At 49.8% G+C, this 143,144-nt stretch overlaps 2 protein-coding genes and 1 long non-coding RNA gene across 3 annotated transcripts in view; 2 read left to right on the top strand and 1 right to left on the bottom strand.

Moving 5' to 3' along the window:
* Window positions 1–37,955: 37,955 nt before the first annotated feature.
* LOC105859943 (uncharacterized) lies at window positions 37,956–45,560 on the top strand. The gene is made up of 3 exons (XR_012921747.1): window positions 37,956–38,043; window positions 38,441–38,521; window positions 45,398–45,560. It is a non-coding gene; the product is annotated as an uncharacterized LOC105859943 (long non-coding RNA).
* Window positions 45,561–49,718: 4,158 nt separating this feature from the next.
* On the bottom strand, window positions 49,719–86,844 carry UBE2QL1 (ubiquitin conjugating enzyme E2 QL1). The gene is made up of 2 exons (XM_076007924.1): window positions 85,552–86,844; window positions 49,719–51,081 (listed from the first exon to the last, which is right to left on the bottom strand). Exons 1-2 carry the CDS (start codon window positions 86,323–86,325, stop codon window positions 50,950–50,952), a joined length of 906 nt encoding a protein of 301 aa, XP_075864039.1. The 5' UTR covers window positions 86,326–86,844; the 3' UTR covers window positions 49,719–50,949.
* A 51,546-nt stretch (window positions 86,845–138,390) lies between these two features.
* The window catches only part of MED10 (mediator complex subunit 10), a 5,890-nt gene continuing 1,136 nt past the window's right edge, over window positions 138,391–143,144 (top strand). Inside the window, exons 1-3 of the mRNA XM_012744236.3 lie at window positions 138,391–138,617; window positions 139,704–139,787; window positions 141,227–141,329. Coding sequence (XP_012599690.3) covers window positions 138,496–138,617; window positions 139,704–139,787; window positions 141,227–141,329 — 309 coding nt within the window. The 5' untranslated portion in view covers window positions 138,391–138,495. The remainder of the gene's footprint in view (window positions 138,618–139,703; window positions 139,788–141,226; window positions 141,330–143,144) is intronic.

The raw sequence follows: 143,144 nt of genomic DNA, 5'->3' as shown, positions 1-143,144 counted from the left end.
ATCCTTTGGGGAATTCTTCTTTTCAACACAAGGCAATTAACATGGTCATTTGCTTATCCATTCAACTATTCTTCCTATGTAAAAATACATTAAAATGGGATTATCAGCACTTACTGCTTTGTAATCTGCATGAGCACTAGATCGTTAACATCTTTGTGCAACTTTCTTTTCGTGATTGAATAAATCCCAATGAATGAATGAGCATAATTTATTCAATAGCACATTGTCAAGTGTCTGCGTTTATGCTGTGACCGGCATCGCCACCACAGATTTTTAATCAATAGTTCTCTAACGGGAGCTAGACTTGTTACTGTTTCTTCCCGATCAGTCTGCACACGGAGGCAGGGGCTGTATTGTATCAATTCCAGATGTGTTTTCAGAAATAGACCAGCAGTTGGCAACTGTGTATTGGTTGGTTAGTTGATGGATTGGTTCATTACAAGATGATGGAGGATATGTGAGATTGCTACATGGACAAAAAAAGCTTTGATCCTTATGAGCCAGTATTTCTAATCCTGGCTGAAGATTAGACTCACTCAAGGGGGCTTTAAATAATTACGGTGGCTGAGCCCAGCCCTCAATATTCAAATTTAATTGGCCTGGGTGGGTCCCTCATAAGCATTTTTTAAAAAGTTCTCCAAGTGATTCTACCTGGCAGCCTGGTTGAGAAACAATGGCACACTCAGACGTTATGAAACAGGTGCTTGTTTATATAGTGACAACTTGTAAAATGCCCCCTTGTCCCGTTTTGAATTCCTTACCATCTTGCTCACTGGGATGGACAAGTTAATTTGAGGAGGCCAGGAAGCTGATAAAGGAAAGTTAATTTATTTGAGGGAACTGTACCTTGCTCATTTGATACAACGGGTCTGACCCCAACTGAACAAGGACAATACGAGAAAGCCAAATTGCAGACCTACTGCACTTACGGGACACATTGCATTTTGTTACGATCCTTTTCATTGGTGCAAAGATTGTAACAAAATATTAGCAAACTGCACCCCCAAATTTATAAGGTGTATAAAAATGATAATACTTAGAAATTGCCTAGGAACTCAAGGATGATTTAATATTGGAAAACATAAAGATTCTTGTTGTTTTTATTTTTATTTATTTATTTATTTTTAAGAGATAGGGTCTCACTCTGTCACCAGGCTAGAGTACAGAGGCATGATCATAGCTCACTGCAGCCTCAAACTCTGGGTTCAAGCGGTCCTTGGACTCCGCTTCCCAAGTATTAGATTTACAGGCACGAGCAACTGTTGCCAGCTTGCTGTTGTTTTTAAAAATTGAGTAAAATCCATAAGCAGGCATTTCAAAGAATAAGAAATACATGGGGCCAATAAGTTATGAGATGATAAATCTCATTAGTTGTTAAGGACATGCCAATCACACAATGTATACCTTTGTGATTGGGAAAACCAAGGAGACTAATACAGTGTTTCCTCGAAAATAGGACAGGGTCTTATATTTATTTTTCCTCAAGAAGACACCCTAGGGCTTATTTTCAGGGGATGTGTTATTTTTCTAAGTACGGTACAACAATCTACATCGATTCAAATATAGTTAAGTCGTCTTCTTCTGGAACATCACTATAACTCTCCAAACCCCAAATTCCATCCTGAATTTCTTGTGACTCTATTTCCTTTAGAACCATTGGCCCTAATCTCTCATGAATAAAGAATATTTAATGAATATTAAATATCCATTGATGGACATTTAGGTTGTTTCCACATGTTGATGATTGTGAATAATGCTGCACTGGACATAGAAGCACAAATATCTCTTTGATATTTGTACTAGTTGCAGAAAAACAAATACTGCATGATTCCATTTATATGAGGTATCTAAAATAGTCAAACACATAGCAGCTTTGATATTGCTCATGTCGAGCAATAGAGCTCTCATGGGGCAGATGAGAAGGGCTGCTCGTCTTCTTTCCCGCTCCATGACGAAATGCATGGGTTGTGCAGATGTGCTGCGTAGCCACGCCCATCACTAGGTCTTATTTTTGGGGTAGGGCTTATATTTCGCAAATGCTTAGAAATCCTGCTAGGGCTTATTTTGTGGGTAGGTCTTATTTTTGGGGAAACACGGTAGGTAGTACCATATATTGGAGAGGAAGTGGTTCAAGACTATATCTTACACATTACTGGTGGTAGTGACAAATGGTATAATCATTTTGGAAATCAATCTTGTAAATTTGAACATTAGCCTACTCTATAATCTGGCAATTCCTTTCCTATGTATGTAGCTAAGAGAAACACTTGCACACGCATATAAGAAGTTGTGAACAAGAATGCTTGTAGCAGTGCTGTTTTTAATACCAAAACCTGAAAACAACCCAAGTGCCTATATAAATTTGAGTCTGTTTATACAATAAACTATTATACAGGATTTGAAAGGAATAAACTACAGCCACATTCAAAACATAGATGCACCATGGTAATATAATGTTGCATGAAAAAGCAATTTTCAAAAGACTTCATACAATATGATATTTTTTATGTAGTTTTTTTATTGTGATAAGAACACTTAATATGAGATCGGTATACCTTCTTAACAAATTTTTAAATGCACAATACAGTGCTGTTAACCATAGGCACAACGTTATACAACAGATCTCTAAAACTCAGTTACCTTGCATAAGTCAAACTTCGTACCCATTAAACAGCAACTTCCCATTTCTCTCTTCCCCCAGCCCCTGGGGATTGCCATTTGTCTTAGTCCATTTTCTGTTGTTTATCACAATACCTGAAACAGGGTAATTGTATAAAGAAAATAAATTTATTTCTTACAATTATGGAGGCTGAGAAGTCCAAGGTCAAAGAGGATGCATCTGGTAGGAGCTTTCTTGTAGCAGGAACACAGCAGAGTCCTAAGGCAGCACACGGAATCGCATGGTGGGGGCGAGTGTGCTATTGTGCCATCTCTGCTCCTTCTTCCTCTTCTTTTAAAGCCACCAGTTTGGCCCGGCCTGCTGTAATCCCAGCACTCTGGGAAGCCGAGGCCGGTGGATTGCTCGAGGTCAGGAGTTGGAAACCAGCCTGCGCAAGAGCGAGAACTTGTCTCTACTATAAATAGAAATAAATTCTTAATTGGCCAACTAATATATATATATATATAGGAAAAAAAAATTAGCTGGGCATGGTGGCGCATGCCTGTAGTGCCAGCTACTTGGGAGGCTGAGGCAGCAGGATTGCTTGAGCCCAGGAGTTTGAGGTTGCTGTGAGCTAGGCTGACGCCACGGCACTCACTCTAGCCTGGGCAACAAAAAGCAAGACTCTGTCTCAAAAATAAATAAATAAATAAATAAAGCAAGCCACCAGTTTGCCTCTCATGAGAACCCATGAATGTGTTAACGATTAATCCCTGAATGGATTCCACTATTGAGGGCTGAGCCCGCGTGATTGGATCACCTCTTAAAGGCCTCACCTCTCAATACTGCCACGTTGGGTATTAAGGTTCAACAGGAGTTTTAGAGGGGACATTCAAACCATAGCACCCTTCTACTCTAAGCTGCTATGTGTGTGACTATTTTAGATACCCCACATAAATGGAGTCATGCAGTATTTGTTCTTCTGCGACTAGCTTATTTCCCTTAGAATACTGCCACCAAGTTGCATTCATGTTGTCTCATCCGACAGGGTTTTCTTTGTTAAAGGCTGAAGGATTGAATAGCATTCCATTGTGCGTGTGTTCATCACATATTCTTTATTCACACATCCGTTGATGGACATTTAGGTTGTTTCCACATGTTGATGGCTGCGAATAATGCTGCGCTGGGCATAGAAGCACACATATCTCTGTGATATCTTGATTTCAATTCTTTTGCATAAACACCCAGTAGTGAGATTTCCTATAGTATTGCTATTTCTCATTTTTTGAGGAACTTATTTGCTGTGAAAAACACGATACTGTTTCCTATAGTGGCTGCACAATTTTGCATTCCCATCAACAATGCGCAAAGGTTCAAATTTCTCCCCATCCTGGCCAACACTTTTCATCTTTCATCTTTTTTTATGATAGCCATCCTGACAGATGTGAGATGATATCTCATGGTGGTTTTTATCTGCATTTTCCTGATGATTAGTGATGAGCAACTTTTCATATACCTGTTGGCCATTTGTATGTTTTCTTTGGAGAAATGTCTATTAAAGTCCTTTATCCAATTTTATATTGGGTTATTTGTATTTTTGCCATTGAGTTGAAGGAGTTCCTTATATATTTGGGATATTAATGCTTATCAGATATAATGGTTTGCAAATGCATTCTCCAATTTCATAGATTGCCTTTTTACTCTTTTGGTTGTTTCCTTTTCTGTACAGAATTTTTTTTTAATTTGATGTAGTCCTGTTTGTCTGTATATGCTTTTGTAGCCTGTGCTTTTGGTATAATAGCAAATACATTATTGCCAAGATTAATGTAATGAAGATGTTCCCCTATCTTTTCCTCTAAGAGTTTTATAGTTGCAGGGCTTACATTTAATTCTTTAATTCATTTTGAGTTGCCTTTTTGTATGGAGTAAGTGTCCAATTCCATTATTCAGCACATGAATATCCAGTTTTCCCAATACAATTTGTTGAAGAGACTATCATTTCCTGATTGTGTGTTCCTGGCAACTTTGTCTAAGATCAGTTGACCATACAAGTGTGAATAAGGTTTATTTCTGGGTTCTCCATTCTGTTCCACTGGTCTATATGTCTGTCTTTATGCCAGTTCCATGCTATTTTAATTACTGTAACTTTGTAATATATTTTGAAGTCAGGAAGTGTGCTGCCTCTAGCTCTGTTTTTTCTCAAGATTATTTTGGCTACTCAGGGTCCTTTGTCACTCCAAATGAATTTTAGGATTGCTTTCCTTCTATTTCTGTAAAAAATGCCATTGGAATGTTTGTAGGAGTTGCACTGAATCTGTAGGTTATTTTTGGTAGTATAGACATTTTAGCAACATTAAATCTTTCAATCTGTGAACATGCAATGCCTTTCCATTTCATTTGTGTCTTCTTTAATTCTTTTATTAATATTTTATAGTTTTCAGTGAACAAGGCTTTCACCTTCTTAGTTAAGTTTATTCTAAGTATTTTATTCTTTTTGATGCTATTGTAAATGGAATTTTCTCAATTTCCTTTTCGGATAGTTTGTCGTTAGAGCACAGAAATGTAACTGATTTTTGTATGTTGATTTTGCATTCTGCAATTTTACTTAATTTGTTTATTAGTTCTAACAGGTTTTTTTTGGTGTGTGTGCATTTCTTAGGGTTTTCTACATATAAGATCTAGCCACTTGCAAAAAGAGACAATTTTACTTCTTCCTTTCCAGTTGGATGCTTTTTATTTCTTTTACTTGCCTAAGTGTTCTGACTAGGATATGTATTTTTAAAAATGCACAGCTAAGCAAAATATGCTTAAGCATATATATGTATGTCATCATCATTTTTTTGTTTTTTAAAAAAGCAAAGAAATAATGACCCCGAAAATTCAAGATAGTGGCTGCCTCCAGGGAAAGAGGTTAAGTGATAGATAGAAAAGTGCACATAGATGTGAGTTGCCTATCGTGTTTTAATTGTTGGATTGTTTGGTGGGTTCAAGGGTGTTCATTATATAATACAGACAGACAGATGCACGTAACAGAGAGAATGACACATGTACCAGTGATGGTAGCATAATTCGAATGAAGGGTTATACTGCCCCCAGTTCTGTGCATCTGAGGTCCACTTTAAAAAAAAGAAAGAAGGAAAAGAGAAAAGAAACCTGTAAACTAAAAATAAAATCCTAAGCCTCCTTCAAACTGAACAGCCCCCCTCCCTTCTTGGCCAAAGGGACCCCAGAAAAACTGAGTTCCTGTCCATGATGGAGAGGGAGCTTGGACATGCCTCCTTACAGACCCTCCCTTTTGGAGTTTAGACACTACAACTGACCAGCATTAATGTTAAAACAGGAATCATAAGACTGACAAAACAGACTCTTTGTGGCAATAATTATAAACAGGACCCAAGGCCATGCAAGGCAAAGATTAAGTCGTACCTGCAGGACATCAACTTGCTTAACGGATCACTTTGAGTCAGAATATTGTGGTTCTATGATTAGTAGACTTCCTTATCTTACCTTAAAAAGTCCTTTATACTGACTTCAAGCCTTTAGACAAAGCTTTATTTCTTTACCCAATTACAAATCAAAGAATCTCCGAACCCATCTATAACCTGCAAGCTCCCACTTTGAGATGTCCTGCCTTTTTGGACAAAACCTATATATACCTTCCATGTATTGATGTCTGATTTTGTCTGCAATTCCTGTCTCCCTGAAATGTACAAAACCAAACTGTAACCCAGCCACCTTGGGAACACTTTCTTAGGAACTCTTGAGATTGTGTAGCCCTGGGCCATGGCCACTCTTCGGCTCAGAATAAATCTCTTAAAATTGTTTTACAGAGGTTGGTTTTTTGCTGATAACAAACCTTATCTTAGTTGAGCTGCCACATGTCAAGAAGCTCAGGAGTAATGATGCAGTGTTTATAAATCTCCTGATTTGGTCTCATTTTCAAAATCCATCTTCCAAGATTGACAGCCACTCTTGATTCAAAGGATATGCTGTAAAGAATCTAAAGTTATCACCATATAATGCTATAAAAGTCTTTTAAAACAATCTTGATTATCCCAGCCCCAAACAAATACACCTTTTGTTCTGTGCTACTCCTGAGTCTAGATACAGAGTCTGGACAGAGCCATCATGCAGCTCTTAAAAACTTCCTTGGAACTGTTTTGGTTTTGTCTTTCTGGCAATAGGAAGGAGTCTTGCATTCCTAAGGGCTTGGTAGAGGGCCAGAGTTTATGCTCTGTAGTGCTCACTGTTCAAAGAATTCCTGGTGGCATGCAAAGGGCTTCCTTTCAATACAATTAGGCTGCCCCTGCCTGTTCCTCACTCTTGGCTGACATATTCTAATCCTCTTTAAGGAGTTTTGAGGTGACTGACTTTTCTTGCCATGCAAACATCAACCAGCTTGGCATCAGGGGGTCTTTCCTACAGCAATGCTATTACCTTAGTTAATTTTTATTCATGCACAGGTGTTTCATTCTGACTTATATTTTATATTGAAATTATTTAATGATCAATTATTAAAGCAACCCTGTGCATGCTCAAATATTGGGTCTTGAGCAAACAGTTTTATGTTGCTCCAAGAAAGAACCTGGCAGAAAATACTGTATTAATGAACAAACTGGATAAACTCATTCAGGTATTTACTATGAGTGGCCTTTAGGGCATGCTTTGCAAATGGACATTTTAAAATTTAAAGACCCTTTAAAGGATCTAGCTTCTTTCTGCTCTGGCACACAATGTTGGTGATGCCTAGTGGTATCTCTCAAAAGAGATTCAAAGTGATTAAAAAAAGAGTAATGTGATTTTGCTGAGAAGAGGTACAACCTATTTGTATTACAGTAGAATGGCTGAGTAGGCTTATTCTAAGACGGACAGGTGATGAACTGTTATTTCAGTTTCAACAACCCTTATTAGTCTACCATCTGTTCCAGTTATTATTGCTGAATATCTAGTCACTATATGCCTTAGTGGCTTAAAAGCAAAAATAATAATTTTATTATTATTTTTATCCATATTATTCCTCCTCCTCTTTCTCCTACTCCTTTAGGGAGTGTACTAGGCTTGGTGGATGGTCCTAGCTTGGGATGTCTTGCATGGTTGCAGTCAGACGGTGATTAGGGAGGAGCTGTCTCAATGGTGTCCTCACTGACGCATCTGGTGGTTGGTGCTGGCCATTAGCGGGGACTTCAGCTGGAGCTAATGGCAGAGCCCCTCCATGTGGCCTCTCCGTGTGGCCTGGGCTTTCTCACGGCATGGCAGCTGGGTAAGAGCAAGTCTGTAGATACAGGAAATAGGAGCTTCCTCTTTCTTAAGGCTGGGCTTGGGGCACCAGGGTCATGCTGCGGTTCCATGACAAGCTGTGGACAGGGAAGGGAGGCAAGCAGGTGCACTCCGGGGAAGGAGGCATTTCCACAGGGCTCTGGATGGGGAGCGGCTTTGAAGGCGGCAGTGGATCGGGGACTCTGCTTCTATCGAGTGACTCGAATGCCTGGCAGGAAGGGCAGTCAGCTGCAACAACTGCTCCCTTTGAGGCTGGTTCCTAGTCAGCTTCTCTCCAGACCTGGCAACTCTCCTCCTGCGGAGAAGCCCCCGGGCACTAGGAACAAGGAGGCTATCACACATCAGGGTGCTGGGTGGCGGGTTAAGACAATGACCCAAACGGAAAGCAACCACCAAATCCTTTATTCACTTACTGTCATAGGCACGGGCACCCCAGGATTCCCCACTGGCACCAGGTGAGGGGCAGGTGGACCAGCACCGATGGGGGAATTATCTAGCAGGACCCCGAAACTCAGGGCTCCTCCCTCTCTCTGGACCTGGTGGGGATGGGAGAGAGAAGGGGGAGGAGTGGAAAAGCGCTGAGTGAGGTCTGCCTAAGGAGGCACCGGGGCTAGTGCAAGCGCCTGGCCTGGGGGCCCATCCTGGGCTGATCCTGGACTGCGGTTCCCGGCGGGACAAGCACTTGACAAGCGCTTGCAAGCTCCATCTCCGCGGGGCCAGCAGTGGCTGAAGCCTTGGGGCTGCCAGTGGTTGGGGCCTAAACATCCCACGCTGGCGCTGGAGTCCAGGAAAACCAGAAGAAGCCCCACAAAGCCGAGGCTGTGGTCGAGGGGAGCCTGGGCAGGGGTCCAGCGGGGCGACGGCAGCGCTCTCCCCTGCCTCGGTGGGAAGTGGGGCTGGCGGGGACACCCGGGTCCTCCAGGCCCCCTTGGCCCTCCCCGCGAGATCTGGATCGTCCGCCTCTGCCCGTCTGCGCTGGGAATGCTCTTCACAAGTTACGCTCTCCCCACGCCCCTCGGACGACTGTCCCCCGGCTCCCGCCAGTCACCACAAGTCTGGGTCCCCACTTCTCTGAGCCTAGGTGTGCCCTCCCCGGCGCGCTCGCTCCCCAGCTGGGGCAGCCTGGCGCCCCTGTCCCCCTGCCGGGTCACGGGGCCCATCTCCTCCTCCGGGGCCTTCTCCCGGTTGGGGCAGACGTGGCTGTGCGGGGCCCACTGCCCCTTCCTGACCGGTGGACACCCGACTTCGTCTGAGGCGACACTGCGTCCATGAAACAGCGTTTCCAGCCTCGGAGTCCCCCGCAGCTGGACGCGTGCTGACCGCTAACCGTGTGCGCAGCTGGTGGGGCGGGGGGAGGGGGGACTGACAGGTGAGGCGGGAGGGCCCCGCAGGTGGCTGTGCGGTGCCAACGAGCTCCCTGGCTGGGGCGTCAGCCCGAGGCCCAGTGCAGCTCGCCGGCCCTGAACGTCCCCGTCCCTGCGCTGCACCTGCTACAGGGGAGTCTGACGACCAGCCAGGTTTCACCTGTTTGCGTAATTGCTGTCGCGACTGTCAGCCAAGGTTCCGCAGGCGACCTGGCTGGCGGGAAGCCCTGGGGAGTGAGTTTCTAAAGTCAGTTGCTCTTCAGAGCGTTACCAACCTGTGCTGCTGAAAAGGCCATACTTTTTGTCTCTGCCAGGAACGCCACGAGCCCCTTTGGAAAAACAACTTCTGCGAGAGGCTCGTCTTGGCCAGAGCCCGGGTGTCTAGACAGCCGGCTTGCCAAGCCCCGGAGCCCGCGCGGGAGGAAGGAGAGGGCAGAGCAGGTCTAGGAGCTGACTCACTCCCGAAACTCTCCCGCCAGGGGAAAGAGAAAACAATAATTTAAAATAAGCACTTAGGAAATGAGATTGAAGCAATGAGATCAAGAACACTGGCCCTTGCACGGAATGGGAGTAGGGCGTTTGCTACCACTGCAGATACCAGTAAAGGACAGATCGTGAGATTGTGTTAGCAGGCAAAACCCAAGAAACACAAAAACGTTTTGAGATAAAGGGATGAGCAGAAAGATACTAGCGAATGCCAACTGGAAAAAACAAAAACAAAAACAAAAAAAGAACAGAAGTGACAAATTAATATCTCATGAATAACTCAAAATATTTTATGTTAACAGTGTTACACATGTAAAGCTAAACACTGTTACAGGAAGATCAAATTGATGACACAATGTAATAATGTATTTGCATGTGTCAAATATAGAACAATATAGCAGAAATACTTAAAGCCAGAAATCTGAGAGATGCAAAAAGAATCCGATGAAAAAATACAACGAGAGTGGGGGAATTTCCATTTATCTTTCTCAGAATTAGATCTAATAGATAACAGAAATAAACAAGATATTCAGGATTTGAAAAATGCAATTAATAAACTTGATGTACTAGATTAAGGAATGAGCTATAGGCCCTTTGAAAGGCAATGTACATTATTCCTCTCCATGGGTTCAAGGTACACTTAAAAAAATAGTATTTTGCCAGAAAGAAAATCCTAATATATTCCAAAAATTAAAATTTGCAGGCCACACTCTCTGATCATAAGCCAAGGAGGCTGGAAACAAGCAGTGATAAACTTAAGATACTGGGGAATAAGAAGCACATTTCTTGATACCTCTTGGGTCAGAACTCAACTAAAAGGAAAATTACTCTGTAGAAACCACAAAAAGGAGAACAATTCTTGCTGAAACCGGGGCGAGGGGAACCAACAAGAAGAGCACTTCCAGGAAACGAGTAGTCTCCAACGCCTTCGTGATTAAAGAAGGAAGAGGAAAACTAAGGATACTCAGAACTCACTTAATGAATTTTGCCAAATAACAAAATAAACTGCAAGAAACAGAGAGAGAGAGAGAATTAATATCAAGCTGAAATGAAAGAAGTGGAGAGCAAGGAGGATAAATCATTCCCAAATCTGAGATTCCAAGGGGACCAATAAAGCAGACATGTCTAGAGAGGGACGAAGGAGAAAACATCTGTGCAGATGTGGGAGGGGAAGGAACCTGGGGTGACTGAGCGGGCCCTGGGCAAAGCACAGGCAGCACAAAAACGTGAATATCCACGTCCGCGTCCGCATGGGAGAGATGTGATTGATTGGGAAAGGTCCCAGGACCTCTCGGCTTCTCAGCTGAGTTTTATAAAAGCTTTGAAGGCTAAAAATTTCCCTTATTGTGTCTAGGCCATATGAAAAGATGAATATTTTCCCTATTTATTTTATAACCTACATACCAATAATTTAATATTGACAGTTACGGGTCTCTCTCTTCCCTCTCTCTCAACTATGTAACCAGTTTCAGCAACAGTAGTTAAGAATCTAGAAGTCTTATTAAAATATATAATTCATGCTGTCAATGCGTTACAGGTGAAAAAGCCACATGATGAATCAAGACACTCAACGCATCTGATAGCATTTATCTGCCATTTATATTGGGAATGTTCAGTGAAATATGACACAAAAAGAACAGTTTAACTACAATAAATGCTACTTATTAAAAATCTCTAGCCATATTATTTTAAATGGCAAAATATCCTCACCATTTTAATTAAAACCAAGAATTAAAAATGTCTGCCTTTTTCATTTTTATTTAACATAGTCTATGACGTTCTAAAAACACGGTAAGAAAATAAAATAAAATAATTGGCATAAACATTAGGAAAAAAGTGATAAAACGATCTCTTTTTGCTGAAGATATTGTATATTTAGAAAACCCAAGAGACTATTAGAATTAACATGAGAATTTGTATATAATATAAAAATGCAATTATCAATAGTGTTTCTCTACCTTAGCAATATGTTCCTAGAAATGGAAATAATGACAAAAACTATAATTACTGAAGAAAATTATAAAATCATAGAATCTTATTAAAAGACATAAAGCAGGATAAGAATAACGGGAAAGGCCTATTTTAATTTTGGATGGGAAGGCTTAATATCACAAAAGTACCAAATTTTTAAAACTATTATTATACATTTAATTCAATTGCAATCAGTATCCCCACAGGGTTTCATGAACTTGATTCATCTTGAAATTTTAGGGAAGAATGAAAGATAGAGAAAAGCTAAGATGTCAAGGAGCCCCAAAGGTGAGTTGCCTGATGGATGCTGGATCTCACTATGAAGATCAACCAATGTGCATCAGCGTCATCTTCACCACCATCATCATCGTTAGTAGCAGCATTCTTTTCTTTTGTCTTTAAAAAAATTATTGATATATCGTAGTTGTACATATTTTTGTGTACATGTGATATTTGATCCATGCATATGATGCGTAATGACCAAATCTGGACCACTGGGATATCCATCACCTAAAGCATTTGTCTTTTCTTTGTGTTGGGAACATTGCAGTTCTTTTCTTCTAGCTGCTTTGGAGTATACTATAGATTGTTAACTATAATTTTTCTACTGCACTATTGAATACGAGAACTTATCTCTTCTACCTAATGCATGCTTGTCTCAGTTAACCACCTCCCCACTGCTTCCTCCCTCCCCATTCCTTTCCCAGCCCCTGGTAGCCACCATTCCACTCCCTACTTCCATGAAATCCCAGTTTTAGCTCCCACACATAAATGAGGATATGTGGTACTTGTCTTTCTGTGCTTGGCTTACTTCATAGAACATAATGACCTCTGGTTCCATCCATGCTGCTGCAAATGACAGGATTTCATTCTGTTTAGTGGCCGAATAATATCTTACTGTGTGTATGTACCACATTTTCTTTATCCGTTCATCTGCTGATGAACACTTGGGTTGATGCCATACCTGGGCTACTGCCAATCCTTGCTGTAATAAACATGGGAGTGCCGATAATCTCTCTGATGCACTGATTTCCTTTCTTTTAGATATATACCCAGCCGCGGTATTGCTGGACCACATAGTAGTTTCATTTGTAGTTTTCTGAGGAACCTCCATACTGTTCTCCATGATGGCTGTGCTAATTTACATTCCACCAGCAGCGGACGAGTGTTCCCTTTTCTCTAAACCCTTGACAGCATTTGTTCTTTTTTGTCTTTTTGATAATAGTCATTCTAACTGGGGTGAGGTGTTATCTCATTGTGGTTTTGATTTGCATTTCCCCGATGAGTAGTGACGTTGAGCATTTTATTCATGTATCTATTGGTCATTTGTATGTCTTCTTCTGAGAAATGTATGCTCCTGCTTTTGCCCATTTTTAATTGGATTATCTATGTTTTGTCTATTGAATTAAGTTCTGGATATATATTCCGGCCATTGATCTCTTATCAGACGGATGGCTTGCAGATGTCCCTTCACTCTGTGGCTTGTTCCCTTTGCAGAGGTGGTGGCAGCAGCGTCCTTCCCCAGCTCAGGGTCAGGCAGCCTGGTCCTGCCTCTGCCCGCCTGTGTCCGAGGGGGGAATGAGGTTGATCTCCCCATAACAGAACCAGTCCTTCTGTGCGGATTCCTGTGCCCACCTCAAGGTCCCAGCCCACGGCTACACCACGAGGACTCCCCACTCCAGGCCTGTCTCATCCCTGGAACGTTCCACCCCTGCTCTGCTTCTCCTTGCTTGAGGAGGCCCTATCTTCTGGGCTCTGGAGCCTTGGGGGACCTGGGGGACCCCTCTCCAGAGATGGGAGGCAGGGGTAGAGAGGCAGGAGGGCAGCCATCCAGCCCCAGCAGTGCCCCTTGCCCCAGGGCTCCACCTTCTCCCATGCCCATAGTCCTCCCAGGCACCTTTTCATTTATTCACATTAAATGAGTTGCTGAGTTACCGGTTATTATAACTTTAGAAAGTTTGTATGATTATTTATCATTAACTTAATTTTTTTGGTATTTCCCTTAAAATTTGATCATTATGCCCAAAGTTAGAAATCATATATCATTTCTATGGGATGATAATATTTGACTTATATCAGTGCATAACCTTTGGACAATATTCTGCATAATTACACACATGGTACATGGCTGTAATCTAATTGTTCAGAAGGTGTGTACCCAAGACAAAGCACCCCAATTTTTAAAAATTATCTTTTAGAGACAGGATTTCATTTGCTTGGCTCCTGGGCTCAAGTGATCCTCCTGCCTCAGCCTCCTGAGTAGCTGGATCTACAGGCGAGAGCCACCGTGCCCGGCCCAAATGCACCGATTTAATTGTAGGTACGTAGAGGGTTAGCAGTGTCTAACTTTGCACATCAGCTCACCGGGCCTTGTGCAGCGTCTGGGGCTCTGAGTCCCTTGCTGGGGCCTGATGGGTTTGAGTTGTGCAGGTAGCTTCCCATCACGAAGGGTTGCCACAGGATGCAGGCGCCAGGTGGGTTCCAGGTGCCTGGCCCAGGTGGGCGCCCGAGTAATGTTGGAATAGATGATGGCTCACCGAGTGAGCGGGGGTGGGACACGCTTTCCCGAGGGAGCTTGGAGAGGCTCAGCCCTGCTCTTGCTGGTGGGAGAGGGGCTGGCCCGGCTCCCAGCTCCAGAGGCCTCTGGGACTTGGCAGAGGTGCCTGGCGTGGGCTCCTCATCTGCTCCTGCCCTGCGAGGGGCATGGGGTCAGTGGTGCTGCGGGGCAGACAGAAACTGCTCCTCCTTCAGCCTCGGGAGGCCACGCCTAGCCCCAGAGCTGTCCCTGCGGGGAGACTCACTGTTGGTTGTGACTTGTGTGCTGCAGCCTTGCATAGGTTACACACACACACACTAGTTAGTATAACGTGATCACATTTATCAGTCAGTATAGACTCACACAAACCTGCGTGCAGACATAAAATAGAACTTGACAGCGGGGGACGGAGGGAGGTAACGGGGTCAGACCTGCACATCTGCGGTTATCCCTGCCTCTCTCCTGTCTCCTCCCTGCCCCAGCTCCTCCCCGCCTCACTTCCTTCTGCCCTCATCCCTTCCTCTCCCTCCATCCTGTCCTTCCAGCAGGATGTCAAGTCACTCAGCCCAAGAGTCTCAGGAAGACAAACACCCCTCCCGGCATTGTTGCCAAGCTCTGGGGAATAACTGTGGCTTCTCTGGCGGGGGCGGAACAGGAGCTGCTCAGGTACCCGGGGCTGATGCAGAGGCCAGGTCCCCCTGCACAGTTTCCTACCCATTGGCAGGGCCTCTGCCAGGGGTGGGGAAGGTGTCAGGAGCTGACCCCGAAGGCGCGTGCTTGCCTGGCAGGCGCCGGCAGACACAGGGCTCCATGCACAGGAGACGGTGGATAAATATTTGTTGAATAAATACATTTACTGATTTCTCTCCCTTGCCAGACAAGATCAGCTACTTGGGGAGCACGTTTATTTTTCTGGTTAGGAAATTTAGAAGAGCATCTAACGGTGGAGTGAGAGGAACAGTGTAGAGCCCATCTGGCCTGTGGTCCTCCACCCAGGCTGCACACCAGGAAGCTTTTACATGGTGACGCCCAGGCCTTGCCCAGGTCCTTTAAGCAAAGTTCCCTGGGGTGGGGCATGGTCACAAGCTCCCCGGGTGGTGGCACTGAGCAGCAATCTTTGCAGAGATGGAGAATCGAGGCTCAGATGCTGGGGGGGGGGCTCCTGTCCCTGAGTCCCAGCCCAAGGCTGAGTGACACGGAGCCTGCACACCTGCCCTCCGGGGCCAGGGGGTTTTGTAGGTTCCACCCCAGGGACGGCGGCCCAGGACCTGCCCTTCCTTCTCATCCGCCCCAGCCTCTGCCCACAGGAGGTGCCCCAGGGGACCGGCCTGAAGCTGGCTGTCCTAGTCAGTTGGGGCTGCTATAACAAAATACCATAGACCGGGTGGCTTGTGAACAGCAGGCATGCATCTCTCACAGTTCCGGAGGCTGCAAGTGCAAGATCAAGGCTCCGGCAGGTCCCGTGTCTGCCAGGGCTGCTTCCTGTTCACAGAGGTGCCTTCTTGCTGTGTCCTCACCTGGCCCAGGGGGCTCTGGGCTTCTTTCGTGATGGCACTAATCCCATCATGAGGGCCCCACCCATGATATCGTCACCCCCGAGGGCCCCTTCTAACACCATCACCTCGGGGGTCAGGATTTGAATGTGTGGATTTTGGGGCTCAGTCATTCCGTCCATCACAGCGGCTGAGACCTCGGCTTCCCCCGGTCGCCGGGGCCTGGGCAAAGGAGCCGCCGCGGCTCATAGCAGCGAGGTGCACAAACCCAGCCTGTAGCAACGCGGCGTCCCGGAGCACCGGCTGGTCACAGGTGTCTCACGTGCTGCCTTGGGACAGGCGGGTGGCTCTGCTAGGACGACAAAGCCAGCGTGTCAGGCAAAAGCAGTATCTCCAGCCTTGCCTTCCTTCTGTCCCCACTGCGGAATGCCTATTTTTAACCAGTGATTAAATAAAAATGCATTGCGGACCCAGAGCTGGAAAACGGCCCAGAGCTCTAAACAATTGCAGTTGGATGATGTTGGCTGGGACCAGAATGGAGACCGGAGATGGGTTCACGAGGCCTTTGCCTTTTTTATTTTTTATGCTTTCCCTGACTGTGTGAACAAGGAGGCAGGTGGCAGAGACCAGCGGGGTGGGGGGCGGGGGCCTGCCTGGCTTTGAGTCCGGGCTCCACTGCCTGTTTGCTGTGTGACCTGCTCAGGTGTCTAACCCCCTCTGGGACTTATTTGTAAAAGGAGGCTAAGATGAGGGCTGCACATTGCACATGCTGAGTAAGTTAATCTCTTCCAAGTGTGAAGCAGCTGGCCTGGGGCGTGTCCCTGTGACTGGGGGCCGTGGCCCGAGCCATTTGATACAGCTGGTTGTGCCAGTGTTGGTGCAGGGGTGGCAGGATGACAGTGCTGCTGGTGACATGGACTGCAGGGAAGATGCCAGGATAGCAGAGCTGTTATTATAATTATGAGGTTGGAGGACCTTGTCTTAGACAGCGGCAAGGGGAATGAGTATCTGGTGCAATTAAAAGTCATTTCACGGAGACATCAGAATCCTCATACATTGCTGGTGGGAACGTGAAGCAGCGCAGCCACTTTGGAGACCATCTGGTAGTTCCTCCAAGGGTTGAACAGTTATCACGTGATGCAGCGATTCCACTCCTAGGTGAAAGCCCCAAAGAAATGAAAGTCTATGTCCACACAAAAGTGTGCACCTAAATGCTCACAGCGGCATTGCTCATAACAGCCCAAAGGTGGGAACAACCCAAACGTCTGCCAGCTGCTGACAGTGTAAACGAAATGTGGGGCGTCCATGCAAGGGAATGTTATTTGGCCATAAAACATAAAGTGCTGACACGTGCTACAGTGTGGACCCACGCTGAAAGCATTATGCCAAGTGAAATAAGTCAGTCACCAAAGGACAAATATTGTATGGTTCCATTTACAGAAGGTGTCCAGAATTGGGAAACCTACAGAGATGAAAGTAAATTAGTGGTTGCTTAGGGCTGGGGGCTGGGGGTCTGGGGGTCTGGGGGCTGGGGGTCTGGGGGTCTGGGGGCTGGGGGTCTGGGGTCTGGGGGTCTGGGGGCTGGGGGGCTGGGGTCTGGGGGGCTGGGGTCTGGGGTCTGAGGGTCTGGGGGTCTGGGGTCTGGAAGTCTGGGGGTCTGGGGGCTGGGGGTCTGGGATCTGGGGGTCTGGGGTCTGGGGGTCTGGGGTCTGGGGTCTGGGGGTCTGGGGTCTGGGGGTCTGGGGGTCTGGGGTCTGGAGGCTGGGGGGCTGGGGTCTGAGGTCTGGAGGCTGGGGGTCTGGGGTCTGGGGGTCTGGGGTCTGGGGGTCTGGGGGTCTGGGGTCTGGGGGTCTGGGGGCTGGGGTCTGGGGGTCTGGGGGCTGGGGTCTGGGGGTCTGGGGTCTGGGGTCTGGGGGTCTGGAGGTCTGGGGGCTGGGGTCTGGGGGTCTGGGGGCTGGGGTCTGGGGGTCTGGGGTCTGGGGTCTGGGGTCTGGGGGTCTGGGGTCTGGGGTCTGGGGGTCTGGGGGCTGGGGTCTGGGGGTCTGGGGGCTGGGGGGCTGGGGACTGGGGTCTGGGGTCTGGGGTCTGGGGGCCTGGGGGCTGGGGGGCTGAGAGCTAAAGGTATGGAGCTTCCCTTGTGAGGTGATGATGAAATATTCTACAATGGATCGTGTTTGTGCGTATCTGAATATACTAAAAACTATTGAAGTGTACACCTTGAATGTGGGAAGTGTACATAATTCACTGTATGTGAACTGTGTCTCAATAAAGCCATTTTTAAAAGGTTGTTTTAAAGGAACCACTGGCAGAACTTTGGGGCAGACGGGATATGGGAGGAGAGAGAAAAGGGAAATGCCGCGGCGCAGGCGTCGCGAGCCGGTGTGGGATGCACCTGCTCCCGATCCAACCCCCTCCGCGGTCATCACGCCCGCAGGCCCAAGGGCTCCACTCGCGTGCGCAGAGCAACAGGCGGGGGCGGGCAGCCGCCCCCCTCCCCCTCCCCCGCCAGGCGGGACCGCCGAGTTGCATCGGCCGGAACACGCATGCGCGACTGCTGGCCGGCACTGCGAGCCCCCGGCTCTGGAAGCAGGACGGAGAGAAGACATTCTTCCAACGTGTGTCGTTCGACGTCCACGTTGCAAGCCTTCCCCATCAGCCTGAGATGCTTCCAGATTTGGGCAGGGACACGCTTTGAAAGCGGCAGGTAGATTTCAGAGCGCGGCGGGGAGCGAGCCCAGGGCCAGCCTCGTTGCTGCTTTGCGAGCTGGATCAAGCCACTTCCTCTTCCACCCATCCTTCTCGGCCAGACGGGGGAGGTCACGGGCGTCGCAGATTTCTTCCGAAACTTGCTTGTGCTCAGAATGCAATAAAACAGTTGTTGTAAAGTGCATCTGTCAAGTCTTCGGAAGATGCTGAGTGCTGGCCAAATGGCCGTGTCAGGGTTATGAAAGTCCCCGTCCCATGATAACATTGCAGAGGATGGCAGTGGAAAGGAGAGAATAAATAAATACTTTTATTAAAAACCGAATACTTGAAGGAACAGGCAGGGAATTTTCCCCCAACATTTTCCAAATTGCAATCTTTCCTTTCTTTTATTGCAACCATGAATAAAGCTGAGTAAGTCAAGATCTTTCTTCCTGGGGAAAAAGAGCTTCCTTTAAATATTATCTTATTTTTCTAATGTTTCTTTTGATGTTGGGGGGAGGCAAAGTGTCTGACGGTGAGCAATATGTTCTCTGACTCCCCGCCGTGCACAGGAGTTCTGTGGGGAAGAGAAAAGGAGCGGCCGCACCGGTCTCTCTGGTTTCTGCTCGCACACCCAGGAGCAGGCGGCGGGTTCGGAAGGCACAGCTGCGGGCTTTCCCCGTGGCGGTCCAGTACCTGTTCCGGCACAGTTGGGACCAGCCCTTGGTTCTCAACCAAGGGCAGTTTTGCCCCGCAAGGCACATTTGGCAATATCTGGAAACATTTTTGATTTGCTTGTTTATATACATATTTTTTATCGAGGTGAAATTCGCTTAACATAAACCTATACATGTTAAAGTGAACAATTAATGGCATTTAGTACATTCACAGTGTCATGCAACCATGCCACCTCTGTCTAGCTCAAAGACGTTTTCATCACCCCAAAAGGAAACCCACACCCACGGCGCGGTTACTCCCCATTTCCCCCTCTCTCCAGCTCCTGGCAACCTCGGGTCTGCATTCTGTCTCTGTGGGGTTCCCTGCTCTGATATTTCATGTAAGGGACTCATGATCTTTTGGGTCTGGCTTCTTTCGTTTCTCAATAGCATGGTGTTTTTGAGGTTCATCCACGGTGCAGTGTGTATGGGTATTTCATTCCTATTTGTGGCTGAATAAAATTCCATGGTACGGCTAGACCACAACTTGCTTCCCCGGTTATCCGCTGGCGGCATCTGTGCTGTTCCCACCTTTCGGCTGCTGCGAACAGTGCTGCTGGGAACACGCACGTCCCCCTGGAGGTGTGCTTGTCTGTCCTGATTGGAGGGATGTGCTGCTGATGCCCTCAGCCCACGGCAGAGCCTCGCACGACTAAGCCTCACCCAGTCCCAAATGTCAGCAGTGCCGAGGTTGAGACACGGGTCCTGGCATCTCCACACAAAGCTCATAACTCATCGGACCCCAAATCCGTGTTTTCGAGACTGTCACTTTTATTGAGATTTGTATCCTAAAGTCTTCTTTGTCTCCACTGGCAAATCCTGTTGGCTCCCCTTCAAGAATGTCCACAGTTCCACTGTCCCTCCACCTCCGCTTACCATCACACCTGATCTTCCGCCATTGTGCGTACCCAGCAAGGGCCTCATTCCTGGTCCCCATTTGCATTTGCCCCCACACTCGTGCTATCGCAGGGACAGGTGCTTGCACGTGGCCGTCCTGTGGTGGCCCAAGTCCCCGCATGGGTCCTGACAGCCTGCGTGGCCTGGCCACTCTGCTTCTGCACTCACTCCCCCACCTGCTAGCCCCACTCATTCTGCTCCAGCTACACGGCCTGGAACAGGGCCCTACACTCTTGCTGTTTCCATGGCCTTGAAGGCTGTTCCTATAAATATTTGCAAGAGCTGCTCGATCGCTCGGGTCAGTACGCTCTCTGCTGACGTGCCACCTCGCTGAGACGTCTTCCCATCCGAGCTGTCTCTTCCCTGATGCTCTTCATTGTTAATCGAGGCCTTATTGCCCCTGGTCATATATGATGGCTGTTATGCTCATTTGTTCATGTTTCACTCTTTTTTTTGTCCTCCCTGCTAGAATGTAAGCTCCACGGCGCTGGGACTTTGTCTCTGCAGTGCTCCCGGCTCCTAGAATAGTGTCTGCCACATAAACACTCGACGCATAGTTGTGGAATGAACAAGTGATTCTGTTTTGTGAATGAGCTCAGGCTCCCTGAAACACGAGGCTTGCAGGGATTAGGGGCATTTGGAATACAGCATCAAATTCAAAGGCATGTGAAAGAAAACCCCGGGCCAGCACACTAGCGGTCACGGTGTCCGCTGGCTAACGCTCATCTGTGTATTTTTAGCATAGTAGGGTCTCTCCAGCTCTTACTCTGAGCCTGTTTAAGACCTTGACTTTTGGTAAATCTCCAGTAAATGTTGCAAACTTCTTTTCCAGGCTGCCACAGGCTGCATGCAGAGCCTCAGAATGGAGCAGAGAAGGTAGACTCAGACCCTAGGCTGCAGTCAGAGAGGAGAGCCCCAAATCATCCATCCCAGGCCAAGGACGCAAAAACTCACAGCCGCCTGTGAGCTGGGGGATTGCCCAGCGCAGCCTCACCTCGCTGAGGGTGGGGTGGGGCAGTGCCGGGACCCCGAGCATTCCTAACACACATGTTGAGTGATGACAGTGTTAAACTAGAACATAATTCTCTGTTCGAAAGCATGGCTATGTGCCTCTGTGTTTGAGTGCTTTCATTAGAAATGACCAAAACCCACAAAGTTATGTCTAAACTTTTAAGATTTTTGTGGCTTGGAAACCCCCCTCCGTGCATGAACACAATCTGCAAGGATGCTAGAAAACAAAGGGTCACCAAACGTGAGCTCATGGCCGGGAGACCAGGGTAAATCCAGACTCACACTGACCGATACTCCTGCTACTGGAGAAGTCCAAGATCAGGTCCCTGAGGACTAGCTTCGGAGGGGCAGGAGGGGCAGGGAAATCCCAGGAAAACACAGCTGCGGAGAAGCCCTCTTCCCAGCCAGGCTGACTCAGAAGGTCTACACCAGTGAGCTCCAAATTCTGTGCTCGCTTGGTTAGGATTGAGAATACACTGGAACCAGCCCAGGTCCAGTCTCTGCCTGCCACTTCCCCATCCTCACTTTGTGCTGCAAACCCAGGCAGTCGTGCAAGTGTGCAGCAGCACACATGCATGCCAATCACGGTGCCCTTGGCAGGTGCCAGCTGGATCTACTAGAGATGCCAGAGCATTGATTCGAAACACCGGAGTGCGAGAACAATGGAAAGAACAAGGATGCAGTAACAAGAGTCATTGAGCCACTCATCCCCCCACCTTTGAAGTCTCCTCTTCTGTGAATTACCTTTTTGTGCCATCTTTTTCACTGGAGGGTCCAATACACCCATTATAATCATTGACCACAGATTGTAAGAGACAAACCAAGATGTTTTCTGTGCAAGACAGTCAGTAGCGCTTCATGATTCAGAAACATGCCAGTATCCTTGTCAATGTTATATATCAGTCAGCAGTTGCAGGGAATCAGGGTATAGTTTTTACTCAGAGCCTCGCCATGAATTGCAAGACCTCCTCAAGTGGGGTAATTTGGAAGCCTGGTGATCCATAGCTTCTCAAGAGAATCAACATACGATTACAACAAAAAGAAAGTTTAGCGATGTTGATAAATATCTGATTTATTAAGAGCATCGGCAGTTTTTTTCTACACCAGAAATAACCAGCTAAGAAATGCACTAATAATAATTAAAATTATCCCTCATAATAATAACATAACCCACAAAATATCCAGGAATCATCTAAGACTATATGAAACTTTTGCGGGGGCATTTCAAACTTTAATGATGGACATCGAAGTTGACATGAATAAATAGAAAATAATCCCTGCTTCCGATGGGATGACAGTATTGTAAAAAAAAAGGCAGCTCTTCTCGTATTAAGTGATACATCCAATGCAAACCCAATCACAGTTCTAGTTGAATTTTTTTCTGAGGAACTCGATAAACTTACTATGAAATTTGTTTGGAATCTAAAAAGGAAGAGTAAGGTGGGGCTTGACCTGCTAGATACCAGCACGTTCTGCAGAGCTGCAGCAATGAACACAGTATGGTATTTCTGAAAGAGAGAAGGACGGATGAAACCGAACACAGAGCTCAGGGGCGACTCCAGCACATGGCATGGGTACCACCTCCTTCGAGTACCAGGTGATGATGGGAATGACATCTTTGTACTCTGGAGGTGGAGAAAGACTCATTTACATCTCAAAATACCATAACAGAAAAGACTAGCGATGAATTTAATATCAATAATTCCAAGATAAATATTTCTGCTCAGTGCTGCTTGGGAGATGGTATCTATGGCGTCTAAAACCAGTAAGTGAAAAATAAAAGGTGATTGTAGGAAAGGAAACATTGAAATTCATAAGGAAAGGGTAAGAACCTCAACAGGAAAATGAGCAAAAGGGCACAAAAAGGCAATTTACAGAAGAGGAAACTTCAGAGACTTACAAAAAGAGAGGGCTGTTGAAACCCACTAGTAATTAAAGAATTGCAAATGGAAAGACACTATCACTTTACACCCATTAAAACTCACTTTAGGTGTTAGACTTGCAAATGTTCCATGGCTGGATAAGGGCCCTAGAGCCCATAGAGCCTTCCCACGCTCCCGGGAGGAGCATGGACAGGTGTAGTCATTTCTTAGAGCAATCCGAGAGAATTAGCGACCTGCCTGAGGTGCTCCTGGCAGGGCTCTTATTTGGTTGGGGGTGGAGGCCGGGTGGGTGGCAGACAGAATGTGGCATAGGCACATGGCAATGGTTGGCTTCTCTGTCCACTTGGTGGGCTCCCCCCCCCCCCGCCCCCCGTTATTCGGCCAAGCCCCCGCCTGGGTGTTGCTGTGAAGGATTTTGCAGGTGCGGCCAAGGTCAATGATCAGGTCACTTCAGGTAAGGGAGGCCACGCGGGATAGCGGGAGTGGGCCCGCGGCAATCATCGGAAAGGCCATGAGACCAAAACCGAGGCTTCGCTGAAGAAGAAGAAATTCTGCCTGCGGACCGAGTTCCAGCTGCCCCGGGTGACATGGGAGCAGGTCTGTGTCAGCACCGCGGGGGAGCAGGGGTGCGCCAGAGGGAGCGGGCGGGAGAGACCGCAGACGGGGCAGTGCAGGGGTGGGTGGAGCTGGGAGGTTGGGGCTGAGGGTGCAGGTCCCGAGAAATGAGGCAGCTGCATGAAGCGTGTGCACACAGGCACACACATGTGCACACACACATGCACACACATGCACACGTACACACACATGCACATGCACACACGTGCACGCACACGTGCACACGCACATACATCTGTCCGACCTCCCGCCATGGGGCTGTGCCCAGATGGGAGACGTATGTTCCCTGTTCCCTGCCCAGGGCTGGTCGAATGCATTCTTCTTCCTCATGTGTGAGTATCTAACCCAACTACCCAGAACGCTATTTCTTAAAAAATACAACAAGACCTTTCTGTGTAAACTACAGCTGGCCCTCTATCCGAGGGTTCTGCATCTGCAGATTCTCCCAACTGTGGATAGAAAATATGTGAGAGAAACATGCGAACAATTAAAAACAACAATACAACAATAAAAAATAATACAAATTAGAAAAAATACAATATAACAGCAATTTACATAGCACTGACATTGCATTAGGTGTTACGAGTAATCTAGACATGATTTAAAGTACATAGGAGGATGTGCATAGGTTATATCAAACACTACGCCATTTTGCATAAAACACTTGAGCATCTTTGAACTTTGGTATCTGGGGGTGGGGGGTGGTCTAGGAACCAATCCCCCATGAGTACCGAGGGACAATTATACTTCAAATTTAGTGCTCAACTGGAGAAAAGTGCAGCGGTATGGTCACAGTAACTGACCCCAGTTTTATTTGGGGCATAAATAAAAGACAAACATTTCCACCTCTTTTGGAGTCTGCTTCTAGCTAGGAAGATGCAAGTTGAAGTGTTGTGTGAAGTGTCTATGAACTATCTTTAAAAAACAGAGAGCATCACCTTCTTTCCTCCTGTCCTCTTTCCTGTTATCTGAAATATGGACATGATGGCCGGAGTTTCTGCAGCTGTTTTGGACTCTCAGGACTGGCAATGCACTCAGGACACCAAGGAGACAGGTGGAAGTGGCAGTTTCGATGCAGGCCCAGGGAACTTGCGTTTCTGGAGCCCGTCACTCTTCCTTTCTCACTCTGTGGAGCCAGCTGCCCCGGCAGGACCAGGCCACACCTGGCCGGGCCGTCCTGCCCCGGGAGGCCCTGCACCTGCTGGCTGGCACCTGCTCTCCCCGGCAAACACTGGCTCCTGCACTGACGCTCACTGTTGTCGCTTGGGTTTGGCAAACGCATCCCACAATATTTACACCGGCATTCCTCCTCTCTGGGAGAGTCTTAGCACACATCCCTGCAGGGAGGACCTCAGAGCTCTGGTGAAAAACAAACCGGCCTTCCGTGGTTGAACCGGCACATCTGAGGTGACTCGACCAGGAGTCCCTTCTCGAAGGCTCTGGGGGAAGCGATCCTGCCTGGTTCTGACTGGCTCTTTCTGCCCCTGGCAGCCTGACCGACCACGAACTCACCCCTACGTCTTTCTTATTCAACGCCCGGTCTGCACTGACCCTTCTAGCTGCGTAAGAGAATAATGTGACATTCAAGCCTCAGAGCAAAGGCTCCTAAAGAGCAGAGATTCTGGGGCCACGAAAGCAAATCCGCCATCCTACTGGTGCACCAGACCCTAGAGCCTTCTGGGCTCTCACGAACCCTGCTGACAGGGAGCTTTTGGAGAAAGCACACCTCCCTGAGAGTCCAGCTGTGTCCTTGTTTTAGTGATGCAGAATAGTATTTTTCTAGTTTTCTTAGAATGTCACTATCTGCTGCTAACTCAGTGGGTTGTAATGTGGTGAAAACTTGGCCGGTTTTCTGTTCCACTGTTTGAGTGCGAGTGAATGTCGCGGCTGGTTTCCCGGGGAGCGGCCCGGCTGATGGGGCGGTTTGTTTGTAGCTGACACACCCCAGTCCTCACGAGGCCCCTCCCTCGCTCTCGGGCGCTGCCCCCGGCAGTGACGTCTGGTCCTGGGGACGAGGCCACTGGCTCCAACACGTTTCTCTTCCTAAAACCTTCCATTGCAAGGGATGCAACTGGGAGTTTCACCATCGCGTAATGCCACATGTCAGTGACAATTACAGAACAATGAAGACAGATCAAAGCTTGTCAGAGGGGGAAAAAAATAACCCTTTCAATACTTTGAAAGAAAAATAAACAGGACCCAAACCAGTGTGTCATCTGCTAAAAGAGATGCATTGGGGTCAAGGTCACACTCAAGTCCTAAGTCCATACATGCTCTCGGGGAAAGCAAGTGACGCTAGGAGTGGCAGGGGCGGGGGAGGGTACTGACTGGTGCGATGGCGCCCTGAGGTTCTTCACCCTCTGTGGGCCCTGAGCTCTCTGACCAGCATATGGGGTCCCCAGGGGACTGTCCCCACACCAGCCCACACACAGATGGGTGTATCGTCAGGGCTTTCCGGAGAAACAGAGTCAATAGGCCGGAAACTCAGGGAAGAGCCAGCGTTACTGTCTTAAGTCTGAATCTCACTGGGCAGCAGGCTGGGAAGTCAGGCAGGGGTTCTATGTTGCCATCCTGGGGACAATTCCTTCTTCCTTCAGGAAACCTCAGTCTTTGCTCTTGAGGCCTTCGACTGATTAGACGAGGCCCACCACACCGCGGAGCATCAGCTGCTCTACTCAAAGTCTACTGATTTAGATGTCAATCACGTCTAAAAAATACCTTCACAGCAGCACCCAGACTCGTGTTTGACCACATGACTGGGCACCACAGCTCGTGATTCTGGAAACTTCCCACCGGTGACCCTGAGTGGGCACGGCGGGCTCTTGGTGGGGGCTCAGGGGGCTGTGGCTGCCACTCCCTGCTGGCTTGCAATGGGCGAAGCGTCCCCTCCTAGCTGTGGAAGGGCAGCCCCTCTCTCCTCCCCGGCCTGTGTGCTGTGCCGGGAGGCCCAGGCCCCTGCTGTCCACGGCAGCCAGCGCTGACCTGGGGCCGGGCCTCCCGCCGCGGTGGGCTGTGCTCGGCCGCTGAGCAAGGACACTCCACGTTGTCACAGCACTACCCGGAGTCTTGCCTCTGTGATCACCCAGGATGCCCTGGCGTTCAGGTGAATAGATTGCCTGACAAAATACAGGATGTGCAGTTCAACTGGAATTTCAGATAAAAGCCAATATTTCATTTTTATTTTTATTTTTGAGACAGAGTCTCGCTTTGTCGCCAAGGCTAGAGTGAGGGCCGTGGCGTCAGCCTAGCTCACAGCAACCTCAAACTCCTGGGCTCAAGCGATCCTCCTGCCTCAGCCTCCCGAGTAGCTGGGACTACAGGCATGCGCCACCATGCCTGGCTAATTTTTTCTATATATATTAGTTGGCCAATTAATTTCTTTCCATTTATAGTAGAGGTGGGGTCTCACTCTTGCTCAGGCTGGTTTCGAACTCCTGACCTTGAGTAATCCGCCTGCCTCGGCCTCCCAGAGTGCTAGGATTACAGGCGTGAGCCACCGTGCCCGTCTAAAAGCCAATATTTTAGAATAAGTATGTCTCATGCCACCTCTGAGACATGCTTAACACTAAAACAACATTTGCTGTTTGCCTGAAATTCAACTTTAAAACTGGGAATTCTGTATGTTTAATTGCTGAATCTGGCAACCCTCCTGGGGTAGGACGTATGTCCCTACAAGGACACTACTCAATAATTCAGGAATCCTTCTCTTTTCCAGGCTGCCATGGGACCAGCCCTTTCCAAGGCCCCCTCAGAGACTCTGGGAGTTTGTTCCTTCACTTGCCATTCCTTCTTGCGACAGATGTTCATTGCCCACCTGGGCTCTGCCCTGGGGAGGTCAGGATGCCCACGGTCCCTGGCAGGGGGACACTGCAGACCAGGAAACAGGACTCCCAGGACAGGGGCCGGTGGGGCGGTCGGGGAGCTGGAGGATGGGCAGGATCTGCAGAACCTGGACGGATCGGGTGTCCTGTGCCAGGCAGGGCCCGTCTGGCCCTGGCCCATGCCAGGACCTGGGCAAAGCTCACTCTGTGGGCAGAGGGGGTGAAGCTGGGTGGGAGGGGAGGGGAGAGGCGGGGGAAGGGTGATGGGCATTTCTCCGTGCCAGGGACGTGGACACACCGCTGTCCCCGTCTGGAACCACAAGCTCCAGTGTAATAAACTAGGAGGGCACACAGCATGTCGGGAAAGTTCTCAGATTCAAAATGGAGTCGGTTGTGTCAAGCCTGGCACATGGGGCCTCTCGTGCCCTGCCTGCCTGATAACAGGGGCGATCGATCACAAGGCATTTTCCCAAACCGCAGCTCACTGCGCGGGTCGCACAGGGACGGGCAGCAGCACGAGGACAGACAGCCACTTTCACAAGAACGGTCGCCCAACGCACTGTCTCGGAAGCCCAGGGCAGAACCACAAGGGCCTAAGCCTAACGCCGAGATTACAAACTGTATCTCGCAACGGCTGACACTGGCGAATCAGAACTCGCCGGCGCCAGTCAGATGCTGCCAGCGCCAGCGAACTCTCTTTCAAACCCACCTGCGTAACCTCCTCTTTCCCCGACAGGCCCTCACCTTTTCATTGCTCTCTGCATGTACTGGAGCCACCCTGGTCTGCACATGTGTGTGGGTTGCAGTCCTACTTGTATGTCGTTCCAAATAAAATCTTTTTCTTTATTTTATTTTATATCTATTTTTTAGAGACAAATTCTCACTCTGTTGCCCGGGCTAGAGTGCTGTGGCTTCAGCCTAGCTCACAGCAACCTCAAACTCCTGGGCTCAAGGGATCCTCCTGCCTCAGCCTCCGGAGTAGCTGGGACTACAGGCATGCGCCACCATGCCCGGCTAATTTTTTCTATATACTTTTAGTTGGCCAATTAATTTCTTTCTATTTTTAGTAGAGACGGGGTCTCGATCTTGCTCAGGCTGGTTTTGAACTCCTGACCTTGAGTGCCAGGATTACAGGCGTGAGCCACGGCGCCTGGCCTAAATGAAATCTTTTCATTTAGAGATTCACCACCCTGCATTTTTCAGGTTGATATAATCTGGTGTCCTAGAAGTGGGGTTTGAAGCAGATTTGCCTGGAAAGGTCAACCGCCCCCTGGGACTATTCCTGTGGTCCCCGCACTCAGGCTGCCGGAGCCCCTGCTTCCAGGGGGTCACCCCCACCCTGGTCATGAGTCTTTCTTGCACAGAACTCTCATATATTTTTTTTTTCTTTTGGTTGAGTTCTCTGGTTTTACGTGGCATTTGTTTTGAGGGGTCTTTCCCATTTGAGGGGTCTCCTCCTGTTTATGAGAGGCCCCTAGCTTATGAGGAACCTCCTCCCTCCTGGAAGGAGTCTTGTGCTGAGAGGGCCCCCCCCCTCCAGTCTCTGAGAGGGCTCTTCCTCCTGGTAAAGCAGGCTCTGCGGTCCGGTCCTCCCTTCCCCGTGAGCGCACACGTGACTCTTGGTGGCCTTGTGCACACCTGGCATCTTGGCTTTTGCGTGTTGGACCTTAGCGCCAACTTGCCTAGATAAATGTACGGATGGGCAACATGGGCTACCAAATTCAAAGGCAAGGCCAGAGAGAGTTCCCTCTTCTGGGACCCCCAGCTGGTGACACCTGCAAACATTCAGATGGGGACATTCAGAGAGTTTGTTTTTCTTAGAACCAAACAAGACCACAGCTGTGAAGTCATGCGGCCCACGTAGAAGGCACGTCTCCATTTGCAGCTCAAGGCTCCCGATTGCACCCGGGGACCCAAAGGCCGCCTTGCTGCAAAGACTGCCGCAAAGCCACGGAGACGGTCCTCGTGGACGCCCCTTCCCACGCCTCCTCCTCCTCCTCCGGATCCTGCTCTCAGCCCGGATCTCTTTTCTCCCACACTCCTCAGCTGATCCGGCGCACTGACGACTTAGCTAAAGACGCTTGAAACACAGCAGGTACAAAAAAGTGATCTTGACCTTCGTGCTGTCTCTTAAAAGCAAAAGATGAAATTCCCAGAGACGTCTTCCCTGCACTCGAAGGAAAGGCGGCACGCTGTGTTCCCAAGGACGAGGAATTAAAGCCACAAGAACGCTTTTGTTAGATTACCTCTTATCTTTTAAGCCTCCTCTCACAATTTGGTTCACAGCCTTTGTAAAATTACCTGTCCGGGCAAAGGGAAGATCGTAGAGTGCAACCTCGCTCCATGTTGTCGGAAATAGAATTTGAATTCAACTGTCTTCATACAAACTGGTGAATTTATATTACCATGTTTTACTCGTGACTACATTTTTAAAGCAAAAGCTGTAAAGTCTTTATTTTTGTTCATGTGTATGCTTATGTTTTTTTTTATGTTTATATGTTTTATGTATATAGTATTTTTCTACGAAAATATATAAAAGAGTGCTGTTGGCTTAAAGGGAAAAAGAAGTAGTACTTAAATAATTTATCACAAATATGGTAATTAACCTAAGTGCCTTTTTAGTTCACCTGACTTAAGTAAATATTTGATAAGTAAGTTGATTTTAAATTTGTTGGTAAAATAAAAATGAAGATATCTTTAGAATTTTTAGCACATTTTATTTTGTTTTTTTCTCTGGTAAACATTTTAAAATCATAAAAGGGTGAGTTTGACCTAAAACCCAGTGTGCAGATGAGAGTGCAATGTGGGATCTATTGTTTCCCGTGGATCAGGAACAACGATTTGATTTTAGGGTTTTTCTTTGACAGGAAAATAATGACTAGCTCTGCCTGACATCTCAGTGTTCATAAGTAATGTAGGTACAACTGTTAAAAATAACAAATTAGGTGAATGTAAATGGGATGAACATTTATATAAAAGCTTTTCATGTAATTTGAAATCTCAAAAGTTATGTTGAATTAAATAACAGAGATTCGTAAAATAGCTGAGTCACTTCTAAATAAATTAAAATACTGAAACTGTAATTGCTAAACATAGATTCAAGTTTATTTTCTTGGCCGGGCGTGGTGGCTCACGCCTGTAATCCCAGCACTCTGGGAGGCCGAGGCGGGCAGATTGCTTGAGGTCAGGAGTTTGAAACCAGCCTGAGCAAGAGCGAGACCCCGTCTCTACTATAAATAGAAAGAAATTAATTGGCCAACTAATATATATAGAAAGAATTAGCCGGGCATGGTGGCGCATGCCTGTAGTCCCAGCTACTTGGGAGGCTGAGGCAGGAGGATCGCTTGAGCCCAGGAGTTTGAGGTTGCTGTGAGCTAGGCTGACGCCACGGCACTCACTCTAGCCTGGGCAACAAAGCGAGACTCTGTCTCAAAAAAAAAAAAAGTTTATTTTCTTTTGGTTTCTTAAATTGTATGAAAAGATGAAAGATATTTGGCTCTATTAGTCAATATGTAGTATTTCACATCAAAAAATGTTCTAGAAAAATATGGTTTTAGAGATGATAAAAAATATATATTCATGACATATTAATATATAATACTTCAAAATTACTTACTTCCTGTGTTTCTATAAGAAATTAGGGTTACTAAAAAATAAAGGTTATAATTAATATATGTAATTCTGTATATAAAATATACAAACAATAATTTTTGTATGATAAAGAATTTTGTGTGGTATCAATGATACGGGGGAAAAAAGTGAATTTTTGTCCCAGGATAAAATGACTGGTTGTTCCAATATAAAAAAGAGTGGTATGTGAGACAAGACTGGGGGCTCAAGAGAATGATGGAAGGTCCAGGCTGGTCACCGGGGGTTTAGGACGGACGGGACTCATACAGGGAGTTATGTGTGTGATTGTGTTGGCCGGGCTTGGGAGGAATCGTTTATAAATTGTTCTAAGAACTGAGCATTGGTGTCAAGGGTGCACTGATAACGGACTGGAGTCTGGTTCTCTATGTGAAGACAATAACATTTTCTTAGGATTTTTCTTTTTTTTTTTTCTGAGACAGAGTCTCACTCTATTGCCCAGGCTAGAGTGCAGTGCTATCAGCCTCGCTCACGGCAACCTCAAACTCCTGGGCTCAAGCAATCCTCTGCTTCAGCCTCCAGAGTAGCTGGGACTAAAGATACACACCACCATGCCCAGCTAATTTTGTTCTATTTTTAGTAGAGACGGGGCCTTGCTCTTGCTCAGGCTTGTCTCGAACTCCTGAGTTCAAGCAATCCTCCCGCCTTGGCCTCCCAGAGTGCTAGGATTTTTTGGCGTGAGCCACTGCGCCCAGCCAGGATCTTGAAGTGCTCTTAGTGAAAAAAAAAAAGAAAAAATTGTAAGAGGTTTTGATTTTAATTCTGAAATCTGTTTCTTTACATTTTCAACCATCTTCCCAACTGCATCTTCTTCCTGTTTTACAGTTTCTACCAAATTTCAAGTTGAAAATGTTAACCTCTTAATTTAAAATGATAATTTTATTTCTCAAGGTAGATTTTTTCCTCTTAAAGGTTTTCAGATTCAGTAGCTCAAGGGTGTGGCTTTTTATAATGCACATCTCACTACACTGGATTTGCAGTCCATGCATTGTTGCCTTCTGATCTTCTTCCTTCTCCCCAAAAAGGCACATCTTTTTGCTTAACTAAAGGTGTGATTCTCTCCCTTAACTCTTTTTTGGTCAGTTTTTGTAGCTCTTCACTCCCCTCCCCACCAGTTCTGGCTCTGCTATTGTGCTCTGATGCTGACAATGTTTGTCCTGAAGACCTAGGAGAACGATGCTTCCTCCAGTAGAACTTGATTCTGTATGCTAGGATTTTCACGTTGTTTCTAAATTGTTCGTTGTGGCCAGGCACGGTGACTCACGCCTGTAATCCAAGGACTCTGGGAGGCCGAGGCGGGCAGATTGCTTGAGGTCAGGAGTTCGAGACCAGCCTGAGTAAGAGCGAGACCCGGTCTCTATTAAAAATAGAAAAAAAAAAAAATAGCTGGTCAACTGAAAATAGAAACAAAAAATTAGCCAGGCGTGGTGGTGAGCATCTGTAATCCCAGCTACTCGGGAGGCTGAGGCAGGAGGATCGCTTGAGCCCAGGAATTTGAGGTTGCTGTGAGCTAGGCTGATGCCACGGCACTCACTCTAGCCTGGGCAACAAAGAGAGACTCCGTCTCAAAACAAACAAACAAATAAACAAATTGTTCTTTGTAACCAGGCAATTTCACATACTTTTACTTTTTCTAAAAGCCATGCATTCCCCTGCTCAGGTACTGGATTTCTTGTTTATATTATTCTTCTATGGTATGGCGTATACTCAGACCCTAGGCACCCAGTCTTCCAGCGTCTAATTGAGTTCAAGTACCTTTCCAAACCTAGAAGGTTTGAGTCCAGGTTATCCAAACGTGCCTCCCATAAGGAGGAGCCGTCATATTGCAGGAAGTTTTTCTTTACCTTTTTAAGTAAGCAGCCTAAGAAACAGAGATTTTGTGTTTTAAGATAGTTTCTTGTGTTTTGTGCTGTGTTTATTAGGTTTTTGACTACTTGGGGAAACTAAGTCATCTCTAATACGGGCCTAAGTTTTTTTTTGCCTCTCAACTATGTAACTTTTTATGTTTGCTTTTGAAGTCTTTTAAATATCATTCTAATTAAATAAATGACTATTATTTCTTAATGACATGTGATTCCATCTTAATTAAATGTTTTAAGCCTTTAACATCTTTGACAGACTTCCCCGAATTGAATTCTAATTAAAGTCTTTTTAACCTAAAATTGACTTCGGGATTTTTCAGTTGGGCCCCTGAAAAGCCTCTAAGTAGGTGTCTCTCATTAGACTTATTTGATATGTTGTATTATATAAAAAGCACTGTCCAATAATAAAGTGATACTGGATCTTCTTTAGCTAATGTTTATATGGATATGCTATTGATGTAAATGTTCTGAAAATTATATACAATTTATTAAAGTCTAATGGTTTTAGCGTGATGCTGTCAGCCATGATTCTGGCTGTCATCTTAAAATGCTGCATGCAGGAGAAATGACCGAAGTCCCCTGTCAGTTGCTGGACTTTCATCAGATTTTAACTGCGGCTATTCTAAGCTTTGTCGTCTACGGTGTTTATTCTTCTCTAAGGGCATCTGCAGTCAGATTCATAAAACGGACTCTCACGAGCACTCTTAAATGCAGGTTTCTAGTCCTGTGCATTGCTTCTGAGTTCTGGTTATCTACCTGTAGACTGGGCTAGATCCCGAATTCCAGTTCCTTCCACTATCTGGCTACAACCCTCCCACTAAGCACGAGAACTGCTCTGTTCCTAAGGCCCGACAAGCTGAAACCGAACGCATTTCTAGGGACAAATCTTGTGCCCCATGTGGGGACCATACGGAGAGTTCACCGAATCACTCCACGCCTAACCAGAGACATTTGAATTGCAAAACTGCCGGCGTCCCAAAAGACCCACGAAACAAGACTCCGTGGCACAATGAGATTCTTACCCCTCCCCATGCCCAGCTTTTTCACCCGACAGCGAAGTGCTGTAGTTAAAATTTCACAGTCGGGAACTGCAGTGAGTAACTTGACAAAAATGTGACCTAAAACTCCCTTTAGTCCACCTAGCGGGTAACCGTGACAACGTCCTAACACAACTCGCTCAAGCTGTAGCAAGACGCCCTTTTACACAGTTGGTGCTCTCTGCTTTAGTTCCACCGAGGCACGGAGTGCTGCTCGCTGGCTGTGACAGGCCGCCCCCAGCTCCTCCCAGGGTCTCTTGATTTGTTTTGTCGTTTCCTTGGTCTTGGACTCCTGGTCCGAGATCACTATACAACCTGAATTCATTATCTCCTGCCGGTTTCCCTTAGAATCCTTTCCTTTAAACACTGCACCTGTTGCCTGTCCAGCCTCTGCAGGAATGACACTCTTGGTGCGGCAGTGCCGGCCCAGCACTTCAGAGTGACCGCTGACACCCACGGACTGAACATAGCTCCATAGTGGACTCCGCGTAGATGCAGCCTGGGAGTCGCTTTCCCCAGACTCTCGTGCCGCTCAAAGGTGGCCGAGAGCATTTTGACACCGACTCCGAGTTAGCAACCACTCCCCTGATGTAGGGCCAGACCGGCCACCAGGAACAAGGCCATCCCGGCACCGAGGGACAGTCAGCACCTAACTGTAAGGGTAGGTGATCAGTGTTACTTTCAGAGAAAAGTCTTGATCAGAAGGGGGAAAGGTGAAAGTTGTATGATTGAGACCGCAGTTGCTCATGTCGGAGCCGGGGAGGCAGCGGAGGGGAGGGCTCTCATGCACTATTCGTCTGGATAGTTCTAGCACAAAATAGTTCTCAAACCGTAGCTCACCGCATGAGTCACACAAGGACAGCTAGCAGCACAAGGACAGATAGCGCTCATACAAGAACTACTGCCTGACACACTGTCTCAGAAGCCAGAGCAGAACTACAAATGCCTGACCCTCCCTGCAAGATTACGACCCGCAACTACCGACACTCACCGGTCAGAGCTGGTGCCTGTCAGACGCAGCCAGCGCCAATGAACTTTCTTTCAAAACCACCTGCGTAGCCTCCCTTTCCCCCAACAATCCCTGATCGTTTTCTTTGTTCTCCAGATATATCAGGGCCCACCCTGTTCTGCATGTATTATTGCAGTCCTACTCCATCCCTCTCTTTCTGTTTTATGTTGATAACATACAAGGTGAGGGGCAGGGAGGTGCAGGGCAGGGGTGGGGGGGTCACTGTCACAGACAGAGTGGCTGGGAACGGGCCTCTCTGGGCAGGTGAGGGTGGATAAAAGGCTGGCAGGTGAGGGTGGGGCAGGCAGGTGTTGGGGGCAGGGGCGCTCCAGGCAGGGGAAGGGCTGCAGCAAAGGCCAGGACACTCCAAGGGCCAGGGGAGGGGCGGGGAGGGGGCCCCAGCAGAGAGGGAGGGGACGGGAGTCCCATCCTTGGGGGTCGCCTTCAGGCTGCGGCTTTGCTGGTGAAGAGAGTGGCTCAAGGGTGTTCTAGAGAGGCCTGGCGTGACCTGCTCCAGGTCCTCGTGAGCCACTCTGCCGCTGAGCTGAGAATGTTAGGAATGGTCAGTGATCCCCAGCTGCCTGGCCTGAGCCACTCTTTGTGGGCCTTTCTGGTCTTAGCACAGAGAAGGGGCCCTCCAGGAGCAGGACAGGCCACGGGGCCAGTCAGGGCCAGGGCAGCAATCAGCCTGGGCGTGAGGGGGACCGGGGTGCCCAGACTGGGGACACGGTCCTGGGTCAGGGGTTGGAACCCAGTGGCTGTTGGCCGTGGGGGAGGGGCAGAGGCGGGGAGGACTCCAGCTTGGGGGGAGGGCAGGTTGCAGTGACCATCGCGGAGGGAGGCAGCACAGAGACATATACGTTCATGCAGACAGCAAGTCCCTTGGGGACTGTTGACCAGACGTGCCGTGAGGGGACACGAGGGCCTCCAGCCAGGATGGGAGGGGTGGCCGGACACGATCCGGGTGCATCCTTGTGCAAAGGTCTCAGGGGGAGGCCCCAGACCAGCCTTGACCCCACGTGCCTCGCCACCCCGCACACACCCTCACCAGGCCCTGCCGCGAGTCTCAGCATCTCCCCACACCCACGGCCACCATCAGCTCTGTGAATGGCCAGCTCCCCGCTGGGCCCTGCCATGGTGGTCGCTCTGAGTCCAGGGCAAGCAGGGACAGTCAGAGCTGGTCAGTCCCGGGCTACGGCTCCTCTTTGTTCTAGAAACACAGCCCGGCCCGCCCCATGCTTGCCAGGCCCAACGTGCCTCCAACTGTCCAGCCATTCCTGGGCCCCGCGACCTTTGCCCCAGCTGCCCCCTGCCTGGGACGCACCCCAATCCAGCCGGCTCAGCCCAAAGGTCAGGAGGGGTCCCTGACCATTGCTTACTTCCGCCTCTTCCTCTCCCGCCCCCCTGCCCTGCCATCCTCTCCAGCTATGTCCGTCCTTTCTCCCATGTCTCATTCCTTCCGGTGACTTCTCTCCCCCGGGAGAGGTGGCTTCCGCCAGGGCACGCAGGGATTTTGTTCATTCTGTCCCCAGAGCTCAGAAGCTGCATGGGCACCTCGGACAGAGGCCACTGCCCCCAAGGTGGCCTTCTCAACCCCCCTTCCCCTCCCGAGCCTGGGCACAGACACCCTGAGGTCAGGGGCTCCTGGGCCAGTGGACTGCACCGGCCTTGGGCACCCCGTGCCCTGCCCCGCCCTGCTGAAGGGCCTTTGTCAAACCCTTCTCGGGTCGTCCTCACCTTCAGCATCCCCTGTTCCCCGTGGCCTCCCTGGCTAGAAACAGCTGGGCCCGGGCACCTGCTCCATGTGTGTGCCTGTCAAGGCCCCTGCTCAGGTGGCCTGCAGGGACCTGTGTGCAGTGGCTTAGAGCAGCACACCCCTGTTAGCTCACAGTGCTGGCAGTCAGAAGCCCTGAAGCCAAGGTGTCGGCAGGCGGCTTCTCCTGGGGGTCCGGGCGGATGTGTCCCTTGCCTTTTGCAGCTTCTGGAGGGCACCTTCGTCCTCGGGTCCTGCGCCTCCTTTGGGTCACTCCAACCCTTGCCTTGCAGCCTCACATCTTGCCTGACTCCGACCCTCCCGCCTCCCTCTGATAAGGACCCCGTGATGACACTGGGCCCACCGGATAATCCAGGACGACCCCTCATCCCAAGGTCTTTAACGCAGTCACACCTGCTGCAGGAGGGTGTCCGTTAGGATGTCTTTGGGGGCTGTGACTCTGGGGCCACACCCCCCAGGCCTGTGTTTCCACCAGCCCGTGCCGTTCCCACCGTGGGCGGGTCGTGGTCCCTGTGGGTGTCCCGCTGGGCGTGGCCCGGCAGTTCACAGGCTGCCTTTTCAGATGTTCCCTGACCGCTGAGAATTCTCCTTGGTCCCCCTGAAGAGGGGCGAGGTGCCCTGTCACGGCAGGGACTTCCAGGGGACCTAACCAGGTGAACCCACAGGCGCTGCGGAGTGAACCTAACCAGGTGAACCCACAGGCGCTCCATGCAGCGCAGGGTCAGATTGGGGGGCTCCCGCCACCCCGTCCCGTCCTCTGCCGCACTTCGCGCTAGCTCCTTGGGTGTCTGGAAGCCCATTCTGCTCGCCCTTCACATCCTCTCCTGGAGCCTCCTGACATAGTTTCCTTTTCATTTCTGCTTTCTCATTGCTCCCTTAACCTTTTGTTTCCTTGTCGGTAAAAATGTGCAGGAAATACATGGCTCTTTCCCCTACTAAAATGGACAAAAAAAAAAAAAAAAGAAGAATCCATAGAAATAGAAGGTTGGGGAGCTCACGTGGGCCATTTGGGCCATTCTGAGCGATTTCTGACCCTTCCGGGCCCACCCAGGCGGCCCGGCTCCCGCCAGGGTCTCTTAGTCCCGAGGGGCCCCCGCCCGGCCGCTGAGAAGCGCAGACTCAGACCAAGCGGGACGGGGATCTTTCACTGATGTGCCCCTCACGTCCGCCCGATGTTCAGGATGAAGGGGGAGGAAGGGAGCTCTAGAAAGAGAAAATGAGACAGGAGGGAAATTACAAGGCTCAGCGCTCCAGCTCCAGACCGGTATTTTTGCCCGGGTCTTGCTTCTGTGACCGGCTGCCGCCCTTCTATTTGTGGCTGGGAAATGCCAGACTTCTGCCCGTGGCTGGGATCGGAAGGTGCGTGTCCTCCTTCCTGCGGGCGGCTCGAATCCTCCACCCCCAGTGTCAGCACCGAAGACTTTCCCTCCCACCCGCGTCCTGAGCAGGGTGGCCTCCAGGACCCAAGACTCCAGTAGAAATCGTGGGAATCGGGTTATCCCGGGGAGAGAATCGGTTCCGATGCAGTTCGATCATTTCACCTATCACCTGGTGTCTCATCTCGTCCTGACCTGGAAGAGCTCCGGGAAGGAAAGTAGCCGCGGTGGCCCAGACCCTCCGGCATGCTGGCACTCACAGTCTGACGCTGCCAGCCATGGCGAAGGTGGGGGGGGCGTCTGACCTCACTGCCCTCTTTTCTTGGTAGGGACCCCCCTCTAATTAAAATGTCCCCTCGTTCTGTGTCTGTCCTGACCAGGTCCTACTGATGCACCCAAGCCTGGTGAGCCGGGGCCGTGCGTGGGCTGAACTCCAGCCGGTGGGAGCAGACAGAGGCCAAGTGAGTCATGAGCGGGGCTGTCTAGTGTCAGAGCGAATCCCGAATGTGGACAGGGGCAATTAGGGAAGCTCGTTTCTCAGAGGGCTTCATGTCTCCTTGTGGTCACTGGTGACAAGTTTATAAGGCTGGTCGTTTTCCTTCCTGGAAAAGATTCATCTTTTTATACTCAAATTAGTTTTTCTGTTCTCTTTCTCCTGATGCACTAACCGCCCCCCAAAATGTCTGTGCCTGGCCAGGAGGGGGCTGGCGGTGGAGGGACATGAGTCAGGACTGTGGGAGCGTCCGCTGGACCAGCCGGCAGCACTGGCCACCCAGCAAACATGTAACCGCAGGGCAGGTATTCGTTACTTGGAGCAAACGCCGAGAAAAATCCAATTGCAGGGAAAAGATGCACTTTGGCAGCTGGGACTCACTCCCCTGATGAAATGCACTGTTCTGGAGTTGCCCTCTGTGGACCCCGAGACCCCAGCAGAACCACGTCGGCCTCGCCTGCCCGGCACCCCTGCCCCAGGCCCCCCACACCCTCCTGCTCCCCCCAACACCGTCTCACCCACGGACGAGGTCTCCACTCCTGCTGGCCGTGGCCTCTGGTGAACTGACCTGCTGAGTGGGGTCAGGCGCTGCCAGGTCTGGGGTCTGGCGTGAGTGCTGGCCCGGGGCTTGCCCTGTACCCGAGCCCCGCCCCACGCAGGAGCCAGGCTCCTGGGGTGGGGGTGTGATGCTCCTGGAGCATCAGGGTGGGGAGCCTGCAGCTCACAGAGTACGACGGGCCTTGCCCTGCAGCCGACGGCAGGCATGGGGGTTTTGGTATTAGTGCCAAGTTCCATGGTGACAGTGATGCCTATAGTGCTCCCCCAAAAAGATATGTCCACGTCCTAAACCCTGGAATGTTTTCTCTTATTTTGGAAAAGGGTCTTTGCTTGCGTAATTACGTTAGGATTTTGGCTGGGGAGATTGTCCTGGATTATCTGGCTGGCCCTAAATCCAGTGACAAGTGCCCTTTTCAGAGGAAGGCAGCGGGAGCTTTGGCACAGACAGAAGAAGATATGAGAGGGGCCGACACCGTGATCTTGGGCTGCTGGCCTCCAGAACCATGAAAGAATGAATTTCTGTTGTTTTAATCCACCCAGTTTGTGGCCATCTGTGTGGCAGCCCCAGGAAACTAATGCAGTGCCCAAGGGTACATCAGCCTCATCTCAACAGCTGGGCAAGGACAGCCCCCACCCTGCAAAACTCTACTAGAACCTGTTCTTCGTTTAGAGTGCAGCAGCTCACGGTTGGGCGGGCCAGGGCAGAATGTGAGGTTTGCCAGGTACATTAGTTGTGTAAACAAACGACTACAAATTTAGCCATTGAAAATGACATGTATTTATTATCTCACAATTTGCGTGGGTTAGGAGTACAGGCACATGGCTCAGCTGGGTCCTTTGCTCAGGGACTCACAAGTTTGCAATGCAGGTGTTGGCTGGGCTGCGTTCCATTCTGGGGACTGGGGACTTCTTCCAAGCTCAGGAGGATGTTGGCAGAATTCAGACCCTTGCGGCCATAGGACTGAGGTCCCTGTTTATTGCAGCTGTCACAGCAAGGGCCACCCTCAGCTCCAAGAGACTCCACAGTGCCCTGCCACACGGGCCCCTCACAACTTGGCATCTTCCCTCTTCAAGGCCAGCAGGAGAATCTGTCTCTTCACAGAAGGTCTAGGCTCTCTTTTAAGGACTTCCCTGATGAGGTCAGACCCACCCCAAATACTCTCCCTTTTGACTAGCCGGATGTCAGCTGATTAAGGTCCCTAATTACATCTTACAAATATCCTCTTCTTTGCCATATGATGTCACATAATCGTGGGATGATATCCCATTACCTCTGCCATGTCCTCTTAGTCTGGCCCCACTTACAGAGAGGGGATTACATGGTGTGACTCGTTGGGGAGGTCACCTTCTGGTGCAGCTGACACCCCTGGGGTGTCTTTCTTCCTTTCTGGTCTGTTCTTTGCAAGCTTTCGATTTCTTTCTAGTTCCCTCCCTTCCTACCTGGAGCCAGCTCCCTTACGACTGTGGGTGGATGACTTCAGCTCTCTGGTGTCTCTTCTTCCTCAATTGTAGCAGACACCAATGCTCCCTCAAATGCTGACACTAATGTAGCGTAAGGTGGGATGTGAGTGGGGACGACGGGTGGCCAGGGCCTGGTCCAGGGCCTGGCAATGGCACCTGAGGACCTGCTGCTCCGTGTCCCTGCTGCCCCGTCTGAGCCCCCTGTGGGGACAGGACCCTGCAGACTGCCCCGTGCCAGAGGCTGCAGAAGGCTTCTCTAAGGGCGGGTGGTTTGGAAACAGCCAGTAAAAAGGTCACACATTGACTTGCTGCCTTCTGTCCTGGATCTTAGGGACTTAGGGTGAGATTACTGGGGACACGGTAAAGGATATTATCATCTCTGCTTGGGAGGGCAACCTGCAAGGGAGCAGAGGTGCTAAAAGAAAATAAAATGGCCCAAGTCTGTTCTAATAGACACTAATGATACATTGCACATCTTATCAAAAGACAAGAATAAATTCAAAAACATAGTAAACTCATTGATACAGAAATATATTATCTAGCAATTTCTGCTTCACACTTACTATTTTTTTGCCAGAACAATTAGCAGTTTTGACATGGCAGAAAACCAGAAATAAACACTTTCTATATGCGTGATGAGTTTCAAGTGAAAAGCCCTCTCCCCTGTGAGGTGCTGAGGGATCAGGACAGTGATGGTGGGACCTGAGCTTCCATTCCAGCCTAGACCCCCGGCAGCTGAGGGAGATGTCCTCGTGAGGGACTCTCGGGCAGATGCGAGCTGTGTCACTGGCTTGGGCTTCACCCAGGTGCTCAGAGGAACCCTCAACGCTGATGAGCTCATCTTATGAGAGGCAGGAGAACTCGTTGTGTGTCTCTGGCCTTCAGCCCTTTGGAAGCAGGAGGAACTGCCTCCCTAGGCCCTTTCCTGGGTCCCACAGCCCAACCTAAGCACCTACAGAAGGAATAACCCAGCCTGGGGAAAATGTAAAGGGGAAAAAAAAGATGTTTCTATGTAAGGCCAATAGGGTAGGTCTATCCATCTATCCCTGCATCCATTTGTCAATCCATCGGCCATCCATCTATCCATCCATCCATCCATCCATCTATCCATCCATCTGCCATCCATCCATCCATCCATCCATCTATCCATCCATCTGCCATCTATCCATCCATCCATCCATCCATCTATCCATTCATCTATCCATTCATCTGCCATCCATCCATCCATCCATTTGTCAATCCATCGGCCATCCATGCATGCATCCATCCATCCATTTATCGATTCTTCCATCCACCATCCATCCATGCATCCTCTGCATCCCACATGGTTTCTGTCTGACTTTTCCCACCCAAGCACGAAGGCCCTGTGTACTGCCCCAGCCCTATGGGAGAAGACCCTAATGTAAGTAAACCCAAAAGGAGGGAAGAATCCAAAGTGACCAACCAAGTGAGCCAGAACTCCCAGAAAACTGAATCAAAAGAAAACTCCTGTTTGTAAGCCCATGTGTTTACCTATTTGCTCCTCACCTGCAAAGCTTCACCCCATAGCAACCTGCCCTGAAATAATCCAGGTTCCCTTGGCCACTGTTAACATGCTTTCACTGAGGGGTGGGACCGTGGTACCCTCTGGGGGCTCGTGTGAGAACTATCGCAGGAATTACATTGTTTGGAAAGACACTGGTTTGAGTGCTGTTTTTGAAGCGATTTCCTTGGAATCCCCAGCCCACCAGCAACAACCTATATCACTGCTGTGGCTGCTAGATAGTTTTGAAAGCATAATTAGCAAAATCAGATTTTAAGCAAATCTGTGTCCTCCGTTCTTATATTATAAAATTACATGCCCTAATGTAGCCTGGAATGGGTATATCTGTATATCCTACTCAATGGAAGGAGAAATTCTTTGCTTTTTCTTTTTTGGGAGGACCATCATCCAGCAAGTAAGAGAATAAATTTGGGATCTCTCTCTCTCTCTTATTTTCCTAGGGCTGCCATAACAAATTGGCACAAACTTAGTGGCTTAAAACAACAGAAATTTATTTTCACAGGAGTCCAAATCAAGGCGTAGGCAGGGTTGGCTCCTTCTATTTTATTTTTTTTTAATCATCATGTTCCTATCGTCTTCTTTTTTTTTTTTTATCTTCATGTTGCTTATCTTCAAGATAGTGCCTCGTTCGTAGTTCCTTACTTTTGGTAAAAGTAAGAAGTACCATCTACTGTAAAATTATTGGAATCATTTAAAAGGGGTAAATTTTGTAAAGTTGCTAGAAATAGCCCTCAAAGTTAGAGAGTTAAAAGTTGTTTCAGGATTGACTTTAATGGAATGTTTTAGTGACACAGGAAAGTAATTGACCATGTTTAAGTAAAATCAGATTAGAAAAATCAATTGCACTTAACGCTTGCTTCCGATTTGTGAGCTGCCTCCACTGCCTACCAAATCTGCTGGCAGGGCTGCCAACAGAGATGAAATGAGAAGAGAGTTCTAAAAGGTCCTTGAGAAACTAAAAACTTTGCAAATGCAGGAGAAGAAATAGAAAGGGAATGATTTCCTATGGGAAAGTTTATTCATGCTGTTTAGAATTGCTTCCTTCCATTTCACCTTCTTCACCTTCAATATTATTTATCGGGAAACCTTTAATGACTTCAAAAGTCTTTTTAAAAATACTCTGAGATAGAGGCAGGACAATGGTACTTTAAGATGCAAGTCTGCCAACCTCCTCATTTGCTGGTAAATTAATAAACTTCTCTTCCCACCCTCCCCCCACCCCCCAAATACTCTGAGATCGATTTAAAAAGTTGTAATCTCAAAACTCACCATATTGTGACCTTGTTTCCCATACCCTGGCTAACTGCTACACAGTTACACATGATTCCTGCACTTAAAGGATGAACAAATGAAACCTGATCTATTTAAATTCCATTTTGGCAAGCAGCTTGTGTATACATCTGCCTTAATATCACTATGATTTCACTCGGTTTAAGTAAAAATAACTTGTTTCCAATTACATTTATTCTGGCATGGAATATACGTCTTTTAAGACAATGAAAGTTGAGCTAGAGAGTTTGCATTTTGTAGGGTTTGGGCCTGCACCTATCCTATGGACACAGAGAGCACCCTTTGCATGATCAGTATTAGGAACCAGGGAACAGGTTCTCTATCTATTGGGTCTTTTACTTTTGCTTTAAGAAAAATACATCCCGACCCGGCGTGGTGGCTCACGACTGTAATCCTAGCACTCTGGGAGGCTGGGGCAGGTGGATTGTTTGAGCTCAGCAGTTTGAGACCAGCCTGAGCAAGAGTGAGACCCCCATCTCTGCCAAAAATAGAAAGAAGTTAATTGGACAGCTAAAAGTATACAGAAAAAATTAGCCTTAGCTGGGCATGGTGGCACATGCCTGTAGTCCCAGCTACTCGGGAGGCTGAGGCAGGAGGATCACTTGAACCCAGGAGTTTGAGATTAGTGTGAGCTAGGTTGACACCATGGCACTGTAGGCTGGGCAATAGAGTGAGACACTGTCTCAAAAAAAAAAAGAAAGAAAGAAAGATACATCCCTGGACACAGATAATCCAGACCACTGCCTGTCACCTCTTGGAGACAGCTGTGGTTGTATACACTCTGGGGGAGTATGGCATTCGGCCCACTTCCATCTCTGTCACTCCACAAGTCCGGCAGCAGCACCCTATTGATGTCCATGACTGCACCCAAAGGAAAGGTTGTAAATTCACCTGGGATGAAATGTACAGCCTGAAAGTGGATCCTAGCAGCCAACTCAAGCTGTCAATGCGAATGCACCAAGTCAATCTCATTGTTATTTCCCAAATAATTTGCTGAGTTCCAGTTATACACCAGGCCCCAGGCTTCCTGCATCCTATATGTTTCCTGTCTTGTCTTGGAGACCTGCAGCAGGAGAGATGCACTTTAAATGTTAGTTTAGAAAGCAGAAGCTGCATGTCCATCTGGGAGGCTGAGCTGCTCACCTACACGTGGTAAGAGGTAAGGGCTTCAAGGTTGATTCCAAAGCTCATGCCTGCTCAATACTAAAATAGATGTTAAAGGAAAAGTGTGCTCTTGATCAGAAAATGATCTCAAATATTGGCAAAGGCTGAGAAATCACTCTGATAAACAGCGTAAAGACTGGAAACGAGCTTATATACTAGTGTAAAAAAATGAGCTGCTGTACCTTTTACATAAATTGTGCTTAGGTTACTTGAGAATTGCTACTTTCCAGAGTTGCTGCCACTCTGTAAGTTTTCCAAGGAAATGTCTCTGTAACTCCGTAGCGGTTCAGGCTGCGGTTTTGTGCCAAGCACGCTATTTCATTTCTGTTGAGAAACTTTAATGGGACTCTTTGGCAAACACATTTACAAATCTTTATAATGTGAATGGCAGCTGAAGGAGAAATCTCCTAAATCACACTGACGCTTAGTTAGGTTTGGTTCAGTTACATTTCATGGACTTTCATAGTGAATACCCGTGACATGCTCCAAAGTTTTCATTTGGCACACCACAGATGAGTGAAGCACACAGCAGCAGAGGGTACCACAGGACAGAGTCACTGACAATGGCCCAGAGGGGGTGACACACAGGGAAACCCAGAGAGGTCCTGACAACCACTGAACGCAGACCGTGCCAGGACACAGCAAGCGTTCTGTGCAAAGACCTTTATTGGTTTCAAAGCCTTACTTTCCAGAATCACTGTGTTTCCCATTGCAGTAGTGCTGCGGATTATTCGACTTGTGCCGTTCATCACCTCCCAGCGGTAGACATTTCTTTCCTATTTATTTTAGGCCACATGCATTATTTTTCTCTCCTTTTGAGGATCACAGAAGAGGATTAACTTTGGGAAGAGGACACACCGAAGTCTCACTGAGAACTGCAGTGATGGTCTGAGAGTTTACGGCAGCCCACGGTATGCAGATCAGCACCCCAGCATGGCCAGAATGGCAACTGCGTTCATGAGATGAACTCGCGTCGGCAGAGAAGGCAAGCAGGAACGAAACCAAGCACATCAGGTGACAGCAGCTGCTATTTTAGCTCAGTTAGTGTCATCGCCGGTGACTGCCAAAGATCTAGAAATACAAAATGATCGTGTGTCTACAAAGTAGGACAGTCCTTTAATTTACCTCCAGGAGAAGAAATGAGAAAGCAACCTCCTCCTGGCTTAGCTCTGCAAGAGAAACGGCGTGCGTGCACCGTGCAGGGTCCACTCCCTGGCTGCGGACGCCTCGCTGCCCAGGACGGCGGCCTTGCGCCTGACCTCCGTCCACGCTATTTGTCTAGCCCCGTCACAACCCTGACATAAAATCTTGCTTTCCTCTGCTTTTGTTGTTTCTGTTTGGCCAGCACACTTTGCTCTCGTGTTTCTTCTGGAACCAAGCGGACATCGGTTATTGCCTTCCCGGACGTCAGCAGAGTCTGTTTGGCCTTTTCCAGTTCACTGGCCCCAGTCTGCGGGTCAGGTGGGTCCCGGGGTGAGTGACACTCAATACTCTGAGAGCTGGGGGCTGCAAACGTTAGAAAGATAAGGTAAAGCATAGCAGAAAACTAAGCACAGAGCTGTGTCTTATCTCGGCGTCTTTGGAGAAAGAATAAAAATATTATTGACTGTGATCACACGGGCTGAGTTCCAAGCCCCTTGACCGCAGCTTCCCAAAGCAGCTGGAGGACAGTCTCTGCTCTCTGCACTAACCTGCTCCAGGCACGGAACGGGTGTCTTCCAGCCAGCTTGGAAGGCACACGGCTATGAGGACCCAATGAGGGGCGAAGAGGTCGTGCTTGGATCTGGGCCATGGGAACCCTCTAATGGTGTCAGGAGGAGTGTCAGGAAGGAGCAGAGAGCTGCAGCAAGACTGTGGCCTCCGCCCTGGCCCTCTAGGTGACGTTGGACGAGCCACCCAATCTCTCTGGGTTTGCTTCCTTCCCTGTGGATGGCATAAAGTTAGGCTACGTGGCCACCCAGGTTTGATGGCTCTGCCCTCACTCAGGAAGCAAGTTCTGGCCCTTTAGAAAGCAAATTCCATTGAACGTTTGCATGTCGTTAGAAGGGCTCAGATAAGACACTGAAATATAATTCCCGCGTACAGAGCGAGATCCACATGCCGTGCTGGGCTGTGAGGTTGGGCTGCGTCCCGCCTCCGCCTCCTGAAACCAGCCTGATGAACAGGGTCCCCGCAGGTGAGAAGTGGCAAGGAGCCACTAGGGCCAGCGAGGACACAGACCACGCCCTGCATGGGGTACCCTCAGCCTCGCCCATTCCTGTACCTGCCTTCCTCTTCCCTTTGCCCAGCCTTGGCTCAAGCCTGACTCACACCATGGAATCCTCCTGGTTATCAGTCGGGAAGTCTCTGCACTTGCACAATGCCTGCAATTTCTGCAGTGCAACTTGGCACTTGGGTTGCTCGTTGCTGGTTCCTGTGTGTGATTCTTGTCTTAGGAGTTTCCGTCCAGGGACAGAGCTGCACCTGAAGCTTCTGCATCCCCTGGATCTAAGAGGAGAGTGCTGAGTGAGTGGGAAGATGGAGAGATGGTCAGTACGCGGAGTTGATTGACTTAACGTAGAGAACTGAGGTCAGAAAGCAAGTATGTGCTTGCAAGGAATTGCATTTTAACCACCGTAATTGTTCAATCTGAGCTGCTATCCAAGAGTCTTCTAATTAAAGCCTGTTGTTGTAAAATGAATTTCCTGATACTATGATTTAAAGTTCCTAGACAGTCTTTCATCTCCAAAGTGCTTCTACTGCATCACTCTGGTCAGTTTTCAGCCAACCTGCTAAGAGTTTGCAGCTGAGGGAGCAGGCTCAGGCAGGCGCGGGGCCTGCTGGAGTCACACAGACACTGGCTTTGGCTTCCGATCTCAGGCCTTTTGCACGAGTCCATAGATTTTCCTCTCAAAAAAAAGAGTCAAATTTTGATAGGTGGGGTGAACATGGTAGCTGCAAAATTTAGGCCTATACCATGGTTTTTCTTAGTCATGGATTTTAGAGATTGTGAGTCTTCACATGAGTGTTGCATGTGGTTGCACCTGTGTACGCATGTGCACATGTATGTGCAAGTGCATGTGCATGTAACTGGGGGTAATAATCTCGCTGCTCCCACAGAACTTCCTAAGGCACAGGAATTCTCAGTCTTCCAGAAAGTCAGCTGATACAGCTGGTGAGCCGTGTGCAGGTCTTACCCACAGCCTTGGCCAGCAGCAGACGGGGACGCCCAGGAACAAGGGTGGTTGGTCCCGGCAGTCTATTGCACAGGGAAGAGCTTTGCACTGAGGGGAGACAAATGAGCTTTTCTGTCCCTTTGGCTCTGTGGCCCCTGGCTTGATATAAGGGAGTGTGGAGCTGGCGGCCCGGAACCTCAGCCCCCTCTATCCCATTGTCCCCTGCTGTCTGTCTGTCTGTCTGCTGGCTGTCTGTCGTCTGTCTGTCTGTCTGTTTGCTGTCTACTGTCTGTCTGTCTGTATGCTGTCTGTCTGCTGTCTGCTGTCTGTCTGTCTGCTGTCTGTCTACTGTCTGTCTGTCTGTCTGTCTGCTGTCTGTCTGTCTGCTGTCTGTCTGTCTACTGTCTGTCTGTCTGTATGCTGTCTGTCTGTCTGCTGTCTGCTATCTGCTGTCTGTCTGTCTGCTGTCTGTCTGCTGTCTGTCTGCTATCTGTCTGTCTGCTGTCTGTCTGCTGTCTGTCTGTCTGCTATCTGTCTGTCTGTCTGCTGTCTGTCTGCTGTCTGTCTCTCTGCTATCTGTCTGTCTGCTGTCTGTCTGTCTGTCTGTCTGCTGTCAGTCTGTCTGTCTGTCTGCTGTCTGTCTGTCTGATAGGTTTCTCGGCTTGTGTGGGCATGTGAGCTCAGGCGGCAGGTTCTTCTCTCACGGTCCGGTGTCCACTTAGGGGGACAGAATGGGGCTCGTGCTAAAGCGTGGGTGGTCAGTGGTCCCCAGAATGTATCAGTGGTCGGCGGGCACCGCCCTGCTTGCTCATGACAGCATGGGCCTCTGGAAGGGAGCTCTCACTTCTATGAGTCGAAGGAATAGTACAGTTGTAAGTTGTTTCCCACTGCTTTTAAAATTAGAAACTTTTACCAGTTTAAGTGAAAAATGGCATTTCTTTCGCTAAAGAACTGATTTCTTCTGCAAGTTTCTAACAGACCTAAGGGAAATGCCATGCAAAAGAAAGGGCATTCCAGGTGTAGAGAAAGGGGGGCTGGAGCTGCCCACCGTCGGCGCCGACCTGCCCACCCCGGGGTCACCGCCAATGTCCTGGCGACGCCTCCTGCCTTAGCGTGCCCAGAGACAGCTGTGGACATGCTTTTCAACCAGCTGCTAAACAACACTAACATGATCCAGCTTTGACTACACGTATGTTCTTTTTCCTAAAAACTTTGTTTTTAATTTTACATTTGAAGAGGAAAATATCTGGAAAGCAATACATTCAGGTGCTTTCCCCTAGCAAGAGGTTTCTGCCTGGGTCTTTGACACCCACAGTGTAATTCCATTACAACCAACAGCCCCAGGGGCCACACACTGTCAGCTAAACGTCAGGTGTCCCGGATGGAGATTCCACCTGGGAGGAGCAGAGGAAAGAGAGCATGCCCTCCCTGGCTTCCGTTACTCGGAGGAGGCTGAGCAGGTCATGCATTCTCAATACACTGTCATTTTGGCCTGGCAGAGCTGTGTGTGTGTATTTGGGGCAAATACAAAAGTGGTAAAAAACAAAAACAATGATACACTTGTTTAATGACCAGCCATGCTGGGAGGCGCCAACACCTGTCCTTTGAGTCTCTGGTCTCTGAAAACCTTGGACAAAGGAGCAGGTCCCCAAGGAGCCAAAACTGCCTGAAGAATTGTATACCATCACCCTGGAAGGCCTGTTTTCCTTCGTGGTGGTGAGATACAATTGGCAACGTTTGAGTTTGACCCAATCATTTCTTTAGCTTCTACTTTTCTCCCTGGCTGCTTCTGGGGACCATTTTAATTTCCTGGAGCTTGGCAAAGACTATGGGTTCCCTAAGTCTCGTTTCCTGGGTGCCTGGCTATAGAATACTGCTTCTGGAGTTCACGCGGGGGTGTCTGTAGTATCTGAAATGCTAAAACTTTTAAAAAAGAAGCCAATCATTTTAAAAAGAAGGACAGCCCATAATGATCGGATCCCTGAGGCAGCGTGTCAGGTATGCATGATTTTATTTAAAATGTGTCCAATAAGATTTTCCACTTGGAATGAACATTTTACCTCTTTCCGCGTATTATTATAAACAGCACTTCCTCATTTCATGGAGTTTCTTAGAAAGTTCTAAGTGACTTAACAGAAGAGCAAATGAAACGGTGGGGAGATTAGATAACGGGAAGTCTACATCACAGCGAGGGTGCTCACGCATCCCGACCTCAGGGACACACAAGTGGCTACTGGGCGAGGAAACAGACCCGGTCATGCAAATCATCGTACGGTCACTTGGTGTCCTTTGGCAGTTCTGGCATTCCCTGTCACTAGCACATATGATGAAATGAGTCAGATGACCGCAGTGAACGGGAAATTGTCTTTTGCGTTTGGTGGCTGAGAGAAGACAGGAACACAAATGCACTGTGGTAGGAGCATTCCCTAACACCGGAAAAGACTGTTCCCGGCGCTGAGCCCCAGGGGTGCACCTGGTGTCCGCACCACTGTCTGCCCCGGGTGGCCGCAGCTTCCTCTGCCTTTCGTCTAATGGCACTGGTTCATCCGTGGACAGCAGCACACCACAAAATCAGCATCGAGCGCGCGCGCGGTGACCAAGTGGGCAGCTGGAGGCTCGCGTCACAGAACCTGGCAATGTTAGATTTGTGTTTTCATGAGCCAAAGGTCATAGCACGAATGAGGCCTAAACGTCATCACAGCAGACCACGGGCCACAGAAAGACACGTCTTCAAGTCAGGCGGACCTGCCGGGAAGAGAAACAGAAACAGGGAGCACAGCGAGCAGGTGGCGGCGGGCGCGGGCCGGGGCGCACCGCCTTCCCGGGAAACACGCACGGCGCCATTTACACGGAGATGGGGCGAGCGGGGCACGGGCTCCCGGCCGGCTCGCAGGGGCAGCTGTCACGGAAAGAAGCTAAGGGCAACGTGACCAGGGCGGGCAGAGGGGCAGGCGGGCTGGGAAATGTCACCATCTCAACACGTGTTCTAAAGTGACTTAGAGGTGACCATTCGTTTATAATTGGAACACAATCCCGAACGGCGTTTGCTCCCTCTTTCTCTCTGTAAACACATCTGCTCATAAATAACTTAAATGTCCCCTCGGCATTCAGGGTGCAGTTCTGGCTGGAGTGACAAAGGATGGGGGATGCACGGCGTTGAGGAGGAGATGGCGGGGCGTTGGTGTGTGTGGACGGGCGGCTCAAGCGACAGGCGCGCGGCGAACATCAGCCATCCGACACCGGCGGGGTGACCCAGCCGTACTTTTCGTGAGTCTTCACCAAACTCTTAAAGGTGGCTTCCGCCTCCTTGCGGCTGAAGGACTTTTTTGACTTGCCGGCTTTTCTGCAGATCCGCCCCTGCGTGAGATGGAAAGAGAGACCAGGTTAGAGCTCCGGCAGCAAGCCTGCTTCCCGCAGTCCCTGTTAAAGCACACACACACGCGTGGGGGGGGGGTGACGTCCGAGTCAAGGAGACCTACCGGCCACCAGCGCGGTGGGGTGTCCCCCACCGGCACACGAGGCACACGCCAGCTCCGGCGCAAACCCCATGGAGAGCTGGAGCCGGCAAACCTTCGCGGGGCGGGCGCTGTCCTCACGAACCCGCACGCAGCCCGGGCTCCATCGGAACCCGCGCGTGCTAGGGTGCGGAAGCGAGCTCCGGCCCGTTCCCGCGCCACGCCGCAGGGTCAGCCTCCTCACAGGAGCAACGCTCGGACGGAGCACGCCCTCCCTAAGGCAAAACTGTTCTGGCTTCTCTCCCTCCCTCCCTCCAAAGAATGCCTTTCATTGCAATTTGTAATGCCTCCCTGGTAACGACGGGGATAGCTATGCGTATATATAGATGCGTATATTTATATATTCACACGCACACCATTCTGACTTCTAAAATACACGAGCAGATGAAAGAGGACCAGGAGACGGGGTGACAGTGGGCCCCGATCAGACTGGTTGCAGCTCTTCCTACTGCAGCCTCAGTTGCTCTCCACCAAGCCTCTCCACCACAGGCCGCCTGAAATGCCCCTTAGCCGCTGAGGCACATTCCCTTCCTCTTAACCTCCCTCAGGCTCTCCTGGAAGATGCACCTGTCTTCCGGGAGCCCCGGGCACGGGTTTTGCAGACCGGGCGGAAACATCCAGAAAGATCCGGGTGATTTGCATCGACCAGCACCAGCAGGTGTGCTGCTCCCAACCACGGCCAGCTGCACGTGAACTGTCACCAGCGGGACTCCCGGTGGGCCCCCTGCGTGCCCAGTCCGGGTGTGTGTGCTACAGCACACTGTGGGGGCACACTGGGCGTCCCGACAGCGGCCCCATGGCGCACTGCAGCCCCGCCCCCTGGCAGGCACGGAGGGCCACAGGCAGATGACTCCCCCCATCTGATGACCCACTGACAGCTCCAGGGGACAACGCCTGCGCTGACCGCCAAGGCCACTGGGCAGATGGAGCCCAAGCGCCAGGCGCTGGGGCTGGAAGAGCATTTCACACGTCTGCACTCAGAGCCTGCACGTCCTTTCCGATAACTCCGAACCCTGGACCCACACGGCTGTTATTCCTAGTTGAGGAGTCAGAAATACAGGGTGACTGGGCTTGGCCCCTCCGGACGCCACTCTAGCTTCACCTGTCCCTCTGCCAGCAAGGGCAGAAACACCTTTTCCAACACCCGCTTGGCTCACGCCAGCCTGAGAGAGGAGGTGACGGGAAGTGGCTGTTTACCGACTGCTAGAAACGTCCCCACGCCTCAGTAAGACGGGACTCCTATTTTCAATTTCGTAACTTCACACTGTGCTTATGTGGTGCAGTTATATTTGACAAGGAGGGACCACCGGGGGCTAATACGCTTATAATCATCATCGGCGTGGGCCGAGATCAAAGTCCAGAGTTATTTCATGAAACATGCAAATGTGTCTTTGCAGGGGAGTTGGCATCGATTTGTACACCAAGTGAGAGCAAACATTGCGGGCTATGGGTTTTTTTTTTTTTTTTTGATAAAATGAATATTTTAACCATTTCTATCCTTCTTCTCTATAATACTGAAGATTTATGGTACAATCTGAAAATTCTAAACTAAAAGTAGCTGGACAAATCCAGGCTCACAATCCTCTTGGAAGATTCCGTGGCTTTTGGCACGAACAGACACTTTGCCTGTCCTTTGTGAAAGTCCCAATTGTCACAAGAAACAACAAACAAAACCCCACGGGGACAGACCCTGCTTTGTTGCCATTCCTTCCCTGCAAGGATGATGAACACGAAGGCCCAGTGCTCAGTCCATTCAGCAGCCAGAGACAGAGCCCCTTATGAGCCAGCCCGAGGTTCGATGCTTTTACTACACTCGATTGTCGATGAAAGACTCTCGTCTCATCTCCTGTGTCTTAAGCCCACATTTACGGTTAACAGATACTTTTTCGTACATTGCCCGTCCTCTTCTGATTGGCGGTGTAAACATGGATTGCACAGTGACATGCTGCACTTGCAAAGTCCACCCGCGTTTCCCGGTCCTGCGAGGGGCACGGAGCTGTTCCTGCTCACCTGCCCTTGCGGGGCTCCCTGCGCCAGGAATCAGGGTGGCCCCGCCTTCCCTTGCTGCTCCACAGCTGCTGCTGACGTCTGGGCACCCCCATTCTTCTTCCCGAGACACAGTCTCTCGGAAACTTTCGGAGATAAAGTGCGGACAATACCCACGTCATAGCATCGTTACGAGCACTCCAGTAGGATATTGCATTTGGAAACACTGAGAATTCTGACCTTCCTACAATTAAGAACTGTTTTTCTCATTCTCCTAACATTTTTCTTTCTCCTTTGTCTGCTTCCTCTTAAATTATCAAAGAGTCTGATCTGAGATATTTCCTTTGCATAACTCCTGTTTTTTCTAGAATGTCTCTATTTGCGCTTAATGCTAAAAGACCCGGATGGGACAGTTTACTCACCCACCACAACAGCTCTGCTTGTCATTCAGAGTTTATGATGACACCTTTGATAAGTGACATTCCCTCTCTGTCCTGAGCCACAAACTGTAAACGTATAGTTATGAGCAACCGTAGGGTTTTGCCACCACAACCTTGAAGATCTCATTATACTACTGAGGAAGAAGAGTGTTACTGAGAATACGATTCTCTAGAGCAGCATTTGTCACACAAAACCAATAGGTGATACTTTGGTCTTTTGAGGGGCCAACTGCGATGATTCAACATTTCCACGTAGAATCATTGCAGTTGGCCCCTTGAAAGACCAAAGTATTACTTAATAAGCTGATAAGTGGACCCGACTCACGTCCTTGGTTCAGCCCCTGAGCTCTCGTGCGCACTGGATTTCCGCCTGGCTCTGGCATGCCCGCGTCTCTCCACTGTCTCACACTTCTCACTCATCCCCTCACTCATTGATCCGGAGCGCTGGATGCTGGGCTTAACAAGGCAAGTGCTGTTGGGTCCCCGCCATTAGGGACTTAGAGTCCTTTATGGGGAGTAACCAGGTGTATCGCAGCTGCTGAGACGGACGGTGGATCTCTGGGTTTCTCAGCCTTGGTCCTGCTGACATCCCAGGCCAGGTAATTCTTTGCTGTGGGGCTGTGCAGTGCAAGGGAGGATGGTAACCGCATTCCCGGCCTCTACCCACTAGCAGCCCCTGAGTAATGACAATGGGATTGTTTCCAGACATTGTCCAAAGTCCCGACAGGAGTAAAGTCACTCCCAGTTGAAAGCCGCTGCTGTATGGAACACAGTGTATGGAATGCAGTGTGTGGAACGCAGTGCACAGAACGCAGTGCAGGGAATGCAATGTGTGGAATGCAGTGTATGGAATGCAGTGTATGGAATGCAGTGCACAGAACGCAGTGCACAGAATGCAGTGCATGGAACGCAGTGCATGCAATGCAGTGCATGGAACGCAGTGCGTGGAATGCAGTGTGTGGAATGCAGTGTACGGAATGCAGTGTATGGAACGCAGTGCACGGAATGCAGTGCATGGAATGCAGTGTATGGAATGCAGTGTGTGGAACGCAGTGTACGGAACACAGTGCGTGGAACGCAGTGCATGGAATGCAGTATGTGGAATGCAGCTAGCCCAGGACGAAGAGGAGTCAGTGCCTTCTCTGTGCATTCAGCAAACGCCGGCCGCAGGCCCCCCGCCCCCCGCCCCCACCCCCGGGCCAGGGACTGTGCTGGTTACTGGGACTACAGGGCTTTCTAAGAGAAGGGATTCCGGTCCTTGTGGAACTTGTGCCCTGGAGGGTGCGATGGCTCATGCGTTGGGGAAGAGAGAAAGAAAGGAGAGAGGAGGGAGGAGAGCGGAGTTTGTGGTGGTCTGCGTGTTGAGAAAGATTTCATGGTTGACGACACTGGAGCCGAGCCTTGAAATATCGGTGGGTGGGCGTTTCCCAGGCTGCGGTGGGAGCCGATAAGGGGTGAAGAGTGAAGGCTCGAAACAGCTTGCTGTGCTCAGGGAGCGATGGGCAGATGTTTGGGGGCTCAGGCATGGAGTTTGAGGGTGTGTGTGTGTATGTGTTGTGGGCAGAGTTGCAGAATTCAGCAGACCTGGACTCGAACCCCTGCTCCAATACTTTCTGACTGTGTGACCTTGGGCAAGTTACTTAACCTTTCTGAATCTCAATTTCCTCATATGTAAAATAAGCATAATAATAGTATTATATGACACTGGGTTTTTACAAGAATTTAATATGTTAAGATGCTTGGCCCAGTATCAGGCACAGGGTAAACACAATAGATGGGCCTTTTTATTTTTTAAATTATCACAGAGGGTCTTATCCTTTGGTAAAGACAGTTTCATTCTTCCCTCTTGAAAAAACACGCAAAATGTCTGTCTTTTTATGTAGACATTATGACTTAGTTTATTCCTTCACAAAAATGTCTTTAGGCAAACTCGATATATCGCATTTACATGGGTAATTTCTTAGCCTTTTAAATTATGTCTATTTAAACGGGTTGAAATTAATACATTAATTCCATATTTCTCACTTGATTAGATTTTCTTATTTTTTTCTTTGCAAATATACTTTCTTGGTATTGTTGTGTGTCCTTTGCCTATGAATTACAGACTTTTGCTTTCTAAAAATAGGTTAAATTTCCAGACTGCTCATGTAAAGTTTTGAGGTTCCTGAAGTCATTTCCTGTGCTCAAATTATAGAGCTGCTCCTTAATTTTAGAGTCTTTGAGAGTGTAATTGTTAGTCTGAAAGCACTCATGAACCCTGACTTCCCTGACGCGGGTCCCAAACACGGATAGTGCTCATTTTAGCTTTTCCCCCATAACACCTCTACCTGGAGGAGGAACTTCAAGCTCACAAGGCTCTTGGCTTGACAAAAGCAAATGCTCAGGTTTGGGGCCCAGCGGGTAACTGTCATGGTCCGGAAAAGATGGGGGGCCAGTCTGGCAGAGGTCACATGGCAGGCCCTGGGGAGGGAGGGGTGAGCATGGGAGGCCCGGGTCACCTCGGGTTTCTGACCTGGGGGATAAGATACGAAGCTACGTGTGGGGTGGCTGGGTTTGGGGTGTGCACCGAAATCCAGGTAGATAAGGGCAGGAGGCTGCCGGAGGTAGAGATTGGGGCCCATGCCCGGGAGCCCAGGTGATAAACGTGGAGGGTCCCACCAGGAGAGATGTGAAGCTGTGGGGCATCGAGTCTCTGCTCTGTCCACTAGCCTCAAACCCGTGAGCAAGTCACCCTCCCTGTGCCTCAGTCGCTGCATCTGTGCCACATGCAGTCCAACACCCCCTGTTCAGGGTGAACCTTGAGTAATAATGAGCCCAGGCCCTGAGCAGCCAAGGTGAGGTGCAAGAAGGTGCTGGGAGCCACCATGGCAGGGGACGAGGACCCAGGCCTGCGGGGAGACACTGTCTTGGGAGCAGGCTGTGGAGTCCCCCAGTGGGAATGGGGAGTGTCGGGGGCCAGGCGAGAGGAGAAGCAGGAAACCTAGAGGTACCAGGTCACGTGCACAGGTGAGACAGCCCGAAAAGCACCTGCAGGGCCGGCCCTTAGGAGAGAGTGGTCACCTGAGATGTGTGACACTTACTTGGTTTATAATAATATCAAGGTTTTAAAAACTCTTTTTTAACCATTTTTTTTTAGCAATCTCTGCACATTAAAAAAAATCTGGTTCTTTAAAAAAGTATACCTTAGCTTAGCCAAGAAAAGGTCTGAGGAGACCAACCTGTAATCCCCGAAGATTTATTAAGCATGTGCTACCAGACAGACTTTGCGTGGGGTATTGGTCATACTTGTCCGCTGATGGTGTCTCAAATTTTTTTTTTATTTATTTATGTATTTTTTGAGACAGAGTCTCGCTCTGTTGCCCAGGCTAGAGTGCCGTGGCGTCAGCCTAGCTCACAGCAACCTCAAACTCCTGGGCTCAAGCAATCCTCCTGCCTCAGCCTCCTGAGTAGCTGGGACTACAGGCACGTGCCACCATGCCCGGCTAATTTTTTCTATATATTTTTAGTTGTCCAATTAATTTCTTTCTATTTTTAGTAGAGACGGGGTCTCACTCTTGCTCAGGCTAGTCTTGAACTCCTGAGTTAGAAGGATCCTCCTGCCAGGACTCCCAGAGTGCTAGGATTACAGGCGTGAGCCACCATGCCCGGCCCTCAAATTTTGTTTGTGGCACCTCTCAAGATGACAAAGCCAGCGCGTTTTGTGTGAACGTTGATAGCATTTACCAGGAGTTAAAGTACCCCCACTTTGCTTACCTAGAAAAACATCCCCAAGTCTCTGGCAGCACCCAAGACAGGGAACATGGACACTTACAAAACACAAGCATCTTTTCCCTCCACATTTTATAAAGAAAGTTCTAGCAACTACTGAATCTGTTTTGAAACAGATGGCATTTTCTCAGAGGAAGCAAGCACAGAAAAAGGAAATTTTTGCTATAAGTGTAAATGATATCAGAGAATCCTTAAAAAAAAATTTTTTTTTTTTGGAGATACCAGTTATACTTTTGCTTAAGCAGCCAGAGCCCAGGGATTCCACTAAAGCACACCTTGCGGCAGGTGAGTGGCAGTGAGACACACTCAGAAAAGGCATCCAGGTGGCTGCCGAGGACTGTCCACGAGCCAGGCCGTGTTCTGAGGACAGATGGACACTCTCACCACACACGCCAGGAAACCCCACCCGCCGGGCTCCCATCGCCAGCCCTGCTTTACAGATGAGGAAACCGAGGCAGAGAGCTCAGGACGGTCTGAACCCCATGGCCGGGCCCACTCTCAGACAGGTAGGGAAGGCCACAGATTTAAGGGAAGGCAAAGAAGACACTGACCTTTCGCTCCACGCCACAGTGCCCGCCTGGCTTGCCCCTGGCACAGGCTGTCCTCAGCCACTACGTGCCACTCCCTTGCGTGGATGTGGCTCCAGCTGCCACTGGTGGGTTAGCACGCGCGGACTTTGTATAAACCCCCGGGCCTGAGGCCGCAAATCCGCCTTCCCCGCGGAGGCTGTGGCCTTCCCACCACCCTGCGTGGACGCATTCGGTGAGCGGGCAGGTGCGTCTCCCCAGCCGGGCTCAGTTCTCTCGGGTTCGGTGCCGAGATAACCGGCAATCTGTGTTTTTCCTTTTTGCTAGACACAGAACGCAGAAGGAAGCTGCTGTTCAGGGGCCACACCAAGGACGCCCTGTTCCATTTTCAAGGCTAAAACACTTATTTAGCACAAAACAGCCGCTCCTTCTGTGTCTTCTCCTAAAGACAGTTCCAGCTGTCTCCGCGTGGGATTCTGGAACAGTCCCGAGCACACCCCTGCCCCGGCCATCGTGGGCTGACTCGCCGACGGTCAGACATTGGGACCTGTGCGTTTGCTGCAAGCTTCCCCTCCTCGCCTTGGCTCCAGTCGGGTCACCGTGGTCAGCCCGGGCCACTCCCGCCTTCTCACTGGTCCCCCTAGTTGGAGACAGCTCTGTCTGCTCCTGCACTCAGCGAGTGGTGCCCAGGAAGCCACGGCATGGTCCCGCCCAACCTGACTCCTCGGATCAGAGTCCGGCCAAACCTCTTCCCCGCGCATTGGACTTTCTCGGGACCCCACATTGCTCTTTCTTTTAGGGACACGTTTTGGAAAGGAAGAGAGTCAAGGTTCTTCCCACGGTGCCCCAGCGCTGCCTCGGCCCACCCAGTCCTGGTGGCTCAATTCTCACTGCCACCCTCCTGTTCCCGGGGTGTGACTCTGCTCATGCTGGCCCGTGGCCACCACCCCTGCCCACCCCGTGACACCCGAGGTTGTCTCCGCCCGGCCACCCAGCCCTGCTTTACGGATGGGGCGCTGGGGTCTGGCGCTGTCCTGATTGTGCACACCAGAATGATGGAAGGATGTCCCCCAGGTGGGCAGCTTGTGGGTGAGGCCAGGCCTCCCTTGCTCCCAGGAAGGACAAAGGCCCCAGCAGAAGGGACGCAGCAGCAGAACAGGCGTTGCCAGGGAGACGAGACGTGCCGATGGTCACCCACGCTCCGCGTTGCCTGCCTTTGCCCGGTTCCCGACAGAAAGCGTCTGTGCCGAGGAGGAGCCTCTCCCAGGAGGGCCGAAGCTCACCTGCCCGCGACCCTAGGCCCGCCCTCTGCTGCTGATTGGGTCGTCAGGTAATTGGGACACTTTTATGTCACGACTCCCAGGGCGGAAACGGTTCTCCTGGACAGATGATAGTTATGGAAACTCCGCTGAAGGGAAACCCCCAAGAAATGAAGGAGGCCAAGAATGTCACTAGAAAAACGTGAGCGGAATGAGAGCCGGGGAATGGATCTGTCAAAACAGAGGCAGCCACGGTCTGCTCTCTGGCCCTGCTAGCCAGAGCCTCACGGATTTGACAAAAAAAAAAAAAATAAATAAAAAAATAAAAAAATAAAAATCCCGAGCTTGGTTCTGGAAAAATCCCATCAAGAAGGAATGCCAGGCAACCCAGGCAGCAGCTGCCCGGTGCCTTCCTCCTCGAGATCGAGTCTGGTTTGAGGGAGCGTGTCCACCTCCACGCTTTACGGTGACATTTTACGGCTTCGCTCTCTTTCCCAAGGGACGTCACTGCACGGCACAGTCAGCACAAGAGCTTCGCAATGCAAAGGAGATTCTACAGTGTTAAATAAATAAAGCTAACGAGATTTTGGAGTCATTGGAAATCTTCAGATACATTTTCTGGAAAAATTCAAGAGTGAAAATGTTACGATTTGGGCACAAACCTACATCACAAATATATATTACTTTTTAGAACAGTCTGTTTTTGCTGTAAAAATACAGCAATAACAAGACTCTACATGGATTTATTTATTTCACCTACGTTATTACTTTACTGATGTTTTTATTTTTTAAAGACACAGCCTGGCTCTGCCGCCCAGGCTGGAGTGCAGTGGCGCCATCGCAGCTCACTGCAGCCTCCAGCTCCTGGGCTCAAAGCGGTCCTCCTTCCTCAGCCTCCCAATTTACTGACTTTTTAAGAAAAGAACAGTGCTCATAAAGATATGAGAGTTGATTTCTGCCCACTTGAGATTCCCACATAGTTGCCAATCAGCCTTAGACCTTGCCCTGGCAGGATGGTTTCTGGGGACAGATCAAGGTCTGTCTTTAGTTTGATTTATTTCCTGAAGAAACCAAACGCTGAGTAAAGACGGAACTCAGACGTCACTGGGGATCCACGTGAAGCCTCCTAGAATAGCCGTGAATACGCAACTGGTATCCAAAGAAACACGGGGATTTGGTCAGCGGCCCACTTGGTCTTGGGTGTACTCTTGGAATTGTGCCACTTGGGGGTACTCTTGGAATTCAGACTGTCAGCCTCCACCTCCCACCTCAAAGCCGATCCATACACCCACTTCCTGCTGGCCACCGCCCAGGCCAGCAGCTGCTGCCTCCACCACGTGGACATTGCTGGGATCCAGCCCGTCAACTTCCTGCCCAAACAGTTTCTCTCTTGACCTCCCTATTTTGAACAAAGCCCAACTTCTAGTCAACCGTTTCTTTTGAGTCTGGAATGTCACCAAGCCACCTGGGTTTAGAGGGGGGTGGTGGTGGCAGAGACCCTGTCATGCTGTCCTGGGTCGGGGGATGGGATGGTCTTCACCAGGCCCATTGCACCTGTGCACACCTGTGCACATCTGAGCACACCTGTGCACACCTGCGTCCACCGCCCTAGGCTGGCCTCTGGCGAGAGGGGCTCAACTGAAACCTGAGCTGCTCTATGATGACTGTGAAGCCCGGTGGGGCCCAGGGTGCACGCAGAGGTGGGGGTGCATAGCCCACGAAGGGGTGATGCTGACTCAGTCTGGGACAGGGCGGTGACCACTGCCTCAGAGGGCTTGGGGGCCTGGCACAGGCATGGGGATATGAGGAGGGTCCATGGCTGCTCCCCGCACCTCCAAGGCTGCCTAGCACCCTAGGGTGCAGGTGCCCTTGAGTGACCATGGGCCTTCAGCACCGAAGTGAGCCGGTGGTCTGGGCGCGTGCAAGCCACCCTGGTGAGGATGGGGTGCGGGCGGGAATTTCTGAGTCCCTGGAGTTGGCGTGGCTGGTTTCCAAAGGCAAGGGATGTTTCCACCTCTCTCTACGCCAAGAGGGGGCCATGCCTGCCCTTGTGAAGGGCAAATCATTATTGGTGGCAACGAGTGTCCAGTGAAGACAGCAGCAGTTTGCTTTTGTAAATTTCAACCGTGTTTTCCTGCTAAGGAGACCAGCTGATTAGCAGTGGGCATTGCTGACACGACGGACTGAGGGTCACCCCATACAGTGAAAGGAACCAAAGGGCATTGCACAGGCGTGTCGTGCAGTCCGGGAGCAGTTCTGATTTCAGCAGCACACTCACAAATGTACTGGCAATTTAGGAGCAGGATTTGCACCCCTGAGGGTGCTCATGTGGCTTCCGAGCCTGGCCATCTAGTTTCTTCTCACTGAGGCAACATGAACTCGGCAGTCCTGTGACCCGGAAGGCAAACCCTAAGCATACTCTTGTTTTTTTTTCGTTTTTTGTTTTTTTTGAGATAGGGTCTTGCTCTGTTCCCCAGGCTACAGTGCTGTGGCATTAGCCCAGCTCACAGCAACCTCAAACTCCTGGGCTCAAGAGATCCTCCTGCCTCAGCCTCCTGAGTAGCTGGGACTACCCCCAGCTAATTGTTTCTATTTTTAATAGAGACAGGGTCCCTTGCTCAGGCTGGTCTCAACTCCTGGCCTCAAGCCATCCTCCTATGAGTGCTAGGATTACAGGTGTGAGCCACTGTGCCCAGCTGGCAAACACACTCTTAAATTAGGATGTTTTCCCCCTGTGGGGAAATTAGTTTTTTATGTGCTGGAGAACTTTTAGCAGCCAAGCATCTTACAATAAACTTGAACCACTGCTTGCACATTTGCCCTGAGAAGACCATTTTGATGGCTTGTGCAGGGCTGCCTGCAAATGAGGTGCTAATGAGGTGCAGGGCTGACGCCTCCCACCCCATCCCCCACCGCCTCCCACCCCATCCCCCACCGGGAAGAGCAGCCCAAGAGCCACCAACTCCCCCAGACTTCCAGATACTCATCCAATGGCTAAGTAAACAGTCCCCCCTGAATCCAAGGACCTCAAAGTGTGATGAACTTACAGGTAATCCTAAAGCACTTTCCTTTAAAAAAACAAGTGCATTTCATAAAGCACGCCTTCTGGCAGGTCTTGTGAAATCAAACACCCGCCAGCAGAGGCCAGCTCTGGACAGCCCGTGCGCTTCTGCGCTGGGACCACCTACTGCCCTCGTGGTTTTACCAGCTCCCTCCACACTGGCAGGACTTGTCCTCTCCGGCCATGGTCTCGCCCAGCACCAGGCCCGGCTTTGGCTTCCTGGACGGAGTCTAGTGCTGGCGCTTACCCCGCCATCAGCCCCTGCGGGCACTCGCACGGTTTCCTGTTAGACTGAGGGCTCCCGGGGCAGGAGAACCCGCAGTGCGCTGTGAGCAACCGGAGAACAGGAAAGGACTGAAACCATTCAGGGCTGCACAGTGTCATTCCACCTTCCCGCATTGGCTGGTGTGACGCAGGTGGTGGTTCCAGGACAAACGAAACCCAGCGCACACCTTCCCCGTGTTAGCAAGGAGACGCAGGACAAAGCACAGGGCAAGATAAAACAGCTTACTCAGTGTTGACACAACACACTGGGGGCCTTTGTGGAAAATGTGGTGTTCCATGAACATAGAAGACTCTTAAGATTGTAATCAAGAAAGGAAGTTGATTCTGAATTCACATTTCTAGCCTCTGGTTGAAAAGCTCAGGAAATGGCTGGACTGATTCTGATTGACCTAATAAAATTAACGAGAGATTTTCTATAAGCAACTGGGATGGCTATTATTACTTTTAGGTCATTACTTTGGGAGATGCTCTCATTTTAATTTTTGTATTTGTATAAGGGTGTTGCGACACACTCTTTGCTCATTGGTTAAGTAAGACTTCCTTAAGCAATACGGAGCCTATAAAAATAATTTAATCAGTGATTTTTATACACATCACTGGAAATCTCCAGATAATACCTGCTTTAGAATACAGTGTATTCAAAGCTTATGCCCATCACTGCTCTGTGTATAAACTTGCTCAGTCCTCACCAGGGAAAGGCAGGGAAACTGAGGCACAGATTTAAACTGCCCAGTTGTGCAGCTGGTGAGTGTTGGAGGTGGGACCTGAACGGGCGAAGTTGGGTTCCAGAGCCCAGGCTCGCAGCCACTCCTCCCCACGCGTCACAGTGGGACCCTGGGACACGAATCCTCACGCGACACCCTGAGTACTGGAGTTCTTGTTGCAAGCCTCGCACGACTGCACACGCAGCACCCTGTGGGTGCTCGAGCATCTTTGCTGAGGATGAATGACGAATCTTGTAGGATTGTCACCGTGGACCTGAAGTCCCCTTATGGCACAGGTAGAACTGCAAAGAAAGGTAGAATTCCAAAGAAAGGACACACTGGTTTCCAAGGAAAAGGCAGTTCCCTCAGTCACTTGCCTATGAAGTTTCCTAGTTATGTGGCTTTTTCTTGTCAATTTTCAGGAGTTTTTTTCCTGTTTTCCAGATATGCATTGCTTGTGTGGGTTTTAGACATAGCAAATATCTTCTCCCAATATTTTTCTCTCGCTCTCGTCCTGTCTCACTTTTTATTGGGAAAGAAAAACCCGTCCCTACTTTGAAGTAGGCACCTTGGTGCGTCATCCCAGGGTCAAGCCCATTCCAGGACACGGAGCTGGAAGCCTGTGACACTTGAACATTCACAGAGGATGTCAGCATGTTGTTGGCGCTCAGAATCTGTCACAGTAACTCCTCTGGAGCCATGGCTTCCCAGCCTCACCTGGTCATAGAATACCCAGCTCCTCCCAGGCTGTGCCAGCATGTCCTCGTGACTATCCGCCTCCTACAATGGGGTGCCCCATCCTGCACAGGGCATCTGTGTGAAGTCACAGGGCACGACTGTGCCCTCTGCACTCCCACGTGCACAAGCCAATGTCATCTTAGCCCTACAGGCTTAAAACTTCGGCCAACTCCCAAGTTCTGATCACAGCTTTCCAATGAGCATCTTTTAGAAGGTAAACATTTTCGGGAAACTGGAGTTTCAAAGTCTTTCAATCTTACCGAGAGTACCTTGTGCGATACGTTCCATCTGCAGTCAGTGCTATGTGGAGGACCCATCCTGGAGGGCCCTAAATTAGATGTCAAAGGGAGTTAAAGAGTATGCCATCGAAGCTGCCCTTTTCCTCGTAATGGAAAAGTTGATCCCAGCTGTATTTTGCAGTGATATTTTAAATGGCATGAGAACAGTTTTACAAATTAATTTTCCTGGCTTTGTCATTGCGATATTTACGATGGCTTTTGTTAAGATTCAAAGATAATCAAAACCAGGCTTGTTCAAGCTGCAGATTTGAAGTGGCAACAGTAAGCTCGGTGCTGGCTTTGCTGGCTTGCCTCTCGAGTGCCGGGAGTTTCTGCGTCACAGAGAGGCGGCCTTCTGCGGACCTTGCTATTTGCAGGTGACAGAATTGGCCATGCACAGAGAGTGCTAAAGCCCAGCTCTTCCCGAGGCGCTGGGTGTGGCAGACAGCACTACTCATCAGTGCTCCACACACAGACACGTGTCCGTGTGTTTCTGCCTCCCTTGCAACCAGAGTGGGGCCGAGTGGCAGGTGGGCAGTGTGTGTGTGTGTGTGTGTGTGTGTGTGTGTGTGTCGTTCTCGTTCCTGCTGCTGTGAACTCGGAGGCCACGTGCTCCAGATGGGGGAGGGACACTGGCCTGGATCAAACTCTGCCCTGAAACGTGCCTTTCTTGTGCTGAGCCACTGAGGGTCGGGGTCGGCTCTCCTGCTGGAAACCAGAGTTCACGGCTCTGAGTAAAATTGCTGACACGCCATTGGGAAATGTGCACGATCCACAAAAAGCTAAGACAATTTCGAACATGAAAAGCGAATAGGGGGGTCTTGGCCTATGAGATGTTAAAACAGGACGACGTGTTCCTAAAGATGGCGCAGTGTCCACGCAGCAGCGGGAAACTCGGGAGTGGGACAGACGAGGGAATAGTCTTTCCACGGGACCGTCACGGGATGAAAGAGATGAGGTGACTCGGTCCAGGGGGCCTCGGCCTCCACCCCACGGCGCACACGGCAGGACTCCCGGTGGGGGAAACCTACGACGCAAGAGGAGCGCTCTGAAGCCGGAGGGAGGCGAAGGCAGGACGTGCTGGGACGTGTGGTGTGAGGACGTGGATCTTCACAGCAGCCTTGGCCGGGGGAGAATGCACCAAGGTGCCCACTTCAAAATACGAAGGTTTTTTTTTCCCCCAATAAAAAGTGAGAGGAGAAGAGAGCGAGAGAAAATACTGGGAGAAGATATTTGCAATGTCCTAAACCCACGCGAGGAATTAATATCTGGAAAACAGGAAACAATTCCTGAACATGGATAAGCAGCAGCCAGATAACTAGGAAATGTAACGTGCAAGGGACCCAGGAAGCCTCCAGACAGACAGAAACCGGATCCCTGGTGTGATCCTGGACCCTCCCCACCCAAGCCTCTGGATGGAGCCGGGCCCGGCTCCACCACATGCCCAGGGAAGACCCAGGGCCAGAGGCACCTGGCCACACGGCAATAGGATTCCTGAACTACAGAAACTGAGAGCAGAGACGCTGGTTGTTTTGCACCACTGAGTTTGGGGGTAATTTGTTCTGCTGCAATCAATAAAAAAATACAAAAACAAAACAAAACAGAGGCCTAGGAATCAACTTGACAAAAAAGTTCCTAAATACAATAAGACAAATGCCAATCAAATAAAAAGGGCAAAAGGGTGAATAAGAGATTCAAGTGGCCAAAAATACCCCTAAACTTAAAGACAGACATAAAAAATACAATTGCATGAAAAATGCTAAACCTCATAAAAAATACGTAAGCTAAAAAAATAAAACTCGGTTTGCCAGTGAGATTAGGAAGTGCCACAATCTTCGGGGCTGGAGGGCTGGGGAGGGTTTGAGTATCATGCTGTTGATGGGGGTGTGAGCCGGTTACCGGGGCAACCTTTCCAAAGGGCAGTTTAGCAGTGTTGTCTGATCGATATGGGGTGTGTCTCTGCCCTTTGATCCAGCACCCCACTTCTGGGTGCTTTCCTGTGGCAGGAGGGCACAGGAGCAGACCCGGAGTGCAGGTTGTCTCGGGAGGGGACGGCCGGAGGCTTCCTAACTGCCCCCTCCCAATGGCCCGGCTCCGCCATCCACGCCACCCACGCCCTAGCGGCAGCCTCCTCAGGAGCTAGCTGAGCAGAAGGATGTCGGGTGCGCTCATGAGAAAGTCGTGCACGCCCCACCAGGAAGAGCATGGTCCCACGGCTGAAGGCGTCGCTCACACCTGTGTAACTGTGGTGCCCATGGGTGCAGAAGAGCAGGCACTCCGACACGTGGGATCGTGGAACTCTTTCATATTCAGGAAACCAAATTCTTATAAGTTTTAGAAGTCAGACAATATAACATGCAGCACATATAATTTTGCATGGTATCTCAAACCTGTGCTTTTCCTGGCTCCTTCGTGAAACGCCAGAGCACTGAATGATATTCAGGGCAAGAATGGTAAGATCACAGTGATGACAACGGCGAGGGCTGCAATGTGCGGATACAGCCGGTCCTTTGCAGGCCCCGACACAAGTGGACCCACCGCCAGGGGACAAAGGCTCGCTCCTGGAGCTCCCTCTGGGAAGCTCGGGTCTTGCGAGGGGCCGTCTTGCACGCTAGGGTCACAGTCGCAGCGCCAGGTCCTGTCTGCTAAGTAACCTGGGGCCGTTGGGGGAGCCCTGCCCTCCGTGCCCGCCCGCACGCCAGAGCTGCGCCCAGCCCTGGACGCCGAGGCTCGCTGGTCGCTTGTGCTCTTGGTCCGCAGCTGCCACAGACCGACGTGGGGTCCTGCCCGGAACTGCTGTCGGATGTCCCCTGCGTTCACTCTCGCTGCAGAAGGGGCATCCGATTCCGCCTGCATGGTGCTTGTTAAATTGAACCAAACCGGAGCAGTCTACCTCTCTGATGAGTCGTCATTGTCGTGAGGGCAGATCAAAGTCGGCAGCAACAGAGAAAAATCTATTTACATTATCTTTCATTTAATTGGCTTTTTTTGGGTTAAGTGCACTTCAGGGAAGAGAAAAACCCTACAGATCATTTTAATCATGACGTGGCGAAAGTCACGGATGCCATCTCGAAATTAAAATGCAAGCATTTAAGCGCGCACTGCTCGGATAAAAGAATTCATAGACGTGCTTCCAGCGTGCGTTTTCATTTTACGGAAAGCCTTAGATTAGACGTACGTTAAGGACCCGGCCCTAAGATATTCTGCCGGACTCCAGCATTTGTGAAGTTCACGGAAAATCCCCCAACCCGAGAGCCGCCTGGGGCTGGTCAGCCTCCGCGACCGAGCGTGGGAGGATGCCGAGTGTCACCTGCCCAGCTGGGCCTCTGGGCACACGGCAGCGACAATCGTCACGGAGACACGGCGAGGCCTCAGGCAGCCGTGCTACCCTCTGTCGGTGCCGGTGGAGGAAACCGAGTGTGCCCGGCTCTTGCAGGGCTCAAAGTCCCCAAAGGGCAAGAGACAGGAGTGTCGTCACAGGAGAAGAGCCGAGAGAAGGCACCCAAGTGGGGGTGGCCGCCCGTGTGGATCGTGAGCCTCCGTGAGCCGCAGCACGGCTGTCCTCTCCGGTCTGAGCCGTGGCGCTGCCGGGTGGTGCCGGCGGCGTATCTGGGGATGTTTTGATGAACTTTCCCACTTTCTTTCAAATGCACTAAGAATGCACGCAAAGTGCAAACGGTTGACCAAGATTGTCCTCCCTGACAGGCCTAGTGACTGGGCTGGTGCATCACCCAAAGTCTCTCGTGCTAGCCTCAAAGGAGTTAATACAATCAACAATTAGTAACTGTTATCTGACGCGACTACAAATTGAATGCGTAAAATTACCATAAAAAGTGGAATTAAGGACTTTCAGTAGGCATCTTACATGTAACTTGGGTGAAACGGTTAAAACGATGAAAACAATGACTAAACAAAGCACCCCCTGGGCGTATCAGCATGAACACCAACTCGACGAAAATCACATTCACCACGACAGTTTCAACCGCAGCTGGTGCACCAGGGTGGCCTTCAAGGATCATGACACTTCAGGTGAAATAATGATCCACCCACCAGCCCCTCTTTCTCTCAGTCCCCATGAATGTCTACACTGCCTGCCCACTCCATCCCTCTGCGACCCCTTTTTGCCCCTTGTCCTCTTTGTCTGGAGATCCTCAGGCCAGCACACAGGGCAGGGGTGTCCCTTAACCCACCCCCCGTGCTCCCTGGCAGGACGGCCAGGGAGAGAAAACCGGGCAGAGGACCCGCTCCTCGGGGAAAGGGCATTTTTATGACAGTCATGGCTGGAAGGAGAGGAGGGAAAGAGAACGTCCCTGTTAGCTGTGGACAAATTCAGAAGTGCGGCACGAGAATGGGGGTGGGGGAGGAGATTTGCAGAGACTGTCGTCACAAGGTGAAGTGAGACAAAAAAAATAACGTCACTCTGGAATGAAGAGGGAAATGGGGAAAGTGCTGAAGAAGATGGACAGAGTGTTCACTGATGTTGACAAGAGCAAGGAGAGAAGCCGCGGCAGACTAAGCAAGAACAATCCTTAGGGTGGAGAGGAAAAGCAAGGCGGGAATAAATAGAGGCGATTATGAAGAGCTGGAAAAGGTGAAAAAAAAAAAAGGTTCTGGGACAGCTGAGCAAACCAGAGGAACCTGGGAACCCTAAAGCTGGTGACGTGGCTGTGTCCATAGCGCAGGAGCACAGGCGGCTGGGGACAAAGGAGCCCGCAGCTGACGCAAGGGCCTGCCTGCAGCGGGGCAGAGACCCGGGGCCAAGACAGGGAAGGGACATCTGGGACGCAAAGGTCCCGAGACGGAGAATAAGTGACCCGCACTGACTGCGTGCTTTGGAAGAAAGGCTCTCTCGGGGGCCGAACTGCGTCCCTCCTGTTGCTATGTTGGAGCCCTGACCCTCAGCACCTGAGCACCTGCTGCACGTGGGAACTGAGTGTTCACAGAGGTGACTGAGTTAAAGTGAGGGCACTGGGGTGCGACCTCATCCAATATGGCTGGTGTCCCTCTAAGACACGGAGACACAGGCACGGGGGAAGGTGGTGTGAAGACCGGGGGAGACACCATCTACGAAAGGCCCCACGGGGAGGGGACCCTGCCCGACCTTGACCTGGGACTCCGCCTCCAGAAACACATTTCTGTTGTTTGAGCTCCCCCCCCCCCCCCGCCATTTGTGGTACCTTGTTTTAGCAGCCCTCCAATAATAGGAACGCCAATAGGATAGGGTCCAGGAATAAAAGTCACAACTACAGGGAAGGAGGGAAGGGGGAGAGAGAGAGAGAGAGACTGGATTCACATGGTGGTAGCTCCAATCAGAAAAGACTTCAGTGAAGCAAAGTGAAAGATGTTTACAAAGACAGCCTTTACACAACACCGTCCGCAGTAAATTACTCAGCAAAATGAATGCCCGGGGCTGGAACGCCGGGTGACAGTCTGGGGACAGTGGGCTGGCTCCTTCCCTTGCTCGACTTCTAGATGCAAACCTCTCCATGCATCTCTCGACTCCAGATGCAAACCTGTCTCTGATGTCCCGCCTGGTGTGCTTTCTGGCAAATAGTACGATGACATTTCAAGGGCACATGATTAGTAAAACAAAACCCCGTAAAACCAACTCTCGTTTACTAAAACACCCTGACCAGTGAATTCTGTGTTCGGAGGAAGGCGGAGAGTTCAAATGATGTAGTACGCTCACGGTGCCAGAGTGAAATCATTTTGGCACTCAGCCCCAGCCAGAGCACGCCTTTTGATGGAGTGTCCCTTTCTTTGTTACTAAAAACGTCCGCTCTCCCGACACCGCAGTTGCTGTGCGCTCAGCGCCCTGCACCTTTCTTGGATGACTCATGACCTTGTGGTGCCTTAAAGGTCGCCGACTGAACTTCATTCTTCCTTCTACCATGCTGTGCTGAGTGCCTGCTGGGGACAAGGTCTGGGTGGGTCCCACAGCCACTCACACCCACACGCCCACATGCCAGGCGCCCCTCCCATAGGGAATCGGGGACATCTCCCCAGGAGGCCCATGTGCTGCAGCCAGCTGGAGGCTGCGCTCTGGGCTTGGGACGGAGAGGGCTGGCCTGGCCAGCGCCGAGCAGCGGGAGGAGCAGAGGCTGCCCGAGGACATGGCTGGGCAGGTGGGATTCCACAGGACAGCTGGCCTCGGGCTGCCGGGGGCACTGGAGACCAGCTCACATTTTCTGCGCACTGGGAGGGACACTTGCTAGCATAGCTCGCTGCGAGCTGCCAAGGGCTGGAGGTGACTCCTGCTCCGGTTCGTGGGAGGGGAAGCAGGGAGGGAAGAGGCAGCCAGCCCTGCTGTTGACGCACCACCATGGGCGCCAAGTCAGGTGTGGGGTTCCCACCTCCTGCCTTCTGCCTGCTCTGGCCTGAGAGGGTGCAGGGGCAGGAGGGGCCGGGGCGGGGCTGGAGGGGGCAGGAGTAGGGGTGCAGCACACTCCCAGGAGTGGAAACCAAGGCTGAAAGCCACTGGACCCTGAGCTGCAGACTTGGTGAAAGTTATTTTTTGCTCATCTTCTCGTTTTCTGCTATGAAATTACAATATTCACTCTTATTTAGACTCAATCTCATTATTGCCTGTCACTTACTTCACTTGGCTCTGAAATTTCAATATGACTCTGCTAAGAAAGAGTCTAAGAAAAGCGCAAGGGCAGTTCCATTTAAAAGGTGCCCCAGAATGGCGCCGGCGCCCGGGCGGCCGCACGGAGGACGCAGTGCCCAATCCCTCCGAGACGGAGCTGCCCATAGGGGCGCCAGGACAGACGGCCACACAGAGCGAGGAATGCCGTTAACTGCAAGAGCAAAAAATAGCTGCAACCCAAGTCCAAATGAGCCTCTGTTTCTGAAACGTCATTAAGGCCGTTAAAATTCACCGAGGGTGGCCTGAGGCGCGCTGTGCAACCACCGTGAAGGGCACTGAAAGGCCACCTTCCTGCTGTCCCCTCCAGACCCGCCGGCTGCCAGGACACTGCCAGCTCTTAGCGCCGAGAGTCACCTCCTTTCTCCCCGACCCACACGCTGCTCCAGTCCTCGCCTAACTGATGGGGGCAGCCAGAGGCGGCCGAAACCGCTCAACGCGCAACAGCGAAACCAGCTGCTTCCGGCAAAGGCCTTCAGAACCTACCAGACCAATGAGCAAAGTGAGAACGTGTGGCCAGAAGGTTCCATTGAACTGACGGGGAGCCAGCTCCCGTTTCTATTTGTAAAGGCAACGTCTCATCATCTTGAGTTTGGAGTTTGTCTAATGTGGGATTTCAAATCTCTCGGAGCTTCTTTGCTCCTGCTGCAGAACTTCATGGCGTATCAGGAAGGAGAACTTACTTTGCGTGGCAGGAAAGTGCCCAGTGCTATCGCAGCTCAGTAAATGTCACCGAGACCTTGGGTTACGAGCGATCTGTTCGCTGCACCTGCTTTTCCCGACTCTGCTGAATTATGTGATTCCAAACACTTGCTTTTTAGAAAAGCCCTTAGGATATTCTGGAGCAAAAAATCCAGTAGAAGGTCACAGTGCAAGTACCTAGCCCAGCTGGGCTTCGGGAGACTTTTGGGCCAAGGCCTGGCTCCAGGTCCCGGGGGCGCCCAGAGTGGGGGAGGGGTAGCAGGGGCACCACGGGTCGGTGACTGCTGCAGTCTGCACCACTGCAGGAAAATGAGGGGGCCAGCCTCTTCCTCGGAGTGTCCCCTTCCAAGGCCCTGCATGGGGGGCACGCTGTCCCCTCTGCATCTATCCAAGTGGCTCTCTTTTCACCGCTATTTCCCAAACTCATTCTTTCCCCAGACTTTCCTTTGAATCACTGTGGTGCACACTTAAAACATGGTACATTTTCATTATTTGAAAGAAATAACTTTAAACAAATTTACTCAGCCAATCTCAGAGGAAAACCCTCTAGAATATTCTGAAACATTTTCTAAAACTCTATTGACCTGTACACATGGTGACCGAACTGACTTAAAAGAGCTGCAGGAAACAGTGAAATAAACGAGACTGAAGGAGATGAAGATCGGGTACAATGGATCAGACTTCACTGTAATTACGTAGAGGAAACAACAGGAAAAGAAAAGGAAACTATTAAGCAGCACAGAAACGGCTGATTTGCCTTCTGAAAGGTAAGATTACTGATGACAAATGCTCCCTTCTTTTCATCATTCTCTCAAACCGTGCTTGACTTGTGAGACTAAATATCCCTGCCTTATTTTTAAGACCAAATGCATTGCCAAACAGCCTTTCATGGTGGGGGTAGGTTCAGAAGCTGGAGGTATCAGAATCGTTTCCCTGCAGAAGAGATCCTTTCCCTCATCCTTACATTTAATTTAATGGTAACATATAGAAGTTTCCACTGAATTCTATGGGGAAAGTCCACAGGAGTTTTCGATGAGGCTCGCTCTGCCCTGAATGCATGGTGGGTGCGGGGTGGCCTTTCCTTCCTTAAGTCCTCAGTAAGCTCTTTCTGTCCATCCCAGCAGGGTGGACTGTCTTCTCTCTAATTAGCAGGCTTTCAAACTTGGATACTTAGCAACTCCCACTGGATGATGCTTCAACTTGAGACAACACAGAGGGAAGAAGACACCCCTGGGAAACTCTCGCTAAGCAGAAAGGACAGTACGCGAGGCCCTCAGCTGCTACTTGGGAAGTGGTGGACTGCCTCAGTCATGTCCCCTCTGGAGCGTGAGAAAACAGAACACTTGCCTCACCTGTCCTGACCACCAGCCCGTCTTGCTCCTCAAGCCAGAATCTCCCAGTGTCAGACTTCTTTCTAGAACAACATGATGCTTTGGAAGCTGCAATGGATGGCAGGGGTGGGACCCTGTGTTGCTCTCTCCCACCCCCTTGACATGGGCCCCAGCACCTGGGGGACGTCCCTGCTCCTTTCTTGACGCCAGACGCATGACTCGCAGGTCAGCCTACGGGCTGCGTCCTTCACACACCTGCTCACACATTCTAGCTTTGGGTCCTGAGTTGTAGGTGTCTTTCCTGGTTAGCTTCTGAAGTCCTTGAGTGTTTTCTGGCCCAGAGACCACATGTGACAGGTGGGCAGGCCTGAAAAGGCCATACGATGGCCATCCTTGCTCATGCCTGTCCAGCCTCCTGTCCTTCTCAGGGCCAATAAAGTCAGCTGCTCACCAGCAGCTACTGCAGAGCCTGCTGCATTCACCCTTCCAACAGAGCTGGGGACCCGGGGGCTGGGACAGCCTGTGGCCTATCCCAAGGGGCACCTCATGGGGCTGGGAAAACCCAGCAGGATGCCAAGACCTCTAACTGGTGTGTGGCAGGAGCCACGTGGGGGCCGGGGGACCTTGAAGATTTTCCTTACGATAGGGTGATGGACACAACCTCTTCCAGATGACAGCCAAATAATGTGATTAGCAGGAACAAAACAGAGACATAAATGTGACAAAACAGTCTGAGTGCTGCCAGGTAGAAGTGTTTCTATTTGCTAACCATGATGCTGGAAAACATTACAAACCTCAACGGTGGTTATGGCGGCAGCACCCAGCGTGTGAACTGATGCACACACTGCCATGGACGCCGTTTCCATGTAAAGGATAACATCTCTTCTTAGAATGGTACACAGGGAGGCTGAGAAAGACGGGGGACAAGAGGACGCTTCATGCCTATAATGATCTCAGATGTAGACATTTCAAATCGCTAAACTTTGGGAAAATCAGTGGAAGGACAGTAAAAACAGCGCACAAATCCTGGAGGATGGGTTAACTGTACCCCACTTCCTCTGCTGTGAGGATGCTGATTCCACCCACCAGGGTCTTACGAGTGGGACAGAGCCCCCAGGACAGCCAGTCGAGCTCCTCGTACATGCAGGAAGCCTCACCCAAGACCCCTGGCCAACGCCCAGAGCCACAGCTGACGGCGCTATTAGGAGGATGTGAGGCAGGCGCTGGTAGGATGTTTCTGAGGAAATTCAGCAATTCCTGCAAGTCAAACATTTCAACTAGGTTTCTCTTCCATTCCACCAAAGAAAGGGCCTTTCCTAAAAGTATTAGAAAAAAAATATGCGACTACAGCGAAATTCTCTTTCAGTTGTTCTGAAACGATTTATATACATTCTGTGTGACCTGTGATGATTGCTGGAGTCCACGGTTTGTACAAATTTTTGAAATTTGCTTTATGAACAAAATTTTCACCTTGAAATAAAATGGTAGCCAAAAAGTTTTCAAGTTGATGTTATGTTCTGTATCAAAGAAAAAACTTCAACAACACTGAATGGATATCAGGGACATTTGGTGTGCATTTAGAGATTATGGAGGTAAATGTTTTAAATAAAAATATTCTCCTACGTAAGTTTCTAACTTAACACCAGTGAAGGGTATCAAGCTAATTTGAAGATACTATGAATAGATTCTTAAGAGACCAAAATTGAAAAGGTGAAAAAACCCCAGCTCTCAGTCTGTGGTGGGACAATAACATAATCACAGTCATTATCAGAAACCAACTGCTGCTGATGCAAAATGACTGGTGAGGGAAAGTCAACCAAGGTCATGACAAGGGTCTGCGATGAGAGGCAGCAGTTTTAAGAGGGCAAAAAGGAGGCTGTTCTGAGTTTCTTGTGCATATTCGTAAAATTATGGTCACATACGGACAAAATTTGAGCCAATTGGATGTCAATATTGCCATGAAATACAAATAGCTATGAAAGTAGATCTCTTTGTTTAATGGATGTTACTGTGTCTTTGGTCATACTTTTCTTGTGTATTTATTTCAATAAATACCATACTTCTTTAAAAGAAGGAATAGCTATGTAAGGAACATGTGTCCAAACTTTCTTTTGATCATCACGGTTCACCTGTGCAGTGAGGTTCATGCTCTTCCTCTTCAGGTGAGACTCTGATCTCGGGGAGGTGGATACCTGCCCAGGCGTGAGCCACGACAGGGCCAGGAGCTGGGGGTGGGGTGGGGGGCGTGACTGAAGCCCTGCGTCAGCCTCTGGGTCCATGGCTTCATCTCAACCCCACCCAACGATAACATGGCAGAACTGAGGCACCTGTTGGGCTCCTCAGCCTGGTTCCCGGTGGTTCTGCCCGTGAACCGCAGAATAAGGTATAGGATCTTTCCCAAGACACCATCCCCATCTAGAGCCATGAGCAATTTAAGCTCATCAATTACCTGGTGCCCATGTACCCCCAAGGGCAGACGAATTTGGAAGGAAAAAAAAGTCTTTATTTTCACTAACTTCTAACTGCCATTCAGCACTTCCTTGCATTATGATGGAAAGTTAACAAACCCCGGCAGCATTAGCAATGCCTTGGCTTTGTCACCAATAGAAATCCCAGATGTTTAAAAATCATATCATGGTTGTTGTAGATTATTCTGAAATGTCACCGATGCTCATTACTATCAGACAAGGAGAGTTCTTAGACTTTCCTCCAGATCTTGCTATTTCATATGTGAATAAAGTGCTGTTTTATTTCATATTTTAGTTCATCACATTTTTAAAAAAATGTTGTGATAACTGTATTTAAGTCTAATTGTTTTCCTTTGAGGTCCTGTGTATTTTATTCTGTGCAATTAAAGACATTATTCCGGGGAGGGGTCCACAGGGCTCCCAGATGCCTTGGGGCCATGCAGTCCTCCTGGTGGCCTTGTGGGGCTCCCGTGGTCTCCCCTTTCTCCTGGCCTGGCCTTCAGGAATAACCAACAAGAGACCTCCATCACTCTCATTTATGAAAAGGCACATGCCAGGAACCCCTTTTAAATGAGATTACTAACAAAATAATCACCCTAATTCAATTCAGTGGAGTTCAAGTCACTTTTTATTAGATCGGCTTATTTATGAATTATAATAATGTCCTTTAAGCTTTAGAACATTTCACCGGCTGAGCTGTCCAGTTCTCTAAGATAATGGTGTGCCATCACGTACATCATAAAGGAGATCAAGGAGCAGGTGGGTCTCTGAAGGGAGGGGTCAGCTGCGGGGGCAGGCTCTGACGCAGAACAGCCCCTTGCACAACATTGGGATTCATTTGGTATTTTGATGACTTTGAAAAAGTTACTTTTTAAAAGCTTTTATAATATTCTACTAGTTACAGTTAATTTAAGCTGGCCACAGATTCAATTACCGTTAAGTTTCCCCAATAATCTTACTTTTTTTTTTTTTTTTTTTTTTTTGAGACAGAGTCTCACTCTGTTGCCCAGGCTAGAGTGCCGAGGCATCAGCCTAGCTCACAGCAACCTCAAACTCCTGGGCTCAAGTGATCCTCCTGCCTCAGCCTCCCAGGTAGCTGGGACTATAGGCACGCGCCACCATGCCCCGGTTAATTTTTTTCTATTTTTAGTTGTTTGGCTAATTTCTTTCTATTTATAGCAGAGGTGGGGTCTTGCTCTTGCTCAGGCTGGTCTTGAACTCCTGAGCTCAAGCACCACCATGCCCGGCTAAATTTTTCTATATATTTTTAGCTGGCAGATTAATTTCTTTCTATTTTTAGTAGAGACAGGGGTTTTGCTCTTGCTCAGGCTGGTTGCGAACTCCTGACCTTGAGTGATCCACCTGTTTCAGTCTCCCAAAGTGCTAGGATTACAAGCGTGAGCTACCGCACCCAGCCTAGTCTTACTTTTCTTTAGCTGGGAAGCAGAGCTGAGTAGGGTATGTCACTAATCGGGAAGGACACCAGAACAAATTATTCCTTGCAGCAATTAATGTTTACTTGGCCCAGTTGTATCCAATTCCTGACTGACACCTCCCAGGAAATAACGTGGGCTCTCAGACTGACACTAAAAAATTTGCCCTAATACATATGTCTCTGTAAGGCAAAAATAATTGTTTTAATACTTTTGTGCACAAAATGTCCAAATTCATAAAATATGAATAGCTGCCTTTTACTAGAACCCACCATATATAACAAATTCTGTAACTTTGCATTCTAATTTTTAGAAATGTCTGATCTTTAAGATAAAAAAAATGCAAAGTACTCTTATAATATTATTCTGGAAATTTTCCCTTCAATTCCCAAGTGAGCTGAGCACACTTCAACTTTTAAGTGTAATCTGATCCATTATGAGATAGTATTTCCTTATCTCCCTTATCAAAGAGCTCAATAAAAAATCTTGGGAATGCTTGCCAAATATCGTGATGGAGAGTTAGTATTTATTTTTTAGAGAAATTATTTTAAAGTAGTAATTGCTTTAATATGAGTGATTCTATCAATGCAACAATTATGTTCAAAAAGCATTTCTTGAGGTATTTTCAGAATCTCTACAATGCCTTTCCCTTTTGTGTATAGAGGAAATAAAATAGCAATAATTATCTTTCTCCTACAGTTTGAAAGAACTAAAACATTTTCACTTCGCACAATTGATACAACAAGCTTATGGTGAATTTGGTGTACCATCCATCCCCTTTGGATGCATTCTGAGTACTGCAGCAAAACCATGACAGCAAAACCGCAAAGGCACTCCTAACACCCTCACGTACCCGTGGGAACAACCACGTACAAGGGGTATTTGGTTGGAGTGGCTTCTACTTGCCAACCCTGACGGCTTGTCAGAACCAGGTGACGCCAGCACTAGACTGCCTGGTGGCAGCTCAGCTCTGCTCCTAACCAGCCATGTGCCTCTGGCAAGTGGATTCAACCTCAGTGAACCTCAGTTTCCACTTCTGTAAAATGGGAATAACAACAGCAGCCACCTCATGGGCTGTAGCAAGGATTCAATCCAATGATTCGCATAACGCCCTCGCGCCCACGGTAAGCATCTGACACACGTTTCCAATTTGCACATTGTGCTGCAAAAAGGGGCAACTCACAGGGGACGGGTGTCTGCTCAGGTAAACCAATCTCGCGACAAACACACTGGCACAGACAAGGTGGTGGGGAAGGGGCGACACAGTTGTAAACATGTAGACACAGTCTAGCAGGATGTGCACAGAAACGAGCCTTTTCCAGACAATGCGAGGTGGCTCAGGGGAGGGGGTCATCACTGTGTTGGAGGAGCAGTTGGGGTGCTACTTGCACAGGCGTTGGGGCGTCTGGGCAGGGTTTTGAAGGGGGGCCGGGAGCCCAGCTGGAGCACAGGGGCAGATGGAGGAGTGCCACCCTGGGTGGGCAGCGCCTGGACGTGGGGCTCTATTCCGCAAAGCTCCTAGCAAGGTGTGAGAAAGCTGAGTCTGCATTTCAGAGGGCCCATGGTGGGGCAGCAGCAGGGAGGAGGACAGGGGAAGACAGGTGGGGTGGGGCACTGAGGGATACAGGCATGCCGACAGGCAGCAGCAGGGCCGGAGGGAGCGTCTGGGGCTGGGGAACAGGAAGGGAGAGCCTCTGGGAGTGCACGCTCCCGACCGCGCCAGACCTGCTGGGCCGGGAGCCCGCTCCAGCAAGCTCTCCAGCTTCTGCAGACACACCTGCCCTCCTCTCCCAACCCTCTGCCACCTGGCTGGTCCCAAAGCTGCTTCCACCTGACTTTCTCAGTCTGGTGACCTTCGTCCTCCCGCTCGTCTAGTTTCCTCCCGGCCTCATTGGGTTAGCGGGCCAGGGAGAAGACCAGGGGAGTGCCAGGAACGAGACACAGAACGGGGAAGGGTCACCAGGGAAACGCCAACAGCGATGCCACTACACTGCCCAAATCATGGTAGACCCTCAGCAAATGGGTGCCGAATGAATGTATGAATGAATGAATGATGTATGTAACAATGAAGAAATAACTGAACAATTGCACCTTAGCTTGCCGACTTACTGAGCAGGAAAGCGTGGACATCACTGGAAATATTTTTGCCATACAACAACTTCTTGGCGGGTTCTGGGAAATGCCTGATCTTTCCATTTATTGGCGAAGAAACGACATTCAGAAAGACATTGAGGGGTTAACACTCAGTGTCAATGCCCAGCCTTGGCCACCCTTCAGTAGAGTGATCCCTCTGAGAATGTCACCCAGAATTTTTAAAGACCCTGTCAATTCTAGGACCCCGCCTTGCCCCAGTCCCCAGGGCACGCCCAGGCCCCTATCAATTGCCAGGTCCATCGATAATTCCCAAATATTAACCAGAATGTAATGGCGAAGCTGCCTAGCACGTCACAGACAGATGTGGATGGGTTTTGCGTTATCCGCACTAGAAGGTACGTTCTCTGCGGCAGACGCTATGCGCACCTCATCCACCGCTGGGTGCCCAGCAAGTTCCTGGTCCGTAGCACCGTCGGTGCCCGGAACACGTGCAGCATTCGTTCATTAATCACTCACAGTTCTGGAGAGCCCACCCCCGCAGCCCTCCATGGCTGTGTCTGACCGAGGGTTGACTGAATTGCCTTAAGTATTTTCCTTCCTTTTTCAGGGTTTATAAGCCCACGTGATCTATGCAAGTGGTGCAAGGGAAAGGACTTGGTTTTAGGATGGCCTTCTGTACAAAAGTCGAGCTTTGAGGGGGTGCTGAGTCAGGGTTGACCTAGGGCACTGGGGTCGGGGGAGGTCAGGGGGTCTCATTCACCCCATACCTGCAGCTCCCTGGTGCTGGTGGGGGAGGTGCGTGGGCAGGTGGCTCCAGAGGGAGCACGTGGACTGTGATTAGTGTCGGGTGGCTTTTCCAACCCTGCTGCCCATTGGAATCACAGGGTAGGAGCTTTTCCCACCAGCCGGGGCCTGAGCCCAGTCTGCACGAGAGGGGAGGGCCCTGCACTGGGAAGGTTTACCCCCGCCCCAGGCCATCTAACTGGGAACCACCGTGACACAAAACTATGATTCCGGGAGATTTGAAATGTGGCTCAAAGAACTCACGATTAATGGCTTTTTTTTTTTTTTTTTAATGTGAAAGCCATTTCAGATGGTTCCTTATCTGTCCTCCATGTGGCACCAGCGAGGCTGCCTGAGCCCAGGTGAGTCTGTCCCTGGGGAGAGACAGGAGACGTGGGCTGTGGCTGTCAGCCCTTCTCCCAAACCTCCCTGAGTGTCCATGCAGGCATGTTCCACTGAAAACCGGCCACAAACCTACGCCGTCCTTACAAGGCAAAATAAATCTCCCCATCACTTAAGGTAACTCAGAGAAGTATACAAAAACTCATTCTCACCCTCTTCTCAAAGCCATGGGGTAAATAAGTAAGTGGCTCTGGTCACGGACTGTCCAAAGAACCCCGGGCGGGGTGCACTCCAGGGCTGCCAGCTCCACTTGGAGTGGGGCTATTTTTAGGACGCACAGTCCTGTGTGTGTCCTCCTGCCTGCCCTACTTGATAGAAGAACAAGCAGCTGTTTTTTCTCCGCACAGTCCAACCTATCGATACCTCCAGCTACGGTGTGTGATCATTGGTGGCAATTATCTCTGTCCCCTCCACCGTGACTCCTGGGAGCACTACCCCAAATCCACATCTCCCTGGACGAATCAGACGGCGCCACCCAAGATTTGCCATCCTGTGCCTTCCTTTATCTATGCTGCTTTTCAAACCAGGAACACGGGATGTAAAACTGATAATATCTTCCTGTTGGGCACCTGAGGGGCTGACATGGGGTCTCCTCCAGCCCCCAGGCTACATGGGGTCCCCAGGACCCCAAACCCTCAGCCCCTCAGAATGTGGCCTTGTCTGGAGATGGGTCTCTAAGAGGCAATCCAGTTGACATGAGGACATGAGGTGGGTCCTGATCCACTTGGACGGGTGTCCTTATAGGAAGCGATTAGGGCACAGACACACACAGAGGGATGACCATGTGAGGACACAGGGAGGAGAAGACAGCCATGTACAGAAACCAGCCCTGCTGACACCCTGATCTTGGACTTCCAGGTTCTCTGTGATGGCAGCCCTAGCAACAAAACACAGGGCTTTGGAAATCCTGTCAGTTCCAGCAGGTTGGAAGCACAAGATTTTAGGAGCCCAAAGGGCTGTTTATCTTTGTCCCTCTTTCTGATGGGACCGGGCACACTTACAGTCGTAAGTGAAATGCTGTCTCCAGCCCTAGCACTTTGCAAGAGGTTCTGAACGTGGGCTTTACTCACGTCTGCGCGTGCGCACGCACTTGCGCTTCTCGGTGACCCCATGGCGTAGACCCCTGCAAGCCCTCAAGTGGATCTTTAGTGATGCACGGTATCACTGCACAAAGCTGGGCTGCAGAGCCTTCACTGTTTCATCACCCTCAGACAAGTGGCATCTGCCAGAATCCTTTGTTTAAAAAAATCCCAGAAACTAGCGCCAACAGGCAAACAAAAGTGTTCTGGAATTAATTGCTTACCGATTTTTAACTCAAATACTTAGACTTGAGGATATCTTAGTCCTGATGATCTGAGAATCTTCTGCTGAGGGCTGGCTGCGTATCTTTTCTCTGTGGACATAAACGAGTATCTCGAAGGTCACCGTTTATAAACGACCGCCTGGAAACAGCAAGGGGCGTTGATGGCGCCCGGCTTGACTCTGCCCCGCCTGGCAGCTTTTACCCAGCTTTTACCCTGCCGCTCATCAGCTGTTAGGGCCGAGTGAAGCTGCACGAAGCTGTATTTGCTCCACCTGATTTTGTGGAGCCATGGTTTCCTCACCTGTACAACGAACGTCAAAAGAGGGGAACCAAGACGGGTCCCCGAATCCTACCTTCTTAGCTGTCTGGCGTTCAGCACAAGCAAACGGGGAATGTTCGCTGCCGCTGTTATTCTTATTAACATCGCTTTCATGGCGGACCCTATCGTTGGCTCTGAGGGCACAGGTGAGGAGTGAGGAACTCTCATTCAACTGCCATCTGCTTCCCTGCTCCTGGCGATGTCTGATTAATTAAAAAGGGGACGCTCGGGAGGTGAGCCGACGCGAAAGAAGGACCTGAGTCGGGGCGTATCGGTTGGTTTTCTGGGACCCTGCTGCTCACTCAGCTGAAGGAACAGGGGCCCCGGACACAGTCATGCCAGTGTCTCGCGCTGCAAACCTGGAGTAGAAGCCAGGGAACTCCTAGGCCCTTCACAGCCAGGACCCTCCCACCCCGGTGCTGGTTTGTTTAGGTTTACAGAATCTGAAGTTGCAGTGTTCGTAGGTCAAGCTATCTACCAGGTGCAAACACTGTGCTGGCGTCACGGTTTACTTTGGTTTCAAGATCAAAATCTTACAGCTTTGGAATGTCAAAAGTCCTACACGGGAGCGATGGATTGTGTTCTTTTGGTTCAGTAAATGATAAAGGACGCAAATAATTATCTAAAAGTATACTTTTAGCGTTTTCATGAGTTCATTTTAAAACTACAGACATTTTTGATCCAATTTGTAGAGACCTAAAAGGGTTACCTAAAATGCCTCTATTTAGTCAAAATAGGGTTTTGTAATGGACAAATGTCACTATTTCTACATAGATGATATCATATAAGAAACTTCTATATTAATTTAATTTAAAACAACAAGATGAAAGAGATTTTGATAACATGGGCCAGATATTCAGTCAGGTAAAAGTCTCATGAAATAAATGAATTTATCATATCATGTGGTAAAGCTAAACCTTTTCTTTTGTACACAAAACTGTTAAGCAGGTGTTTTTTATAATATTATGCACGAAGCCCCTCCCTGACTTCTCTAAAGGTATAACAACAGTATTTCCTCAGTTCAGAAAGTAAGGCTGAGCAGTGAGTGTTTTCCTCTACGAAAGACACAGACCAGCCTTTTCTGACTTTGTAGTTTAAGAAAACGAGTCCTAAAAAAGAAATTCCGAACAGAGGAGCATAACTGGAATATAACGGCTCTTTCCTTTAAAATGATTATTGGTTTTGCAGCAGTCCCAGTTCTCTTTGAATGCATAATCAGGTATTTTGATTGCTTTCCCAAAGCACATTACCTTTAACTATGGAAATAATTTGGTAACTACTGTATGTGGTCCGAACAACCTGTAAGTAGTGAATTCACAAAAGTGTGCAAAGGCCCAGTAATGCTCAGGTTACCTGAAACACTACCAGAATCCACTATCCTCCATGCACAGAATCCTAAAACATTAATGAGTATTCATTCCTTCAGTTCTTTCATTGCATTTGAATATTTTATGTGTACTGCACATTATTCTCTCGGAGAGCTGTTTGTTGGAGCCAGCACAGAAAATGCAAAGAAACTGAATTGGATTTTAAAAAGTGCTGAGTTTTTACCTTCATTTGTTCATATCTATACCATATAGATAATATTCTGGGTGGAGGGCACTGCATTCAATTACAATTTTATCAAATTAAGAAATAAAAATGTGTATAATTGTTTTCAATAATGGTCTCTAACTTGCAAACTGTATGCAAGGCTCTCAATTTTGATTACAAAGAAAAGGAATATATACACAATGACCTGTCTATTTTAATAGATGTATATGGGCACCAGTGGAACTATTATTATTACTGCATTAATGTAAAAATGGAAAACACTTAATTTCCTGCTCTCTCTCTTTTTTAAACCTTCCTCATTTCTCATATGAAAGCTTTATTTTCTTGCATCTTTTAAAATAAAGAGGGTGGTCCAGGTGACCTCTAATATCTCTTCCAAGTCAAAAATGCCATGATTCTGTGAATCTATAAGGCAACATTGCATTCCTCTTCCCTGATCCCCAAAGTCATCTTCCCTGTGAAGAATGAAAAACAGCAACAGACTGTTCCAAAGAGTTCCGATTAGCAATGATTTAAGAAACAAATAGCAGAGGCATTTCCGTGGAATATTCTTCCACTTCCATTTGTACAAATCCTGTTCGGAAAAACAAACTGGAATTGCTCCCCTCCCCCACCGGGTGGCTGGTATTCAGCCACATGCACCTTGCATCAGAGCCAACATTTAAGTGTAGCATGAAGGATGAGCCTCTGATGTTAAAGCAGTGAGCCTTTCCCAGCCTAATATGTTTTTTTCTAGAGCCACTGCATGCGGACTATTCCCAGCTCAAGAAATACGCAGGACTTAAACTCTAGAAAAGATGAGACTAGCAGGAAGGCTCAAGAATTAAGTGACCTTCTCTGCTGGAGTTAGGATGCTATTTGTTTGGAATCCCAGGGGTTCCACCGCTAGCGAAATTGGCAGAACAAGCCTTATTTGATTAGTGCGAAAGATCCTGCGGTGAGGGGGACAGAGACAGGGGCTTCCGATAGGCTGCCTGGAGAAAGATCAAGCTGAGGTCATTCAGGGTCTTTTAAAGAAAACAATGATTTTTTTTTGTAAATCTAAGACATCCATATAACAATATGATTTTATAAAATAATGTTTGATAGTGATTCGGGGAAAGCCCAGAGAACTCGAACATGGTCAAGAGCATGTGATGGGGAAGAAGGCACGACCAAGCCCCGCCACCAGCGGGTGGCCCCATCTCAGGAGACTCCCCCCAACCCCCAAGTCCTCTGGGGTTTCCTTGCACTAAAGCTGCCATCTGGTGCAATAGGTGAGCAGACACGCGACCCGCTCGCCCTTATTGCAGGATGTCATTAAAATGTTTAGCCCTGATAAAGGATTTAACCGCTGGGGGTGGGGTGAGGAAACAAAAGGAAGAAACAAGGTCTGGGAGAGACTGAGGCTGGCACATCTAGCCCAGAGGCGGTGGTCCTGGGCCGGGGCTGGGGCCAGGCAGGAAGGGGTGCCAGCCAGGGAGGACAGCATTTCCTCGATGGAGTCTGGTCTTGTCACTTAAGGAAGCACTCAAACCACACCTCTGACTCCCTAGAGAGATTTCTCAAGAGCAAAATCTTCACCTTTCCAGGAGATGTTGCTGAGAAGAGGGAAGCCCAGGAGCCGTCCACCGGCAGGCAGCGGCCTCCGGGCGCCCACCTGCAGACCATCCCACAGCTGTCTGCGGAGGACACCCTCGTGGGGGGGTGGGGACAGGCTGGGGTGGACGCTTACATGGGGGGGCACCAAAAGTTCCCACGTTCATAGAGATCTCGGGGCCAGGAGACTGAGAAACTGACAAGGGGGAGAGAAGAGCTGCAAGACAGGACCCTGGGGAAGGAAGAAGGAAAAGCGGTGGGGGGGAGGAGGGAAGGGAGGCAGGGAGGAGGGAAGAAGAGGAGGGGGAACGAGAGAGAGAGAGAGAGAGAGAGAGAGAGAGAGAGAGAGAGAGAGAGAGAGAGACTTACAGAGAGATAGGGAGAGAATGGAAGAGCTGGAGAGAGCGGACACACTAGCAGCGACAGGATGGGAGGTGGGGACAGGACAGAGATGCTTAGGGAAGAGGAGCGGAGGCGCCCAGAGCACCTCCCTGGGAGTACGTCCCCGAGGGAGGCTGTGCAGACGGAGCCCGATCAGTGAGCGAGAAGGCTGGGGTGGGTGGGCTAACCCTCGCCCTCGCCCTCGCCCTCGCCCGCGCTCTTGCCCCCACCTCGGCCGGTGCGCCCGCGCCCCCCCCCGCCCGCGGGCTTACCTGGCCCTTGACCAGGCTGGCAGCGAACTGGCGCATGACGGCCTCCACTGTGTAGGCGCTGGACCAGCCGCGCGGCGTGAGCAGCTCCATGCAGATGGCGCCGCCGTCCAGCACGTAGCCGTTCTCCAGGCGCGGGCTGAGCACCCGCATGAAGGGCGGCGAGAAGGGGAAGTTGTCGGGGAAGGTGAGGTTGAGCAGGATGAACTCGGTGTTGGTCTCCTTCATGTCCTGCCACAGCACCGAGTCCTTGTCCACCTGGTGCAGCTTCACGTTCCAGTCGAAGAGGCTCTCGTCCACCAGCTCCACGGAGATGAAGCGGTCGCTGAGGCGCGCGATGTCCTGCAGCTCCTTCATGAGCCGCCGGCTGCGCACCTGCGTGCAGTGCTGCTGGCGCGCCGCGGGCACCAGGCTGCCGGCCGCCGCCGCCGCCGCCACCGCGGGGCCCGGCCCCGCCCTGGCGCCCGCCGCCCGCTCCCGGGGGCCCCCGGCGCCCGCCGCCCCCGCCGCTCCCGCCGGCTGCGGCGGCTTGTCGCGCGGGGCCAGCTCCGCCGCGCGCTTGCCCTTGCCCTTGCCGGGCCCGGGGCTCGAGTCGCCCGCGCCCCCGGGGTGCTGCTGCTGCTGCTGCTGCTTGTGGCCACCGCTCTTGGCGCCGCCCTTGCCGCGCAGCGACGCGCTCTGCTGGCCGCCGCCGCGGTGGTTGTGGTGGTGCTTGGGGTCCTCGGTGTCCCGGTTGTGCAGGCGGATGAGCCCGATTTTGCGGAGCAGCGTGGCCATTTTAGGCTCGGAGCCTGCGGGGGGCTACCCCCCGGCTTCTCCCCCGGAGCCCGCGAGCCCGGGGGACGCGGCGCGGCGGCGACTGGTGACCACTCAGCGGGGCGCGGCGCTGGCCACCCCGGGAGCCGGCGGCCGTGGCGCAGCGGAGCGGGCAGCACTTGCGCTCGCCGGCTGCTGTGTCGCCGCTGTCATATGACGGGGCCCGCTCCGGCTCGGGCTCCCGCCGCCCGGGTAGGGCAGGAGTGAAGGAGCCGCAGCGCGGCTGGCCGTCCTCGGGCCGGTCCCTGGGCACAGTCCCCGGAGTGCCGGTGTCCGCTGTCCTTTGTGCGCGGCGGTGGCCGCGCTGGCCCCGAGTCCGAGCGCCGCGCCGGGGCGCGCAGAGCCGCCCGCAGCGCCCCGGAGGCAGAGAGGTGGCCGCGGGCTCGCGCCTGACGCGTCTGCCGGGCCGTGCGGCGCTGGCGGCTACCGCGGGGCCCCGGCCGCTGCCGCTCGCGTCGCCGCCGCCGCTGCGGCTGCTGACATTGCAGAGGCGGCTGCTCCGTCTGAGCCGAGCGCGGCGCAGAGGGGGCGGCACTGCCGGCCGGGAGGGGGGGCGCGGGGCGGAGCCGCCGGCCTGCCTGCGCCGAGCCGCCCCCGCCGCCCGCTCCCGCGGCGACACGCGCACGGCCGCTGGGGGGAGACAGCGGAGCGCGCGGGGCTCGCCGGCGCCGGGGCTGCGGGGGAGCCGCGAGCCGGGCCTGCCAGCCCGGAGCCCAAGCGGCAGGGAGGGGGCGGGGAAGGGTGAGCCTGCGCGCTCGCGGGGCTCTCGGTGGCACTGGGTCCTTCTGCCCCGATCGCGGCCCGAGCCTCAGACCCCACTTAACCTCATTAGAACAAGCCGGAGGACACGGGTGGAAAGCAACCGAGTATTGACTCCGTCGCATCAGATGGGGCCGGTGTCCGCGCACAGCAGTTTGGGGCCAGCTGGGCCGGGCGGGGACCAGCGGCGACGCTTTCTTAAGGACCGATCAAAGAACTGGGGCCGCGGGGGTAGGATTCGGGAAGCGTGCGGGCCGCAGACCTCTAAAGAATAGCCCCCTCGAGTCATGACTTCTGTTCTGCCAATTCGCCTCCTCCTCGCCCTCCCTTCCCTCCCGCCCGCCACGCAGGGGGTCTCTGCCTCCCGAGGGGGGCTCTCTGGTGGGCGGCCAGCCGAGCGCGGCCTTGGGGCTCATTTCCAAAGGCGCAGAGAAACACATGCAACCGGGCGTCCGCGGTGCCCTGGGGCGCTGGGGCGTCCCTCTGCAGCCCTGAGTGCCGGTAGGGGACGGGGTCCACCGCCTATCACCTGGACGCTCTCATCCCTGTCCTCCCTTTCTTCCTTCAACTCTTATTTTAATCTGGTTAATTTCAAGCAAAACCCAAGTTCAGATCCCCAGGAGCTGGAAGAACCCGGGGACCCGCGAAGCTTCGGTGTTTGCAGGAGCTCCTGACTCCTGCCAGGCGTGTGTCTGTATTTGTGTGTGTGTGTCTGTATTTGTGTGTGTGTATTTGTGTGTGTGTATTTGTGTGTGTGTGTGTGTGTCCGAGCTGTGCCATGGTGAAACGTGGTGATGGTCGCTGAAATATAGGAAAAATTACCCGAGAAGCGGAAATGGCTTAGGATCCTAGACCTCACTGCTGCTGCTCACGGTCTGACTTTTAACTGGGCGCACCCAAGTTAGTGAGGAAAACCTGTTCATTTCCAGGGCCACCATAATGACTTTGTTCTGAACACCTTTTAACATGTTTGGCTTTTCCAAATTATTAGAAATTCTCACTGTGAAAAATAACTCTTCAGGCCATCCATGGTGGAGACCCTTACAGCCCCAAAGGATCTGGGGTTCAGTGTCTTGGGGTTGTCTGACAGGGGAGCAGTGGTAAATAACCAGGGGGTGCCTGTACTCCTGGGGCCCCCAGAGAGGTGAGGGGACTGACAGGTCGTCTGTGGAGGCCTGGGGAGGCCCTTCGTTTTCAGGGGGGGGGAATGAAGGCAGTGACCACGCAAGACCAGTGGCTGGGGATGGAATCTCAGCTGCAACAGCCTGGAGGGCTATTTGTCCTGGTCTCATGTTTTGTTTTGTTTGGCCACTCCATTCCATCCTGCCCAGTTTTTAAAGATGGGGTGAGTTTGTTTAACATAAGGGGCCGGGAAATATGAAAAGGTGGAAAGCTGACATTGAAGGAGGGTAGGCAGGTGTTATATGTTTTATTTAACTTCCACAGAAGCCCTCTCAGGTTTTATCTGACCCATTTCATTGGTGAAGAAACTGAGTCTCAGATGAGACCCACACCCACCAGGCTCCCGTGCTCCCAGTCGGCAGCTGCTGTGCAGGCGCACAGCGCTGGCGGGACTCAGACTCAGGTGTGGTATCAGTGCAGCAGGTGAGAGAGCTTCCTTCCGGTGTAATTGTCAAGGTCTCAGAACCAGCTGACCTTGGGTGAGGCCTCAGGGAAACTTTTTGTGGCAGTGACAGCCACCAATCTCACCTGCCTGAAACGGGGTTGTCATCAGCCATGGTTTGGGAATGGTTTAGCCAAAATCCCAGGCAGCTGTCTGTGAGGCCTTTGCTTCTGAATGGAATTATTGCTGGGGTGGTCATATAACTTGTTATCTGGTTGTAGATATTTTTTGAAGGTCAACGTGTCATAATTCATGCAGGTTCTAGGACAAGAGGCCAAACCAGAACTGGCTGACAGAAGGGGTAGTTGTCTTACTTGTTACCCATCACACCTAGAGAATCTTGGAAATGCTAAAGCCAAACATTAGCTAAAACTTGGGAACAATTTAAATTTACACGAGGGGAAGTGTTAGGTAAATTACAGCTAATCTACTTGAGAGTATATTATGCAGCAATAGCATTATAGTTAGGAAGAGTATATAGCAACATGGAGATATTTATGACCTACATAGTAATTTTAAGAGAAGGCAGAGTGCAAAGTTATTTCCACACTGTAGCTACAACTATGTGAAGCTATGCAGAGGAAACAAGGCCAGGAGGGGCAATTTTGAATAATAATGATTATTATGTTATCATAGGTAGGTGTTATCTACTTAGCCCCGCCCCATCCTTCCCAGCCCATGGATCCAAACATTTGCTTTAGGACAGCAAGGCCACCACAGGAGGGCCCGTGTGGTTTGCAAACACCCCTCCTTCTCCCATCCCAGAAGATTCTGGAAAGTTCCACGTTACCCAAGGAATGAAGAGATACTTACCCAGCCCAGCAGTGTGTAGAGGTTACATTTTGCTGTTATAGTCATTCTCATTTATTTGACTTTCAAATATTTTGAAAAGGAATGTATTGCAGTAATAATGAAAAAGATTGTTACCAAAGTTTAAACAGTCATCTTATTAAAGATTAAGTTTATAATATCGGGACAGTTGAATTATGTGCATTTGGTTAAATAAAATGATCTCTAAGGACAACCTTGGGTCTGTAGCTCCTCCTACCTTCTCAAGTAGTGATGAGGTAGGGATGGGAAATGGTTGCTCTAGCGTGAAAGAGAGGGAGTTGTTATCACCCAAGCCCCGTCATCTGAGAGTGAAGTCACACCTGCTGAGGACTCTTTGCTGAGCAGGTAATCGGCGGCGCAGGTGCGGCTGTCTCTAGCTGCATGATGAGACAAGAACTGGAGTGTGCCCGTTTCCCCTCTGCCTCCGAGGACTGCCTCCCAGTCTTCCAGCTGGTCCCAATCTCCTAAAGTCACCGGGACATCAACCACACCACCTCAAAGCACCTGCCCTAAATTAGTGCGAGTTGTTTATTCTCTTCACTAGGGTGTTAAGATCACCGTCAAAATTCGAAACCCTTTCCTGCTGAAAGAATTCACTGCACGGCAGCGCAGCATGGGCCTGCGATGGATGTTACCGGTCACATGACCACGTACGCCACTCACCTCCATCATCCAGGCTGGCACCTAGGTGTCAGTGTATCTCACGCACCGCACCGTCCCAAGCACTTTACGTGTATCTTAACCCATTAAATATTCACGGCCACTCTATTAAGCAGGTACCATGCCTATCCCTGCTCGGCAGGTGAGTAAACCGAAGCACAGGGAAGCTGAGTAGCTGGCCCAGAGTGATGCAGTGAATAGCAGCGGAGCCAGGACCCGCCCCAGACAGCTTTGTCTCCAGACAGCGCTTGTAGTGCTGCGCAGGAGCACCCGCTGCCTGCAGTCCCTGCAGAGACAGCAGGGAAGAACCCCTTCCCTCCTGGAGCTCCGGGTCCGGGGAGGACGTCTTCATCATGTTCTAGCAGCTCCACAGAACATCGCTCCAGGAGACATCAAGGAGGCAGGCTCACCTGTGCCTTTGCTCAAGACACGCGATGGACCCATACACATTTTTGTCGTGTGGTTGAAGAGACGGACGTCCAGTCTTTCACTTTACAGCCCAGACATCTGAGGTCCCAGAAGTTGGTGTCTTGCCCAGAGTCACACAGGAGGCCATGGGAGAGGGAGCCTGGGCCAATCCTGCTGCGTCTTTTGGGGCTGCTCTCACGGAGTCCACAGGGGTGAAAGGCAGAGGGAAGGAGACAAGAGGGAGAGGAGGGCCAGGAAAGGCAGAGGGGCAGCAGGACACGGGGCTCTACTTCCCCTCTGGAATGGGGTGGGGCTCTGGCTACTCTGCCCAGTGGGGTCGGACTCGCGGTGAAGCCATGCGGCTTCTCAGGCTGGGCCATTGGAGGACACGGCTCTCACTGGCTTCCTCTCGGACGCTTCCTGGGCGACCCAGCCACCATGGTGAGAGGAAGCCCACGCCTCGTGGAGAGGCCCATGCGGGCGTTCCAGCCGTCAGCCAGCGGAGGCCTTTGCAGACAGCCAGTGGCACCACCAGGCACGTGAGCGTCTCTGCTGAGGATTCCAGCCCCCCCGCCTTTGCAGCTCCCAGCTGAGTGGGCCCCAGTCACTGTGGGGCAGAAACAAGCCGTCCCCACCGTGCTCTGACGGAATTCCTCACCCACGGGAACCGTGAGAGCTCGGAAACAATACTGTTGATTTAGGCCCAGATGTTTGGGGCTGTTTGCTAGGGAACAATGGGCAGCAATACATCTCTTCCTAATCCTCACTGCCCAGAAGGCACAGACTCACTTGCCCAGATTCCCTGGCCCCGAGGACAGGCATGCGACCTGCTCCCAGCCCTTCGGAGGCCCCAGAGCAGAGCAGAGCAGAGCGTTAGGTTAGAAGAGCGCAGATCAATGGGGGTTCGCCCTGGTGAGTGGGGGGAGGGCCAATGTCCTCACGGGGCTTTGTGCTGGGGCGGAGGGTTCTGTCTAGAGGGCTTGTACCCCGGCTAGAGCAGGGGTCTTCCCTGGGGCAATTCAGTGGTATAATCTGAGGTCATTCAATGCTATGTAGCCTCCAAATCAAATCTCTGGCCCTCCTTGAGATCCTTAGGTGATGTCTATACATTCCTTTTTGGTTGCAATAGCTAGGCCGACTGTTGTTTGTAAGCAAGGACTCTGATGCACACACCTGCAATCCAGCGGGGGCTGCCCTTGCTTGTAGGAGAGCCGGCACAGAGTACCCGCCCCACACCTGTTTGTTGCCGTTGTTTACTGTCCGGCCCCCCCCCCCCCCCGCGCATGCGCCCTCTCGCTGCTCCTACCTCCCCAGAGCCTGGCTTCAGTGACCACCCCGTTTGCTGTTTCCCACCCACCCTAGCTTGGGACGGCGAGCGGGTTTTGTCTCTCACCAGCGTGGGTAGATGAGTAGAAGCTGCCGGCAGCGCTGTGTCGACAAGGACTGGCGTCGGCTTAGAGGAGAACGTGCCCGTCAATCACGACCTCTGCTCTGGGTCCGGGGCGGTGAGCCGCGTTCCAAACACGGGCCGCCTTTGACTGAGGAGGGGGTCTGGAACAAAATACTTGGGTTAAACTGATTCACATAAAGCTTTAAATAATGTATAGTTCCCCAGGAGTATTTGTATTTTAACTTAAGACATTTTGTATTAGTTAGAGCAGTGGTGAGGTTTCTTTAACAAAAAGCTATCCAGAGGATCAGATCTAAGTGACAGGACAGGTAGCTAACACACAGCTGCCACTGTGGCTCCGGCTTCTGCCTGTTCCTGATTCAGGAATTAAATGTAATTAAATGACCTGGGAGTCACACATACCCCTTTACTCATTGTCTCTTTCCACGCTGGCTCCAAGGAGCCCGGGAAATGTGGTCTTTAGCTGGACGGCACGTGCCCTGCTTAAACCCACTAGGAAGAAACAGGGACGTCTGGGCACTGGGGCCTGGTAGAGTCTCCGCCACATGTGCTTTCCCAAGCCGACTGCAGTGGCCCAATTTCCGAGAGCAGAGCTGTGAAATGAAGGTGTTCCGATCGCGCACGCATGCAGTCTTTATCAGGCTGGTCCTCTGGCTCGCGCGGCAATCCTCCACTCTGCCCTTTCAGCCGGGGCACAGGTTCCTGCCGGATAGATTCTTTGGGGTCTAAGCTATCTGCTCTTGGGCCAGACGTGGCATTGGTCGTCGTAGGGTGTGCTGGGCTCTGGCGGGGGGGCCGTGAGGAGTGGCGGGTGCGTGGGGAGGAGAACGGCGCCCCCTTGCAAGGCAGCTTCCTGGGGTGGGGTGCGCAGTGGGAGTAGTTGTTCAGGCAAAGCCAGGCAAGTCTCCGGTTGGGCCACGAGAAACTGCTTCTGCAGCTGAGGGGGGCGAAGGTGAGTGTGGGCTGTAGGTTCTCAGGTTCCTGGGCCAACCCAAAGGACTCATTCCCATCCTCAGGGGCCCACTCGTGCCCAGTCTGGCTCTAGCTCTCACTCGAGAGGCTCGGCAAAGCTGGGAATTCGATGCACTTTATGATGATTCTGCAACTGCAGGAATCAAATGTTTGAACTGATTTTCATCTGTGTCAATCTTGCAGCTCTGAGTTAGATCATCTTTTAGGGCACTCACAGAACATTCCACCTGTTCCGACTCCTTTTTTTTCCTGTCTCCGTCCTGGTTGCAAGGTGGTTGCCACATACAAACGATGACAGCTGTTCTTCTTGTCTGTCTTTTTAAAAATTACTTTTTAAAAGTGGCAAATAAAAACTGTTTCTCTGACTGCTGTTGAGTTGAGCTCCAGCCTGGCCCTTTGCCGCTGCAGCCGGAAGCAGCCCAGCCTCCACCTCGAGTCATCTTCCGTCCCGCCATGCGGTCGCCTGTGGCAGTGACTCACCGTCCCAAAGCTTTCCTTTCGGAGGGTCCTTCAGCCCAGGTGGCCACAGGCGGTGACAGTTATGGGGCTGTGATGCTACTGCTTTACACTAACTACGGTTTCCCCCATTTTCTGCCGGCACGGACGCCCTTAACTCGGTTCAAGGTCAAAGTCGAGTCGTCATCCCAATCTTCAAACCACTCCCAGAATGAAGCCTACTTGAATTAGGCAGGGTGCAATCATAGCACAGAAATAGCCCAGGTGTTTCAGCAGAAGCGATGCAATTGGAATAAGTGGTCATAAAGATAAATGCTGAAATGTTCAAGGAACGGAAAAGGGAATGGGTTGCTGAAGAGTCTGAAAGAAAGCGGGGGGTTGGCCCGGCGTTTTAGCTGCTAGCCTGGCAGGCCGCGCCTCCCCCGGGCTACGCTGCTGTCAGTGCCCAGCGGCTGCTCGAATGCGCAGTGGCTTCCCCTCCTCTGCGGGAAGCAGCGCCGCTGCGTAGCTCCGTGTTCATGCATGACCGCCACGTGTCGGGTGGCCAGGTGTGGCCACGGAGCATTTGTGGACGACCTAAAGAGCTGTGTGCGCCGCTTTCCTGCCAGTCTCTGAGCAGCTCCTCCTGGGCTGGGCTGTGCTCGAGCAGAGGAGAAGGGACCTGAGCTGGCTTTTGCAATTATGGAGTGTAAATTCTCTCTGGCACTTGACGGAATTCTCGAGTGATGAAATGAGTCATGCATTCCTTTCTGAAGGAGAAACTGCTTGGTCCTAAAGAGATTTCCAGAGATAATAATCTCATTTTTCTGTCCTTTTCATCTTTGCTTGAGGCAAAGACAGTTACTTTCTGGTTGTGCGGCAGTGTGAAGTGACAGCTGATATTGCATGTCAAGGTGGCGTCTCTATTCTGTGCTACCTTAAATATTAGGTCTAAATATAGGGCCAAATGTAGTATTCCGAGGAAGGAAAGTCAGGTCTGCTTCCTGACACAGCTGTGGGGTGGTGAGTGAAATAGTATAATTAGTTGAAACTGAGAACATGTATTATATTTATATTAAGCATTTTTAAAGCGTTAGAGTATCACGGAATCTTTCGAAGCTTTTTGCTATTTGTCTTTCCAGCGGTTTGTGTCTGTAAATGTCTTGTTGCTCCCATGTCAGTTTGAAAAATATGGTTACGAAATAAATTCTGCAAGTTGGGTACTCAAGACAGTATTTTATTTTAAAAACTCTTTTAGATAGAGGATGAATTTACATAGAGTAAAGGACACAGATATGAATTGTACAACTCAGTGGGTTTGAAAAATGTTTTTACCTGTGCAATTTATACCTCAATTAAAGCATGGGATATTTCCATCACTCTGGAATGTTCTCTTGTGCTCCTTCCCTGTCAGGCCCCCCCACCCCCACTCTTCACCAGAGGCACCCTCTGTTTTGATTTCTATTACCATAAATTAGTTTTGCTTGGTTTTGAATTTCACATGAATGGAATGATGTAGTATGCATTCTTTTATAATATACCTATCTTCCATTAATCAATATGTAATCAATATATAATCTCATGGTGAGATCGGTCCATGTTGTTGCATGTGTCAGTACTTTGTATTGGTCAGTAATATCTGTTGTGCCAATATACCATGACCTGTTCTTGCTGTTGCAGAACAGTTGGGATGCTTCTGGTTCTGAGTGCTGTGTACGCAGCTGCTATGAACACCTGGGTGCAGGTATTTTGAACACTTACTTTCACTTACCCTGGGTAAATGCCAAGGTGTGGAATGGTTGCTTTAAAGGCTGAGAATACGGTTAAATTTATAAGAAACTTCCAAACTCTTTTCCAAGTTGATTGCACCATTTTATATTCCCACCAGCAAAACTGCTAGAAAACAAGACGGAGACCCGCCCGTGGACCTGAAATTGGGAGGGGTCCCTGAGCGACAGTAGCAGGTAGAAGCAGGTGGCCAGAATGTCGGCAGCAGGAGTGCTGTGCCGCGGCGGCTGGAGCTGTTCCAGAGTGAGTGACGGAGAGGACAGGGCGGGGACTTCAGACCTTCACGGAGAGGATCCTGGCAGTGCCGGCTGGAGACACACCACCCTTAGGAGAAAGCATGGGTGCAGCTAAGGAGGACCCCAGGCTGAACTGGAAGCTGCTCACCCGGATGACAAGCGCCAGTTCCGTCCCCTGGGGGTGCCCCTCATCCTCCACCACGGAAGACAAGACCGTCAGAATCTGCCTTCCCCGACTGGGAGCAGGGATTCCAAACGTTTAAATATTCACAGAAAACAAAACACTGCCAAACAGTAGAGCAAAAGCTACCTGAACCAAAGAACTGACACCAGAGGAAACAAAGTTAAAGGAACAAACACAAAGAGAGAGGTAGAGAGAGAGGAGGAGAGGTTAATTTTAATACATACAGTGAATGTCTTCAAGAGAGATGTGAGATTAAATTTAGTCTTGTTCAGTGCATAGCGCCTCTGGATACGTTCTCATCGAATGATTGATGCGTGCGTAAGTGAATTAACCCAGGAACGAATATTTAAACGGAAAAGCCTGTGTCCTAATCAGAGCAATCCCCACCAAAGACTGCAGGTGTAGAAAAGCATGTGCAGCTTCTCCTGTGTAGACTCAGGTGTGACACATCACATGGCGGGGGGTGTGCCCGTTCTCACCTGAGCCATCATTTCCTTGATGTCGCTGCTGTTTCGGTTATATATGACCCACGCCACCCTACGTATTTGCTCTTTGAGCAGGGGGTTCTTGACGGGTCTGCGCTCAGGCAGCCAGCTCCTGCGGGATGAACCGCGACTGCAGCACAGACGGCGGCAACGCCTCGGCTTCTTCACGGGACTCAGATGCCTTCTGGAACCCCCGACACGGGGGTCAGGGATGGGTGTTGTTCTCAGTGTGTGACGGACAAGTCAGCCCACGGGAGAGCCCCGGCACGGAATCCTTTCAAATACACAGAGAGGGCTGAGGGTGGGCAAGAAGAAACTTAATTCTCGCTTAATTTAGATTAAGTGTTAACTTAATCAGATTAAGTGGAAAAAAGATGGGAAAACACGGTGTGTCAAATGATGGCAATTTCAGTGGAACGCAGAGTCGTGATTGAGGTACTCGGCAGTTCCTGTCCCGTCGTGGTGTTGGGATCCCGAAGTGTTCCGAAGGGCGAGAGCATTTGCTTAGCTGGATGAAAGCTAGATATATGGGGTGGGAGATGCTGGTGATGAGAGTCCCCAGATGTTAATTTAGGGCAGCAGTGGTGGTGAGTTTCATTTCGCCTTTTGTCTTGTTAAAAATGTAAATTTTCTTGTAGAGTGTCATTGGGTCTTTTGGGTAGATGCCTAGTAATGGGATTGCTGGGTCACATGGTAGATCCACTTGTATCGCTTTGAGGTATCTCCATATTGCTTTCCACAGAGGTTGAACTAGTTTGCAGTCCCGCCGGCAGTGTAGGACTGTTCCCCTCTCTCCGCATCCATGCCAACATCTATTGTTTTGCTACGTTTTGATAAAGGCCATTCTTACTGGAAATAAATGAGATCTCATTGTAGTTTTGATTGCATTTCCCTGATGATTAGAGATGTTGAGCATTTTTTCATATGTTTGTTAGCCATTATAGCAGCACAATTCATAATTGCAAAGCTGTGGAAACAACCCAAGTGCCCATCAATTCATGAGTGGATTAATAAAATGTGGTATATGTATACCATGGAGTACTATTCAGTTCTAAGAAACAACAGTGATACAGCACGTCTTGTATTTTCCTGGGTAGAGCTGGAACCCATACTACTAAGTGAAGTATCCCAAGAATGGAAAAACAAGCACCACATATACTCACCAGCAAACTGGTATTAATTGAGCAGCACCTAAGTGGACACATAGGAACTACAGTGGTCCTCCCTGGGATGTCACTTGCTGTGTAAGTCACCCTCCAGATCCTTCCAGTGCCTTTTGCCTTTGCACAAAATGCCATCAGGGCAGCATTAACCCTTTCCGTCCAGAGGGTAGGAGACTGGTGAGTGAGCACCAGAGTAAATCGTTGTTTGACCCCAACAGGGTTAAACTTGGACACACCAGACCTTACCCTTCTTACGCCCAAAGCACTGTTATGCTTTCTCGTTTATCCTATCCTAATCCCGTCTACGATACTCTATTATTTCATTTTTTAGAAGAGGCTGAATCGATTTCATCCCTTTCCAATAGGCTTTGATCTGCAGTGTTGGATTCTAGTCTGCATCATCTCCACTGACAAGGCAAAACCTCCTTCCCCTCCCCCCACACAAGGTATTTGTTCCTATGAAACGTTTATAAGTAGGAAAGCATTGTTCTGGGCTGCGGCCGGACGCTGGACATGAAGCTGTCCTCTAAAGAAAGGGAATGGTCCCAGTAAGACCTCAGGAGCAATCACACCACGTTATTCCTAAAATGTCCAGAACTCTCCTGCCCCCATCCCTGGGGTGTGAGCTGCCCCATCCCACTGCCCTGTGAGCATGTGTGGGCCCAGCTTCGTTTATTCTGTGCATTCACAAGTAGCTGGGGAGGGAGAGATAATAACGCTCTGAGTCTTACCGCTTTGCAATCTCATCTTTTCTGAGAAAATATTCTTTTTTTTTCCTTCCTTCAGTGCTGCTTTTTTGTCTAGGCCAGCAATGTTTTTGAAAAGAGATTTATTCAGAGTTAGCCTCCGCAGAATAAAAAATTAGGTAATTTAAAAAGATAGATATTACTTTCTCAAAACAGATAAGACACAAGTCGTACACATATATTTTTTAAAAGCAATTACCATCTGCCCGATAGAGAGGAATAACTCTGCTGGAATTGAGGTTTATTGTGTAGTTTTATAATTAGGATTCCTCTGAACAGAATAATATCCTTATCAGAATTCATGAAGAACGTCTTCTAATATTTTCCTTTTATTTTCAAACTCATTATATAAACAGCACTTGGGTCTTCAGCTGGAGGAATGTAGAATGTAGCGTGTCATCTTGCAGGGCGAGCGTTTGTGAAGATGTGTGTGCCTCCTGCAGGCTTTGGCAGGCGGAGGAGCTGCTGCAGTTGAGGGATGGGTCCTCTTTGAGTGGCATCGTCCATTTCACTCCCATCCAGCGCACATGTTGAGCTGCCTGCTTGTTCCCGCCCCGGGCGGGTTCCAGGCTGAATGGGATGCAGGTGTGGCCGGTCCTCAGTTACCTGTGGTCTCCCAGGAGTGCCAATGATTTGCATCATTCAACCACGTTTAAAGGAGCACAGGTCAGGGGGGAGGGACATGCCGTCTATCTCAGCTCCCAAGGTAAACGTGCATGAGCCTGGCACGAGGATGTGGCCTGTGGTCCCGGCTGTGCTGCTGGGGCAGGAGGGTGGCTGAGCCCAGGGGTTCCAGGCTGTCGTGCGCTGTGGTCATGCCTGTGAATGGCCGCTGCACTCTAGCCAGGGCGACAGAGTGACACTGCACTTCTGAAATACAAACAAACCAAAGTGTATGTGCACGATTTCCCCTGTTAAAGATAGGATTGCGTAACTCCCAAATTCACTTATCGAAGCCCTCACCCCCAGCACCTCTGAATGTGGCTGCATTTGGAAATAGGGCCTATAAAGAGATAATTAAGGTTAAATAAAGTCACTCTGGGGATGGGGGTGGCGGGCTGATGCAGTCTGGCTGGTGTCCTTACAAGCAGAGGAGAGGAGGAAACAGGCCCAGAGGGACGACCATGCATGGACACAGGGAGAAGACACCGTCTACACCCAGAGAGGCTCAGAAGAAATCAACCCTGCTGACGCCTTGATCTTGGACTTTTGGCCTCTGGAACTGTGAGACAATGAATTCCTGTTGTTCAAGCCCCCCGGTCTGTGGCACTCTGCTACGGCAGCCCTGGCAGACTAAGGCACCTCCCTAATGAGTCTGTCCACCCAAGTGGCATTGTGTGCAATACAGAAGGGAGAGATCTTGGGGCACGGACTCCTTGCCTGCTCTAGACGGCTGTGGCTTCTATTTCCATCTTCTTCCCCACCGAGTTGTAGCTGATGGTGTGAAATACAGGAGGTGTCCCCAAGCCCCACTTTTAAGTCTGTCAGAGAACAAACTGTATTTGTCCTAAGAGACACTGTTATGCACTGTGATTAGGCCCCCAGGTGGCTACATGGTGGCTTTCTGAGCCCTAACGTATGGACTTATTTCCTGGCCGTCCTATGCGCTCTCCCACAGCCCATCTGGCAGACGGCAGACTGAACCCCCTGCACAGAGGCTAAATGTCCTCCTGCTGTGCTGGCACCACTAGGTTTGCTCAGCTAGGATGTGGCGCGGGAACCTGGGAGACAACAGAGGGATCTGGGACAGGACAGGGGGGAAGGGGAGGCCTGTGAGACTGTCCTCACCCCTGTATCCGAGAGCACCCATTCCATGGCTGGGTCGCTAATTCCTGCTTGTGCTACTCACTGCCTGTGAGCAGGTCTCACCCTCTCCTCCCTGTGCCCCTCGATGCCCAGCAGAGAGCCCCGTGCGGGCGGAGCTCAGTGGGGACTGCAGGGCGGTGCTGAGGACCGGGCTGCTGCTGTCTCAGTGGAGGAGGCGAGGGGAGAGGGGAGGCCTTGGCCAGAGGACCCTCAGCGGGGGAGGCTTGCACCCCGGGGGGCTGAGAAGGCCCTCCCTCCCCGACCCACCCCAACTCCTAATGAAGGGGGTAGGGCCCACCCCCACGGGCTCTGGGAGAGGAACAAGGAGGGAGCGCAAACTCTGGGGATGGCAGTCGGCAGCCAAGCCAGGGCCGGCTGCCCCGGGGGCCTGGACAGTCATCCCCAGTCTCCCAGCATCCAGCGTCCCAGCTGGAGGAGCCTCGAGGACACTTCAGTCCGCCCTTGGATTGCGAGACAGGCGCCTACCCGGCAGCGCCTGCGGGGGAAGGCTGCGGAGGCTGCAGCAAAAGCCGTTCCCGGGCCTCTGCTGACAGCCCTGCGCGGTCCTCCACATACCCCCTCGGCCCAGTCCCGGCCTCTCCAGGAGGCGCAGGGGCGAGTGGCGGGCTGGCCGGGCGTGGAGCCAAGACGGGCTGTTTCAAGAGTTGTCTCAAAAGCTGCCCTGTGGCGTAGAGCAAGCCTGCGTGCAGAGAGTAGACGGGACCGGTCTCCTGACGACTTCCACACGCACGGAGTCTGAGGTCGGGAAGATATGTGACAGGATCATCTCTTAAAGGTTTGGGATTTGCTGAATTTTATGAAATAGTAAAATTCATATGTATTCAGATTTGGGAATAGTATTAAAATATCCAGATTTGATATTTCTGAAATATATAAGGGCAGAAAGTCTTGAAAACAAACTTGAAATTATTATCTTGTCTTAAGGAGAGTTCCCTGAAATAGTGAACTTGTTTGTTTATCTTGAAGTGTAACTGCCCAAGGTCTAATCACGTCCTAAACTGAGCTCAACTGCTGCCATTTTAATTGAATTTCCTTTCCCTCCCTCCTTCTTTCCCTCCCTCCTTCTTTCCCTCCCTCCTTCTTTCCCTCCCTCTTTCTTTCTTTTCCTTCCTTCCTTCCCCTCCTCCCTCCCTCCCTTCTTTCCTCCCTCCCTCTCTTCCTTCTTCCTCCCTCCTTCCTTCCTTCCTCCCTTCCCCCTCCCTCCCTTCCTTCCTTCCTTCATCGAGAACGGAAAAGTCCATGATCCATTTAGCCAAATTTTGTCTTTGACCAGAGCACCAAGATTTTCAAATTAATTGGACAAGCAACTGTTGATTCATTATTGAACGTGAAACACATGTGAGGCGTAGTTTCAAAGTGGTTTCCAAAAGGACGTGACTGTGCTTTCTGATGGCAACTTCATAAATGTGCCCAGACAGCCTATTTTCCCACAAGAATGGCATTGACAACGTTATTGGTGAGTTTCTGTAGCATCTTGGAGCTGTTACCTCTTGTGGTAACACAAAACGTTCTGTAAGTTTACCCACAGCTGTGGGCCTGTTCTTCCTTTCCTCTTGAACTTGCATCTCTCATGCTCTGGGGAAGCTTTTCCCTACGAGTAGAGATTTGGGTGAGTAGTCTGTTGGGTTGGTTTTCTATGCATCACTGAAAAAGTTACTTAATTTGGGGCAAGTTATCTGTGAAATTTAAGTGTCCTCATCAATAAAATGAGGATGTACCTGCTCACGGTGATTTTCGTGAATATTAGATATAACATCATCTTCAAAATTCCTAGCACACATCAGTCACTCACATACTTGTGGCTCTTCCCTTGGTGACATAAAAGACATCAGTAATGGCCTTTCAGCTTTACTTTCATTTCGGATGTCTAAAGCTTCAATGATTCACCCCAGAGTGTTTTGGCTTTGGCACTATTAACATTTGGGGCCAAATGGTTCTTGGCCTTGGGGCTGTCCTACACAGCCTAGGATGGCGTGCCATGTCCCAGGCCTCTGCCCGCCAGGCACCAGTGGCATCCCCTGCCCTGGGTGTGATGACCAGAAACGCCGCTAGACGTCGCTCAGCATCTCCTGGGGGCAAAATCCCCCGGGTTCAGGACCACTGCATTAGCCTAGAGGGGCCGCACTTCTAGTCATGGATTCAGGCACGGAGGAGGTGGGGACTCTCCAGACACCAGGCCCGCGGCTCCCAGTCTTGACTCGTCGCTACGTTGACCTGGCTGTGCCTGGGGAGGAAGGGGCTCTTGGACGGAAAAGAGACCCTGCCCAGAACTACTTTGGGACTGGATAGGTTTGTGGAAATCTGGGCGAAAGGATGTGGTTTGAGGCAGTGGTAGCACCTAACGCAGAAAACTGGTGCTGAGAATTTGCCGCATACTTAATTCCTCTGCTCATTCTTAGTTCTCTGTCTGCTTCCAGAGAAATGTTGGAATAATTTTATAAAGTGTAGTTGCAACAAGCGTGATAACCTTTATGGTGCTTCTATATTACGTATGTCATTTGATTCAAGATATATGTCTGCCCGTCTATAGATCCATCCATCCATCCACCCACCCATCCATTCACCCTTCCTCCCATCCATCTATCCACCTGTCAAAGGCACTTAGGGCAACCTGTCTCAAAAGGCAAAAGGCTGGATGTCTTAGTCAAGGGCAGGGAGACTTAGAATCTCCAATATGGTCTACTTTTAAAGATTATATGTATGCATATTTAAGTGTAGATAGCTATAATACGAAATACGTATAATACACAGTATTATTTGTATATGATATGCATGCATGCATGTTGTCATAAGTGATAGAATCAGAATCAGATACTCTAGGTCTATGTCCTCCAATAAGATGGCATTAGGCATAGCACTCACATGTGCTGGGGAGAAGGAAGACATAATTCCTATTCTTAAGAACATTTTAGTCCAGGGGAGCATAGCATGTGATTTAACATAGTGTATTTTTAACAAAAAAGCAGCAGGGAATAAGAACATTATTAAATGCACATTTTCCTGTGAAGGAACAAAAGATGGAGTGGCGATCCGTATTGTTTCCTTATCAAGACATAGTTCCCCACGTTCTTTGTGTCGGCAGTTTCCTTTCGTGGTTCCCTGATCCACTCAGTCAGCAAGTGTTTTCCTCTCTGGCTGCTGGAAGTTCTTGCAACATCTCGTCCCATGAGGAATGTGGGACTCCTACCTCAGTTGATGTCACCTAACCTATTCCTACTTTCTTCCATTACTTACACATTTTCAAAATTATTTCCCATTCTCTGGCTCGTCTGAAGGATTTTTCTCTACTGTGTAAAAATGTTTGAGTCCAGTTGGTAAATGTGATGAGCTGTTTGTTGTTTGTTGGAAGCGTGATGAGTAAGCCGCCATTTAACAAGGGCTTTTACCGCACAAAGAACGGGATCAGTTCAGCTCTGGTACCGAGTTGGCCCCACAGCTTGCCAGCGCCTCAGTACACGTACGAACGTGTTTACTAGGAGCCGCCCTTCACTGGCCAGTTTGCACCTGCGCCCAGTTTTTGCAAGTTGCCTCTTAGGACTTCAACTCTCCATATTTAATCTCATTCCAAAGGCAAATCATTTCTGGCTTATTTGAGTCAAAGGAGGTCTGCTGCCAATCAGTTCTGCAGGCATGAACACTATGTTGCCCACTTTTCACACAGCATTCCCCTTCCTGTCAAATGACGGATTCTAGCGAATGAGAATTTGGTAGGGAAGCAGGCTTCCCAGTTACATACTCAAAATAAGCAGGTCCTTCACAAACTCTTCCTTTTAACTCATCCTGTTACCCTAAGGGTTTCTCTTAACTCTTCCTTTTAACTTGAGGAATGAGTAAAAGTTTCATTCATTCACTCTCCATTCATTCAATTAACATGTGGCAGACTTTGCTAGGCTTTGGTAATTGAAAGAAAGAAAGAGAAAGCAAAAAAGAACAGAGTGAAACACAACATCAGGGACTTTGGACCTTATAGTCTGGTTCCGCCCTTCTCAACCTGGGCACACACAGGCTCACCTGTGTCTTGGAAACAACCTCTGCGGTGCCCGGCTCCCCGAGGGCCAATTAACCTCCTGGTTCTGCCTGAGACGCGATTTGAAAATCTCCCCAGGTGTAAAGTACATCGAGGTTGTGGTTGCTGCCCCAGCCGGGCAGGCGGGTAAGCGAGTCTCCCTGATGTCATGTGTTGGGTGCAGGGACGGGGGAGGAAGCCGTGATACTGCCCGGTGAGCCAGACGGGGCCCCTCCCGGGAGAGGCTGGGCAGGAGGGGGGGGAGCAGCCTTTCTGGGCACGTGTGTGCAGAACTCACTGTTCCCGGGAGCGGCAGCCACCTTTCCAAACACATCCCTGGGTGTCCTCATCATGATGCTGTGGACAGTGACTTAGATGGCCAGCGTGGCTGATCTGAGTGGCCCAGGGGACAGTGTTCTCCTCCTGGGCCACACACTGGCTCTGGAACCCCAAAGGCTGGGCACGATGGCAAGTTCTAAGAGGGGGACGACCTTGGCATGACAATCCCCAAAATGAGGGTGCTGGCCCCGTTACCCAAGGGTCCCTCCCCGGTCTACACTCTCTGCCTTGGTGGTGAGTCAGAGACATGTTGTCCTGGATGGGGACAGGCTGTCCCACAGCGCTGATGTGCCCAGCTAGGACAGTGCCTCGGCCCCTGTTAGCACGGACTGGAGGCTGGGAGTTCCACCAGGAAACAGGACTGCAGGCAGAGATGACACCTGGGTCACTGGTAGAGTTAAACAGAGTTAATCAGAACTCCCTCCTGCCTGCATTGTTCTTCTAGATTGCAACTTTTGGACAACTAAGGGTCATCATTAAAGAATATTGACAGATATGTTCCTGCTCCATAAAACCAAGCCTTTCTAGACACCCCAGGGTCCCAGGCATTCCCAAGGGGGTCTGGTGGGACTGAGCCTCGTGCTATAAACCGCTGTCTGCAGCTGGTTCCAAGAGTCTCGCCTGTTTTCCCTGTGGCCCTCTCTCAGTTTCTCTCTGGCCCTTGGAGTGTGGTCCACACTCTCTTTCGTGGCCCACATATCCTCTCCCTGCTGAGTGCTTTCCCTTTCATGGGGGAAGTTGAGTCAGGCAGAAGCTCAGAGCCGCTGGGGCCAGGTGCCCGGGGCCAGCCCTCCGCCATCACCCCGTCTCCAATGGCCCTTCCCCGGCTGGGTCTGCAGCCCCCCGGGGACTCCCTCTCCCCTCGCACGGACACCTGTGCCCACGCAAAGTCCCAGCTCATGGACAAAAGAGGTGGCCAACATGAGTGCCAGGAATATTGAGGAAATATTCCATTTTCGAAGGGGCATTTTTTAAAAAAAGAGGAATCCAGCTTTTGACCACTCGAAAAAATGTGTCTGAGTTGCTGTTTAACGAAGGGGGCTGTGGCTCGCCATCCGAGCCCGGCTGGAGCCTCACACGGAAGGTGATCAATAAAGGAACATGTTCCGGTTTCCTGGGGCTGCCGTGGCACAGGGCCACAGGTTTGGGTGGCTTAAAACAACAGAAATTCATTCTGCCGTAGTTCTGGAGGCCGGAGCCAGAGCAAGCCGTCGGCAGGGCTGTGCTCGCTCTGGAACTCTGCTAGAGTCCTTCTTTGCTCCTCACGGCTCCCGGAAGCCCCTGGCGGTCCCCAGCTTGCAGCTGCATCAGTCTGACCTCGCCCCTGCAGCCACCGAGCCTTCCGCCCTGTGCGCCTGTCCTCGCGTGGCATTCTCCCCTGCTTCCGATTAGGCCCGCCCTCTCGACTTCGTGGTAACTTAACAACATCTATAAAAGAGCCTGTTTCCGAATAAGGCCGCGTGCACAGGTATTGGGGGTAAGACGTCAACTCATCTTTGCACGGGGCCACAGTTCGGCCCGTCCCGGAGGGCGAGGAGAAACGAATGGCGCTGCCCCCGAGGGGCGCTGGGTGTTGAGGCGCTGACTGCCGCCATCCTCTACCGCCCCGGTCACCCCCCATCACAGGCTCCGATTCCCACGACGACGCTGGCTTTTCATCTGTGGGCGTGGTGTGACGTCATTGACAGAATTATTTAAACTTCTCGATTTGTGGGGCAAAGTCTGTCTCCCGAGTCAAGTTTTTGCCACACTGGCGAGAGGAACAGGATCCAGGTGAGCAGGGACGATGCAGACAGAAAGCGATGGCTTTATCTGGAAGTCTGACTTCGGGCTGGGGCACCACGGGCTCCTCCGGGGCCGCATTCGTCTGGCGTCCACGTGGCAATGCCCTTCACCCTGGGAGCTGTCCCCAGGCTGATACCAGGGGGACTTTACCCCTGGAGTCGTGCAGCACTACTTCCTGCTTCAAAGACAAGCAATTCTGCATTTTAGAAAATGGAAAACAGATAAAGAGCTACGGGTCTCCAGTACCATAATAACCAGACTCAGAAAATTAACTACAAAGCCAAGGGGTTACACTAGTTCCCTAATTTAAAAATATAAAACTGTAGAAGCAAGTTGCTGGATGACATGTAGGCGACACTCTGGGGTTTCTGGCTTTCTCCAGAGGAGCTGCAGGGCTCCCAGACGCTCAGAAGAGCTAGATTAAGACGGATCTGCCTTAATTACGAGGGGGTGGCAGGTGGGCTGGGAAGTGCACGAGCTGTGGAATTGGTCAGACCCACTTTTAATCCTGACTCTACACCCCCTAGCTGTGCGGACAGACCGGACCCTTTGTCACAAGTGGGAGTAAACGCGCCCTCTGCCTTGGGTCTCGATGGGGTCACCTCGGAGACCTGCACGGGGCACTTTGTAGTCTGCCTGGCACGGGTAGGCTCAGCACATGCGCCTCTGCACAGTGCGTCTGTCGGGAACAAACCCGTGCGCACAGCGTGTTACCGAGCCAATCGTCGTGTCACCCCTCAGAAAAGACATGTTGAAGCCCCGACCTCCCGTACTTCAGAACGTGACGGTATTTACCAGCGGTAGCTGAGTTAAAGCGAGGCCGTGAGAGTGGTGCCTTGCCCAAGATAGTCTGCGTCCTCATAAAAACGGGGAATTCGCACGCAGAGACAGACCTGTACACAGGGAAGACGGGGCACCACGCGAGGAGATGCAGGAGCAGACAGGCAGGGGCACTCCAGGGACACAGCCTGGGACAGGGCCTTTCCCTGCCCCGCCAGGAGGAGCGTGGCCCAGCCAACACCTTTGTCTAGGATGTCTCGACTCAGCCTGTGTGCAGTAGGTTTCTGTTGTTCAAGCCCTGTGGTCTGTGGTCTTTGCCACACACGCCCCCGCCCCCGGACACTAATACACAGGGGTTGAGGCATCACCAAGGCAGGGATTAGTGGCGTAGACTCCGTGTCGTGTACCCAAGTCGGGGGCTGTTTTCTCCGCAGGGGCCGAACCACGTTTGGCGCAAGATTTGCATCAGGTCTGGGAAACGCCACGGCAGTCAAACGCTCGCCACATAAAGGGGCCCTCTTTAGCAGCCGCCTTGCAATTTCTTTCTCTTTTTATTAGTTAGATCTATAAAAAGACTGGAACATCTTGAAGATCGGGGAAGCATTTGGGTGCAGCACAGCCGCTGAAAACCCTGCACGGAGAAGAGCCGGGGTGCGTCTCTGACATCATGCTGTAACAATGTGTAATTATAGGAGATATTATTAAATTGTAAAATGAAAAGCTGGAAAAACATGTAATTTGGAAAGCTCGGTCTGCCTGGTATAATTACATGCCTCTCCTCCCACTGACATTGTATTTACAGGGCAAATGTCATCTGGGCTCTTGCCGCGGTGGTTAATGTGAGACACATCAGAGAATATGCCAAGGTGACAGGTCAAAGTCAAACGGAACACTCATCTCGTTTGGTACCTGATTTTTTACTGACACTACGATGTGATAAGAGTGACTGTTCAGTTTTAATAAATGCAGACTGAAAAGGCAGTGATTACCTATTTACTTTCTTTTTACTTTCTTCTGTGGACTTTGTCTTAAACGGCCTCCTCTTGTCTCTATAATATAATTATTGAAATACGTAGGCTAGTAATGATTGGTTTCGACGAATGAATCTGGAATTTAAAATTGTTGTAACAACTGTGAACTTGAGTCTTTGGGGGTTAGAGCAGATTTCTCATCCTCGGCACTATTGACACTGGGGACACAGGGTCATTCTCTGTGGTGGGGGCTGTCCTGGGTGTCCTAGGGCGTTTAGCAGCATCCCTGTGGGGACAACCAAAAGTGTCCCCAGACACTGCCAGGTGGCAAGGTGGGGGAGCAAAACTGCCCTGAGCTGAGAGCCCCTGGGCTATGACAAAGGGGAAAGGGTTATCCAGGGATTAGTCGGGGGCAAAGTTGGAGTGAAATCTTAGCTGCCAACGTACAATGCCTGAAGCTGCAGTACGTACGAGGAAGTCACTGTGCATTTTATCTCTGGACAGTTCCACTTTCCGAAATCAATCATTTTGCCTCCCCAGTTTTGCGTGATGAAACCAAATACATGCTTACTGATAAGGCTGAAATGAATGCTAAGCTTGTAATTCTATCCAGGAACATTTCCAAGATGCGATCAGTTGCAAGCAATTGGGAGAAATGCCCTCCCACCCCCAGCATTAAAGCAGGCCTTCTCTTTCTGGCACCTTGCCCCCCACCCCACGGTGGCAGCTCTTGTTCGGGGCGCTGTGGTGCGAGCAAGTCTGTCTCAGGGCTACCTAAGGAAAGCTGATTTGGATCACGTATCAATTAGCTGATCCATAAAATTAGCCAGCATGGCCTTGGAAGTAGGCAGGATTGGAAACTTGTCACAGACTGTTGGCAGGAAGGGGTGCCCCAGAGATGGGGGGCATGAGGCTGGCCCGGGCTGCTGGCTTGGGCCCCACTCATTTCTCCGTGGCCCAACACCTGCCTCTGCTCTGCTCCCCCAAGATACCGTGAGAGATCATCAGGGCCCTGCACAAATCCCTAAATACCCTGTTGTGCCCGTGTTCCCTCTACCTCCCTTTCCTATAAAACGGGGGGTGGGTTCAAGGAGAACCCACCTTCTTCCACTTTTCAAAATCAGGAGCGTCCGAGTCCTGCAGTCGTCAGGCCTCCTCCCAGGTCCCCACGGTGCGCAGATACCCGTCTGCGCAGTGACCCTGGCGCCCAGCCTCCTCCGGGCCAGCGTCACCCAGGAACCTCCTCCTCCTCCTGCGGGCACTCTCAGTGACACAGAGCACTTCCTGGATCCCGCGGGCACCTTCCCCCCGGGCTCTCTGGTCAGAATCGCATTTTAGAGAAATCCCGTCCCTTCTTGGGGCAATGCCCCTTTTAGAGATGGTCTCGCGGACAGTCTCCTTCCAGTGAGGTCTCTGAGGAGGGTTGCTCCTTCTGGGTGGCCTGGGCTGCCCTGGTGTCCCCTCTCGGGCTGGCCCTCAGCCTCTGGGGCCTCAAGGGAGGATGCCCTTGGTGCCTGCGCCCCAGCCCTCCAGCGCTCAGCCACGCGTGGGCCTGGGGACAGGCTGCCCTGCTGCCTCCCACAGCAGCCTCCACCTGCCTCCCACAGCAGCCTCCTCGGGGGGATTTGACATGTGCTTCAAAGGGCCTGGACCCTTCCTCCATCTGCACCTTGAGATGGGACATGTGGCAGGGAGATGCCTTGTTCCATCATCAGGGTGGCAGTTCAAACACTTTCCGCACAAACTAGGTGCTTGCCTGTCTTCTCTTGGTGCCCGAGCGTTTAGAGCCCGTAAGGCAGCACAATGTCAGTGATTTAAAACAAGAGAATTGTGCACCGCCCTGCAGCTTCCATGCATCCCGGGCTGGTGAGCGCCCTGTGTCGGTCTGGCTGGGCTGTGACACCCAGTTTCTCCATCAAACAACTGGCCTCGGTGTTGCTGTGGAGCCGTCTGCAGGTGTGAAGGTAGAGGGTTGAACAGTGTCTCCCCAAAATTCATGTCCTCCCAGAACCTTAGAATGTGTGACCTTATTCAGAAATAGGGTCTTTGCAGATGTAAGGACGGTATCAAGGTGATCTCACCCTGGATTAGGGTGGGCCTTACATCCAACGAGACTGTGCTTATAAGAGACCGAAGAAGATGCAGATAGATGAAAGAGAAGCCACGCGAAGACGGAGGCAGAAATTGGAATGAGGCAGCCGCTAGCCAGGGGACCCCTGGGACCACCAGACGCTGGAAGAGGCAGGAAGGATCCTCTCCCAGAGCCCGGGAGGAGCACAGCCCTGCGGACGCCTTGATGTAAGACTGCTGCTCTCTCGAACCGCGAGGGAATCGACCTCTGATGTCTCGGAGCCACCGAGCTGTGCTGGTTTGCCACGACGGCCCAGGAAGTGAGCCCAACCCCGGCGTCCAGCTCCAGGCGCGGCCCAGGTCCCGGGGCTGCAGGGGATGAGCAGAGCTCTGGATTCAGAGACGGAGAACTGGCTTCAGTCCCGGGATGGCCCTCAGAGCTGCGGGGCCCTGGCCACATTCTTCACGTCACTGGGCCTTGGAGGAGGCTGACACCTCCCTCACACATTGTTTTCAGACGTATAGCAGATAATGCCTGTAAAAATATTCTGAAACTTGTCATAGCACGAGGAGGTACTGCTATGATGCGTATTACACCCACACACAGCGTTCACTAAATCCTCCATTAGGGACCTAAATTGCATGTAAAACTCTCTCCATGCTGAATAACAAACTCTGGAGGTTTTATTTTATAATATACCTTTGGTTGTCGAAGAGTTGATTTTCAGTTCTAGGATTTCCCTAGTGCTTTGCTCCTATTTTTACTTTCCGCTCTTTCACGATTTCTCCCAGAGGAGAAGGGTGACGTTTTCCGATCTTTCCTTCGGTCATTGCTGCAGCCCTGGCAAAAGCTTGGGGGGGCGAGAGGGACGTCAAACAACCATTTTTTTTTTTTTTTTATGCAAAGTCTGGCTCTATCCTTTCAAAACCATCATTGAAAGTGTACTCGTCTTGTTGTATTTTAAGGGTCTTTATTAATTCATGTTTGAACTTAATGATTGTCAGAACATGATCTGACAAAAAGAACACCTGGCACAAAGAGAAAATGAGCCTCCCTAATCTAAGTTTTGCTCCCCTGTGTTCTCATCTAGGGACTTGGAGGAAAATAAAAAGCCGGCGGTGGCGCTGCCTGCAGTAGGGAGGTGAGGGGGGCTCTGCCGGGATGCCCGGGAGAGGCGGGGGCGGCTCTTGAGCTACGACCGCTCCCTGCCCTGCCTCTCTGAGACTGACCCCACCGCCCGCAGGACGTCAGCCCCACTATCGTGGCACGTTTTCTGCTTTGCGCTAGATCAGCTTGAGCAGAAGCAATCCCCCAAGCAGAACAAACCCAAGCCGAACCACCCACCCTACGTGGTCTGCAGCCAGCCACCCTCCCGAAATGGCAACATCCCTTCCATGCCTGGTTTGAAACTTCCATGTGGGGTGTTACATTTCCCAGGGACGCCTGTGATTCCGTGCGCGCAGCCTCCTCTGCTTTTCCAGAGAATGCTGCCAAGACGGGAAAGCATCCGTGCTCTTTGGAGTAGGAGGATCATCCCGCTGTGGGTTCAACCGTGCCAGCCACGTGGCCACGCCTTGGGGATGTGAGAGAGCCACGTGGCCTGGCTGCACCCTCACCCATGGGGAGGGGACACGTCACCCACATCGGTGGCTGCAGGCTCTGCCCAGTGACAAGGAGGAAAGGGCCGCAGAGCCAGGAGGCCTTTGACCACGAGTTTTGTCTCCATCGGGAAGATCAGGGAGGTCTTCCTGGAGGAAGTGAGAGCTGAGCTGAGAAGCTTTCGGATGAGAATTTCCATGCTTGTTTTAGAAATGGAAGCCTTGACTTTCTCTGTCATTTAGATCCACCGGGGCACTTCAATTGTGGTGAAACTGGCCATGCTAAAATGCGATTTGGGATTATTTATCTTAAGGGATTTCATAACTTGCTGTCATTAGGGATGCCCCTGCACGCAAACGGGGAGCGTTCAAGGACAGAGAGGAATTCGCTCTGCTCTGCCGTGGGGAAGCGCGGCGCCGTGCCTGCCCTGCCCGGAGGCCGGGCGGGGTGGGGGTGGATGCGTTTCTCACAGGGGTGGCCCCTTTGCTGTGACTCAGGGTCCCGGGACAGGCGCAGGAACCTGAAGCTCATTTGAAACGTCAGTCAGGAGGGGTGGTCTGTGGACGGCCAGGACCCAAACCATCTCCAGCTACTAACAAGAGGCACTTTGAACCCTGGGGGGGGGCCCTGGGTGGAATGCCCACCCCAGTCAGGCCGTGGAGATGCTCCAGGTGCTGCTTGGAGAGGAGAGATTCTACCCAGATGAGAATGGGCTTTGGGTTAGTCCCCGACTCTTCACCCTGCTTGCTTACATGTTAGTATTGCCTGAGAAATAATGATGAAAAAAAAAAATCTAGAAAAATCAAGCAGAATCTTTGGAACTCTCCTGGGATTACACCAAGGTGCAGCCAGAGCAGCGAGCCCCACCGTTCTGTATCAACCCTCAGAGAGGGTTTCAGTCCCTGGAAGACAGGGCAGCAACGGGTCAGGGAGGGGCCTGGGCTCAGCGCTTCTGGATTGTTCTGGATCAGTAGTTCTCCAACCTTGCTGCCTATCAGCATGACTGGGCGGTTTGGAAACCCCAGCGTCCCTGCCACACTTCAGATCAACCGATTCATAATCTCTGGTGATGCAGATGTCGGCATGCTTAAAAAAAAACTACAGCCACGTTTGGGGACCAGGGTTGCAGACCTGGGTTCTCACCTGCGAGGTGCAGCAGAGTGACCTGGCGGCTGTGCGCACCCCCAGCGGTTCTCACCCCAGGGTCTGGAGGAAGGACGAGGGCTTGTGTTTCTGACAAGCCTCCAGGTGACGCTGGGCTCACCCTTTGAGGACCATGGTCTAGGTGGAATGAACTCTCCACACCCCGTCCGCCTGGCCACGAGCTGTCTCTGCCTGGCCCCGACAAAGGAGCCCAGAACCGGCCTGGGGACGAGAGTCTGCCCCGGGCGGACGTGCCAGCCAGCAGCCCCTGTGGCCTTGAGTGAGTCAAGGTCTGGCCGTGGCCGAGAGGAGCCTCCCGAGGGCCCCGGTTGGTCGCTTCTCAGCGGTTCTACCAGCCTGAATCGCCCTGGGTTGTGGGCTGTGGCTGACAAGTGACCAGCGCCGAGGAGGAGCAGGACATCGGAGGGACGACTGCCCCCCAGCCGCCGGGAGCCCAACACCACCCTCGGGAGTGCGGACGGGCAGAGCCTCTAACAAGCAGAATAATTCAGAATAAATGCTTATTTCTGAGAACCTCTTTCCCTCAACCCTCTAGAAAATTAAGCAAGGGTTAAGTTATTCAGAAGTAGAGATGCATTATTCAACCAGTTAGTCTGACATTTAAGAGGCTATTTATAAAAACGATCATTCCTCAAGAAAATAAAAATAGTGAGAAACTCAAAATTGGCACTTCTAGCAGAGGGAGATATAATGTTATGCAGAAAGCATTTTCCAGGTTTCCTGAAAACATATTTTGGGTTTATTCGGTGCCTCTTCTCCCCACTGACATTCGGCTAGTCCTCAGGCAAGATTCTCCAATCCGAAATCTTCTTTTTCACCTTGCCAGTTAAAACACACGTGTCTGTCCGTGACCGTGTCCACACCAGCGACAGCGTCGGGCCGTCGGGGGGCTGGCCGCCCCGGCTCGCGGGCCGGGGGAGGAGGAGGAGCTGGCAACCGCGCTTCCCGGGCGTGGGCGTTTCGCGGCTTACGCCGGAAGTTGCGTGGCTCTGCACACATGGGAGAGCTCTTTTTAGCTCTCAATTCAAGTAGGAGGTGACTCTTTTCCCCAAAAAAGAATTTAAACCTCCTCCCTCCCTCTCTCCCTCCCTCCAGGGTGTCCATGCCTGGCTGCAGTCTGTTAAGGACACAGCGGACGGAAACGTCCATCCCCCAGAGAGACTGCAGACGTGGAAGGCTCTGGATGGGGACCGAGACCTGCGGCACCATGGGGCTCATTAAGGTGCTCAGCAAGTGAGGGCGGAGAGCTCTCCCGGCCAGCAGGCACGGGACCACGGGGCACTAGCGCCAGCCCGACCAGCCCAGACTGAGCCAGGCCGCAAATCCGGATCCAGCTGGATGCAGGCCCTGAGGAAGGGGCAAGGGACATTCTCACCAGAACCCGAAGTTGTCACCTGTGGTTGCCTCTGAGCAGGAACTACAGTATTAACATAGTGGACCAACCACCCTCCACAGACGCAGTGGCTGGGTTTATAAAACCCCCAAATTAAGGGATCCCTTTAGGTCCTGCTAAATGCGGACACTTCCCCTGGAGTGGGCTCCTGCCTGGCCCAAGATTGGGTTGCCGCTGTCTCTGCAGGTGCATGTGGACCTCAGGACGTCAGGGACAGTAGAAGGCTCCTCCTCTCCCAACCTGCCAGACTCTCTCACCTTCCCTTGCCGAGAAAGTGGTAGTTCTGTACCATAAAGAGGATATTGCAAGATTCCAACCAGGGCCTGACTTATTAAGGTCTATTCTTTAATAAACGTTTGTTTTGGAATAATTTGAGGTGTGCAGAGAAGTTGCAAAGATAGCACAGGGCCATGCGGGGCTGGCACGAGTGTGACCCTGGGGGTGAACACCTCTCTAAATGCACACCCGGGCACCTGGCTGCGTGCCCACACCCTGTTTGCCCTGTCTCATCCCCTGCTAACGCCTCCCACCACTGTGGCCCATTTGCCACGGCTGGGAGGTGGACCTCGGCGCCTTCCTGTGGACCAAACAGCAGAAGGTAATTGCATTTCATCAGCGTTTCTACTTACACCCTTTTTCTGGTCCGGAGGTGTTGCTGTAACAGAATACCTGAGACTGGGTGATTTATTTATTTTATTTTGTTTTTTTGAGATAGAGTCTCATTCTGTTGCCCGGGCTAGAGTGTCGTGGCGTCAGCCTAGCTCACAGCAACCTCAAACTCCTGGGTTCGAGTGATCCTCCTGCCTCAGCCTCCTGAGTAGCTGGGACTACAGGCATGCGCCACCATGCCCGGCTAATTTTTTCTATATATTTTTAGTCGGCTGATTAATCTCTTTCTATTTTTAGTAGGGACGGGGGTCTCGCTCTTGCTCAGGCTGGTTTTGAACTCCCGACCTTGAGCGATCTGCCCGCCCCGGCCTCTCAGAGTGCTAGGATGACAGGCATGAGCCACCGCGCCGGCCCTGGGTGATGTATATAAACAGTAGAAATTTATGCTGCTCTGGAGGCTGGGACGTCCAAGACTGAGGCACCGGCGGGTTCGATCATCTAACAAGGGCTGCTCTCCATGCCAAGACGGCGCCTTGTCACTGCGTCTCCAGGGGACATGGTGGAGGAGCAGACGAGGCGTGGGACATGCAGGCTGAACGCTTCTCCGTGAGGGGCCTTGATCCTGCCAGCAGGGGTGGAGCCCCCAAGGCCTGTGCGCCTCTTCGAGGCCCCACCTCTTAAAGCTACCACGTTGGCCACTAAGTTTCAAAGCCTGAGTTTCGGAGGGGACACGTGCAAACCACATGTCTCCATCGTCCCGCCTGCTCTGGGGCAGTTTCTCAGTGTTTCCTTGTTTTTCACAGCCTGGGTGGTTTCAAGGGGTGCTGGTCAGGTGTTTTGTGGAATGTCCCTTAATTTGGCGTCTCTGTTGTTTTTCTCCTGTTAGCTCTGGGTTTCTGGGGATTTTTTTTGGGGGGGGGGATGCCACCAAGGGGAAGATTCCCCTGTCCTGCACGGTGTCAGGGGCCCGTGGTACCCACCTTACATCCCGGGATGGCGACTGGATGGTTTGGTTCGGGGGTGTCTACCGGGTTTCTCGCTGCGATGTTGCTCTGTCCCCTCCTGTTCTCTGCTCTTTGGAAGTGTGGCCCACGCTCAGGGGGTAGAGTGGTGCTAAGTCCCCCCAGTAGTGGGGGGCAGGTATTGATATTTACATGGACTGTTTGGCTTTTTTGAGAGGTGGGTCCAAGTGCTCCCTGAACTTACCCGATTGCAGACAACACACGACAAGAGCATCAGTGAGTCGGACAGCCCTTGCTCAACAGCCACACGACGAACGGTGATGTTGGTGCCCAGGCCGGCGCTAACTAAGGACGTGCGCGTGGTACTCGGATGACGGGACACCTAGGCGATGTGGCACACGGAGCCCCGTGAGTCTGAGCGGGCGGCCCGCCGACTCTGGCCTCTTTGGGGGAACCGAACTGACCACGGCCGTGGGACGCGGCTCTGCCCTGGCCTGAGACCGCTGCCAGCCCGGGGGTGTCGGGGAGCCGGGACCCTCTCTGGAAATAAACACGTCCTCGGTCACGGTCAGTGGAGACTGCAGGAGAAGGCTTCCTGAGTGAAGGTGGAACCCACAACCTCCTCTTCCAAGGCTGCAATTAAAGAAGCAGTTGAGAAATGTTATCTTGCCAACCCTGCATATTCAAATGTATCTGTCACAAACATGTTGCCAGACTCCCCCTTAGGTCTGGCTTGTCGCTTGCAGAGGCCTGGGCACAGAGTGGGCGTGTTCTGCCTTCACTCTCGGGCACTTCCACCGAGGGAGCGCTCTCGTCTTTACAGGCCTCTCCAGGGCTCGGGCGGGAGCGGGTAGTTCAAAGCAAAGCAAATCCGCTTTGCGTCCTTATCAGTTATCCCAGTACCTGTGCTGAGAGCAAGCTCGTCACAAACCAGCCTTTTTAGATGTATTTTCTTCCCGTTAGGTGTTTGCACGGGAGCGTCAACAGCGTTATCCAATAAGGTTGGAGTCTGGGACTCGCCAGTTGAACTCTGTCCGGGGAGTCTAGGACTTTGTGCCTCTGATTTCAAATCTCTCGATGCAGTAGCTTGTACCTGTGACATTTATTTATGGCTGCAGCTCGCCATGGAGGGCAAGCCTTTTGACCCTCACGGCCGTACCTGTGTCCCTAACGTCTCGAAGGCGCGGCGGTGAGAAGCACTCACTCGGAGGCCAGCCCGGGGCCCGGACGTTATTTCCTCCCCTTCCTCTTTGCTGCAAGATTTGCGAGTCCAGGATGTTCAGATGGCACGAGGCGGGACCCCTGCCTTGCTGCCGCTCGGGGCTGCTGGTGACATCGTGGGTGTCCCATCATCGGATCATCATCCTCAGGAAACCAGTGTGGGTCTCCACACTGAAGCCTGCTCCACCAATAACTCTGGTCTGGCCTGATACATATGTGTGTATGTATACGTATTCATATCTATCTATCTATCGTCAAGCCAGGCTGCTGTGCAGTGGGGAGACTGAAATAAACCCATTTCAGACACGACCATAGGAAATCCTCAAAGGACCATCTCAACAGGGAGAAGAAAAAACTTATGGCTGAGATCTGCCAAATACCTGGAGTCTCGGGGTCTCAGGGGCTCATTTGTTTTGTCCCAGGATGTCCTTATCGCTCCCTCTCCCAGTGTCTTTAGGGAGCCGAGTGTCACTCTGCCTCCCTCCCCGCCACCATTATGGCTTTGTCCTTGGAGTGAGCAGGCAGGCAGGTGGCACGCGGCCCCGTGGTCACCGTGCAGACACGGCTCAGCCGCCCGTGGCAGGCTGTGCCACAAATTTTATCCATTCAAAACACGCACCCTCTGCCTGGTGGCGCTGGCTCGTTCCCGGGGTTTTTCTGGGCTGCTGTGAAAGTAAATGCTCTTTTCTTTACAGACCTCGCTCCTTCTTTAAAACAGAATCACACAAACACAGAAAGCTGTCGTGGTCCACAGAGAGTTATAAGACGCAGAGAGGGAGCAGAGGCCGCCCTCAGTCTTGGCAGCTCCCTGAAGTCTTTGTCCTGGTCACCAGGTCCTGCCTGACTCAGTCCTGTTGGTCGTGGTGCTGAATCGGGTCACTGCCCAAATGGCAGCTGGCTTTGGCCTAACCTGTGTTTTTCCAAAGAAGCCATTGGCTTGGAATGGGCATTCCTGGAATTGGGGGCGGGGGCAGATGGCCAGAATTCATCTGTGGGAGTGTCCTTGCTAAGGAGTGGGGGAGACCACAGCTATGCCACCTCTGGGGGAGGGCGCCCAGACCCCAGGGAGCAGGGTGTGGCCTGTGCACACAAAACAGTGAGCCAGACCCAAGCAGTCTCTGTGTATTTCTGCAGCCAGCAGTCAACTCCACGGGCAGCTGAGGGGCTGAGTTATTAGATCGGATGCTGTCAAGGAGGAATCGGGTTAGTACAAAGATCTCTGCTCACCAGTGCTTTTGCCACGAATATAAGTCTCCCTGACAATTTTCAAAATGCTGATATGAGTGTCTGTGGATCATGCTTGAGGGTTTTTTAAAAATCAAACTTAGTATTTAAACAATATTATTCGCCTGTGTTATGTAACTGCACATGCATGTTTGCACGGGTAGTGTTTATAACTCAAAGTGAGCATTGTAATTTCAGATGAAATCCGACCCTGAAATGGAGAGACTGAAGTTCGCGTGAATGGTCTTAGAAGATTTTTAATGTGCTTCTCACCACAACGTGTGCAATTTTCACCTTTTGTGCAGTCAGAAATGCCTTCAGCATGTTGGTAAAGAACTCTGAAGATTTCAGACAGAAATTATTGCTGAGGCCAAAAGGGACCTTTTAAATGGCCTTTTCTATTGACCAGTGGAACAGAACAGAGTACCCAGATATAAAACCATCCTCATATAGCCAACTAATCTTCGACAAAGCAGACAAAAACATACACTGGGGAAAAGAATCCTTATTCAATAAATGGTGCTAGAAAAACTGGATAGCCACATGTAGAAGACTGAAACAAGACCCACACCTTTCACCTCTCACAAAAATCAACTCACGCTGGGTAACAGACTTGAACCTTAGGTGTGAAACTATTAGAATTCTAGAGGAAAATGTTGGAAATAGTCTTCTAGAGATTGGCCTAGGCAAAGAATTTATGAAGAAGACCCCAAAGGCAATCACAACAGCAACAAAAATAAATAAATGGGACCTAATGGAATTAAAAAGCTTCTGTACAGCCAAAGGAACTGTCAAGAGAGCAAACAGACAACCCACAGAATGGGAGAAAATTTTTGCAAGCTACACATCTGATAAAGGGCTGATAACTAGAATCTATTTAGAACTCAGGAAAATCAGCAAGAAAAAATCAAACAAGCCTATCAAAAAATGGGCAAAGGACATGAACAGAAACTTCTCAAAAGAAGACAGAATAATGGCCAACAAACATATGAAAAAATGTTCAACATCTCTAATCATCAGGGAAATGCAAATCAAAACCACAATGAGATACCACTTAATTCCAGTGAGAATGGCTTTTATCAAAAAGTCCCCAAACAACAAATGCTGGCGTGGATGCGGAGAGAGGGGAACACTCCTACACTGCTGGTGGGACTGCAAACTAGTTCAACCTCTGTGGAAAGCCATATGGAGATACCTCAAAGCGATACAAGTAGATCTACCGTTTGATCCAGCAATTCCACTACTGGGCATCTACCCAAAAGATCAAAAGTCACTTTATGAAAAAGATACCTGCACTCGAATGTTTATAGCAGCGCAATTCATAATTGCAAAGCTATGGAAACAACCCAAGTGCCCATCAATTCATGAGTGGATTAATAAAATGTGGTATATGTATACTATGTAGTACTACTCAGCTTTAAGAAACAATAGTGATATAGCACCTCTTGTATATTCCTGGATAGAACTGGAACCCATTCTACTAAGTGAAGTATCTCAAGAATGGAAAAACCAGCACCACATGGACTCACCAGCAAATTGGTATTAACGGATCAACACCTAAGTAGACATATAGGAGTAACATTTATCGGGTGTTGGGAGGGTGGGGGGGAGGGGGGGAGGGGTATATACAACCACAGCCAGTAAGATGTTCAACGTTTGGGGGATGGACATGCTTGAAGCTCTTACTCGAGGGGGGAGGGGGGCATGGGCAATATAAGTAACCTTAACACTTGTACCCCCATAATACACTAAAATAAAAAAAAATAAATGGCCTGTTCTTCAGCCACTTTCCATGGAAAAGTTTTATTTTATCTGTGGCAGCTGCTGGTGCTAGACAAACCCCAGAGGTCATTGGCCACTCAGCCTCAGCTCCCAAATGAGTGACCACAAGCCCAGAGGACGGCCAGTGGCCCACCGAGGCTGCCACTGCCCAGGGGAGCAGCTGGCGCTGGAGTGGGAGCCGAGGGCAGCGGCCAGACTGTGTGGCCAGGCCACACGGGCCTGCTCTGGCCTCAGGGCCAGCCTCTGGGTCCTGATGTTCTCAAGGCTCCTCTTCTCGTATTTTGAAATTTCCATCTCGTAACTTGTCAATATTAAGTTACTTCCTAAGAACGCCGGGCGGGAATAACCGGACAGCGCGGCCGAAGGTCAGTTATCACTCTGGAAGGTGCCGCACGGCTGGAAATGGGACTTGATTGGTGTCGTGTGCCCATCGGTCTGGTCCACAGTGTCTCTCTCTGAGATTCTGAGTCCTGACGAGCACCCGTTTTAAGATGAACAACATTTTCAAGTTATTCCGCAGCAAATGCCCAACGTAAATGTGTGCTGTATAGTCCCACTAATCAAATTAAATTACCCCCTAGAAACATCATCTTTTGTTTTCCCACCAAATTTCACTGCAAACCAAATAAAGGAGAGTTAATAACAGAATAAATGTGCATTTTTTAGAGTAGTAAGTATACATAAAGCACTGGAATCCGGAGTGGATTCCGGAGGAATCCGGAAATGGCATGAAAATAATTTCTTGCAGCAGCCCGGTTTGAGGAAATTCCCGTCTGTAAGGTTGCAGAAAGTGCTCAGAAGAGGTTATCATTATTACCAGAATAATTATAAAAATCATTAATTAAGATACAGCTACACCTCTTGTTTCTAAGCATGTTAATCACACAGAGTTGTTGTGACCATACATGATCCTAAGTTTTTCCTTTTCTTTTTTTTAAATGGCCTCTGTGTATCTGGAATCAGCAGTCTCGGGGAATGTGTCAGCCGCTGTTTAACCACATCTGGATTCTCAGGATTGGAAACCCACAAGCCTGGCTGTGGACAGCGTTCTGCCGGTAACGTGGCGCGGGGGGTGGAAAAATACCAGACCAGAAAGCACCAGTCAGCAGCCCGGGGACAGCTGTGCTGGCCTCTGTCCTGTGATTCACTCTGCGGGTGTGGTCAGGTTGCATAAGCTTTCTGTCCTTCACCTGTAAAATGAAGACATCAGAATGGATAATCTCTGAGGCCTCTTAGAATTCTTACGGCATTATAGTTATCTAAGTCTTTGACTCCTCTTCAGAGCCATCTAAGTTGGTTCCGAAAGCTCCATGAAAAGTGTTAAAGAGCCATTTGGCCTCACAAACCTCACCTGCACATTCGGGCAATAATGTTTGTGATGATTTACGCAAATGTGCCCAGGGGTGTCTCCCTTGTCTTTTAAAAGGCCACCTGGAATACTAAGCTTACATTTCCCAGATAATTTGGATATTTTGCAAGCTCTGTTGGGATTTAGAACATGCACAATTTTTCAGCTTCCAGGACTCATGTTCATATAGGAACCTATCAGAAATACATCCCAGCCAATATCTTGGCCAGAGTAGACCAAGCCAGGCGAGCAAAACTAGGGACAGAGCTGCTGTGGTTTGAACGTATGTATGCCTCCAAAATTGACATGGTGGACCCTAATACCCGCCGTGACAGTGCCGGGAGGTGGGGCCTTTTGGGGAGTGGGGCTGTCGTGAGGGATCAGACCTCATGAAGGGGTCAGTGTCTTTATAACGAGGTTGAAGCGAGTGCCCTAGTGCCTTTTTGCCCTCCCGCCCTTTCATCTCTTCTGCCATATGAGGACCCAGAGTTCATTCCTTTCTGCAGTGAGGATGCAGACGCCAGAGCTGTTGGTGCCTTGACCTTGGACTTCCCACCCTCTAGAGCTGTAGAATGAAATTTCTGTTCTCTGTAAATCACCAGTCTCTGGTATTGTGTTACAGCAGCACAAACTAACTGAGACAAGACCCAAGTCTTCTCACGCCAATCCCTTCCTCTTTCTTTTGTCTTCCACTAGCTGCTTGTGTGACCTTTGACATTTCACTTTTAAAAATTCCTTGGGCTTCAGTTTCTTCATCTCTAAAATTAGGACCTAAACGAGGTGACTATTCAGGCACTTTCCACCATTAAGACTGCACACTACAGGCAAAGCTCTCTGGGTTCACACGTAACTTGAGGGATGTTGATATTCAGATGCCAGGGAAAGCCGTGAACAGCAGAAACACGCACCTGAGCATAGACCACATCTCCCTTTTGGCAGAATGGACATTAAAGAGTTCTATTTCATCTGGGCTCCAGTCGTTCTGTGCCAGACAGCACTGTGGTTTTGTGCTCATCAGGGATGTTGTAACAATTTGAGCTTCATCGTGACCTAAAAAGGTCGGGCCAGTTTCCAGTCTGGATTTGAATTCTGCTGGTTTTGTTGGCTTCACAGAAATGTCTTATTCAATCCTCTTGCTCCTTACTGCAAGGGATTTTGACATGGTTGTAGGATATGCTGTGTTTTTAAAAGATCAGACACTCCTCCAACTCCCAGGAAAAACATCCAATTCCTAGAAATTTATTTCTAACACAAACAATAACCAAAACAAACACAAATCATCCCCATACGCTTACCTACCTCCCTTTCCCTAAAGTAGGATTATTTTCTTGAGAAATTCTGTGAGATATCTGGAGAGAACGTAGGCAGCTAGTTGCAGAAACTGGTTTCCCCAGCGACATGCCCTGCCTTCCTGCATTTAGGGCCTGAAGCACAGCGGCTGCCTCCCACCACCCGGCCCAGTGAAGGGGCCACGCTGGCCCATGAGCAAGACCACCCACACCCCAGCGCGCACGCGCAGCTTTGCTGTGCTTCGTGCTTGGCTGAGAACCGGTATCCATGCACGAGGAAAACCCACGACGGGGACTAGAAGGACCAAGATAGACACACAGGAAAAGGAAGGAAAAGGAAAAGAAATATACCAAAGCAGATAGAGCTAAATATGGACGAGAAGAACACTTTTTTTAAAAAAAGGAAATAAGCCCCACTATTTTGTATTTTCAGAGATTAAAGCTATATTGCTACTGCTAAGCAAAAAACATAAGAAAAATAAAAATATATATCAATGGAGGGTGGGAAGAGTGGGAAAATCTCCCAGAGAAGAAAATACTAATGAAAGAGACTGAATCATATTCAGCCTTAATTATATATTAAGAGAAAAAAATATCATAAGACCTGCGGGAACATTGTAGCAGGTCCAGCACATGACCAGTAGGAGCCAATAAAAAGAACATAGAGTGGAAGGAATTACACGGAAGAGATCATAAATTTTCTAGAATTAGAGGACAAACGTGTTCAGACTGAAAAAATCCCACTTAGTTCGGGGCCATGAATGAGAAGATCTAGTCCCAGATCCATTCCTGAGGGGTTTCAGAAAAGTAGGTATACAGCAAGGCTCTTCTTGGAGGTGAGAATCCATCTGAAGTAAGATCTCTCAGGTGTAGTTTCTCCAAGTCCTGAAGGAAAATGACTTTGAACCAAGATTCTCTACCCAGCCAAGCCACCACTAAAGCCCGAAGGCAGGTTAAACACCTTTCAGATGTGCACGGATTCGAAGATTTTGTCAGTATTCTTTCGTAGAGGATGACTTCAGTTTATACTCAAGCACGGCAAGAAAGAGGAAGAGAAGGTTCTAGATGTGGCAGATCTGCCCGGCATGAGGGCAGCTCCCACAGGGAATGGGGTGCAGACTGGAGTATGGCCAGAGCAGGAACGGGGACTGGGGACTCCAGGGGGGTGTCTGGGGGAAGGAGGCCTCGGCTGAATAGAACAGATCCTAGCGTTTGAAGAAAATAATAGAAGGATGCGAAGAAGGCACATCCTTAAAAAGTCAAAGGCATTAGAAACTTCCGGAAGCACAATGAGCTGTATGATAAGAGATGAGCTCAGAGCCGCTACTTGGCTGTATGTAGACACAGGTTCATGGTCTTGGTCTGAGGGTCACCGTTGGTGGATTGGTGGCATTTGGAGCCAACCCCGTAGATGAAGCACGGAAGGGCTCACCGGGTAGGGGCCGGTGTCCCACACACCTGAGGGTCCAGGTACGTGGCGTCTACTCAGTGTAGTGAGAAACGAATGTGTGATGCTTAATCTTACAGAAGACAAAGGAACCCACAGAAAAACTAAAAATAGTGAGGTGCCTGACTGGGGTAGTGGCGGGGTATAATTAAGCTGAACTCTCGCTGTCCCGAGGCATGCCGTCGGCGCTGAGACCCACAGGTTACGTGGTGCCGACGTGAGCACTTTCCTGGAGAGACACAGAAACTGCCAGAAGCGGTAACAGTGGGGACGGCCCGGCAGCGCTGGGTGGACGGCTCTTGCTCTCCAAGTCCTCCCGTCCTGCTGGAGTTTGGTGCTGGGTTATGGGATAGAGATTGTAAAACTGTGTACAATAAATTATCGAAACAACAGGAGGACCTTTGTTCGCCAGGCTGCCCTGGCTGGGCAGGGGCAGAAGAGGGTCCGACGGTGCTACGGACGTCGCGTGGGCCCAGTGCTGGATGCCCAACTCCAGCCTCCGGAGGTTGCCCTTTCCCGCCCCAGCGATGCAGGCTGCCTTCAACGCCCGGGCATCGGGATCTGTTCCGTCAGAGTTTCCCCAGGGACACACGACCCTGGTCCCGCTTTGATTCCTCACACAGCTGCTCAAGGGGACCTGAAAGTAGGCTCTCCGCCCTGCTGTCGAAGGGAGAAACCTTCATGATAAAGTCGAAGGCGATTTCTCACGCAAGGGTTTTCTGGCTGTCTCCACGGTAAACGTGCCATCAACTCGCACGCACCCAAACACAGTCACAGACACACATATGCACATGATCACACACATGCACACGTGCACATGCACACTCTCACATGAACACTCACATGCATGCACACACACGCACACACTCACACATGCACTCTCTCACATGTGCACTGACATGCATGCACACACTCACATGCACACACTCACATGCACACACACATATGCTAGGGAAAAGGCCCGTTAGGCATTCCCAGGGCCCTCTAGAACATGACCTGAGGGGACTTTTCCAAGCCCTGTCTGACTCACACGTCTGAGCAAGCCGGGCGCTGTGGTGATTAATCAGCTGTAAGTTTCCCAACCTCAGCACTTCGGGAGAGGCTGTGGCAGGTCTGTGTGCAGAGAAACCGCTGGCCGTCATCTGCTAAACCCTCCCCCCCAGGCGTCCCTCAGAGAAGAGCCCATTACAGAGAAAAGAGAATGTAAGAATGAGGCCAAGGAGCTGCACCAAGGAATAACAAAAGCAAAAATGGACTCCTAAAATTAATCACAGCAGTGCATGTAAAAATACCTGCCACAGAGTGGTTCTTTAATACTTGTCAGCTAAAAAAAAAATTCCCTGTCCCCACTTTAGGGTCTATAAATAGGGCTAAGTTTTGAGAAGTGTTAATTCTCCCTCTCAAGGAATGAGGATTCATATGCTATTTGGAAAATATGGAAATCTAGAAGCCAGCAATTATTACAGAAGCCAGGGTAACATATACACCTTAGAACAGACGATTGATCAGAGCGGTTTCGGTGTTAAGTGCAAAGTCCTTTGCTCGTGGCCAGGCATTTCTCAGTTTAATATTGTGTCGTGATTAGTCACGAAAGTGTTATTTACATCTTTAATCAGAACCAAAGCTGGATAATTTCTGTGCTGATTATGCTTGTGAAATATATTACCCTCAGATCAGCGGACCGGAGATTAGCACTTAGAGAGTAATCTAAGAACACACAGCTCTTGGGATGAGGATGATGCTCTGCCTGTGACTACATATTATGATTCAGTGTAGCAGATATCACGGATATACCCATAACCCTACTGTTATAATAGTTCTTTAGCAATTTTGCATGGCTAACACATTATTAGATCTCTATCTGAGATTTGGGAAAAGTATGGTAATAAAGTGAATTAACATCAACTCCTGTGAGGACTGGAGTTCACTGCGGGGCATGTTTAAAGGCATTGGGGGAAATTCAGTGTTGCAGGTATGGGGGGGATGCTGTCACTCCACTTTGGTGCTTTGGGCACATTTTGAGTCCCGCTTGTGGGGGCAGACAGCAGAGGGCAGCAGGAGGGCTTGGATGAGTGGTCCAGTTGAAGGTCTACACACTTCCACTCCCTTCTCTTGCCGTATGACAAAGAATGATTTCTGGTGTCAAGAATGGGGTTGCATGATGGAGCAAAAGTTGTACAACACAAAATAAAATCAGAACACCTTGCATTTGAGCAAATCTTGTGCTCAGACGCCAACGTCTTATTTTTGCTAAACGGTAAGCCCATTGCAAGACCCCACCTCACCCAGCTGCCGAGGGGCTGCGGACTGACATCAGATGCCCAAACGCTCAAAACCCCTCGAGAGACATTCCAAGTTGACAACCCCGTTGCTTGTGGAATACTAAAATACTCCCTGGAGACCCATTTTCTATGACCCAGGTAACAGGAACAGTGGTATTCAGGACTTGGGGTTAGCAGAGAGTGAACTCAGGACAGACCTTGGGAGTCCTAAAAAGGCTTCGACGTCAGAACACATTAGTTCCCAGGGATGATATAACACGTTACCACAAACACGGTGGCTTCAACAGAAATTTATTTTCTCACAGTTCTGGAGCCCAGAAGTCTCAAGTAGAGGTGTCTGCAGGACCACACTCTTCCTGCAGGCTCCAGGGAAGGATGCTTCCTTGTCACTTCTGACCTCTGGTGGCTCCAGGGGGTCCTGGGCTTGTGGCCACAACGCTCCAATCTCCACTGTCTCCTCATGTGTGTCTGTTCTGTCTTTTACAAGGACACTTTTTATTGGATTTAAGGTCCACCCTGGAGGCTCTCATTTCTAGATCCTTAACTGAATTACATCTGCAAGGACCCTTTTTCCCAAATAAGGTCACACCTACAGGTTCCAGGTGCCAGGATAATGGACGAATCTTTGGGAACTACCATTCGAGCTGTGGCAAAGATCATCCACGTCAAACAGGAAGCCTGCGAGGTGGCATACCCTGGCGGCATCTTACCGGGCCATCGCAGGGCTGGGCAGCGCTGCGTGTTGCGGGAATTAGACTCCGGCCGAGGGCCTGTGCTCAGCCCTGGCTCGGGTCTCCGTGGGCTGCTCAACCTCAGGCAAGCCACTTGGCCCCTCTGCCTCCGCTCCTTCTCTGACAAGCAGATAACGGCAATCCGCACGGTAAGGCTGTTGTGAGGATTAAAGGAGCAGCATGCATGGCGTGACTTTAGGAGGACCTGTCCCGTGCTGGCGCTACAGAGTGTTAGTTGTGTTCCTCACCACCTCCAGCCCTGACCATGGGTAAAGTTCCAGGCCCTAGCGCTTCCAGCAAAGCCTTGCACGAGGGTTTCCTGCCAGCCTCCTGTTCCGAGGCCAGTTATCTGTGGGAGTCAGGGCGAGATGCTGGGCCTGCCAAGGCCCTTAGGTTCCAGGCGCATGTCACCACTTACCCCAGCATCCCTCGGGGCAGGCCCTTAATACACAGCAGTTTGCGAGGGTGATCCTGAAGGTGTCGCCTGCCAAGGGCCTGTCCGAGTGAGTCATCCCGGCCAGCCTTCGTGCGGGGCTGAGGCTATACAGTAACTCTTGTATCAGTGTGGGAGGGGCTGTCTTCCTTTAGCAGGCTCTGAGCGGAAGGGACAGAACACCTCTGTTTGGGCACTCTGTTAGAGTACTGCCGGGGTTTGACGGCCACGGGCCATCTCAGAGGCAGCATTTCAACAGCTAGGGCGTTAGGTTTTCAGGTAAACAAGTACTAGAGGGCTCATTTACCCAATCATTTGTTGAGCGTCTTCACAGTGCTGATCACTGAAGAACGACGATAGAGATGACAATCTCTGTCCTTGAGGCACCCACACAGCTACCAATATGACAACGTGACACGTCACATCATAGTGCTTACTGGTATCGAGTGCTTGCTGTGGGCCGGACTCTGCGCTCAGCACTTCACTGGCATCATCTCATTTGTTACTCCAAAGAACTCTGCAAGGAAGGACCTACTACTTGCCTCATTTTGCAGATAAGGAAATGGAGGCACAGAGAGGCATAGCAACCTGCCCAGTGGTGAACGGTGGCATCATGATTAGAACCCACATGTATCAGTTAGTGCAAAGCTCAGATGCTGTAACAAAGAGACCCCAAATCTCATAACAATAGCTAACACATGTGGATACCATATTCTAAGTGTCTTACATTTATTACTTCATTTAATTCTCATAACAACCGTAGGTGAGGGGTGGGTTCTTAATATCCCCAGGGTGGTGATGAGAAATCTGAGGCACAAGGAGAGGAAGTGACCAGCCCCAGTTCATGTGGCTGTGAAGTGGCAGAGGCGAGATCTAAACTCAGAAAGTGAGCCTCCAGATCTCTGCTATGCCTGTTACGCCTCCCTGTCCTCCTAAGTGCCCTAAAAATGTCCACTTGCCTTTCGCTTTCACTCAATAGTTCTGAGATAAGCAGTCCATTCAGGTGGCGTAGCTCTGCTCCACCGGGCACTCCAAGACCCGTGTTCCTTCTCATTCTCTGCTCCTCCATCCTCAGGAGCACCTTTGTCTGATACAGTAGCTGCTGGTGATTTTAATTTTAACTAATTGAAATAAATTTAAAGACAATTAAAATGTCAGCTCCTGGTTGCACCAGCCACCTTACAGGTGTTCGATGGCTGTCCCATTGGACAGCACAGATCTTAGGATGTTCCTGTCATCTCCGAGGTTCTACCCCGAGCTGCGCTGGGGCACTGTCACCTGCCTGGTGGGAGCAGAGTCATCGCCACGTCCAGGTCCAGCATGGAGAAGATGACTGGTGTCCTAGTCCCAGAGCAGGCACACATCATTCCTGCTCAACTTCTAGTCCCAAGGCCACAGCTAACTTCAGGGAAGCCTGCAGGTGGGTGGCAGCCACGAGCTTGGCTTCAGTCCCACGTCTATGGGAGGAGCAGCGCGGGTTTCAGTGGGATGCAGACGGCCTCTCCGCGGGCAGCTGCGGAAAGGTGCAGGCCGCCCTTTCAGCTGCCCCCCACCTCTCAGCAGGGCACAGGGCCCAGAGGTGCCGGAGCTGACCAGGAAGCTATCGACTCCCCCAGAGCCAGTAAGCAAAAGCTTCACCAAAATGCTGACACTTATATAGCAGACGACAGGGTGTGGAGAGGACGTCCAAGCAGAGGGAATAAGCCAGCAGAGGCGAAGAGGCAGTAGCGTGAGGTCCCAGCGAGGTTCTAGGGTGGGTCAGGGGGAAGGTGGCTTCAGGCCAGGGGGTGAGGATTGAGGATTCAGAGTTCACCGTGGGGACTGGCAATTCTCAAAGGAGAAACGAGGGCTGGAGCCCAACTCCCTGGGCTGACTGTCTTCAGTCCCGTGCTTCCAAGAGTCTTATCCGTCGTTGGGGGGGCATATGCACCCACTCCCCTCCTCCTGCCCCACACGGGGCTGGGTGACAGAGCAAGTACACGGGCCATGTGAATGGGGTTGCTCAGAGGGTAGGATTTTAAAAATCCCTGCTGTGGATAATTGGGAGATTACAGGTTGAGGAATGACACAATCGAATACATTTTTGGAAGAGCCTGTTAATGTACAAACAAAAGAGCTTGGCTTTGTGTTTGTCAGGTGTAAGCTGACAGAAAGCAATGGCATTTATCAAACGCTGGGTGTTTTGCACACGTGTAGGTGCATGTCCTCTATTTCCGGGAGAAAACAAAGGAACAAGGTGATGCTACAACTGGCCCAAAGTCAGGTAGCGAAGATGTACAAGGCTGTGTGTCTTCCTGGCCATACCTGAGCTCTGCTTGCAGACAGCCGGGAGGGCGAGGAGCAGCACTTGGGGTTGTGGAGGTCCAGTGGAGTCATGAGTCCCTTGGTGGGAAAATGTGATGAGTCTGGTTTCAAAGCTTGTCCCTTATGAATACCTCAAAAACACTCAACTTTTTGGCTTACTAAGTTCAGTAAATTCATTATTTTTTATTGTAGAAGCAAAAATTCTCTCATTTTTTTGCTGTGGTTAGAATATGGTCTTTGAAGCCCAAAGGACCTAAGATCAGAAGTCTCCTCTACACCAGCTGGTCGTGTGGCCTTGGTAAGGTACTCACCCTTCTAAACTTCCATTTCCTCATAGAAAAACGGGCAGCAATCATATCTAGCCTGGAGGACTGTTTAATAATTGCATTTAATAGATGTACAATATCTAGTACAATGCTCGGCTCTGAATAGGTTGTCAATAAATGGCCATCATTGTTATTATCATTGTCTGTCCTAGTGTGGCACCCATGAGTATGTGTCTTCCAGATCTCTGGCGGGAGTGGTGGAATTGATCAAGGGCCCCATGCTCCAATTCGAAATTTCTTGCGCTTTTTGCTCCCATGAGCTTCTCCCAGCCAACAACTTTGTGATGTAGGGAAACCAGGGCATGTCTATTCCTGGGAGACCTGGGACTCTGATGATGAGGGATTTTGTTTTGAGGGCTTCTCCGTGGCCTTACCAAACTCTCCTTAGCACTGCACTGCAGTCTAAGATGCTTCTGGCCTCTCTTTCTCCCTCCCTTCCTCCTTCCTTGTCCCAGGGTCAGACCTGTGTCTTGTCCTGTTGGTTCTTCCAGCCTCTCTGGTTCCTTCCTCATTTTCTCTTACATGAATTTCTCCTAAAAGAAAGTTCTTGCATGTTAAATCCTGTCTTGGGATCTGCTTCTTAGAGGACATGGACTAGCACAACTATAGCCACTTTCTAGAAGGTTAAGGATGTGACTCTAGTTCTTGTGTTCTGGGCATTAACAGCCAGCTCTTTGTTCAAAGCTATATAGACCTTGATCGTGTCCCTCTGAGCTTCCATCTTCCAAAGTGAAGAGTACTTAATACATTAGTACTTAGTTTTCTGCCAAAAGCTGCTTTATATTTGCTTATTTCAGATGCTCTTTGCTGGACAGCTTCCTGGTTATCTGTCTGTCTTGATCAGAACCAGAGCAGGTGTTCCAGGTCCACATGCACCAAGATTTTCTGCAAAGTAAGACTTTGTTTCCCAGATCATCACAATTAGAAGAGCACATGTGAGCACAGCTCATTTCTCTTTGCAGTGTTTAAGGCAAACTTAGACTTGGGCTGAATGTCATTGAATTTTAGAAAGGGCTGTCATTTCAGGACTTGGGCAATGTGCTGAAAGACCTAGAAGAGTGAAATTGCTATGAAGTCTCAAAAATTTCTGTTTGTGTGTATGATTTGCACTTTTTGTACCATGTTTCACTTTATCCCTATTGATGTAATGCTATCCTATCCTCTCCTTTGAACTTGGGACAAATTTTTAACAAAAACTTGATAATGAAAATCAACCACATATATCCATTTGCTGACTAGTTCTCAGGCCAGTCTGTAGGCTGGACTAGTGTAATCTCATCTTTTTGTTTTGTAAATCTTGGTCACATACGTTACACAGAATTCTAAGTAGAGATACAAATGTTGCATATAAAATAAAATAGAAAAGAAACATTACTGTTTCTCAATGCTTGTTAGTGTAAAAACATGATACAATTTCTACTTTTTAATGCGCAAGTCAGGCACTCTCACTGATATGTGAACCTAATGGAATAAATGAAAACCTAATTTATTTGCATATTCATGGGTCAATGTGGCACTTGGGGAAAAAACAATATCAGCATCTTCTACCAGCTGGAATCATTCTGTCTCCCAATTCTGTATTTAGGGAAACAGTTTGGCTTACATTTGACCATGTATGGTTCAAATTATAGTGGCTTCCTCTTAGGGTTACAATGAATAAATGGGATAATCCATATAATATGCTCAAAAATGTCAAATATTGTCATCAGTGTGATCATGACCATCATTATCATCATCATCACCATCAAAGCAACAGAATTGCAAATCTTCCTTTCTGCTAGAACGGCTAATGTGCTGAAAATCCCCAAAGTGGAAAGCAGAAGCCAGCTGTTCCACTCTCTTAGTAGGATAGCTGCATTTTTTTTTAACTTAAGCTGAATCTGGTTCTTAGAATAAATTAGAATGAATAGCAAAAAATGTTCTAAATGGCATCACTAAGGGCTTTGAGTGCTGATGGAGCAATAATACTGTGAATAAAAAAAAAAGAAAAGAAAAAGAAAAAATAGCCTTCAGATTTCAAGGTCATGAAATATGAGAAGTGAGGAAATGTCCGGGGCAGCTCCAGTGGACTTCGGAGGGAAAACAAGGAGGCGGTCTACTGTCAGCACGTTCCGCAGGCTTTGCTCTCGCAGCTTCCTAACCGGCACACCTTCCACTTAGTGGGATTTTCCAGCCTAACTTCATTTACATTTGGACCTGTGGAGTGTTAAAATCTTAAAATCCTTCTTATAAACAAACCAACAGTATTTAGGATGTGAAATAAAGGGAAAGCAGCTACCACTTAGCTGTTTAAGGAGTAAAAGGGACAATTTCAATGCAGGTATAATTGGGTTTTAGATGCTTTGGTTGTGGCAGAGAACAATCGTCGCTGGACCGATAATTTGGGACAACAGGGAGATAAGTGCTTCAGAAATGCTTTGAAACTCCTGTGCGCTCAGAGGACCTCAGTGGCTCCGTTTGGGATGGTTTTAAATGCTAGATTTTAAAACCTTGGATTTCTGTTCTCACCCCAGCCACTGTGATGGGAGGCGAGGGGAGAGAGAAAGTTTATGGCGATGAAAAGGAGCTAATGAACAACGATAAATCACCACAACGTAGGGCAAGCACCACAATTACACTCCCACGGCCTGGTCCTGAGTCCACCATCCTGTGGTCACAATGCAGACAGCGGGACAGTGCTCGTGAGCCCAGGCGCTAGAGGAAGAGTGTTGCTGGGTTGCAGTTGTGTTCTCCCCAATAAGATATGTTAGAGTCCCCCAGGATCTCAGAATGTGACCTTATTTGGAGATAGCATCTTCATAGAGGAAATTCAGTTAAAATGAGGTCATTAGGGTGGGCCCTAATCCAGTATGACTGGTGTCCTTAAGAAATGGGGAATTGGACAGAGACGCGGCACCTAAGGAGAGAGCGTGGTGTGAAGACAAGGCAGAGATAGAGTGATCTGTCGGAAACCACCAGAAGCCGGGAGACAGGCCTGGGACCGATTCTCCCTCAGGGCCTCAGAAGAAAACAACCAACCCTGCCCACACCTTGAGCCCAGACCAATCCATGTCTGGTGCTGTGCAGCCCGAGGGAACCGGCAAGAGCGATGCGGTGACAACAGACACAGGGAGCGGATCACCCGGACAGAGAGAGGGAGGGGTCATTGCATGCGGCCTTGGCTTTCCTTAAACACCAGCCTGGTCACGGGCCGTGTATCCATGCACAGGAGGCAGCTGAGACAGCCCCAGTGCTGAGAAGAAACTGGAGAGGTGGGCAGTGGGGCCAGGGGAGCACCCATTGCTCCACATCTTCTGGAAAAGGGCGCCGCAGGCTTAGTCCACAGAGAAGAACCACTTCCTGGGCAGGCAGAGCCCCAGAAGCAAAGCAGGCAACCTTGGGTTTCTTTCTGTCTCCTTTTTCCTCCTGTGTTTCCTCCTGTGTTTTCTTCATGTGTTTGAAACTCTGGGCCACGTGCAAGAGTAGATTCCTGTCCTCAAAATGCTTAAAAATATAGCTGGGAAGCGAAGGCATAAAATACTAGAGAATGTTAATGACATTTCAAGAGGCTCAGTGGAGGAGGTTCAAAGGCAGAAAGGCAGGCAGGAGGGGGGCCCCGGGTGAGAGCCGAGAGCTGTCCCTTCTGCAGCAGAGAACACCCGGGGTGATGGTGAGGACTCTGGCTGTGTTCAGTGAAAATGTCCCTGAAGTTTCGTTATTGAGCCGGATGCCTTCTATACGTTTTTAGTAGCTATCCTTTATCGGGTTTAGAAAGTCCCTTTCTATTCTTAGTTTTCTCAGATGTTTTTTTTTTTTAAAAATACCATGATTCGGGTTGAATTTTATCAAATGTCTATTTAACAAAATCTTCTTGGGGTGTTTTTTCTCCTTTAACCCTTAATACACTTAGTTATATCAATAGATTTTATGAACTTTAATCATTCGTGCACTCTCAGGACAAGCCCAGTGGATCATTTTTTCCCAGTGTGATGTGTGACAGGTTGCATTTTTCAAAAACAGCTTCCATGAGCTCTCACCTGCTCGTCCAGCAACGGGACTTCTTACTTCTTGCACTGGGTGGTAGGGCTTCTGTCCCCTCCCTGGGAATCCTAGGGGTCAGGCTATGGTGGGACTCCAAAGCGAGGTCACATAGGTGGTGCTATTCCCCCCGCCTGCTTCTCCTGAGCTCTGTGCTCTCGGCACCCAGACACCACGAGGGAGGAGCCCCCACATCCCACAGAGACACCACGTGGAGGGGAACCGTGGTCCCCGCTGAATGAGCCATCGTGAAATTGGGTCCCTCGGTCTCCAGTGAAGTCCCCCAGCTAATGTGACAGGAAGCAGAGACAAGCTGTGAATGCCACACACAGCCACATCAAGTATTTATGAGTAAAATGAAGGACTGGGGTTGTTTTAAGCCACTAAGCTTTGGAGAGGTTTGTTATGAAGCAATAGTCACATAATTTGTGATAATCAATTCAATTTACTAATATTTTATTTGGGATATTTTTGTATCTACTTTCATAAGGAAGACTGACCCATATTTTCTTTTCTTATACTGTCCTTATTGTCTGATTTTCATACCAAAGTTATACTACTCTTTCGAAATGAGCTAGGATGTATTTCTTCTTTTTCTAGTGTCTGAAAGTAGGTAAGTTTGAAATTATTTGTTCTTTAATATTTGATTAAAAATAAAACTAGTGTAAAAAACTGTCAGGGCTTATATCTCTTCTTACTTTGATAAAGGTTTTTGCCTACTAGCCAGTTTATTAAAAGGTTAGGATTTATTCTGATTTCTTACTTTTCTTAAATTAATTTTTGGTAGTTTCCTAGAAAATTGTTTACATCCTCCAAGCTTTCAAAGTTATGAACACACAGGTTTCACTGTAACTGAATTATGTTCCCTCACTCATTTATAACATTGTTTATTTTCTCTTCTCTCCATCTCCTTCCCCTGATGAGACTTGCAAGAAACATGTCTATTTGATTCCTATTCGATCCATTTTTTCAACAATCAGATTTTATTTATTGATCATCTTTGTAGCTTCTAATGCAGCTAGAAATAAAACAAATGAAATGGTTTTCATTTTCATTAGTACCTGTCTTTGCCTTTATCACGCCTTTCTATATAATTTATGTATTTTTGGTGCACTTCTTTTTTTTTTTTTTTACTTTTTAAGTTGAAACCCTAGCTTATTATTTCCAGGTGCTACCTTTCCTCAAAGTATCACTTCAGAAGCAAAGTGGAAGTTTGATAAGAAGTTCTTGTCACTTAATTCCAAATACTTTCCAATTTTCCTGTTAACTAGGATGACCTTATGATGTATCAATCAAGCTGGGACAAGTTTGATGGAAGATAGTGATTTTAATAATTACACTGGGATAACAGACATAAATTGGATCTTCTCTATACAAACTCATTAATTATTTAAAGAGCATATTTTTAAAAATTAATTAATTAATTAATTAATTTTAGTGTATTAGGGGGTACAAGTGTTAAGGTTACATATATTGCCCATGTCCCCCTCCCCCCTCGAGTAAGAGCTTCAAGCATGTCCATCCCCCAAAAGTTGCACATCTTACTCATTTGGTTGTATACACCTATCCCCACCTCCCCCTCCCACCCTCCCAACACCCAATAAATGTTACTCCTATATGTCCACTTAGCTGTTGATCCATTAATACCAATTTGCTGGTGAGTACATGTGGTGCTGGTTTGTCCATTCTTGAGATACTTCACTTAGTAGAATGGGTTCCAGCTCTATCCAGAAATATACAAGAGGTGCTGTATCACCATTGTTTCTTAAAGCTGAGTATTACTACATAGTATACATATACCACATTTTATTAATCCACTCATGAATTGATGGGCACTTGGGTTGCTTCCACAGCTTTGCAATTGTGAATTGTGCTGCTATAAACATTCAGGTGCAGGTGTCTTTTTCATAAAATGACTTTTGATTAAAGAGTGTACTTTGATTTTCAAATGTGTGCGTGTGTGTCTGTAGAAAGTGAATAAATATATAGATTTCTACTATAAATAGATTGACATCAGAAAGTCTATTGTATATGATAGAATTTGGATTTTTTAAAACTTTCTTCATGTTCTAAGAAATGGTCAAATTTTTACAAATATTTCCTATGTGCTTGGAAACAATTTGTTCTTCAGAGTTCACTGTTTCTCATGAATCACAATTATTGATCACATTATTCAAATTTTCTATATTCTTTATATATTTTTTGGTCCACTTGATTTATTGTTTTCTGTTAGAGGTAATCCAAATCTCCTGCTATGATTATGGATTTTGAATTTTTCCTCATAATTTCCCAACTTTTGCACTAGATACCATGGGACTGCATTGTCAGTGGATTGTAGTAGATCATTTTGGTTGATTATCATTTGAAAAGTGTTTTTATGTTCCTATTCATTTTTATACGCTTTACCAATCTTCCTTCAGTCGCCTGCCATATCTTTCTCTATCCTATCCCTTCATGTTCAACTTTTCTGCATGTTTGTTTGGATGTGCCTTTGAAAAAGCACACAGCTAGATAAAAGCAACAACAGCAAAATGAAACACTCCCAATCTGACTTCAATCTGAGCGAATCTATCATTTAAACTAATAGTTCAATCTGTTTACATTTATTGTGATCACCAACATATTTGTCTTTTTAGTGATAGACAAGCATATTTAATGACTGGAAACACAGTTCATGATACATTTTTATTTTAGTTTTATTTGACAAATAATTATTGTTTCTTTTTGGTGAGAACATATTAAAATCTATTATTTTAGCAATTTGAAATGTATAATACTTTTTTTTAACTATAGTCACCATGCTGTGCAACAGATTACTAAAACTTATTCCTCCTGTCTAACTGAAACTTTGTATCCTTTGACCAACATCTCCTTTCTCTTCCACCTGCCCTCTGTCCTCAGCTTCTGTGTCTACCATTTTACTCTCTACCTCTATGAGTTCAACTTTTTTAGATTCAACATATAAGAGACATCATATAGTATTCGACTTTCTGTGTCTAGCCTATTTGACTTAGCATTATGTCCTTTAGTTCCATTCATGTTGCTGCGAATGATAGGATTTAGTTTTTATTTACTGCTGAATAGCATTCTATTTGTATATATACCACATTTTCTTTATCCTTTCATCCATCAGTGGATAATTAGGTTGCTTCCATAACTTGGCTATTGTGAATAATGCTGCAATGAACATGAAAGTGCATGTATCTCTTCAACATACTGATTTCAAATCCTTTGAATATACCCAGGAGTAGGACTGCTGGATTATATGGTAATTTTATTTTTAGAGTTTTGTGGAAACTTCATACTATTTTTCATAATGGCTGTACTAATTTACATTCCTACCAACAATGTGCAAGAGTTCCCTTTTCTCCACATCCTCGCCAACACTTATTTTTGGTCACTTAGATGATAGGTGTTCTCAAAGGTGTGACATGATAACTCATTGTGGTTTTAATTTTCATTTCCCTGATAATTAGTGATTTTGAGCATTTTTCATATATCTCTGGGCCATTTTTATGTCGTCTTTTGATATCTCTTTAGATCCTTTGCCCATTTAAAAACTAGGCTATTCTATTGCTATTGAGTCTTTATTTCTTTTATTTTGTACTTTTTATTTCCCATGCTTGTTCTTTGCTTCTTTTACTCCCTCCTTTTCTTACCGTCTATTGAATTGATTGTGTTTTATTAATATTTATTCCCTTTCCCCTCTCTACTAGTTTGGGAATTATGTATTCTAGTTAAGACATACCCTTAATTTTAAAAAATAAATACTTCTCAAAGCCTAGGTTCCATTAATTAATATCAATCCTTCTTTCTTAAGAAATTGAGATGGACTGTTAACCTCATATCCTAATTCTCTCCAATCTTTTTTATTTTTATTTTTTTGGTCAAGTATTTCATTTCCACCTTGTTCTAAAATCCCCCGGAAGTGAACTGTTGTGACATCCAGAAGGCGCTGCTGTTTTGCCAGAGCTGGCGGAGGAGGGGAGGCCCGCCTAGGTGAGGAGGGCGGCAGGGGTGAGGACGAGGGTGGGAAGCAAGAGTCCGAGCAGGTGGCAGCTCATCACTTGCAGGAGGAAACAAGGGGGGCCAGCGTTGACCCCAAGATTCCAGCTGGAGGGCAGGGAGACCACCTCTGGATTTTCATCTGAGTGGGTGTTGTTTGAAGACGCCGCACTGAGTGGAGTCTTCAACTTCTCCGAAGGCCCAGACACCTCTGGTGGACTGGCGGCAGCTATCAGAGTACAGGGAGGCATCAATGGCTGCACTAGCCCCGCCCCACACCCAGGCCCCGCCCTAGCACAGGTTCCGCCCCACGAGAAGCCCCGCCCCAACGCCAGGCCCCGCCCCAGCACAGGTTCCGTCCCACAAGAAGCCCCGCCCCAGCACGCAGGCCCCGCCCCAGACGGCCCGTCCACCGGAAGTGGTGTCTGGCCAGGCGGAAGCAGGAAGTGGGAGAGCAGCGCTGAGCCCGCGGCGGTGCTGGTTGGTGCTGTGCGGCGCGCGTCCGGCTGGGGCGATGGCGGAGAAGTTTGACCACCTGGAGGAGCACTTGGAGAAGTTCGTGGAGAACATTCGGCAGCTCGGCATCATCGTCAGTGACTTCCAGCCTAGCAGCCAGGCCGGGCTCAACCAGAAGCTGTGAGTGTCGGCCGGAGGCGAGCGGCGTCTTTCCCGGGGCGGGCCGGGCGGCGTGTGCCGGGGAGCGGGGAGCGGGTCGGGGGCCGGGGCCGGCCTGAGCCGCGGCCCCGCGCCGCCCGCCTCTGGGTCGGTCGCGGAGTCCGCCTTGGTGGGGGCCGCCTGCCCGGCTGTGTTCCGGGCGGGGCCCTCGGCTGCCGCCTGTTGCCACCCCGCCGCCTCCTCGTCTTGCCTTGCAGCCACCTTTTCTGGAGAGCCCAAGGCCAGATGATGCAGTTTCCATTTCTGGGGCTCCGTCGAGGGAATAATGCCAGCAGTTCATCTTGGAGCCCTTCTGGGGAGTTCTGTCCCTGTCCCCAGGGGGTGGGCAGGCTCCGCAGCGAGTGCACTAAAGTAGGCTGCAGGAGGGTGAGGCGTCGAAGCTACCTTCTGTATAGGCCTGACTGGGGAAGACTCAGGGCGAGAGGTGGGGGTGAGAAAGGCCCCAGGACACTTAGTGTTTGGGGGCAACAGCCTTGGTCATGGTCCTAGGCGCTGGGTTGAAGGGAAGGCAAACACGCAAATAACAGGCCCTAGAGAAGGGCTCACTGCTTTATGCCGGGCACAGGCATACAAATAATTACCACCTTACAAATAATTACTGGGCTTCCATACCCAGTGTTCTGGGAGTAGCCCAGACCCTGGGCCAGCCAGGTGATGTAGGGAGGCTCCTTATCAAGGCAGGAGGCTTCCTTTTCCTCAGACTTTTTGAGTATATGTAGTTCCCTGCCCCATGTGTTCGCTGAAACCACACAACTGGGTTATTGTTTTTGAGAGAAAGTTCATTTTTTTCCATCAGATTCTCAAAAGGGTTGGCTCACCCCCCCCCCATTGGCAATTTCTAGTCTAGGAAAATAACAAATATTTAAGGGTCTTCTGTAACTCTCAGTGTGTTTCAGGCATTCGTAGCTAATCAAAGAGGTGTGAGCCCTGTGCAACCTGTAGAGGAGTGAGAACTTGTGTGGGCCCTGCTGGCTGGGTGGTTCTGTGAGTGGTGGCTGTGTTGACATGTGAATTAAACAAGTGCCTCTGTTTTTGCCTTTCCCCCAGGAATTTTATTGTTACTGGCTTACAGGATATTGATAAGTGTAGACAGCAACTTCATGATATCACTGTACCTTTAGAAGTGTTTGAGTAAGTATCATTCTTGATATTATCTCGGGTATAAATCTTGTGTAGTTGTGGTATTAATGACTACTTCCACCACTGACTGACATTTGAGTCCTTGCTGTGATTAGGCATAGCCAAGATGCTGGGGATTTGCCAGTGAAAAAAATGAACAAAAATACTTGCCCTCATGGAATTCACATTTTAATTGGATTAAAAAATTAAAAAGAAAATAATTTCCTCAATATTGTATTGTGGAAAAAAAGTTACATGTAAATAAAAGTTGATTAAATATATGAAAAACATCATAGGCTCTCAAAAGTCCTGCTTAGACTAAAGAACAACCACATAACTTCCATTTTCCTTAAGGGGTAAAAAGTGTTAGGTGGGCAATACTATTATTTAAAAAAATAATTACAACCAGAAACGACCTGAAGAGTAATCTGGTCAGTCTGGTCTTGAGTGCTATAGGATTACAGGCGTGAGCCACCATGCCTCGCCCTTAATTTGTATCTTTAATCTGAAGTGATATGTATTTTTTTGCCTAAGTAAAACTGAATTGGATTTAGTTGGTGGTTGTTAAATGTTTTATAATGAATAATTCAGTTTAGTTGAACGATATGGATTTCCTCAGGGTACAGAAATAGGCAGGTGGCCTACTGTGGGTGAAAATTAGATATCGATCAAGACAGTTGCTTAATTAAATCATCAGTATAACAAAGATATGTTGGGAGAAAGTGTTAAATTTCAAGAAACATGTTTATACTTTTTAGAAATAATTGGACAGAATTTCTCTGTTGTATTTAAGTTACTTAGTGTATTTAATAAAATGGTATGTCAACCTCCCCCTCCTCATTTTTTTTTTTTAAAGCAACAGAACAATTTATAAAATAATCTTGGGGCAGCCCAGAGCGTGAACTCTAGTTGCCTGTAGCTCTACTCCCCCCACCCCCGGGGGGGCTCCTCCACAGAGGCTCCTCCACAGGGGGGCTGGACCTGGAGTGGAGGCTGTCTTGGTGGGGCTGCCCTGCAGCACCCTGGCCTGAACCCCTGGACCGGGTTTAGTTTTCTCTTTTGTCAAGCACTACCTTACCTTGTAGGTTGTTGTAAGGATCAAAAAGGTAACAGCATGAAAGCATTTTGAAAAATACAAATGCTGAGAAGTGTAAAGTGGTATGGCTTGTGAAGGTTGCTTGAGTTTATAAAGGATCATTACTTAACTTCATGTTAGAAGTTATATGAGATCAAATTATCAGCACTTGTATAAATGAGGGAATCTTAATTCCCTTGGTTCCTGGACTCAGTTTTGTCTAAACAGGGCCATGTGCAGTTGTCTATAGCTATTTTTTCTTTTTGAAGCCTCTTCCTAGAAGATGACTTTTTTTTTTCTTTTGCATAGCTCTCAGAAAACTGTGAAAATAGGTATCACTTGTGAGAATACTAATTGAGATGTTTCATGTATCCAGATACATAGATCAAGGTCGAAACCCCCAGCTCTACACCAAAGAGTGCCTGGAGAGGGCCCTCGCTAAAAATGAGCAAGTTAAAGGCAAGATCGACACGATGAAGGTGAGACCTAGAGCAGAAATGGTGTCCAAATGGGTGCTGGAGAGGCCTGCTCAGCGAAACCCGCTGGAGACTTTGTCATTCTTTCCCGTGTTCTGCCATTCTTTGTGTTCTGTAGAACATCGGCTGTTTCGTAACATTGCCAGTTGAGATTGCTGGCTTGTGTAATAGGCAGTAAAGTGAGATATCACTGAGCCGTGTGCGGATAATCTTTTAAGAAAATCCAGGCTAATTCTTGCAACCAGTAATTGTCACTGGCTGATGGTGATTGTTCTCATTTTTAAGCCTTTGATACCTGAAGTTTGCACTTTGATTGCATGGGGCTTTCTGTTAGCTTCTGTGTTGAGTCCTTTTGTTGAGGCTTTCCCTACAATCATGGTTCTTTGATTTGCAGCATTCTTGAGTCTTGAGTTTCTTCTCTTTCTTTAGCTTCTGACCTGCAAACTTGGTTTTACCATATCCACTACCATGAAATTCTCCAGAGAACTCTCTGCATCTTGAACATGAAATATATGATTTTTTTTTTCTTACTTAAATTCACTCAAATATGGTTCACCTAGGCATTTTGTTTCTTTATTTGGGTTTCAGTGGCCTCTTGTCTTCCTTGATGCTTGCAGCACGCGGCCCTGCCTGCCTCTCCTGCCCACTCGCACCCCTTGTCCCTTCCTCCTCCTGGCTGTCCTTGCTGGCCAGGTGTCCATTTCTGGAATATACCCAGTCCCTTTCCTTTGCATTCTTTCTCCTGCTGTCTCCTCTGCCTGGAACTCTTCCATGTTCTCTTTGCACAGCTGAGTCTATCCTCTGGTCTCAGCTGAGTTCACCTCCTTAGGCCTTTTCTACCAGCCTTTTCTAAAGTTTCTTTCCTTGAGAGCATGGGTCAGGATTCACCATTTCATTTCTTTTTCTCCATTCATTCTGTCCCTTCCGCCAGCTGCTTAAGTGCCAGCATTGCAGGGCACACGAGTGTTCTGTTCCCACTGATGCCTGGTGCCTGTCTGGTGCTGGACTGGCACAGTTGTGCTCTGGCGTGTCTGCTGTGTGCAGGTGGGCATGGTCGCAGAGTGGCCTCTTGGCACTCAGAGGGTGCTCTGGGCAAGGGGAAGAGCTCTGTCGGGAGACCTGCATGGTCACATGCTGGTCAGAGGGCCCCAGTGTTTCATCCAGGTGATCCTGTACTGGTGGTAAATAGCCCAACTTGGAAATGCGTTTTGTCATAGTTTATTTGTGTGGCACCCACAACTTCATCTCCCTTTTGTCAGTTTGCGACTCAGGAGTTGTCCAATCCAGCCTCACCTTCAGAACCTAATGGAGCTTTCTATCAATAGCAGGTTGTGAAGGTTTTGATCATTTTGTTCCTCTTGGCAAAGACAAGTGAGTGTTGCACTGTCCAGCAGACACAGCTCTGTCTGCACACAGCTTCTGGACCACGAGGGTGGTGGCTGCACTGCCAGCAGGCTGTGGTCAGGCTGGTGCCTTTGGGCAGTGCAGACTCGTCCTGGTGGTGGTGCCTCAGTGGCTGTGTGGTTTCTCTTCCATCTGCATCTGTCACCAGTCCTCTCAGGTGTCGTGTCCTCTCATCTGAGGTCTGTGAAAGTCTCCAGTCAGTTCTCTGGCCTTCCTTTCTCAGTGGGGCATGTATTTAAATTTCCACAAGTTATATTTTAAATAGTTACTGTAGTGCTGGAGTGAACAGCCCCTTTGAAAATTTATTTTTAAATGATGTATGTTTTTATGTTTATGCCCATAGTGCTGCTCTTTAGTATAGCTTATAAGAGATGCTGGCAGATCTTTCATGCTTTTATGATCATGTTATGCTGT

This window comes from Microcebus murinus, chromosome 11 (assembly GCF_040939455.1).
Source record: "Microcebus murinus isolate Inina chromosome 11, M.murinus_Inina_mat1.0, whole genome shotgun sequence".
Lineage (NCBI taxonomy): Eukaryota > Metazoa > Chordata > Mammalia > Primates > Cheirogaleidae > Microcebus > Microcebus murinus.
The sequence above is the reverse complement of the archived record's forward strand: the minus strand, read 5'-3'. Positions and strand labels throughout refer to the sequence as shown.

What these genes read in the sequence shown, in the direction of transcription:
- UBE2QL1 (XM_076007924.1), bottom strand. Translation starts at nt 86,325, where the DNA reads ATGGCCACGCTGCTCCGCAAAATCGGGCTCATCCGCCTGCACAACCGG. An exon ending in CCAGCCTGGTCAAGGGCCAG is followed by an intron (nt 51,082 to 85,551) that starts GTAAGCCCGCGG and finishes CATCTCACGCAG; the next exon opens with GGGCGGATCTGCAGAAAAGC.